The sequence below is a fragment of the Muscardinus avellanarius genome (assembly GCF_963383645.1).
Source record: "Muscardinus avellanarius genome assembly, chromosome: X".
Classification (NCBI taxonomy): Eukaryota; Metazoa; Chordata; class Mammalia; order Rodentia; family Gliridae; genus Muscardinus; species Muscardinus avellanarius.
Window position 1 is genome coordinate 40,142,848 of NC_137792.1, and position 144,179 is coordinate 40,287,026.

Here is a 144,179-nt window from a genome sequence, read left to right on the forward strand (position 1 = left end):
GCTCTCTGATGATGGCACTGAATTGCCATCAAAGCAGCCAGCGTGGGCTCTAAACTTGCATTTTCCACTCTATTATTCTATAGTCCTGTGGGAGTCTAGAGTCTGTGAGTACTGAGAGCATTGGGAAGGGTTTTATACTATGAGTATCATTATCAGGTCTGCATTTTAGAAAGAATATATGTCCAAGAATCAGGCAGATTTGTGAGGGAAGTTTGCTTTATCAGATTAAATTGTACAACAGAGCTACTATAGTAAAAAAAATAGTTTGGTAATGGACTAGATATGCGAATAATCTAGACTTCCCAGATTCCAGCCCAGGTTCCTTCATGAAATCTTTACTGAGTTCTACTCTAGGCTCTGTGAGCAGGAATATGTAAGCCTCAGTTCCTCCTTGGCTTTACTTCTAAGTCAGGTTCTATGAAAACAGGCATTTATACTGTCTACAGCAGGATACTCTGAACTTGTTTTTCAGTGGTTGTGATGCTATTAGCTATCAAGGTAGGAATGTGAGGTTCTGAATTTAGAACCTGGGAGAAAACAGTAAATGTACAAAAAACTTTTTACCAGTCTCTTGTGAGTTGGTGATCTTTCCAATCACTGCATATTTATAACTTACAGATAGTTATGGCACCTAGAATTTTAAGTTTTTTAGTTGATAAAATGAAGCATTCCTGTTTCCACAATCTACCACCATTGTTTTGTCTTTCTTTGTATGTCAGGGGTGATACTTCCCAAGAGAAAACTTAATTAGACTGTACAATAATCTTCTTGGGGAAATAGAGAATGCTGGTTATATAAAATACATTGGATGAAAGACCTTATAAAAGAACAAAACCTTTGAAGGAAGAAAACATCCTGTACTGAGGGAACAGAGTGGGATGATAGTTTTATTGTCCCTGTTTTGCATTTCTAACAGTAAGCTTGAAAGCACAGGATCTTCTGACCATTGAAGCTGAAATTATGTATGCAGTGTTTTTCATGAAATAACATTTACCATAAAAAGATTGCATGTATACTTGTCTTGGGTAATTCTAAAAATTTCTATGCAAAAAATTCTAAAAATATTAATGCAGAAAATGCAACCAGCTCAAGACCCACATGAGTACACAAAAGCATTATGTTGATTACATGTCTGTGTATTGGCTGATCTCTGAAATGGTGTCTCAGAAGGATTAAAATTGAGCCTCTGTTCTGAGCATGTGGTGTCGGCTGTGACCTGGGAGTGTGCCAGTTAGTTGAAGCACCTGTGCCTCCTCATAGGGTGTTGTTGTGGTTGCTTAGGCAGATGACAGGGAACTACCTAGCTACTCCAGCCACACATGCAGGCCTAGAAATGCTGCCTGTGAGGTTTCTCTTACTCTGACTGACAACAGACTCAGAAAGGACAGTCTAGCCATCTGGTTGCAATTCTGGGGAAAGAAAAGCAGAAGAAACTAGAACAAAATGAAGCAACCCCCTCCCAACTGCCACTAAGCTTATACTGAAAGTAATGATCAAAATATCTTTTTTCCCACAACCTCCTCTTGTGTTAAATAACACTCAGGAATCCTTGGTGTGGTGGCCTATTTGCAATGTGCATGGAACATGGGAAGACGGTGCTCAGATCTGACCTAGAAATTTGAGATATAGGTGGAGAGACCTAATACCCCACTGGGGACCCACAGGCCAATTACCTTGAGTCTGTTAAGTGGAATACAACTCCTAAAGGAAACTAGGTGTTTTGAACTAAGAAAAAATGTACTTAAAAGAGAAGCTTCATGTATTTCTTTGTTTCTTGCAAGTCCTCAAAAGTTCATAAAATTTGAAGTTCTCTGGAACATGTGAGGGCTTTGGAGACAGAGAAACAAAAAAGGCTGCTTTTCTTATTTTTGTTTATGAGCAAAATTCTAAATATTAGATTCAACCAAATAAAATTAATGATACTCAAATGTTTTTACATATAACAATGGCACTTTCATATAGTTCAATCTAATATAAGCTAATTTCACCACAAAATGCTTTGAAAATATTCTTAGCTTATTATTGTATTGGACTTCTTCAAGGAGAAAAGTTTTATAAATTCTTAATAGACTTTATTCTTTATAATAATTTCTGATATGCTCATATCTTATCAAAGTATTGCTTGTTTTTAACTTGGATATTCTTGGGAGAGAATTCCAAAGAAATCCAGACTTCCAAGGCCTGTTGTCTATACAAATGCAATAATACTGAGACCATTTAACATATATCCATCACAGTTCCAAATAAAGTTCCAATGCTATTTGTAGTACACAGATCAATGGTTCCCCTAATATGTCCACATCCTAATCTCCAGGGTTTGGCACATACCTATAGTCTCAGTAGTTAGGAGGCTGAGACAGGAGGATCCCAGGTTCAAGACTAGCCTCAATAACTGCAGTGACTTTGTAGATGTGAGGAAGAGTGAAGCTCATACAATGGAGAAGGGTGAGGGTCATCCTGAATTATCTAGGTGTGCCTAATCTGGTCTTTAGATCCTTTTAGTCCTTAAAATCCAGAGGCTCTTTCCTCTACTCATTGGGGAAAATGGTCAGAAAGATGCAGAATCAAATTCTTTAAAGATGGACTCAGGGTCCATGAGCCAAGAAATGTAGGCAGCTCTAGAAACTGGAAAGGACAAGAAAGTGGATTCTTCCCCAAAGCTCCTGCAAAATAATACAAGTGTTGATCACACATAGATTTTTGCAGAATGAGACCAGTGTCAGACCTTTAACCTACAAAAAATATCCTAAATATTTTGAGAAATTCCATCTTTGTAATAAACATTTGCTGCCCATGGAATCTCTTGGAAATCAGCCTGTAATTTAATGTATATGTTCTGGTATATTTGTCTTTTTAAAATATTATTTCATGGTTACACGTGTAATTCATCTTTTGCATTGGTATCTACCTTGTCTTTATTGGAATGCACTCAGTGGTAACACTGGTGCAAATAAAGAGGATAAAAGCCAGGCATGGTACGCACGCTTGTAATCCCAGCATTCGGGAGCCTGAGACTGGAGGATTGCTGTTCGTGGACATCCTCAGCTACTTAGCGAGGCACTCCATAACTTAGTGAGACCCTGTTTCAAAATAAAGAATAAAAAATAAATAGGGCAAGGGGGTGTAGCTTGGAGGTAGCTTGGAGGTCGAATGCCCCGGGTTCCATCCCCAGACCCGCAAAATGTTTTTTTAAAAAAATAAAGAGGATAAAAATTATAACTAAAAAGAATAGGAATCCTGCTTGGGAGGCGGAGACAGGAGGATCACGCAGGTTCGAAGCCAGCCTCACGGGATTAAGAGATCCTGTTTCCAAATAAAAATATAAAATAGGCCTGGAAGTGTAGCCCAGAGAAGGGTTCAAATCCCCAGTACCACCAAGAAAAAAAAAAGAATAGGAATCCTAATAGCAATGCTAAATTCTAATTAAAGAGCTTAAAACTCTTCAAGTGAGGTCTTCAGGATGCTGTGATATGTTAGGTTGACATTCTAGTTAACTAATGTTGCAGGTTCCACTTTTCTCTGGTATGGGGAGGTAGCTTAGGGATGCCTTGGTATCAGGATGAGAGACCTGCAGATAAAGTAACATTTGCTACTTGTGTGGCTATTATCACAGGCTTCTTTTGATCAAGTGCTGGACCCTCTATGATCTGAGCATTAGCTAGAATGCCTTCCCCAGTGGAGCCTTCTTTGGGTATTAAGTCAGCATCTAAATTGATTCAGTGTAGTAGGATTGAGGTATGTGATGAAACTTCTACTGTTAATCATTAAAAACTGCCTTCCAAATTCTTTTAGCTAGCTGTTTCTGTATAACTAGCCACTTCAAAAGTTAGTCGCCTTAGAATAGTAATTATTTATTTTATTCTGTGGGTTAGTCATTTGAACTGAATTCAGCTGAGCAGTTAATGCTGTTCTCAGCTGGCCTCTCTTAGGCCTATGGTCAACTATAGGTCAGCAGGGAACTGCTTCTAAGGTTGGCTGGCTATAAAATGGGCAGTGGTAACAGGAGTTTCTGGGTTACTTGTCTCATCTTGAACAGGCTAGCCCAGGCTTGTTCTCATGGTAGCTGGGGGGTTTCTAAGAATGAGTGGAAGCAACAAGGCTTCTTGAGTCTTAGAACCAGTATGCCATCACTTCTGTACTCTGTTTTCTTAAGCAAGTAAGAAGGCAAGAATGGATTTGCTCAGTGGTAGAATGCTTGCTATAGCATGTACATAGTCCCTGGGTTTGATCCCAAGTACTGAAAAAAAAAGAAAAGACATGTAAAAAAGGGTGAATAATTGGGGTCATTTTTGCTATCTGTCACACAGATATATATCACTCTTCTTTTTATTTATTTATTTTTGTGTTACTGGGGGTTGAACCCAGGGACATCCCACTTCTGATGGTTTTGAAACAGGTTCTTGTTAAGTTGCAGAGGCTGTCTTTGAACCTACAAGTACTGAGATTACAATTGGGCACCAACACCCTGGCTCATATTCTTCTTAAAGGCCAGAGTTACTCCCATAACATTTATTTGTTTACTTTTTGCAGTGCTGGAGCTTGAACCCAGGGGCCTTGCACATGCAAAGTCCTGGCTCAACCACTGAGCTATATCCCTAGCCCTTTCTGTAACTGTTTGTTTCTTGGTTTTTGGTGGTGGGGATTGAACTCAGCAGCATTCTACCTCCAAGCTACACCCACAGCCCTATTTTATTTTATTTTTACTTGGAAACAGGGTCTCACTAAGTTGCAGAGGGCCTCACTAAGTTGCTGAGCCTGGCTGTGAACCCTCAATCCTCCAGTCTCAGCCTCCCAAGTACTGGGATTCCAAGACTGTACCACCACACATGGCTTTCCTATAACATTTTAAAATGCATATGGTCATCTGGGCGTGGTGGCGCATGCTTGTAATCCCAGCATTTGGGAGGCTGAGACTGGAGGATCATGGTTCGCGGACAGCCTTAGCTACTTAGTGAGGCCCTTTGCAACCCAGTGAGACCCTGTTCCAAAATAAAGAATAAAAATTGGGTACGGGGGTGTAGCTCGGAGGTCAAATGCCTCTGGTTTCTATTCCCAGACCCGCAAAAAAAAAAAAAAAATTGCATATGGTCTTTGTGTTCAGAGTTAAAGACTGATCAGAAACAAATGAGAAGTAATAAAATTATTCATATGTTAAGACCCCAATTGCAGTCCTTTTGTAAAGCTGAACTTTGTGGAAATTTGTATGCCCTGATACCTGTATGCGCCTCACATTTTAAATCAGTCATCATTCTGGATCCTTACTACAAAATGATGTGGACTCCGTGAACGGGTGTTTAAAACATGACTGCAAGCCAGGCGTGGTGGCACACACTTGTAACCCAGTACTTGGGAGGCTGAGATAGGAGAATGGCAGGTTCACAGCCAGCCTCAGCTACTTAGGCCCTCTGCAATTTAGACCCTGTTTCAAAACAAAGAAGAAAAAATAGGTATGGGAGTATAGCTCAGAGACAGAATGCCCCTGGATTCAATCCCCATTATCAAATAAATAAATAAAACATGGCTGCAGATTCTTTGGTACTCCTCTCATGAGGAGATGGAGCCTATATCTCCTTCAATTTAAATATGAGTAAGCTTGTAACTACTTTAATCCAATAAGAGTATGTAGTGGGCGCAGTGGCAGAGTTCTATAATCTCAGTACCAGCAAGTCTGAGACAGGAGAATCGCAGGTTTGAAGGAAGCATCAACAACTTAGACCCTCAACAATTTAGCAAGACCCTGTTTCAAAATAAAAAGTTCTGCTGGGCATGGTGGCGCACACCTGTAATCCCCGCGCTTGGGAGGCGGAGACAGGAGGATCGCGCAGGTTTGAAGCCAGCCGCACGTACTGTCTTAGGAGACCCTGTTTCCAAATAAAATATATATAATAGGTCTGGGAGTGTAGGCCGGAGGTAGAAGGGCTTTCAGGAACCGCAATACCACCAAAAAATTAAAAGTAAAAAGTTCTGTGGGTATAGATCAGAGGTATAATAGCCCCAGGTTCAATCCCCAGTATCAAGAAAAAAAATACACTATACACACACATACACATATGTGATTTTTTTCTTTTATCTTTTTTTTTTTTTGGTGGTACTTGGGGTGGAACCCAGGGGCTTTTCTACTTCTGGGCTATACTCACAGACCTATTTTATATTTTATTTGGAAACAGGGTCTCACTCAGTTGCTGAGAGCCTCACTAAGTAGCTGAGGCTGGCTTCGAACCTGTGCAAGCCTCCTGTTTCAGCCTCCCAAGCACTAGGATTATAAGCGTGCGCCACCACACCTAGATAGAGTATGTGATTTCTAAGGCTAAGTCATAAAAGGCAATGCAGCTTCTGCTTTCTTCATTGGAACATTCATACTGGGACCCTTGAGCTGCCATTTAAGAAGTCTGACTACCTGAAGCCACCAATGCTGGAGAGGCCTCATGTAGGCTCTAAGTACAGCTGTCCCAGGTAAAGGTGACAGATGAGTGAGGAAAGCCTCTAGAGGAGTTCATTTGTTTGAGTCTTTTCAACTGAAGTCCTCTACATTATGGAGTAGAAAAAAGCATCCTTTCTAGCTGGGTGTGGTGGCACATGCTTGTAATTTCAGTGCTTGGGAGGCTGAGACAGGAGGATCACACACAGGTTTAAAGCCAGCCTCAACTATCTAGTGAGGCTCTCAGGAACTTAGTGAGATCCTGTTTCCAAAAAAAGTATAAAATAGGTCTGGTAGTATAGCCCAGAGGTAGAAAAGGCCCTGGGTTACCCCCAGTACCAAAAAGAAAAAACGTCCTTTCTGTGCTTTGTGACCCACATAATTCATGAGGTAATAAAGCAGTGGTTATTTTATGCCACTTTTTTGGTGTAATGGCTTGTTAAACAGTTATCAGTAACTGGAGAAGCATAAATGAAAGGCCATGACTGTACTCCAGTAAAACTTTAAGGACACTGAAATATGAATTCAACAAACGTTTATGTATCATAAAATATTCTTATTTTGATTTTTCCAACCATTTAAAAATATAAAAGTCATTCTTTTTTTTAATGTGTATGGTACTGAAGACTGACCTCCAGGTCATTCTACATCCAAGCTACACCCCCAGCCTGATATTCTTTTTATTTTGAAATAGAGTCTCACTATGTTGCAGAGGGCCTCATGAGGTTGCTGAGGCTGGCCGCAAAACTGCGATCCTCCTGTTTCAGCCTTCCAAGTACTGGGATTGCAAGTGTGTGCCACCACGCCTGGCTTGTAAAAGCCCTTCTTAACTTACAGACCATACTAAAAATAAGTGAGGTAGATTTGGTTTATGGACTGTAGTTTCTTGAGTAAATCTAAACTATTGCATAGTACTTGTACAAAATTTAAACCTAGGCTTCTGGTCAATATGGCTCTGAGTTTATACTTTAAACTTGTATCCTCTTTCTAAACAAAGTGATAATAATTAAAATTTAAAAATTAGAAAAAGAGCCAGGCATGGTGGCGCACACTTGTAATCCCAGCACTTGGGAAGCTGAGACAGGAGGATCACACAGGTTCGAAGCCAGCCTCACATACTGAGTGAGGCTCTCAGCAAATTAGTGAGACCCTGTTTCCAAATAAAGTATAAAATAGGTCTGGGAGGATAGCCCAGAGGTAGAAAAGCTCCTGGGTTCCACCCCAGTACCACAAAAAAAATTGGAAAAAAGTCATTTCTGTGATCCAGAAAAGAAAAATATCTGAACCAGAAACAGATCAGACAATAAGTAGCAATCATCAGTCATGACCTTTTAGCTACTGACATACTGGACTTTGGGGTCCAGAAAAAAGTAAAGATGGCTAGGAATTGTATTTCTGTACATAATGTAGATTAAAACATTCAGTTTATGGAGGAAATGATCTCTGATTCTGTGAAGTAAAGGATTGCCCATGAGCAGAGATAGAAAAAGATGTTACTTCTGAGCCAGGCATGGTGGTGCATGTTCGTAATCCCAGCATTCGGGAGACTCAGACCTGAGGATTGCCTCAGCTACTTAGTGAGGCCTTTCATAATGTAATGAGACCTTTTTCAAAATAAAGAATAAAAAATAGGGCAGAGGGTGTAGCTCTGAGGTCAAATGCCCCTGGGTTCCATCCCCTGACCCACAAAAAAAAAAAAAAGGAAAAAGAAAAGATTTTACTTCTGTTCAAAGTGGCAGGCTGGAGAAGCGGGGAGGACTCAGCCAGAGACAAATATATTACTGTCACTGTCTTTCTTTGAGCTTCACCCCCACCTTATTTCTTATTTGGAAATGGGGGTCTTACTAGGTTGATGAAAGTCTCACTACTTGCTGAGGCTGTCCTCAAACCTGCAATCCTCCCGTCTCAACCTTCCAAGTACTCAGATTATAAGCATGCAACACCACAACAGGCTCTACCTCATTGTCTAAATTTGTACTTTCTACCTGTTGGTAGCATGAGATTGAGAATCTTTGGAGGAAACACCTCTCAATGGGGAAACTAAATGAAAGGAGAGATAAACTTTCTTCAAGCCTGCAAACTAAAATTTGAAAATACTAAGGATAGTCATCCATATTAGCAACCTGGAAATCACTCACACAGTCATTTTAGAATAACTTTAAAGATTAACAAATTTTTTAAGATATAAAGGGAAAATAACATATATCACAGAAATCTAAAAAATCTATTCCAGACTTGATTGAAACTGATGTTCTAGTTGGAAATTTTGTAGTATGTATTAGTTGGTAAAAAAAAAATAGTTGAAGTAGTGATGTTGCTATCACAGGCCACTATGAGAGCATATTGCTGTTGGGATTCTTAACTATAAGTGAGTCAGACAATGGAAGCTTATAAAGATGTGTGTGTGTGTGTGTGTGTGTGTGTGTGTGTGTGTGTGTGTGTGTGTGTGTATGTATGGGGGGGGTACTGGAGGTGGAACCCAGTGGCTTTTCTACCTCTAGGCCATACTCCCAGACCTGTTTTGTTTTTTGTTTTTTGTGGTTTTTTTGTGGGTCTGAGGATGGAACCCAGAGGCATTTGACCTCCGAATTACACCCCGTGCCCAATTTCTTATTCTTTTTTATTTTGAAACAGGGTCTCACTGAGTTGCGAAGGGCCTCACTAAGTAGCTGAGGCTGTCCACGAACCACGATCCTCCATTCTCAGCCTCCCAAATGCTGGGATTACAAGCATGCGCCATCATGCCCGGCTTCCCAGACCCATTTTATACTTTATTTGGTAACAGGGTCTCACTAAGTAGCTGAGGCTGGCTTTGAACCTTTGTGATCCTCCTGTCTCAGCCTCCCAAGCACTGGGATTACAAGCGTGTGCCTCCACGCCCAGATTAGTTTATATGTTTTAAAAGCGAGGAGCCTTTCAGAGATGCATAATAAGTAAAATAAACACAGTGAGATATTGTAATGTTTGTTATTTACTCTAAAATACTTTAGCAGAAGAAAACTGAAGGAAGCAAATAATGGCAAAATATTTTAAAAAATTAAATTTAAATGATGGGTATATGAATGTTTATGATGCATTTTCCCTACTCTTCTATATGTTTTAAGGTTTTAAATTTTATTTTTATTTTTAGCGGGGCGTGGTGGTGCACACTTGTAATCCCCGCACTTGGGAGTCGGAGACAAGGAGGATCATGCAGGTTCGAAGCCAGCCGTGTGTGCTGGCTTAAGAGACCCTGTTTCCAAATAAAAATATAAAATAGGTCTGAGAGTGTAGCCCGGAGGTAGAAGGGCTTCGAGGAACCCCAGTACCACCAAAAAAATTTTTTTTTCAAAGTAAGAATGTGCTGAGTGTGGTGGCACATGCTTGTAATCCCAGTACTTGGGAGACTGAGACAGAATCACAAGTTCAAGGACAGCCTTAGCAATTTGGTGAGACCTTCCACAACTTAGTGAGACCTTGTTTCAAAACAAAGAATAAAAAATGGGGTTGAGGGTATAGCTTGGAGGTAGAATGTCCTTGGGTTCCATTGCAAGCACCACACACAAAAAAAGAGTTAAAGAGTTAAATGATTTCTCTATATTTTGTAATTTATAGAGGAGGGTTCCAATTGGGACCACTAGAAAGAGAAGAGGAGCCAGTGGAGAAGAGAACATAGTCACTCCATGTTGATCATCTTCTGTGTTGATGTGTTTAGTTGACAGGACTTTGTCCTTTGTTTTATTTTCTGTTCATTTTCTTCCTTATTCTCTTTCTTTTTCCTTTCTTCCCTTCAAATTTTAAGCTCTAGAAAAATCCCTGGACTGGAGGGACCCTCTTTGGGGAACCATGAACCCATACATGGGTAGGGCATTTCGGGGGTCCAGCATAATTTACAAAGATGGTTAAGGGAAGAAATATATGTTAGAAGAGTAGTGGAGGAAACCCCGAGAAAGCTTTTGTAAACCATGGGAGTTGTTTCAAGAAGGATAGAGGAAGCAATCAACATATCAAATGCAGCACGGAAATGCTTAGAGATGAACGCTGAGAAACATGCCAGGCATGGGAGCACATGCTTGTAACCTCAGTACTTAAGAATCTGAGATAGGAAGTTTGAGGCCAGCCTCAGCAACTTAGCCAGGCCCTGATTCAAAATAAAAAGGGCTGGGGTTGTAGCTCAAAGGTAGTATGCCCCTGGATTCAATCCCCAGTACCACACACACAAAGAACTCTGGTGTGGTGGAAATTCAGAGACAGAAGGAAAGACAAATATAGACTACTTTTTGAGCAATTTTCAAGAAAAGAGAAAGATTTGGATATTAGTTTGCAAAAAAAATAGAATAGGTCAAAAGATGGTTTGGGGATAAAGGTAGAAATTTTATTTGAACCTTAACTGGTATATATCTAATATAAAGACAGAATTCCGAAGTTAAAACGCAGTTTTTTCTGTTGATAGAAAATTATTCCTTCATTTAGAGTTGTTCAGACATTGGAATGGATTGACTTATTAACTACTGAGCTCATTATCACTGGAGTATTCAAGTGAAGATTTGATGTCTTCTGGTCAACTGTGTAGGGAGATATTGATGAATGCCTTCAGAAGTTTTGTTCTATGTTCAGTTCCTAGCAGTTTTCCCAAAGTTGCTGAGTTATTCTGTGGACCTTCTTTGCCTGGCAACTTTCCAGAGATTTGTCGAATCACTGGGCCAAGTTAATTTATTTGCCTTTGATCTTGAAGGATGAAATTAAACTTCAAATTCTCAGATAAGAAAATATTGAGACAGAGTTCAGGAAAGCTTCATCACAATGAACAGTCAGTCATGCTCTGGGCTAAAAGGTACTTTCAGACAAAGTAGTCATTTTATATACATAGCACAAGTAAACCTTTGTTTCAAAATTAAGTTTTCTATACATGTCTTTCCATATCATTTTAAAACACTGTTACTTAATAATTTGAATAACAGCAAAAGGATAGGAGAACTGCATAAAGTGGAAAAACTCTGCTTTCTTTTGTGTTTCGTTTTCTGATCTGGATTTTTTTTTTCTTTTTTCAGTTTGGATAGAATTTTGTTTATAGCCAAGAGGAGGTAATTATAAGTTCTATCTGTGCTCTCTAGTGTTCACCTAGGATCTTTCAGTGATCTCTTAAGTTAGCATTTAAAAACATTCATGTGTAACTTCTGCTGTTTTCTCTCTAATGACTCAGGTACTTATCTGTATCCAAATCTGGCTTCCTACGGCTACTGGAGCATGAATAGCATAAATTACTGAACTCAACTAATTCTCAGAAAGCTACATTTTAGTCATTACTTTCCAACTTTTTTATTCACCATTTTTTTGTGGAACTAACAAGTGGTATTGCTGATTAGAGTTTTATTCTTTCTGGAGTCACACAGTTTTGAGTTCTATCTGTTAACCTTTTGCAGTGCCAATAAGTAGTAAAATGGCTTAAATCTAGTCAGGGAAACTACTAGAAAAACTAGCTCCTCACTCACAAAAAAATCAGGAGTTGGGCGTGGCAGCACACGCCTGTAATGCCAGTACTTGGGAGGCTAAGACAGGAGGATCATAAGTTAGAGGCCTGCCTTAGCAATTTAGTGATGTCCCCTTAAACTCAGATTCAAAATAAAAATTGTATTTCAAAGTAAAAAAAAAAAATAGGGCTTCGGTTATATCTCAGAATTAGAATACCCCTGGGTTCAATTCCCAGTACCACAAAAAAAGAAAAAAGAAGTAAATGAATGGAAAAGATATGCCATGCAAAATATACCAATCAAAAGAAAACTGGAGGCCAGGCATGGTGGCACATGCTTGTGATCCCAGCATTTGGGAGGCTGAGACAGGAGGCTCACTGTTCAAGGACAGCCTCAGCTACTTAGTGAGGCCTTTTGCAACTCATTGAGACCCTATTTCAAAATAAAGAATAAAGAATCAGGCTGGGGGTGTTGCTGAGAGGTAGAATGCCCCCTGGGTTCCATCCCCAGTACAGGAAGAAAGGAAGGAAGAGAAGAAGGAAGGGATGGAGGGGAAGGGGAAGGAAAGGAAAAAGAGGAAAGGGAAGGAAAGGAAACTAGAAGTCGGATGTGGTGGCTCACACTTCTAATCCCAGCATTAGAGAGGCTGATACAAGAGGATCATGGTTTGCGGCCAGCCTCAGCTACTTAGTGAGGCCCTTTGCAACTCAGTGAGACCCTGTTTTAAAATAAAGAATAAAAATATAGGGCTGGGTGTGTAGCTCAGAGGTAGAATGCCCCTGGGTTCCAACCCCAGTACTGTAAACAAAAATAGGAAGGGAGGAAGGGAGGGAGGGAGGAAAACTAGAATGGCTATACTAATTAGCCATCAGATAAATTAGACATCATAACAAAGAAAATTACCAGAAATAAAAATGAACACTACATAATGATACTAAGGTTCATTTCACCACAAAAACTAAATGTGTATGCACCAAGTAACAGAGCTTCAAAGTATACAGCACAAAACCTAATAGAACTCAATTGAGAAATAAGCTCACAATTATAGTCGAGAATTTTAGTACCCCTCTTTGAGTAGTTGATGGAACCAGTAGACAGAAAATCAGCAAGGATTTAAAAGAAACAATACTACTAATCAACTGGATCTAATTGACATTTATAGGATGTTTCACCCAACAACAGCATAATGTACTTTTCAAATGCACATGCAACTTTTACCGAGATAGGCTATATCTTGAGTAATTTTAAAAATTCAACAAATATAAAAGAGCTAAAATCAAAGAGAGTATATTCTCTGACCATAAGGGAATAAAAGGAGAAATCAGAAGCAAAAAGACCACAAGAAAATCTCTAAACCAAAACACTTAGAAAATAAGAAACACATTTTTCATTAATCCATGGGTGAAGGAGAAAACCTCAAGGGGAAAATTTTAAAGCTACATCATCAACCTGAATGTGAATTAAAATATGACATATCAAAACATATGGGATGTAACTTTAATCAGCACCGAAAGGGAAGTGCATGAAACCAAGTGCTTATACGAGGAAAAGATGAAAAGTTTTGTCTCAAAATAGTAATTTAAGCTCCCACTTCAGAATCTAGAAAAGGAAGGGCAAAATAAAACCCCAAAAAACAGAAGGAAGGAAATAATAAAAGAACAAAAGACCATGTAATTGAAAATAGAAAAATAATGAATCCAGAAGGTGGTTCTCCACAAAGAGAGAATTTCAACTTAATTGATATGAGTTAGAACCTCTCTGGAAGGCCAACTATATTTTCTCAGGGTTTAACCTGCCATTGGCATCTGTCTTCCAGACTCTTTCATTGGTGGGAATTTTATTTTCTTTCATTTTTTGTGCCCTTAAAAGCCAGTACTGACTTGAATGTTAACCTCCATGTCTGACTGCTTCTTTGCCATGGGCCTTGCTCTGACTGGAGAGGAGTGTTTAGCAGCAACCCTCCTTCACTTTACACCCACACCTGTCATGATTGATTTGGGGATTAACTCTGAAACCCCCCTCTGATTGGTTTTTCACACATGATGGGTTGCCAATTTTTAGGCTGTGATCACCCAAGCCATAGTGACAATGTGTCCCGTGCACCTGTGCCTGTGGCCCTGTGGCTCTCAGCCTTTCTCGGTTTTTTCTTTGTCCCCTTTAATAGTTCGTGTGCGGTGGATTTGAACTCGCTCAGTAAGTTTGGTATTGTTTTTGTGTGTTTGACCTTATATGGAGGCCTGTTATTAAAACCTGGGATAAAAGCTATTTTCCTCATATATAATCATTTGATGATTAATTTGAATCAGGTAGATATTTAAAAGTAGGTAAATTTTTCAAAGGGGAGCAGCTCACATTAGAAGATATACTGGAAGTCATTATTTTTAAAAGCTTATTTTGAGTTTCTGTCTAAAGAATAAACTATTGTAAAAGCAGTTCTTGTTTTATTTTTAAGAGGTCTTATCTTCAAATGGTATTTTATCTTAAAAGAATTTGTGTTTTGTATACATATGTATATTTATCATATTTTAATTTTCTTTTTTTGTTGTTTTTTGCGGGTCTGAGGATGGAACCCCGAGGCATTTGACCTGAGCTACACCCCCACCCCTATTTTTTATTCTTTATTTTGAAACAGGGTCTCACTGAGTTGTGGAGGGCCTTACTAAGTAGCTGAGGCTGTCCGCAAACCGCAATCCTCCGGTCTCAGCCTCCCAAATGCTGGGATTGCAAGCGTGCGCCACCACGCCCAGCTATATTTTAATTTTCTTAAGATGCCAGACTTAACTGAGTAGTTTAAATTTTTTAATATATGTACATATTTTTTTAAAAGCATACTGCTAATTTTTAAAATGTTATCAGAACTGGGGTCTTTTATCTGAAAAGACAAAGAAAATTTTAACTTAGTAATTTAATTTTTAATTTGACCATTAAAATTTGCCAAGATAACATTACAGAATAGGGTACCCAGGCTAAACCCTTCCAATGAGATCTGTATCAGCCAAACCGTGGGCTTAAAGATTAGGGATAGAAGTGGAAGTTGGGGATGTTAGGAAAATGATAATTCAATGTTATGCTTCCAATTTTCAATATTCTTTCTTTATTTATATGATGCTGGGAATTGAACCCAGAAACATTCTACCTTCAAGCTAGACTCCCACTCCTATTTTTATTTTTATTTTGAAACAGAGTCTCACTAGATTGATGAGAGTCTCACTACTTGCTAAGGCTGTCCTTGAACCTGCAATCCTCCTGTCTCATCCTCCCAAATACTGGGATTTAAAAGAGTAGTGAGACTCTTTTCAACCTAGTAGAATGCCCTGGGGGTCAATCCCCACTATAAACAAAATTTTTAGAGCCAGGCATAGTGATGCATGCCTGTAATCCTAGTACTTGTGAGGCTAAAACAGGAGGATCACAGGGGGTTTTGTTGTTGTTTTCTGGTACTGGGGATTGAACCCAGGGGCATTCTACCTTCAAGCTAGACCCTCAGACCTATTTTATTCTTATTTTAAGCAGAGTCTCACTAGGTTGATGAGAGTCTTACTACTTGCCAAGGTTGTCCTTGAACCTGCAATCCTCCTGTCTCATCCTCCCAAATACTGGGATTATAGACATGCACCAACACACCTGGTGTGTGTGTGGTCCTTGGGGTGGAACGCAGGGGCTTTTCTACCTCTGGGCTAGACTCCCAGACCTATTTTACACTTATTTGGAAACAGGATCTCACTAAGTTGCTGAGAGCCTCACTAAGTAGCTGAGGCTTCTAATCTGTGCGATCTTCCTGTCTCAGCCTCCCAAACGCGGGATTACAGGCGTGCGCCACCACACCTGGTTTAAAAGACACCCCCCCCCCCCGCACTGGAACTGGAGCTGGAAACCAGGGGCATTCTACCTTCAAGCTATACCCCCAGACCTACTTTTTATTCTTTATTTTGAAACAGGGTTTTTCACCAAGTTGCAGAGGATCCTAGGTAGCTGAGGCTGGCTGAAAACCTGCGATGCTCCAGTCTCAGCCTCCCAAGTTAGTGGGATTACAAGTGTGTACCACCATACCCAGCCAAAAGAATAAACAAGCTTTAAAATGCTGAGCTGAAGGTAGTCTTTCTTTAGAAAGTACAGAAAAGTTCTTTTATAAAGACAAAGATGTGTTGGAGGGAGAGAAGCAATATGTAAGAAATGTTGTTTTCTTCTGATTATTTTTTGTTTACTTGTCTCTAGACAGATGTTTATGGCTTTAATTTCTTAGACTACTGAGATGTGTTAGAAATGAAGGATATACAAGTTAGACAGATTCCAAGGGAAGGGTTTTATTTTTCATGATGTGAAAGCAATGATAGAATTGTTTTATAGAGAGGGATGAATTTGAAATTAAAGCTCAAACATTGGAACAGTCTGACATTAGTACTTGTACCCCAAAGAAGAGATAATCAGCTCAAGAGAAACATTTATAGCATTCAGGACTTCTGTTTAGTAGTTTGGAAAATTCTTTGACCACATAGACAGGAATTAACCCCTACAGATATAAGAAATATGCTGATCTGGTCTGACCTAACTCAAATGTCTCTCTCTCTGATATTGGCTCTCAAGGATATTTTCCTAAAAGCCTAAGGGAGATGGACTTTCAGATGCTTCTTTGCTTAAGGATTACTTTCAAATACCATCATGGATTTATTCTCCCTGATTTCATCTCGGCCCTTCTTGGATCTGTTTACATTTTCATTCTGTTCTACTTCTTGAACTGATAAGTTCTCTTAGTTCCAGAAGCGTTGCTGAAAGTCATGCTGAAAGTCACGGTTTCCTTTTGATAATGTTGCCTTTAGGTTTCAGGCAGTTCCTTTTTGTTCTTGATTCTGTGATTAGGTGAATAAGTACAAGTCAGTCATCTCTACACTCCTCTTGATGCTTATCTGTTTCTGTTTCATCCCTTTTTAGAACAAGATTTCTCAACCTTGCCACTATTGACATTTAGGAGCCAGATAAATCTGTGTGTTTTAAGGACTATCCTGTGCCTTGTAGGATATTTTAGTAATATCCTGCCTGTCCCCCACTCCATAGATGCTGGCAACAACAATTATTGTGACAACCAATGAGTATTTCCAGAAATTGCCAAATGTCCCCTGGGGGTGCAAAATTGCCTTCATTTGAGAACCGTTGCTTAGATTTTTGGTTTTTTTCAAATAAAAAATTAGTGCTTTGGGAGCTGTCTTTGTAATATGGAGACTTCTCTGTCCAACTGACTGCATTGTGATTTTCTGGATTTTTTTAGCTCTGTCCATCATGAATGACAATGACAGATATTTTATAGTTTCAGTGTTAAGATTTTTTTCCACTTATAAAGGCTCTGTATTAGCGTTGTAGAAATGTAGAGAATGGAAAAATGGAAAGAATGGTTTTAATCACTATAAATCTATCACTTCATACAACTGATATTAGTAAATTGTTTTATAGCCTTAATCTATTTTCCATAAAAATTTATTTATTTTATAGATATACATATATGTATAGATATCCCTATATACAATGTTTAAATGACTAAATGACTATCATACATATTCATGTATTTTTTTTGTGTATGATAGCTACTTTTTATTTATTATTTTGTTGTGAAATGTTTGTTTATTTGAAGTACTGGGGATTGAACCAGTACTCCAGTACTTCAATGAGGGGCATTCTACCCCCAGGCCACACCTCCAGCCCTATTTTTTATTCTTTATTTTGAAATGGGGTCTCACCAGGTACCAAAGTGCCTCACTTAGTAGCTGCAGCTGGCCACAAACCTGTGATCCTCCAGTCTCGGCTTCCCAAGTCCTAGGATTACAAGCTTGCACCACCACGCCTGACTCTTTTGTGAAGGGTGTGTGGGTGTGTGTGTGTGTGTGTGTGTGTGTGTGTGTGTTGCTAGGAATTGAACCCAAGGGAATTCTACCTCTGAGCTATACCTCCAGCCCTGTTTTTTAATCTTTATTTTGAAACAGGGTCTCACTGAGTTTGCAAAGGGCCTCACTAAGTAGCTGAGGCTGTCTGGGAACCATGATCCTCCTGTCTCAGCCTCCAAAATGCTGGGATTACAAGCGTGCGCCACCACGCCTGGCTTATTCTTTATTTTGAAACAGGATCTCACTAAGTTGAGGAGGGACTCACTAAGTAGCTGAGGCTGGCCAAGAACCCAGATCCTCCTGTCTCAGCCCCCCGAGAACTGGGATTACAAGTGTGCACCACCATGCCCGGCTCTTTTGTGAATTTTTAATGGGCATTTTTTTCAGGTATCTGTACATAATTAATATATACAATTCCACGAGTTTGGAGATACGCACATATTTGTGAAACCATTATCAGTCTATGCCATAAATCTACCCATCACCTTTAAAAGTTCCCTTCTGTTATTATTTTGTAGTAAGGACATAACATAAAGACCCATACTCTTAGCAAAATTTTTGTTAGCTATAAGCATTGTGTTGTACAGTAGATTTCTGGTACTAGATCTTATATGGTACTTTTTAAAATGTACCACATAAAGTCAGGTGTCATGGCAAGCTCTTGTAATTCCAGTACTTGGGAGGCTGAAACAGGAGTGATCACAGGTTCAAAGCCAGCCTCAGCAATTTAGCAAGTACCTCCCCCAAAATGTATTACGTACTATAGATAAACATGTCTTAAATAGGGATGCCTAGAAGCAGAACCCGAGATAATATTCAAATGTGCTTGATTTATTGAGAAGTATTCTGAAGAAAAGCCTGTAATGGCAGTAAAATAGGGAAGAGAAAGGATCCCAGTTAAAATGTATGTGGCCATATTAAAATCTCACTTTGGCCTGCTTTGAGGATAATTACTGACTGCGGACTGCTCTTGAAAAGGTGTTCTAAAGCCGGGCGTGGTGGCACATGCTTGTAATCCCAGCATTTGGGAGGCTGAGACCTGGAGGATCGCGGTTCGCGGACAGCCTCAGCTACTTAGTGGGGCCCTCTGCAACTCAGTGAGACCCGGTTTCAAAATAAAGAATAAAAAAGTAGGGCAGGAGGTGTAGCTCAGAGGTTAAATGCCCCAGGTTCTATCCCCAGCCCCACACAAAATAAAAGGAGTTCTAGAGAGTGTAATCACCATTTATTGGGAAGGGGGCCAGCTGCAAGCCATTAGTAGCCAATAGGCAGTGATTAGGAGCTGGATATACTAGTATATAGTAAAGGAGATCTGAGTGTTTGTTTTTATTTTGCATATTTACATTATTTACATTGAGACACTTTCAAAAAAAGAATAAAAAATAGGGCAGGGAGTGTAACTCAGCGGTCAAATGCCCCTGGGTTCCACCCCAGTACCACCAAAGGGGGGGGAGGGGCTAGGGATTTATCTTGGAGGTAGAATGTTCCTCAGTTCAATCCCTGCTACCACAAAAAATTAAAATCATTAAAATAGGGCTAGAGATACAGCTCAAAGATAGAATGCCCCTGGGTTCAATCCCCAGTAGCCCCCAACACATACCCATACACAGATTGGACATATTCATTTGGGAGTGTATTCACTTTTTTTGTGCTACTGGGGATGGAATCCAGGGGCATTCTACCTCTGAGCTACACCCCCAGACCTATTTTTTCTTTATTTTGAAACAGGGTCTAACTGAGTTGTAAACAGCCTCACTAAGTAGCTGAGACCAGCTTTGAACTTGCGTAATCCTCCTGTCTCAGCCTCCCAAATGCTGTGGTTATGAGCGTGCGCCACCATGCCCGGCTTCGGTAATAGATTTTTTTATGTGCTTGTAATACTAGTAATTGAACACCGGGCATTCATACATGCTAGGCAAGCACTCTACCACTAATCTACATCCCCACCCCCTTTTTTTTATTTTGAGATAGGGTCTAAGTTGCCCGGGCTGGCCTGGAACAACTGGCTGGATTCTCCAGCTAGCGATTACTGGCATGTGCCACCATGCATGGCTTTCTTTGCTTTTTTTCAGTACTGGGGATGGAACCTCAGGGGTAGTCTACCTCTGAACTACACACCCAGCCACATTTTTTATTTTATTTTATTTTTTAGTGGTACTAGGGATGAAACCCAAGAGCATTGTATCTCCGAGCTACACACTAAGCCCAATTTTTTTTTTTAGTCTTTTTGATTTTTGAAACGGTCTCACTGAGTTTGCAAAGGGCTCGCTAAGTAGCTGAGACTGTCCACAAACTGCAGTCCTCCAGTCTCAGCCTCCCGAATGCTGGGGTTACAATTGTGCGACACCACACTCAGCTCAGCCTCAGCAACTTAATGAAGCCCTCCACAACTTAGTGAGACCCTGTTTCCAAGCAAAACATAAAATAGTACTAGAGATATAGCTCAGAGGTAGGATGCCCCTTGGTTCCATCTCCAGTAACTAACACACACACACACACACACACACACACACACACACACACACACAGAGAGAGAGAGAGTTATTGGCTATTGGCAATACTCAGAGAAGGATACTTAAGCCATTTGAAGTTTTAGTCCACTTGGGCATGGTGGTGCTTGTTATCCCAGCGTTTGGTGTGTGGGGGTCTGGGGATGGAACCCATAGGCATTTGAGCTCAAGCTACACCCTCTGCCCTATTTTTAAAACAGCATCTCCCTACGTTGCGGAGGGCTTCACTAAGTAGCTGAGGCTGTCTACAAACTGCGGTCCTCCCATCTCATCCTCCCGAATGCTGGGATTACAAGCATATGCCACCATGCCCGGCTTCAACCTCAGCTTTTGATATCTCTGCCTTCATGATTTCTTTTTCCTTTCTACTCTTTTCTTGTCAGCTTCTCTGGATGGAGAGAGAGGACCCCCCAGATGCCCCTCTTTGTTTTGGTGGACAAAATACATCTGAGGCTCTAGCCAGTGTTCAGCCAGTGATCACTCATCTTTCTTGGGCTTCTTTTTAAGGCTAACTTGTGACCTTGCCCATTATTTGATATAGTTAATTGTATAATTTGGTAGTATTCTTTTTCATTATTCTAGGTCATTTGAAAATATTACTGACAGAAATAATTCTCTTGTTGTGATTTTCCTGTATGCTGCTACTTGTGGGGTTTGTGGGATAGTGTTGACTCCCTTCTGGGATGAGTACGTATCAACTCTCGTTCAGCATTGTTCTCTTTCCCAGGATGCTCCAAGATGAAACGCCATAAGACACTCAGCAGCAGCGACAGTTCAGATGAATGTGAGTACAACCAGTGGGCAGCTGGCAACCTCTGTATTGACACCCCATGAAAATTTCTTCTTTGATTTAAGGATAAGCCATTTCATGCTTCCTCCAGTGGTTAAAAAATAAAGTTTCTGGAAAGCTCAGGTTTATTTTTCTTACTCTCATTTAAGTTTCATTAGTATTAGATAAATTAAGTAAAAGAATTGGTTTTGTATGGCATATGACATTTTGTTTTTCACTTCTTATTTACCTAAAAAACAAAAGCCATTTGTGTGGTGTGTGTGTGTGTGTGTGTGTGTGTGTGTGTGTGTGTGTGTGTTTGGTGCTGGATATTGAACACAAAAGTATTCTATCACTGTCCTATACCCCCAGCTCTGAGCTCGTTTTATTTTGAACCAGGGTGTTTTTCTAAGTTATACTGTACACAGGTATCGAACCTACAGTACTCCTGTCTCAACTTCCCAAGGACTGGGATTGCTGGCATGCACCACCATGCCCAATTCAAAACCCAAATTTAACAATGCTTTAACAGAGCTTCTCTAGAAAAGGAAGCAAAATATGAGAGCCTAAATTGTAGGTCCTGATTTTTTTTTTTTTTTTTTGGTGGTACTGGGTTTCCTGGAAGCCCTTCTACCTCTGGGCTACACTCCCAGACCTATTTTTACATTTTTTATTTGGAAACAGGGTCTCATAAGCCAGCGCGCGGCTGGCTTCAAACCTGCGCGATCCTCCTATCTCAGCCTCCCAAGTGCGGGGATTACAAGCGTGCGCCACCACGCCCGGCGTAGGTCCTGATTTTAATTGTAGCAAATGTACTGAATGTTTGATTGGGAGTAAATCATCATTTGCAAAGGCCTTAATAACAGCCTTTAGGGAAGTGCTGAGAGATACTCAGTTTACTTGCTTCACATTTTTTTGTTTTTTTCAGTTGTTTTTGCAGATAATTTTTCTCTAGGTAGAATATGTTGTATTATTTCAAAGTGTGATGAGATGTAATTACACTAAATTGAATCTTCCTGGCCTTGGCATTATTGAAGCCTTTGCACTCTAGGAGGTCACCTATAAATGCCATTAAACTCCATTGTGAAGCTCTCTTAGGTACAGTCTAGCTAGTTTCTTCAGTAGTATGAAATCTGTGGTCTTCTCCATCATATCTTTCACAATTCTCTTAGATAGCATTTAGTTTCATAGCATTAAATTATATTAGTAGGTAATACATCTCAGCATTTTTTTCTAATTATCTTTTGCAGGTCCTTCCACTTCCTTTACTTCTGGCCCAATGTACAGGATCAAGTCAAAAATTCCAAAAGAACGCAAGAAACCTGCTGAGGTGAGATCAGATACTCAGTTATTAGACTTAAGATAACTATCTCTTGCCTACATACCTAAAATATCCATAATCTGAAGATGTGCCAAACCACATATATGCCAGTGGATAGGCTTGTTTTCTGATTAATTTATCTTACAAAAAAGATTGAATTTTCTTTTCCCCTTGAAAAGAACAATAATCTTTACACTTACTTCATTTTGGTGATAAGTGCCTGGCTTTCCTAGCCAGGAAATCAAAAGTAGTGAGACTTGAACTGAGAAGGACCCAGAGGCCTCCTGGCTAGTCATTGGAAAAAGCTACATTAGCAAGTGGGAGATGGTGTAGAAAGTGATAAGGAGTTGTGCATGGAGAAGGGAAGGACTAAGTTAGAGATCTGGGCCAGGAGCTGTGATGATAGGTCTTTACAGCCTTTTGGAGCTTTGCTGGCCTAGAAAAAAATGGATCATTCCTTGTAAGGTTGGTCATCTTCTTCTCCAAGGGCATCAGAGCCAGGATTGCACTTGGACTTGGTAATGGTTTAGCGGATTGTACAGACTTTCCTCCATGATGATCAAGTGACAAGAAACTGACCCTGTGTATCCTCACTTCTAAGTAGACCTTCATAGATGTAGATGAAAAGGAAAATAAACCATGTTATCTGTTGTTACATTATACATGATTACAAAATTGGTGGCTCAAAGCAGCACACATTTATTATCTCAGTTTCTCTGGGTCAGGAATCTGTGTACAGTATGACTATATTCCATGTTCAGGTGCTTCAAGGCTGCAGGTAATTGCTGATTGGTATGTATTCTCATCTGGAGGCTCCATCGGGGAAAAATTCATCTCCTTAAAACTAGAAGAAAAATGTCCTTATTTTTTCTTTTGGCTCTTAAAGGAGAACCACTCGGTGATTAAAGACTGCTTACAGCTTCTTGTCACATGGCCTTCTCCGTAGGAATGCTAACAACAGGGCAACTAACTTTTTCAGAGCCAGCAAGAGTCTTTCCCTCCAAGCTGTCAAGATGGAGTCTCATCAACCTAGCAAGACCCTATTTCAAAATAAAAATAAAATAGGTGTAGCTCAGAAGTAGAATGCTTCTAGGATCAGTCCTTAGTACCATACACAAAAATAAATACTGATTCCAGGCCAACCCCACCCTGTGGCATTAGTGGATTATTATTTCCAAAGAAAGTGCCTGGGATATAGATCTTTAAAAGAGAGTCAGGAGAGTTTTATGATGAGGCACATTGAAGAAATAATATACTCTTGTTTCATTCCCTCAATAGCACTAGAAAATAAACACTATTCTTTATGCAGGTGATCAGTCTGAAGCTCAGAGAAGTTATTTGTCCAGAGTTATACAAATAAAAGCAGAGCTGAAATTCAAGTTTCAATCATGAAATCCTGATCTATTAGCCAGTGTGCATTGGACACATTATGTAGGGAATTATAATATTTTATTAAACATTTGTTGAAACTTTGAAGTTAACAAATTTGGGATAGCACCAATATTTTCCATTGTATAGTTATATTCACTATTTTCATAATGAGGAAGGAGCAAACCTAGCGAATGGAGAGAACAGTTGCCTAAATTTAACTATGGTTGGGATCTCAGGCAGGAAGGAGAATGTGGAGGGAATCCTTAGTGGAAGAAGAAAAGCATAAGTAACTGGGAAGTAGCAGAGGTCACAAAAGTGCACACTACTTACAGGTGAGGCTGAGGGCAGCCTTGGAAGAGGCAGGTGGAGCTGCTATGAATTGTTTTATAGTATTTGGGTCTTGAAATGGAAACAATATCACCTTTTTCTGTTTTTATGGGACTCCGGATTGAACCCAGGGGCTGGCACAAGCTGGGCAGGTATTCTACCACTGAGTTATATCCCCAGTCCTTATTTATTCTGAGACAGAGTCTAAGTTACCCATTGCTGGTCTCAAATTTGTGATTCCCCTTGTCTCAGCCTCCTGTATAATTGGGATTACTGGCATGCACCACCATGACCAGTTATGTCACATTTCTAATACCACAGTAACAATTCTGTCAATTACTGGCTTTCCAGGTTTTACTTGCTACTTCTATATGTTTCTAACAGTTGTTTTAAGAATCACTTAAGAAATGGAAATAACTTCCTCTCGTGCGCAAACAGAGCCAAAACAAAATTAGACTGCATTTGTTTGTTTGATTACCTTAGAGCTGGATAAATTCTTCAAGGACTGCTTCAGTCTAGCCTTCTAACTACAACCCATAGAAGCTCTAATAAAAGTAAACTGATATCATTTTTTACTTTTTTGTGATACTGAGGATGAAACCTAGGGGCATTCTACCTCCGAGCTACACCCCCACCTCTATTTTTTATTCTTTATTTTGAAACAAGGTCTCTTTCACTGAGTTGCAAAAGGCCTCACTAAGTAGTAGCTGAGGCTGTCTGCGAACTGCGATCCTCCTGTCTCAGCCTCCCAAATGCTGGAATTACAAGCGTGTGCCACCACGCCCAGCTTAAACTGATATAATTTTATAAAGTAACTTTAGGAGCCAGATGTAGTGGCGCACAGTTGTAATCCCAGCATTTAGGAGGCTAAGACAGGAGGGTTGCGGTTCGCAGACAGCCTTAGCTACTTAGGCCCTTTGCAATTCAGCGAGACCGTTTCAAAATAAAGAATAAAAAATAGGTCTGGGGCTGGGCGTGGTGGCGCACGTTTGTAATCCCCGCGCTTGGGAGGCTGAGACAGGAGGATCGCACAGGTTCGAAGCCAGCCTCAGCTACTTAGTGAGGCTCTCGGCAACTTAGTGAGACCCTGTTTCCAAATAAAGTATAAATAGGTCTAAGAGTATAGCCCGGAGGTAGAAAGCCTCTGGGTTCCACCCCAGTACCACCACCAAAAAAAAAAAAAATAGGGCCGGGGATGTAGCTCGGAGGTAGAACCCCCCTGGGTTCTATCTCCAGTACCACACAAAAAAATAGGAAGTGTAGGAGCCAGGTGTGGTGATCCACACCTAAAATTCCAGCATTTGGGAAACTGAGAAAGGAGGATTGCAGGTCAGATTGGAGCATGGTAACTCAGCAAAACCCTGTTTTAATGTTAAAAAAAAAATAGGGCTGAGGGTATAGCTCAAAAGTAGAACCCCTCTGGGTTCAATCCCCAGTACTACACACACACACACACACACACACACACACACACACACACACACACCTCTAGGCATTTGTTTAACCAAACATAATAAGAATATCTAGTATTTCATACTGTTCGTCTTTTATATCAGTTTCCATTTTTTTAGAATACTTAGAGGAGTTGAGGATTACATATCTTCAGACTCAGCATTTCTGAAAGCCATTGCTTTATCATCTAAAACACTAGTGGTCACTTAGATGTAGCCTTATAGTCTTTTCTAGTGAACTTCTTATTGGGGAATAATTTTAAATTTACTGAAAATTTGCAAAGATAGAACTGAGAGTTCCTGTATATTCCACACTCAATTTCATTTTCCCTGAGTGTTAGCATCTTACATTACATGGTACTTTTGTCAAAACTAAAAAGCCAATATTGGTACACTCGACTTTATTGGGATTTCAGCATTTTTTCCCATTAATGTCCCCTTTCTGTTCCCAGGTGGAATCCAGGGTCTTCCTAATCATCTTCAGCATGTGACAGTTTCTCAGTTTTTCCTTGTTTTATATTGTTTGGCAGTTTTTTTGTTGTTGTTGATGGTGGTGGTGGTTTTTTTGCGGGTCTGGGGATGGAACCCAGGGGCATTTGACCTCCAAGCTAAACCCCCTACCCTAGTTTTTATTCTTTATTTTGAAACTGGGTCTCACTGAGTTGCAGAGGGCCTCACTGAGTAGCTGAGGCTGTCCGCGAACCGCGATCCTCCAGGTCTCAGCCCCCCGAATGCTGGGATTACAAGCGTGCGCCACCACGCCCGGCTTGTTTGGCAGTTTTGAACAGTGTTATTGAGTATCCTGTAGAATTATCACCGGTTTGAGTTTATCTGAAGTTTGTATTATGATGTTTGTATTTGTGTTTTGTAATTAAAGTTTTGGGGAAGAATATGACAGAGACCAAGCGCTCTTCTCATCACAGATCAATGTCTTATCATTTAATTAAGCTTTATGAGCTTTCTCCATTGTAAAGTTACTGTTTTTCTCTTTTTTATTTTATTGGTGCACTATAGTCTCACATCATAATGTGGATCATGTTGACACTGGCATATATTCACAGGACTTGGTGCCCTCCCCCAACCCTCTTCCCCTTTTCCCTCCCTCCCAGTACTGAGTGTCCAGGTTTTCTCTTTCTTTATTCTGTTCTTTGAAAGCAAGTTTCTAGACCGTGGCCTAGTAAAACCCAGGGATGCTGTTAGGCAAAGATTGAGCTTTATTTCCTGAAAGCAAGCTAGTTGCCATATTTAATAATATTCTGTGAATACTTAGGTCTTCTCTCTGATTTTAAAGAGCTATTTAATTTATTTATATCAATATAAACTCATATTTACTTAATACTTTGGACTATAATCCATTCTTACTCTTTTCTTCTTCCTCCTCTGTGTTTGTTTGTTTGTTTGTTTGTGGTACTGTGGATTGAAGCCAGGGGCATTCTACCTCTGAGCTACACTCCTAGCCCTTTTTATTTTTTTGTTTTGAACAGGGTCCTGTTAGGTTGCTGAGAGTCACACTACATTGCTGAGGCTGTCTTCGAACCTGCGATTCTCCTGTTTCAGCCTTCCAAGTGTTTGGGTTACAAGTGTGTACCACCACACCTGGCTCCTTTTTTCTAATATGAGAATTTTAGTCCTACAAATTTCTCCTTAAGCCAGGTGTGTTGGTGCACGCTTGTAATCCCAGTACTTGGGAGGCTGAGACAGGATTGCACAGGCTCGAAGCCAGCCTCAGCTACTTAGTGAGGCTCTCAGCAACTTAGTGAGACCCTGTTTCAAAATGAAATATAAAATAGGTTGAAGGTATAGTCTGGAGGTAGAAGCCCCTGGGTTCCATCTCCAGGACCACAAAAAAGAATTGTCCTTAAATACCATTTTGGCCTACATTCCATTAATTTTGAAGCTCTGTTTTTAGATGCATACGTATTTAAGATTGCCGTGTCTGCTTGGTGAATTGGCCCTTTCATAATGCAGTATCCTTCTTGGTCTGTGGTAATTTCATTTGCTCTAAAGTCTACATCATTTAAAGTTAATATAGATTCAGAATTTTTTATTCACATTTGCATGGTATAATGTATTTTTTCCATCCTTCTAACTTTTGTGTGTAGTGGATATTGAACCTAAGGGTATTCTACCTCCAATCTACATTCCCAGCCCTTTTTTATTTTTTAGTCTTTATTTTTTGAAACAGGACTTTGCTAGATTGCTAAGAATCTTGTTAAATTGCTGGGGCTGGCCTCAAACCTACGATTCTCCTGTCTCAAGTACTGGGATTACAGACATGCCCCCATCACACCCAGCTTCATTTTTCCACTTTGATGTGTATATGTAATTATATATGTATATTTTTATGGGTCTGGGGATGGAACCCAGGGGCATTCAACCTCCAAACTACACCCCCTGACATATTTTTTATTCTTTATTTTGAAACAGGGTCTCACTAAATTGTGGAGGGCCTCACTAAGTAGCTGAGGCTGTCTGCAAACCGCAATCTTCCTGTCTCAGCCTCCCGAATGCTGGGATTACATGTGTGCGTCACTACACTCGGCTGCATATATAATTATATTTGAAGTTAATTTCTCATATAGAGTTGGGTACTTTTTTAAATTCACTCTATAGCCGGGCGTGGTAGTGCACGCTTGTAATTCTAGCGCTTAGGAGGCGGAGACAGGAGGATCGCACAGGTTTGAAGCCAGCCTCAGCCATTTAGTGAGGCTTCCAGCAGCTTAAGACCCTGTTTCCAAATAAAATATAAAATAGGTCTGGGAGTATAGCCTTGAAGTAGAAAAGCCCCTGGGTTTTACCCCTAGCACCACAAAGAAAAGTAAATTCACTCTATAGATCTCTCTCTCTCTCTCTTGCTCTCTCTTTTTTTTTTTTTTTTTTTTTGGTGGTACATGGTTCCTGGAAACCCTTCTACCTCCAGGCTATATTCCCAGACCTATTTTATGTTGTTTTTTATTTGGAAACAGGGTCTCTTAAGCCAGTGAGGCTGGCTTCAAACCTGCGAACCTCCTGTCTCCGCCTCCCAAGCCTGGGGATTACAAGCGTGCGCCACCACGCCCAGCTTAGATCTCTCTTTTAATTGCTGTATTTAAACCATTTACATTTATTATAATTTGTGGTATGCCTTTACTATTTGTTTTGTATATGTTCCTTCTCTTGGTCATTGTTGTCCTCTGTTTTATTTTTTCTCTTCCTGTGGGTAATTTGAACACTTTTTTAATTCCATGTTGACATCTATACCAGTTTTGAGTATATATCTTTATATAGGTAGGTTTTTAGTAATTGTTCTTGATATTACCTTTTAAAATAACTTATCAGTCTATTGCTGTCTACATTATACCACTTCACATGAAGTATAGAAACCTCACCACCATTTAAGTCTATTTATTCTAACCCCTCCTACCTTTATAATTGTCTTAAGTATTTTCTGTTACATACATTGAGAACCACATTAGATAATAGTATAATAGACTTTTGTGTGTATGTGGTCCTGGGGATTGAGCCCAGGGGCCTCATTCTATCTCTGAGCTCCACCCCTAGCCTGATTTTTTTATTCTTTATTTTAAAACAGGACCTCACTAAGTTGCAGAGGGCCTCACAAATTGCTGAGGCTGGCCACAAACCTGCAGTCCTCCTATCTCAGCTTCCCAAGTACTGGGATTACAAGCATGGGCCACCATGCCCTGCTAATGACATTCTTTTCAAACCCTCAAAGTTTAGAAAATTAAAGATAATAGTCTTTTATAGTTGCCCATGTTTTTCTTTTCTTCTTTCTTTAGTCACCTTTCTGTTCAAAAAAACTTCCTTAGGCCATTCTTTTAGGGTAGGTCTGCTGGTGATAAATTCTCATAGTTTTCCTTCATCTCAGAATGTCTTGATTTCACCTTCTTTCGTGAAGGGTATTTATGCTTGATATAGAATTATAGTCTGACAGTACTTTTTTTTCAGCACTTGAAAAACATTCTACTACTTCCTTCTGGCTTCCATGGTTTCTAATGAGAAATCTCATCTCATCCAAACAGTTCTTCTACCCTACATAATTAGTCATTTATTTTTTCTAGTTGCTTTCAAGATTTTGCTTTGTCTTTTGTTTAAAAAAATCAGATTATGATGCCCCTGGGCATGTATTTCTTTGTATTTATCCTGTTTGGGTTTTGAGCAGCATCGTGTGTGTGTGTGTGTGTGTGTGTGTGTGTGTGTGTGTGTGTGTGTGAGATTTACTTGGGATTGCATCGTGTGTTTGTGTGTTTTACTGGGGATTACATCGAGTGTGTATGTGTTTTATTGGGGTTTGCATCGAGTGGGTTTGGGTGTGGGTGTGTGTTTTACTGGGGATCGAACCCAGGTGGGGAGTTCTGCCCCTGAGATATACTTCAAGCCCTATTTTTATTTTTATTTTTATTTTGAAACAGGGTCTCGCTAAGTTGCTAAGGGCCAAACTAAGTTGCTGAGGCTGACCTCAAACTGTGATCTTCCTATCTCAGCCTCCCTAGTACTAGGATTACAAACATGTACCACATGCCCAGCTTTGACAACATCCTGATTCTATAGATTTTTGCCTTTTTCCAAGTTGGGGGATTTTTACCCATTATTTCTTCAAATATTTTTTCAGCTCCATCTTATATCTTCTTTTTTTTTTTTTTAAGGTGGTACTGGGGGTAGAACCCAGAGGCTTTCTACCTCCAGGCTATACTCCCAGACCTATTTTATACTTTATTTGGAAACAGAGCCTCACTAAGTAGCTGAGGCTGGATTCGAACTTGTGCGATCCTCCTGTCTCAGCCTCCCAAGCATGGGGATTACAAGCGTGCGCCACCATGCCTGGCATCTTATATCTTCTTTTATTTTGGGACTTTCATGAATGTCAGATCTTTTGTTATTTTCCCACAGGTCCTTTTTTTCTTTTTTTTTTTCCCAACTGTATATTCTTTCTGTTAATCAGATTGAGTAATTTCTCTTGTTCACTGTTTTTTTTTTAATTTCAGTCTTTGAGTATCTCCAAAATTTGTTATTATAGTTACTATATTATTCCACTGTAAATTTCCATTTGCTTATTTATTATAACCTCTTTCTTTGCTGAAACTTTCTAATTTTTTGTTTCAAAAAAGATTGTAATTTCTCACTAAAGTATTTTTTTTAATGGATGCCTTCAAATTCTTGTCAGAAAATTCTAACATTTATGTCATCTCAGCATTGGTACCTGTTGATTGTCTTTTCTTGTTCCCTGTTCTTTTTACAATGAGTGCTTTTTCTTTTATACGTTGGACTTGTTTTATTTAAATCTTCTGTTTTAGCAAGCTCATACTATAACCAGGCCACTGGGGAAAAGGGGGTGCTGGCTTTCTACCAGTTAAAGAATTCCTGGGCTCCCCACCTTAGCTCTGTTATCTCTCTAGGAAATAGTGGGAGGTCTCATTACTACTAGAAGGAATAGAAATCCTCGCCTTTGCCATTGCCGTCACTTGTTATCCTTACCCTATGGATAAAGCTTGTGTTCAGTAAAAGAGCCAGGGCACTAAGCACCAGGGACCTAGACAGCACACCTCAGGTAGCTTTCTCTAGGTATCTTCCCTTTCTCTGCTCCATCTTCCCTGTGTGAAACTGCTTGAGTTATTAGAGAAAAGGCTTGTAAGAGAATGGAGCCCCTCAATGACTATAGTGACCAGGAACTTTATACCCTTGTTAGTAGTCCCAACCATTTTTCCTCCAGTGGTTCACCAAAATTTCTAGTTGAATGTTCCTACTTTGTCTTGTGCCCCTGGTAAGCAAATGCTATTCTGTCTCCCTGCTGATGTCTGTCTCTCTTTGAGTTGGCTATTTTTTGTGACATATTTCTCTGATGGGTTCATGAAAAGTTGTTAATTTGCTGTCTGTCTTAACTTTTACTTCCTGTAAAGATGGAACTTGTTTTTTCTGACTCTCTACAGGTCTGAAATGAAACCAGAAGTCTCACATTTTACATTTTTACTGGAAGCTAGTCATTGAAGTACAATATAAATTATCCTTTTGGTTGGGGCTTAATTGGCTGCATTAGTAGGTACATATTTTCTTTGATATTTAGTGCATCAGTGAGATTCCTCTGCATGCCTCCCCCTGATTTATCATCTAGAGAAGAGTTAGCTGGGGGGATGTGGATCCCACATATATGATTCATCAGCTTTTTATACCTTCTGAAAATTATATAAAGTTTTAAGGGCATGTTCTTGTGTGAATTTTTTTCTGAGCTAGTAACCTTTATCTGACTCTAGAAAAAGTCCATACTCTTTTTTTTATTGGGGATTGAACCCAGAACATTCTGCCTCTGAGCTATACTCCCAATTCTTATTTTATTTTTTGTTTTAAAGAAGGTCTTCCTACAGTACTTGGGAGGCTGAGAGACAAGAGGATCACAGGTTCGCAGCCAGGCTCATCTACTCAGTGAGACCCTCTGCAACTTAGTGAGACCCTGTTTCAAAATAAAGAATAAAAAAAGAATCGGTCTGGTGGTATAGCTCAGAGATAAAATGCCCCTGGGTTCCATCCCCAGTACCATAAAAAAAGGTATTCCTAGGTTGTTGAAGGTGTCACTAAGTTACTGTGGCTGGTCTAGAACCTGTGATTATTCTAACTCAACCTCCCAAGTCCTGGGATTACAGGCATGTGCCACCACACCTGGCAAAATCTTTTTTTAATTTTTATTTATTTCTTTTGTGTATATACATATGGTACTAGGCATTGAACCCAGGAGCATTCTACCTCCAAGCTACACACTCTGCCGTATTTTATTTTTTATTTGAAAACGGGGGCTCACTAAATTGCTAAGAGCCTCACTAATTTGCTGAGGCTGTCCTCAAAGCTGAGATCCTCCTGTCTTAGGTTCCCAAGTACTGCAATTACAAGTGTACGCCACCACACTTGACCTGACAACATATTTTTAAAAACCAATACCCTAGAAAAGGCACATAGGAACTAAACCAATTTGAATATACTGTGTTCCATTCTTTCTAAAAAGCCAAGATATTTTCAACAATGTTACTTGGGGCTTAAAAGGATTGACGGTTCATCATCTGTAGACATGTAATCTCATTGATTTTTATCTAAGACTTTCATAATCAAATAAAACCTCTTATATTTTAATTCAGCAGAAAACACTACATACCCTCAAGTAAACCTATTTACATAATTTGGCCTGTATTTCCTATAGGATTGATTATTTGGTTTTCAGACCTACAACAGACAAAAATCACTAAGCTGCATAGGCACACATATGGCACAAAAAGGGATATTGAGAGAAGGGAGAATAACTTACAGAGCAAACCTCAACTGTTACCTCTTATGTGAAAATTACCTAGATCTCCAAGTCAGACTTGATTGTTCCCCTCCTATTACCCCTCCTTTACTAACCTCTGCATGCTTGAGGTAAGGGAAGTACTGTAGCTTACCTAAGTAACCCAAAAGTGCATTGCTTTATCATCATTGATGTTGTAGTTAGTATCTGCCTGTACCATTTAAAAAATCACCCGTTTTTTGTTTTGTTTTGGTGCTACTGGGGATTCAACCCAGGGGCTTGTATATTCTAAGAAAGTAAGCCACTACTAAAGATTGTACTTAGCCATTTTGGTTTTGGTTGTGTTGTTGTAATTTTCTTTGTTCATTTCTTTCTTTCTTTGTTTTGGTAGTAGGGATTGACTCAGAGCATTCTATCCCTGAGCTTCACCTCCAGTCCTGTTTTTTATTTTTATTTTGAAACCATGTCTCACTAGGTTAATCAGAGTCTCATTACTTGCTGAGGCTATCCTGGAACCTGCAATTATCATGCCTCAGCCTTCTAAGTACTGGGATTACAAGTATGCACCACCAAACCCAGCTACCCAGCCTTTTAATTTTTTTTTTTTTTTTTGAGCCCGGCATGGTGGCACATGTTTATAATCTCAGCATTTGGGAGGCTAAGACTGGAGGATCGTGGTTTGCAGCCAGCCTCAGCTACTTAGTGAGGCCCTCCACAACTTAGTAAGACCCTGTCTCAAAATAAAGAATAAAAAATAGGGCAGGGGGTGTAGCTCAGAAGTCGAATGCCCCTGGGTTCCATCCCCAGACCCGCAAAAAATAAAGTAAAATAAAATAAATTTTTATTTTGAGACAGGATCTCACTAAATTTTCCAGACTGGCTTCAGACTTTTTTGTGGTGGTGAGGAGAAATACTAAAGATTGAACTCAGGGACATTTTGCCTCTGAGCTACATCCCCAGTTTTATTTATCTTTTGTGTGTGGCGGGGTCTAGGGATGAGACCCAGGGACATTCAACCTCTGAGCTACACCCCCTGCCCTATTTTTTATTCTTTATTTTGAAATGGGATCTCACTGAGTTGCAAAGGGCCTCACTAAGTAGCTGAAACTGTCCGCGAACCTCTATCCTCCTGCCTTAGCCTCACGAATGCTGGGATTACAAGCATGTGCCACCACACCCGGCTCCCAGCCCTATTTTATTTATTTTGAAACAAGGTCTTTTTTATTTATTTATTTTTATTTTTATGTGGATCATATTGAAATTGGCATACATTCAGACTGTGCTTGGTGCCCTCTCCTTCCCCCACTTCCCCTTCCTCCCTCCAAACAGTGAGTATCCAGGTTAACCATGCTACGTTCATACTTTTACACATATTCAGATGTAGCTCCTTCAATAATCAACCTCAGCCTTCTTTGTCTCCTACTCTTCCATTTCAGGTTTGCTAAGGTTTCCCCTCCATTATCTGGAGTCCCTCTGGTATTCCTAATAGTCCTTAATTTGGGCATATTAGAGAAAGCAAATGTCCCTTCTCTTTCTGTGCTTGGCTGATCTCACTTAATGTTCTCCAGGTCTTTCCATCTTGCGAATGACATGATTTTGTTCTTTATAACTGAGTAGAATTCCATTGTGTGTATTTCCCATAGGAGTTGAAATCAGAGAACAACAGTAATATATGCATGCCCGTGTTCATAGCAGCACAATTTGTAATAGCCAAAATATGGAACCAACCTAGGTCTCCATCCACAGGTGAATGGATTACAAAATTATGGGAAACAAGGTCTTATTAAGTTGCTAAGGGTGACCTTGAACCTATAATCCTCTGGTCTCAGCCTTCCAAGTACTAGGATTGCAAGCCTGTACCACCATGCCCAGCTGGCCTCAAATTTTTAGTCCTCCTGCCTCAGCCTCTTGAGTAGCTAGGATTACAGGTTTATAACAACACCTGACCTGTTTATTCTTTATAAGAAACCTGAGAGTTATTTTACCAATTGAAAAATATTTACATGGATTTTAACAGAATGGAAGATCTTTGCCAGCTACTCCTAATAGAGGACTAATACCTAGACTATAGAAAATACTAACACTAAAAAGACAAATAACTCAATCAAAAATGGGCAACTGAACTAAATCCTTTACAAAAAAAGAAATACAAATGGCCAATAAATATATGAAAAATGTTCAACATCATTAGCAAATAAGGAGATGCAAATCAAAACTACCCTGAGATTCCATCTAACTCCAATTAGAATGACAATCATCAAGATGTCAAACAACAGTAAATGTTGGTGAGGATCTTTCTGTTGATGGAATTGCAAATTAATGCAGCCACCATGTAGATCAGTGTGGAGATTCTTCAGAAAACTGGGAATGGATCCACAATATGATCCAGCTATACCACTGCTGGGCATCTTTCCAAAGGAACTGAAATCAGAATATTATAGTAATACATGAACATCCATGTTTATAGCAGCACAGTTCACAATAGCCAAACTATGGAACCAACCTAGGTGTCCATCAACAGATGAATGGGTTACAAAATTAGGGACTATAACATACAATGGAATTCTACTCAGCAACAAAAAAAGAACAAAATTTTGTCGCTTTCAGGGAAATGGATGGACCTGGAGAACATTCTCTTAACTGAGATTAGCTAGTCACAGAAAGTGAAGGGTCCTATATTCTCTCAGATGTGGAAGCTAGGGAGTAATCAGGATATAAGAGGGACTTTGGATAATGGAGGAGGAACCTCAGTGGAGCCGGGGAGATCTAGAGGGAGGGATGGGGAGGAGGAAAAGGGAGAATTAGTGAAGGAAACACTGTGTGCATGCATGTCATTATTACTATCAACTACATTATGATGTGAGACTACAATGCACCAATAAAAGTATTTTAAAAGTAAATGTTAAAATGCTTAAAAATTAGAAATTGAGAGCTGGGCATGGTGGCACACACTTGTAATCCCAGCATTTGAGAGGCTGAGACAAAAGAATCACAGTTCACGGACAGCCTGAGCGACTTAGTGTGGCCCTCTGCAACTCAGTGAGACCCAGTTTCAAAATAAAGAATACAAAATAGGGCTGGGGGTATCTCTTGGAAGTAGAATGACCCTGGGTTCCATCCTCAGTACCGCAAAAAAAAAAAAGTTGAATATGCTTTGGTTCATTAAAAAAAAATTGATGTGGCTATGTCTTTACAGTACTGGGTATCTTTGTTATCATATAAGAAAAGGCTTTAAGAATTTTAGACATGGTATTTTTTGCTATTTTTTTTCTGCCTAAAATGGTTGACTAGCTTTGAGATAGGCTGAAAATCTTTTCTTACCTTAGGATTATATAATTACAGTTGATGCCCTTTGATTAAATATAGGTGTGTTGTTTTTTTATTTGTAGCAATTTTGTACATAGGGGAAAACACATCAGTTTGTGGTCAGTTATGTATAGTTTGAGATTTAGGTGAGTATGAATCAGCATTGATCAGTCTGTCTTCATTAACATGGACCAGACAGTGTTTCCCTTTGTGTCATATAGGAAGTAAATATTTTGGCTATCCTCTGAAAAAATGTCACACAAATGTCCAAACTAGCTATGCTTTAAGAAACTGCCCACTGAGAGATGTTAATAAGAGCAATAAAAGCAGAATTGTCTATGAAGGGCATTTTCATTTTGTGGTTCTGGCAGGTTAAGCATCAATGTTCTAATTGATTTCACAGTGAGGCTTCCTTTGTCTCTGCAAGCATCTGAGAGGCCAGATGCATACGCAGTGTTGGACTTGGCATAGCTTCTGCACTGTATGTTAGCCTGTGAATCCTCTCTTTGACCATAAATGAGTAGCTATCTGTTAAGTACAAAGCCTTTTTGTTTCAGAAACTTTGAGGGAAACTACCAGTGCATATAAAACAGGCACACAATTAAGAACTTCTCAACTTCATTACCTAGAAAGGTCAGTGTCAACATTCAGATTCCTCATTCATTATCTTTAACAACAAATGGCCATGTTTTATTTTGGCTATGTTTCTGCATAACATTGTAGCCTTTAGCATGTTGGTTAATGTTCTTGATAAAGCATTTACTTGGGAACCCTTTAAGTTTTGGAGCCAAACCTTGTACATTTTAGTTAAGCTGAACTCACATCTCTCTCATTCTACCAACAGTTGCTTTATGAACTAGATAGAACTTAGCTATATTGCTTCTTTCTGGTTTTAGAAGGAAAGCTGAGACCATGATGATGATAGGATGATAATATGATATTAACTTCCTCTAGGATTCCTGTGCTAAACCCTTTTACACAGGTTCACCCATTTAATCCTTACAACAACCCATACAAGGTAGGTGTTATTATCATCCCCATTTCACAGATAAGTAAACTGATAATTTAGATAACTTGCCCAAAGCTGCAATGTAGGGAAACCAGTAGACCAATTCAGGTAGCCTATCACAAAACCTATAGTCAAGAATAATTTTAACTATAGATTATATTTGCCTGGTTCAGGAATCAAAGTATTGCACAAAATTTATATGAAAAACAGTCCAGCTTTTGTCTCTTTCCCTTTATGGTTTGAATATATGCCAAAAGTTTATCTGTTAGAAACTCAATCTCTATTGCAACAGTGTTGGAAGGTGAGGTTTAGTAAGAAGTGATTAGGCCATGAAGGCTCTGCCCTTGTGAGTGGATTACGGAGGGAGGGAAGTTATCATGAAAGCTGACTTGTTATAGAAAGGAGTTCAGCTCTCTTTTGCTCGTACCTTCTCTTGCCCTTCCACAATGGAATGATGTAGTACAAAGGCCCTCAACAGATGCCTGCACCATGTTCTTAGAGTTCCCAGCTTCTAGAATTACAAACCAAATCAATTTCTGTTCCTTATAAATCACCTAGTTGCAGATATTGTTATATTGCCACAGAAAAGAGACTAAAGGTACTCTCCCCCTTATTTTCGTGTGTGTGTGTGTGTGTGTGTGTGTGTGTGTGTGTGTGTGATGTGCACGCATGTGTGCATGTTTTACTAGGGATTGGATCCAGGGGCTTTCTGTCTCTAAGCTATATGGCCAAACCAATTTTATTTTTTGTTTTGAAACAAGGTCTTGCTAGGTTGCTGAGGCTGTCCATGAACCTGTGAGCCTCCTGTCTCAGTCTCCCAAGTGCTGGGATTACAGGCATGTGCTACCAAACCACAGAGTGTTTAAGCTTTTTATTTATTCCTTTATGGTTTCTTTATGAAAATATACTCAAATATGTGTGTATGTATGTGCCACTGTATATGTATAAAATTGACATCAGCTGGGCATAGTGGCTCATGCTTGAAATCCCAGTATTCGGGAGGCTGAGACAGGAGGATCACAGTACGCGAACAGCCTCAGCTACTTAGGCGCTTTGCAACTCAGTGAGGCCCTGTTTCAAAATAAAGAATAAAAATAGGGCTCGGGCTGGGCGTGGTGGCGCACGCTTGTAATCCCCGCACTTGGGAGGCAGAGACAGGAGGATCGCGCAGGTTCGAAGCCAGCCGCGTGCGCTGGCTTAGGAGACCCTGTTTCCAAATGAAAATGTAAAAATAGGTCTGGGAGTGTAGCCCAGAGGTAGAAGGGCTTCCAGGAACCCCAGTACCACCAAAAAAAAAAAAAAAACAATAGAGCTCGGGGTGTAGCTCGGAAGTAGAATGCCCCTGGGTTCCATCCCCAGTACCGCAAAAAAAAAAAAAAAAAAAAAAAATGACATCACAGTCAAGCATGGTGGTGCATACTTGTAATCTCAGTAATTATGAGGCTGAGACAGTAGGATCATAGGTTCAAGATCAGCCTCAATCCAGGCATGGTGACGCATGCTTGTAATCCCAGCATTTGGGAGGCTGAAACAAGAGAATCGCAGTTTGCAGACAGCCTCAGTTACTTAGTGAGGCTCTTTGCAATTCAATGAGACCCTGTTTCATAGTAAATAATAAAAATATAAGGCTGGGGGTTTAGCTTGGAGATAGAATGCCCCTGGGTTCCATCCCCAGTACCAAAAAATTTTTAAAAAGACCAGCCTCAACAATTTAGTGAGGCCCTCAGCAACTTAGTGGAACTCTTGTTTCAAAATAAAAAAATAAAAATGACTGGAAGTATAGCTCAGAGATAAGATACCCTTGGGTTTAATCCCTAGTACCCCCACACACGGGGTGGGGGGAAGGGGGAGAATTACATCACTAACCAGGATAATGCTGTAGCTGTTTTGTTTGTATTTCATTTAAAAACTGCCTTTTCTTCTCAGAATCAGGTTCATGAGACCAGTCTGCTAAATATATTTCATATCACTTTGCAGATATCTGCTTGAGTGTTGAACTTACATTCCCACTCCCTCCTCAAGTTTTATATTCTGCCTCATGCTTGAGATGTTTTTACTTATACAGCCAGATAAGGCAGACTCTCACATTCTGCCTTGAGTTGAAAATGATTCTCTAGAAAACTTGGATCTGGCAGTATTTAATCTGGCTAGCTTATAAAATTGAAATCGAGTTTATCACATAACTAACACATAAGTCTGCATCCTTCCCCTCTCTCTCTCTCTCTCTCTCTCTCTCTCTCTCTCTCTCTCAAGGAAAAGTTGTAATAGTCATTGGATTTAACTTTCCCTTGCTTCAGAAAAACAGATAAGTCAGTGCTGCAGTTTGAGGTTTCCCAGACTTCACACAGTGTCTGTTCTCTGAAGGTTTTGTATTTCTAAAGCCATGGGCAAGGGTCAGATGTCATTGGCCTTTGCTTTTATATCTGTTTATAGTCTTACAGGTACTCTTCTGTTTGATAAATATGTGTATTAAATTTCTAGGGCTTCTGTAACAAATTGCCACAGACTTGTGGCTTAAAATAAGTAATTTATTCTCTCACAGTTCTGCAGGCCAGGAGTCCAAAAGCAACCAGTCTGTGCTCTCTCCAGATTTTTTAGGGTAGATTCCATTCTTTGCCTCTTCTAGATTCGGGTGACTAACAGCATTCATTGATTTGTTGATCAGTGCCTTACTCAATCACTACTTCCTCCTCTTCTGTCTCAAATCTCCCTCTGCCCTTATCTTGTAAGGACACTTATCATTGACTTAGAATTCACACAATATAGGCCAGGCGTGGTGGCGCCCGCTTGTAATCCCCACGCTTGGGAGGCAGAGACAGGAGGATCGCGCAGGTTTGAAGCCAGCCGCGCGCTGGCTTAGGAGACCCTGTTTCCAAATAAAAATGTAAAAATAGGTCTGGGAGTGTAGCCCGGAGGTAGAAGGGCTTCCAGGAACCCCAGTACCACTAAAAAAAAAAAAAAAAAAAAGAATTCACACAATATTTCAGAATGGTCTCTTCATCTCAAGATCCTTAATAACATCTGCAAAAATCCTTTTCCAAATAAGGTAATATCCACAGGTCCTGGGAATTGGGATGGGGACATACCTTCTTCTGGGCCTCCATTCATCCCACTATTGTATATATTGTTTCTAGGATACTTAGGAAAGAGAATTTTATGGAACAGATTTTCTTAAGCAGACATGTCAAGTATGAAAACATGGCTTATGGTATATGATTAGATAGAATGGCATTATTAATCCTGAAGCATTATTTTATAAACAGTTTTTTTGTGGTACTGGGGGTGGAATCCAGGGGCTTTTTACCTCTGGGCTATACTCCCAGACCTATTTTATATTTTATTTGGAAACAGGATCTCACTAAGTTGCTGAGTTCCTCACTAAGTAGCTGAGGCTGGCTTCGAACCTGTGCGATCCTCCTGTCTCAGCCTCCCAAGCGCAGGGATTACAGGCATGCGCCACCACGCCCGGCTAAACAGTTTATTTTTTTAAGAGTATTACTTGGCCGTGCGTGGTGGCGCACGCTTGTAATCCCCGCACTTGGGAGGCTGAGACAGGAGGATCGCACAGGTTCGAAGTCAGCCTCAGCTACTGAGTGAGGCTCTCAGCAACTTAGTGAGACCCTGTTTCCAAATAAAATAGAAAATAGGTCTGGGAGGATAGCCTGGAGGTAGAAAGCCCCTGGGTTCCATCCCTAGCACCACCAAAAAAAAAAAAAAGTATTACTTGAAAACTGGGCGTCACCAGGCGTGGTGGTGCACACTTGTAATACCAGTGTTGGGAGGCTGAGACAGGAGGATTGCACAGGTTCGAAGCCAGCCTCAGCTACTTAGTAAGGCTCTCAGCAACTTAGCGAGACCCTGTTCCCAAATAAAATATAAAATAGGTCTGGGAGTATAGTCCAGAGGTAGAAAGCCTCTGGGTTCCACCCCAAGTACCACTAAAAAAGAAAGAGAGAGAGAGAGAAGAGAAGAGAAGAGGGAGGGAGGGAGAAGAAGAGGGGGAGAGGGAGGGAGGGAGGGGGAGAGAGAGAGAGAGAGAGAGAGAGAGAGAGAGAGAGCGCGCGCAAGCGCGTGAGGGAGCGCCGGGCATGGTGGTGCATGCTCCTAATCCCAGCATTTGGGAGGCTGAGACTGGAGGATTGCAGTTCAAAGACAGCCTCAGCTACTTAGTGAGGCCCTCTGTAACTTATGAGACCCTGTTTCGAAATACAGAATAAAAAATAGGGCAGGGGTGTAGCTTGGAGGTCAAATGTCCCTGGGTTCCATCTCCCGACCAGCAAAAAAAAAAAAAAAAAAAAAAAAAGAGTATCACTTGAAAAATGATGAAATGTTTTGAGATGTTTACAAATGCATGGCTCAAATACTCTTTCCAGGTCTAAGGTAGAATTTGCCACAGCACTGTTTTTTCCCAAAAGAATTAACCATTTGCTCATTAAAGCACTCTAGTAATTTATGGAAATGGATTGAAGTGTTCAGCAAAATTATGATTCATTGTCTCCTGCTAGTCACTCACAACACTGAGTTTTATGCAGAACATGTTAAATGGATATGTCTGTGATCCCCTTGCCCACTTATACAAAGGATTATGTAATTAAACTACCAGTTTTTTTTTTTCTATAGACTTTTTTTCTGTGTAGCACCCAATTAACTTTAATTGGCTAGGATTCATGATAAGGTCATTTTATTGCCACCTGACCACCTGCCACCTTCTCTACTGTGCTCCGGTCTTACTAATTCAAAATCTTCCCTAAGTGACACCTACAAGCATTTACAGAGTAAGCCCTTATTCATTTAAATGCCATCTTTTGATTATATGATATCTCAGTCCTATACACTGTGAAATGATTTCAACGTAAACAGAACTATACCTCCTGAGAATTGCTTTATTAGATCATACGCTCTGTCTCTACTTTCTTTTTTTTAATTTTTTATTGGTGCACTGTATTCATACATCATAGTGGGATAAAAACTTTTGTAGACATACTTGCACACATCACCCAGTCAGCCCCTACCCGATCCCCATCCAATTCCCTCCCCATCCCTCTGTCCCATGCTTGGCTTAGTGGTTGACATCTAGTATTATAGCAATTTATACAAAATTAAAAATGATAATCTCACATAACAGTTTCATTTGTCTGATACCAAGCTTTTGGTAACTTAAAGATAACATTTCAATATTTCTTTTTGCTTTCTTTCTTACCAGAGAATATTTTTTTCTTTTTTTTAGGTGAAACTATCATATATTTATATATTTATTTTTCAGAAAAAAATCTATCCTAATATGGAATATGGACTCTAGATACCCAAAACAATCTCGAAAAATAACAAAGCTAGAAGATATATATTTTCTGATTTCAAACCATATAAAGCTACAATAATTGAAACAGTGTAGTACTGTTATTAAAGGCAGATATATAAACCATTGGAGTTAAATAAAAGCCTAGAGCTAAATTCTTCCATATATTGTCAAGTTATTTTTGACAAGGTTTCCACAAGCATTTGGTGGGGGAAATAATAATAATTAACTAAATATTGTTGAAAAATAATAATTACATGGAAAAGAATAAAATTGGACCCTTACCTAACACCATATACAAATATTAACTCAAAATAGATAAAAGACCTAAATATAAATCTTAAGACTATAAACTTTTAGAAGAAAATCTGGGTCATAAAACCTCACAACATTGAAATTGGCAGTGATTTCTTGGATATGATTTCAATGGCACAGGCAACAGAAGAGTATACAAACTCCCTAAAAGATAAAAAAATATTGTATATCCAAAGACAATGTAAACAGAGTTACAAGTTACTGACAGAATGGGATAAAATATTTCTAAATGCTCTATCTGAAGGTATATTAATATTCCAACTAGAAATCCTAAAAATTAGCAACAATAAGAGCAAACAATATAGTTTAGAGATAGGTAAAAACTAATATAATGAATCTCCACAGATAACTAATCTTAGTTGTCTGTTGGATGGAAAATCTTATTTCTCTGGTTCTGGTGTGTTACCTATTTCTTCTTTGTAGTTAATCTCTTTGAGTATTTTCTCTAGCGCTGGTTTTGAAGACATAAATTCCTTCAGTTCTGTTTGTCATGGAAGCTTCTTATTTCTCCATTTGATTTTATAGAAAGTTTTGCTGGGTAGGAAATTTTTGGCTGGAAGTTGTTTCTTTCAGAGTTTGGAATATGTTACTCCAAGCCCTTCTGGCTCTCATGACTTGGTTTCGGAAGTCTGGAGTGATTCTAATTGGTTTGCCTCTGAATGTCACTTGGCCCTTTGTTTTTGTTGCCTTTAAGATTCTCTGCTTGGCTTCCACATTGGTCATTTTGACAATTATGTGGCGTGGGGATCCTCTTCTCCAATCCTGTCTAAAGGGAGTTCTACAAGTTTCCTGGACCTGTGTATCGACCTCTTGCTCTATGTTTGGAAAATTTTCTGCTATTACTTCCTTGAAGAGATTGTTGATCCCTTTGGTTTCACCTTCTTTTCCCTCCTCTATTCCAATTATTCTTAGGTTAGCTCTCTTAAAATGGACCCATATTTCTTCAATGTCAGATTCCTGCTGTCGGATTTTTTTTCTAAATTAGAAACTATGCGTTCATTTCTGGATTGATCATCTTCTAAGAGCAAGATTCTATTCTCCATGTGGTCTAATCGGTTGTTTGTACTTTGAATTGAGGCCTTTACTTCATTAATTGCATCCTTTATCTCTTTTTGGCTCTCTCTGAATTCTTTTCGAAACACCTCTATTATTTCTACAGTTATTTTCCTGATTTGAACTTCTAGAAATCTCTGAATTTCTATTTTATCAGGTTCTGATGTTGTGGGGTTGTGAGCATTCATTGCTCCATTGTTATTCCTCTTTCCCATGATTTCGGAAGTTTGTGCCTTCTCTGGGTTCTTCCCCTGGGTCACTACGACTTAACTTAAGGTGCTCTGGATCTCGAGTCTGTAGTATCTCAGACCCCACTACTCCTTTACTGGGTTGTATCACAGAGTCTCAGACCCAAGAAGTCGATAGAGGCTGCTTTAGACTATGGGGGGTGCCAGGTTGGGCGTTCTCCTATGGTGTGATATCTCTGCCACCGCCACTCCCCCACTGGGTCAAGTCCCTGGGAGTGCAGTACTGGGATTTCTCCTCTGTGGCCCGCAATTTGACTCACTGTTGTTGAGTACGCAGATGGAGCTGTAGTGGACTTGGTGAATTCGCTGCTGCTGCCACCAGTGGCAATATGGTGCCACTGCCACGCCCTCGGCCGTGAGGCTGGCGTATTTCTTCTCTGGTTTTGAGCTCTGCTCTGAGTCCCTGCAGCGTGTGCTGAGCTCAGCCACTGGGAGTTTTAGATGCTCCCTGTGCCGATAAATCCCACCTGGCTGTTCCACAGCGGCTCACCTCGCCTCAACTGTAGCCATCCGGTGAACTCGCCGCTGCTGCCGCGTCCTCAGGCATGAGGCCGGTATATCTCCTCTGTGGCTCTGAGCTTCGTTCTGAGTCCCCTTCCTCTCTGGAGCCTGGTGATTTTTTTGTTTCTCTGGTGATGGTGTTTTCTGGCTATGAAAGGCGCTGATTTTGTGGTAATGGAGATTGGTTGTTAGCGGGGCTCTTAAGCCCCGCTTTTCTCGGTCGCCATCTTCCCGGAAGTCCCTCTGTCTCTACTTTCATGTTACATAGCATTACGGGCTAAAATGTTAGCTTGGTAGCATCTCTTTCTTTGATCTTCTAGAAATTCAGATTCTAGCAACCAGCAAATAGTATGATTCAAGGACAGCCTCAGCAACTTAGTGAGGCCCTCCTCAACTTAGTGAGACCCAGTTTCAAAATAAAATATAAAATAGGGTTGAGAGTATAGCTCAAGCAGAATATCCCTGGGTTCCCTTGTACCATACCAAAAAAGAACCAGCAAGGGTAGTGAACCTAATATCAAGTACAGTTCACACCCCCAAAGGGGAAGGAGGAGACATTTTAATGCTAAAACCTATAATTTATCATGAAAATATGCTTATGAATATTTGTGTACTAAATAATTCAACTATCTTTTTTTAATTTTTTATTGGTGTATTGTATTCATACATCATATGATATATAACTTGTGTAGACATATATGCACACATCACCCAGTTAGCCCCGACCCAAACCCTCCCCATCCCTTCTTCCCATGCTTAGTTTAGTGGTTGACTTCGATATGTTTTAGTATATAGTATGCTTTAGAGAGTTTCCTTCTTCCCCCCTCCCATCCCCTCAGTTATTTTCTTATTTGCTCCTCTATAGGATTTTTTTTTCATCTAAAGTTCCTCCTATGACCCATTTCTTCTTTGCTTTCACATATTAGGGAAAGTATCCAATTTCTTATTTTTTGTGACTTACTAATCTCACTTAGCATAATGTCCTCCAGTTCCATCCATTTCCCTATAAATGATGTAATTGTGTTTTTTTGTTTTTTTTTCTTGTGTGTGTGTGTGTGTGTGTGTGTGTGTGTGTGTGTGTGTGGTACTGGGGATGGAACCCAGAGGATTTCTACCTCCGGGCTACACTCCCAGACTTATTTTTTAAATTTTATTTGGAAACAGGGTTTTACTAAATTGCTGAGAGCCTCACTAGTGAGCTAGGGCTGGCTTCCAACCTGTGTGATCCTCCTGTGTCAGCCTCCCAAGTACTGGGATTACAAGCATGCGCCACCACACCTGGCTTTAATTGTGTGGTTTTTTTTAATGGCTGAGTAAAATTCCATTGTGTTACATATCCCACAGATTTGTAATCCATTCATCTGTTGATGGACATCTTGGCTGGTTTCATAGTTTTGCTATGGTGAATTGTGCAGCTATGAACATAGATACACATGCATTAGTTTGGTAGTTTGGTTTCCATTCTTTTTGGGTAGATAACACCAGAAGTGGTATTGCTGGATCAAATGGTAGATTAGTTCCCATTCTTCTGAGGATTCTCCATACTGTTTTCCAAAGTGGTTGCACTAATTTGCATTCCCACCAACAATGTTTTAGAGTTCCCCCACCAGCATTTGTTGTTGTTTGTGTTTTGAATGATTGCCATTCTAGTTGGGGTTAGGTGAAATCTCAGGGTAGTTTTGATTTGCATCTCCAATGTTGTTGAGCATTTTTTCATGCATTTATTGGCCATTTGAATTTCTTCTTTTGTGAAGTATCTATTTAGTTCACTTGCCCATTTTTTATTGGTTTATTTGTTTTTTTTTTTTTTAGTGTTGAGTTTCTTGAGTTCTCTATATATTCTAGATATTAGTCCTCTATCAGAGGAGTAGGTGGCAGAAATCTCCCATTCTGTTGACTCTCAATTGAGGCTCTTGCAGTTTCCTTTGTTGCACAGAAGTTCTTCAGTTTCATGCAATCCCAAGTATTGATTTGCCTTTTAGTTTGTTGTGCCTTTGGGGTCTTATTGAGAAAGTTTTTATCTGTGTCTCTGTGTTGCAATGTTGGGCCTATGCCCTCTTCAGGTAACCTCAAGGTCTATGGTCTAATTTCCAAGTCTTTGATCCATCTTGAATTGCCTTTTGTGCAGGGTGAGAAAGTGGGATTAATTTCCAGTTTTCTGCATATGGTTAACCAGTTTTGCCAACACCATTTGTTGAACAGGCTATTTTTTCCGGTGTATGTTTTTGGCCCCTTTGTCAAAAATCAATTGGCTGTAAGTGTGTGGATTTGTTTCTGGGTCTTCTATTCTGCTCCATTGGTCTATGTATCTGTTTGTGTGCCAGTACCATGCTGTTTTTATTACAATGGCTTTGTAGTGTAGTTTAAAGTCAGGTATTGTGATTCCTCCTGCATGGTTTTTGTTGCTAAGAACTACCTTGGCTATTCTAGGTTTTTTATTGTTGCAAATGAATTTAAGGACTGATTTTTCTATGTCTGTGAGGAATGATCTTGGTAATTTAATGGGCATTGCATTGAATCTGTAGATCACTTTTGGAAGGATGGCCATTTTAATGATATTTATTCTGCCTATCCATGAACATGGAAGATCTTTCCATCTTCTAAGTTCTTTTTCGATTTCTTTTTTCAATGTTTTATAATTTTCTTTGTAGAGGTCTTTTACCTTCTTGGTTAAGTTTATTCTTAAGCGTTTTATTTTTTCATGCGAAATCCTAAGTGGAAGTGTTTTATGAAGTTATTTTTCAGTGGATTTATGGTTGATGTACAGAAAAGCTTCTGATTTTTAAAGATTGATTTTATATCTATACACTTTGCTGAATTTGTTGATCAGTTCTATAAGCCTTTTGGTTGAGTTTGTTGGGTCTTCTAAGTATAGTATCATGTCATGTGCAAATAGTGAAAATTTCAGTTCTTCTTTCCCTGTTTGTACTCCTTTGATTTCCTTTTCCTGCCTTATTGCTCTGGCTAGCATCTCAAGTACTTTATTGAAGAGAAATGGTGATGATGGATAATACAACTATCTTAATTAAGCAGAATCTATAGGAGATACAAAAAGACATAGGAAACACACTAATCAAAGGAGATTTTAAAAACACCTCCCAAAGTCAGACAGATTAAGTGAACAGAAATATAAATGAGAAATTAGAAGTTCTAAACAACATAAGCTATAAGGTAAATATGATGAGGATCTATCAGACTGTACACCTTGGTATTAGAAACAATATATAGCCGGGCATCAGTAATTTCTACTAAATAGAAATATTATTAACAACATTCTGATCATAATAAAGTCAAGAATTATTAACAGAAATAAAAAGGTGCTTCCAAATAAATTTAAAAGCTATGAAACAGCTCTTAGATGAAAGAAGTAAAACTGTCAGTTTTTTTGTGGGGTGTCTGGGTATGGAACCTAGGGGCATTCGACCTCTGAGCTACATCCCCTGTTCTATTTTTTTATTCTTTATTTTGAAACCGGGTCTCACTGAGTTGCAAAGGGCCTCACTAAGTAGCTGAGACTGTCCGCAAACCACAATCCTCCAGCCTCAGCCTCCCAACTGCTGGGATTACAAGCATGCGCCACCAAACCCAGGTCAAAATTGTCAATTTTTTAAAAGTAGTGACAATATAACATACCTTCAATTCCTGTTTTATATCATAAGTTGTATGGTAAGAAGGAGCCAAGCATTGTTCAACACATTCTTTTTGGTTTGTTTTGTAGGATGTTTGTTTGTTTGTTTGTTTGTTTGGTACAGTATTGGGAATGGAAACCAGAGCCTCACAGACATGCTAAACAGGCCTTCAACCACTGAGCTACATCCCTAACCCTTTTTTTATTTTTTTTTTTTATTTTTGAGAATGAGTAGTTTCACTGAACTTCCCAGACTATCCTCAATAGGTGGGATTTACATATGTGTGCGACCATTCCTGGCTCCTCAATCTATTCTTAATAAGTTTTTCTATAGAGAAATAAAGCACTTGAATTCTCAATTGGGTATTAAATCCAGGAATATTCTACCTCTAAGCTACATTCCTGGGCCTATTTTATTTTTTATTTTGAAACAAATCTCACTAGCTGAGGGACTCACTAAATTGCTTAGGCTGGCCTCAAACCTTGATCCTTCTGTTTCAGCCTCCCAAGTTCTGGGTATAGGTATGTGCTATCATACCCAGTTTAATTCTTAATATTTCTAATATACTAATTATAATAAATAAATATTAGTTCTGCTATTTTTTCATTTCTGTATATGTTACAAGAGAGTTTCTATGTTTTGACAAAATGTTTAAAAGTCAGAATCACTATCTTTGCCATTAATTAGTAAGATTGGAGGCTGGGGTTGCAAATCAATGGTAGAGTTTGTTCTTTGCATTCACAAGGCACTGGGTTCAGTCTTCAGCACCAAAAAATTAAGATTGCTTTTCAGAGTTTCAGCATCTTTTTTTTTTTTTTTTTTTTTTTTTTTTTTGGTGGTACTAGGGACGGAACCCTTCTACCTCCAGGCTGCACTCCCAGACATATATATATATATATATATATATATCTGGATATATATAATTTTTTTGGAAACAGGGTCTCTTAAACCAGAAAGGCTAGCTTCGAACCTATGAGATCCTCCTGTCTCCGCCTCCCAAGCACAAGATTATAGGGGATTACAAGCATGCACCACCACGCCTGGCTCAGCATCCATTGTCATTTTTCTGGTCTTGTATTGCTATGCAAAGCGATACTGCCTATATATAGATAAGATAGATAACTTCCTTTAAAAATACAGACTACTGAAATTGATCCATTAGAGGTAATAAGCTTTAAAAAGGGCAGATTACACAGAAGTAGGGAAGATTATTAAGGAACCATCCCACAAAAATATCACTATGTCCAAATAGCTTAACAGGTACCAAATTGTCCAAATAATTCTCAGATTATTCTAGACCCTTGTAAATGAAATAAATTGTCCTGATTACTTTTATGAAGCATGCATAATACTGATACCCAAACCTGATTTCTAAAAAGTGCAGAAAAAGAAAACTGCAGATCAGTCTCACTCATGAATATGAAATGAAAATATTAAATATTAGAAAACAGAATATAATACCATACAAAGAAAAAGTACATCATGACCAAGCATATTCATCTCAGCATTCCAAGTTTGTTTCAGTATTAGGGAATCTAATAATATCACACAGTGTATTAATATATCTAAGGAAATTTATTTCCATATACCCTGGAGAACTCTTCAAAGTCATGATGAAAATAGCAACCAACAAGACACTACCTGAACCAACCAATCAAATATAACATCCCCAGTAATATCACATCAACCTGAGATATACCCTGATGTATTAGAATGAGGGTACACCTTCATTTCTGTGGTGGTGGTGCAGAAAAGGCATAACCTCAATGTAATTAGTCATGATAAAATATCAGACACACCTCAACTGGAAGGACATATGCTATAAAATATGTGACAAGTAATCTTGAAGTGTCAGAGTGATGACAGACAGGGAAAGATTGAGAAACTGTCACAGGAGAATACCAAGGAAATAAGACTATTGCAATGTGGAATCCTAGGTTGTGTTCTAGAACAGAAGGATGTTAAGGGGAAAACTAGTAAAATTTGAATAAAGTCTGTTTATTAGTTCATAGTACTATAGCAGTGCTAATTTCCTAGATTAAGTTATTATGCTCTGGTTATGTAGAATTATTTCTAAGAAAATAATTTTAAAATGAGATGGTGACCAGATAAACAATTATAAGTTATCAGTCAATATTTGATGTGTAACTTAAGAGGCTTTAGAATTGTTGGTTTTATACACAGTTTTACAGTAGCCTATATTGTTTTATTAAATTAAATGAGCCCAATAAGATAATTAAGGAAGGACTCCTTTACCTTTTATTCCAGAATAAGCTGGGCATGATAGCACACAACTGTAATCCCAGTAGTTGGGAGGCTGAGGCAGAAGGATCGCAGGTTTGAGGACAGCATCAGCAACTTAATGAGACCCTGTTTCAAAATAAACGATAAAACCTGGGTATGGTGGCACACATTTATAATCCCAGTACTTGGAAGGCTGAGACAGGAAGATACAGGTTCATGGACAGCCTCAGCTACTTAGTGCAGCCCTCTGCAGCTTAGACCCTGCTTCAAAATAAAGAATAAGCCGGGCGTGTGGTGCACACTAGTAATCCCAGCATTTGGGAGGCTGAGACAGGAGGATCACAGTTTACGGACAGCCTCAGCTACTACTTAGGCCTTTTGCAACTCAGACCCTATTTCAAAATAAAGAGTATAAAATAGGGCTGGGGGTGTAGCTTGGAGGTAGAATGCCCCTGGGTTCCATCCTCAGTACTGCAAAAAATTAAAAAAAAAAACAAATAATAAAATATAGGGCTAGGGTATAGCTCAGAGATAGAATACCCCTGGGTTCTATCCTCAGTACCACAAAAAATAAATAAATAAAAACAAACAATAAAATAGACCTGGGGATATAACTTGGCAGTAAACACCCCTGAGTTCATACACACACACACACACACACACACACACTCTCTCTCTCTCTCTCTCTCTCTCTCTCTCTCTCTCTCTCTCTCTCTCCAAAATAAGTTGCCTTCGCTGTCTGTACTTTAAGCCTTTTCAAACAGAAGTTAATCTGGCCATTTGGGAAGTAAGAAGAAGATATTTGTCTTGTTAAAAATGGACAGTGGGAAGCCGAGCATGGTGGCGCACGCTTGTAATCCTTGCGCTTGGGAGGCTGAGACAGGAGGATTGCACAGGTTCAAAGCCAGCCTCAGCTAGCTTAAGAGACCCTGTTTCCAAATAAAATATAAAATAGGTCTGGGAGTGTAGCCCGGAGGTAGAAGGCCCCTGTGTTCCATCCCCAGTACCACACAAAAAAATGGACAGTGGGAGGGGAAGGTCTCCTTAAAAAAAGAGAATATTAAATGGCATTCGTTCCTTAGTGATGATTTGCTCAAAGCATATACAATATCTTCCCAGGTATTCCGGAAGGACCTCATCAGTGCCATGAAAATTCCAGACTCTCACCACATTAATCCTGACAGCTATTACCTCTTTTCGGACACATGGAAAGAAGAATGGGAAAAGGGAGTCCAAGTACCAGCCAGTCCAGACAATGTGCCACAGCCTTCCGTCAGGTATTTGTACAATTGCACCTTTTACTTAGGGAATTAATGTTCTCATGGCTGGCTATCTGTATGCTTCTTGGGGAGAAACTTAGAATGACTAATTATACATTTGTAATACAAAGCTATATACCATGTTCACCATTCACTGAGATGTTTTGCCAAGTTATGATATATCAGTAGCCCATTAATAGGATTAAACTCTTTTTTGTGTGGTACTGAGGGTGGAACCCAGGGGCTTTTCTACCTCCAGTCTATACTCCCAGACCTATTTTATACTTTATTTGGAAACAGGGTCTCACTAAGTTGCTGTGAGCCTCACTAAGTAGCTGGGCTTCAAACCTGTGAGATCCTCCTGTCTCAGCCTCCCAAGGACTGGGATTACAAGCATGCACCACCACACCCGGCAGGATTAAACTCTTTAAAGCCCAATCTGAAATGGCAATAAAGTGGTTGTTTTGTTTGTTTGTTTGTTGGTTGGTTGGTCTTTTTGTTTGTTTTGTGGTACTAGGGATTGAGCCCAGAGGCATCCTACCCCTGAGATATACCCCAGTCCTTTTTTTTGGGGGGGGTACTAGGGACTGAACCCAAGAGTATCTACCTTCAAGCTATACCCCTAGCCCTATTTTTTATTCTTTATTTTGAAACAGGGTCTCACTAAGTTGCTGGGGCTGGCTGTGAACCCGCAATCCTCCTGTCTCAGCCTCCCAAGTACTGGGATTACAAGCATGTGCCACCACATCCCACTGATAGTAAGGTTTTGGAGACCAAGATTTCAATCCCTAGTAACACACACACACACACACACACACACACACACACACACACACACACGGTATCTGTCTGGTAAGTGGGGTAAAAAGAATAGAGAAATAGTTTAGGAATAATAAACTAACAGAGTTTTCTTTCTCTCATGTGAAAATAAGTACACTCCCTAAAAATCTCTCCTGTTTCCTATAGTACTAGACCTATTATATGAAACCCTTAAATTTAGTTGGACAACAAAACAGACTAAATGAAATCTGGAACTGGTTGCTGTTGCTAGGTAGAATATATTGTTTTCAGCCAGGTAAGGTAGTATATGCCTGTAATCCCAGTATTTGGGAGGCTGAGACAGAAAGATTGTAGGTTTGAAGACAGGCTTAGCAGCGTAGCAAGACTCTCAGCAACCTAGTGAGCCACTGTTTCAAAACAGAAAGTAAAAGGGCCTGGGGGTATAGCTCAGAGGTAAAATTCACCTGGGCTTAATCCTTAGTACACACACATATATGCATATAAAACTATATAGCCAGGTGCTGTAACACACACGTGTAATCTGAACTATTTGTAAGATGGAGGCCAGGGGAACACAGATTCAAGGCCAGCCTCATCAATTTAGCAAGACCCTATTAAAAAAAAAAAGCCAGGTATGTGGTGGTAGAGGCCTGTAATACCAGTACTTGAGAAGCTGAGGTAAGAAAATCACAGGTTAACTGCCAGCCTGCACAATTTAGTGGGGCATTCTACAACTTAGTGAGGCAGTTTCAAAATTTTAAAAAATAAGCCTGGGGTGTAGCTTAGAGATAGAATACTCTTGAATGCAATCGAGTACCACAAAAAAATTTAATAAAAAAGGGCAAAGGATAGTAGAGCCACCCCCGAGTTCAACTCAATACCACACACATGAAGAATATTTTTTTTATTTCTTATAAGACCTCAATAAGAATCTTACTGTAGTATATAGTATAATATAGCTCAACTGAATATGTTTTTCTTATTTCCAAAATTTAATGGAAATACTTTGTCAGCTTCCTTTGGCTTTAAATATGTCATACTGGGTATGATAGCACATACCTGTAATCCTCCCAGCACTGGGGAGGCAAGACAGGAGGATTGCAGATTTAAGACCAGCCTCAACAACTTATTGAGATTCTCAGTAACCTAGCAAGACCCTGTTTCAAAATAAAAACTAAAATAGAACTGGGCATGGTGGCATATGCCTGTAATCGCAGTAATTGGGAACCTGAGGCAAGGAAGATCACAGGTTTGAGGACACCCTCAGCAAGTAGTAAGACTCTCATCAACCTAGTGAGACTCTGTTTCAAAATAGGGCTGGGTAGGGACAAGCTTGGTAGTGCACACTTGTAATCCCAGTACCTGGGAGGCTGGGACAGGAGGATCACAGGTTCCAGGACAGTCTCAGCAAGCAGTTAGACTCTCATCAGCCTAGTGTGACCCTGTTTCCAAAAGAAAATAAAAAATAGGTCTGAGGTTATAGCTCAGAGGTAGAATGCCTCTGGATTCAATCCCCAGTGCCATACACACACACACACACACACACACACACACACACACACACACACACACACAACATAGGACTGAGGGTATAGCTCAGATTTAGAATGCCCTTGGGTCCAATCTCCAGTACCACAAAAAATAAAATAGGGTTGGAGTGTAGCTCAGAGGAAGAATGCCTATAAATTAAATCCCTAGTACCACATTAATTAAATAAACAAATAAATGTCAACTATATTGGCTTAACCGATTTAGAATTAATGCTTAGGTTGGAGGATAGCCTTAGCAATTTAGCAAGGCCCTCAACAACTTAATGAAACCCTGCTTCAAAAAAATATAAGCCTGGGGGGGAATAGTTCAGAGGTAGAATGTTCCCAAGTCCAATACCACAAAAAAAGAAAGAAAGAAAAAGCTTTATGTTTGGAGTACTTAACCTCAACTAAACTGTTTATTGCAGCTACTACCCTTAGCCATTTTCATTTGCTGAGGTCACACTGTCTTGTTATTTTTACTCTCAGGATTTTGTAGGCCACTTCAAAAATTAAATCTTTATGATATTGGAATATTAGTGAAGAGTTTTCATGTCTTTTACCTAATTTTCAAAAGAAAATAAATTCAATTAAAATGCAAATCAATAAATATCATACACCATATAAATTGTCAAGGAAAAAACAAGTCTCGTGTGTGTGTGTGTGTGTGTGTGTGTGTGTGGTACTGGGGATGGAACCCAGAGGCATTCTACTCCTGAGCTACACCTCCAAACCCTATTTTTTATTCTTTATTTTGAAACAAGGTCCTAACGACTCCACTAGAAGACTTTTAGATCTTACAAACAAATTTAGCAAAGTATCAGGATACAAAATCAACATATAAAAATCAGTAGCTTTAGCTGGGCGTAGCAGCACATGCCTGTAATCCCAGTACTTGGAAGGCCGAGACAGGAAGATCATAGGTTTGAGGACAGCCACAACGACTGGTGAGATTCTCATCAACCTATCAAGACTCTGTTTCCAAAAAATAAAAAATAAAAATAAACAGCTGAGATGTACCCCAGAGGTAGAATGCCTCTGGGTTCCATCTCTCCAGTACTACCAAAAAAATCAATCTTTTCTATACACCAATAAAAAACCCACTGAAAAAGAAATCACAAAAACAGTTCCCTTCACAATAGCTTCAAAAACCAAAAATAAATAGGAATAAAGCTAACCATAGAGGTGACAGACCTCTACATGAACATGAGAGAACACTGAAAAAATAAGTTGAAGACATTAGTCATAGATTCCCAAAGTTACTGACTTCTCTTCCACCCCCAGCCTTTCAGAAAAAAATACTCAGCACCTTCATGGGCATTTGCATCTCCTCCTCACTTTTATCCACTGCCCCCCAATTGTACCCAAAACTACTATCCCTTCCCCATCATCCCAGCATCCCCGCCACGGTCTGTGTCACAAACATTAAGAATCTATATACTAGAAGATGGAAAGACACCCCCCCATGTTCATGGATAGACAGAATTGATATTATTAAAATGGCAATATTACAAAAAATGATATAATCCCTATCAAAATACCAATGACATTCTTCTCAAAACTAGAAAAACTCACAAAATACATATGGAAGCAAAAAAGACCTCAAATAGCCAAAACAATCCTGAGCAAAAAGAGCAATGCTGAAGACATCACAATACCTGGTTGCAAAATATACTACTGTAATCCCAGAGACAGGGATTCCTGAGACAGGAAGATTGCAGGTTTGAGGCCAGCCTCTGCAGTTTAGCGAGACCTTCAGCAACCTAGCCATACTCTGTTTCAAAACAAAAAATAAAAAGGGTTGGGAGTATAGCTGAGTGTTATACTACCCCTGGGTTCAATTCCCAGTATGAATGAATGAATATAAGTAATTGCTCAAAATCACCATACAAGTGAGTGTCAGAATAAACAGGCTTGAGCTGGGCGTGGTGGCGCACCCTTGTAATCCCAGTACTTGGGAGGCTAAGACAGCAGGATCACACAGGTTTGAAGCCAGCCTCAGGTACTTAGTGAAACTCTCAGCAATTTCGTGAGACCCTGTTTCTAATAAAATATTAAAAAATAGGTCTGGAAGTGTAGCCCAGCCGTAGAAAGCCCCTGGGTCCTATCCCCAGTACCACACACAAAAAAAAGAATAAACAGGCTTGTGTGAGTATAAATCCTATATTGTATACCACCATACAGTATTGTCTTTAGAGCAGAAAATCAAGAATTTGGTTAAAACATGTTTGGTATTTGGATGTGCCTTTGTGCAAATATTGCCCTCTCCCACGTTTCTCCCTTTAAATATACTTAGTGACAACTGTACCAAGAACACTCAATAATGCATTTTATTAGAATGGATAAAAGGTCCCAGGATTTGTGAGGGTGAATGAAGCATATCAGTAGCAGTCACTGAGTTCACGACAGATGACAAAACTGAAATTGCAGAACCAAATGCTTTCTAAAAATGAATCGGCTGTACTTCTCAGAGGACAAAGCAGGGCATGTGCCCAAAGTGGAAGGAGAGAACATCCAGCTCCACTCTCAAGGCCTGAGTGCTGTTGGATCCATCATTACTGCCTAAAACCTGTCATTTGTTGATTGTTCTTACCAATTTTTTTCCTTTCTTTTTGTTTCTTTTTTGGCTTTTCTAGGGTTATATCTGAGAAAGCAAATGAGACTTTCTTTGTCCGTCCCCGTAAATACATTCGTTGCTCCAGTCCAGAGACCGTAGAGTCTGGCTATACCAATATCATGGAGCTGGCATCAGCTACATGCCGCTATGACCTGGATGACATGGACATCTTCTGGCTTCAGGAACTCAATGAAGACCTAGTAGAAATGGGTAAGTTGTCTTCTCATAATAAATTGTGCTTTGATTCAACTCGGGAATTTTAAGTTATTAGGACTCTTCAACTTGTTTTCATCTTGTTGCCATCCTTTCTTTTCTGGCCTGCTTTTTCCTTTCAATCTTAATGAGGTATTTCTTCAGTGCACAAATATGTTGAAATATATGAATAACATTTAAGTTGACCTTTTCTTTCCTCATTCAGGGTAAAGAGCACAGATCAGGATGACATGTAGTTTTTTTGAGGTTGTTTCTCAATGCTTAGTATGAGTGTGGTCATGGCTGACTGGCCTCAGGTTAAGAAGAAATCCAAGATCAGTTCCTGGCTTGGCCCTGAAAAGCACACAGTCAGTGAGCTGGGCCAGCGGGTAGAAGTAAGTCTCCAGGGGTTTGAAGAGAAACTTTACCTTCAGCCTTAGGCAGCACCACTGCAACTGGCAGGTTGCTATGATCATTATTCCTTAATGTAGGACTTAAAATTTTGCTACCCAGAAGAAAAATGGCAAGCCCAGGGAGAAACATCTCCAACGCAGTTTTCAGCTACCTCCATTGAGTTCTAGAGTTATCACATGATTTTTAAAAATCATGTAAAATCAAGCAAACAAAAAAATTGGAAGTAGACATAATAATAATTTTATTTGTGTGTGTGTGTGGTACTGAGGGTGGAACCCAGGGGCTTTTCTACCTCCGGGCTATACTCTCAGACCTATTTTATACTTTATTTAAAAACAAGGTCTCACTAAGTTGCTGAGAGCCTCACTAGGTAGCTGAGGCTGGCTTCAAACCTGTGGAATCCTCCTGTCTCAGCCTCCCAAGTGCTGGGATTACAAGGTGTTCCAGCATGCCCAGCTAGCATAATAATTTTAAAGTAAACATTACCAGACAGTAACATACCAGCAATTCTGGGAAATGTTACACTGACTTTATACTTACTTACATCTCTTGGTAATCTGTTTTCAATCTAAGTAGTGTTTAAGTCAAGTTTTCCTGTGGAACTATGGGTCTTTTTTATTTTTTTGGGGGGGTGGTACTGGGGTTCCTGGAAGCCCTTCTACCTCCGGGCTACACTCCCAGACCTATTTTTACATTTTTATTTGGAAACAGGGTCTCCTAAGCCAGCGCGTGCAGCTGGCTTCGAACCTGCGCGATCCTCCTGTCTCTGCCTCCCAAGCGCGGGGATTACAAGCGTGCGCCACCACGCCCAGCTTATGGGTCATTTTTAAGTCCTCATATGTGATATGGTAAAGGATACATTTGATTTTTGTTTTGTTTTGTTTTGTTTTTTGCTTTTTGGTGGCACTGGGGGTGGAACCCAGAGGCTTTCTACCTCCGGGTATACTCCCAGACCTATTTTCTATTTTATTTGGAAACAGGGTCTCACTAAGTTGCTGAGAGCCTCACTCAGTAGCTGAGGCTGGCTTCGAACCTGTGCGATCCTCCTGTCTCAGCCTCCCAAGCGCGGGGATTACAAGCATGCGCCACCACGCCCAGCTCTTTTTTTTTTTTTAATCGCATTTTTCACTGTCAGTACAAGAGTAGGTAGGCTTCTGTTATTCCCCTCTCTTTTTTTTTTCTTTTGATGCTGATATCTGAATGCATGTGGGGGGAAATTCTTTTAAATAATTTGGCATGGTGATAGTAGTTATTCTACCAGTTTACCAGTTCTTATTCCTTGCTTTATAAAACCTCATGTCTTCTCTTGCTCCACCCCCTCTGGAGAGTGGGTAGTCAATTTAGGGGGTAGAAACCACAGAAGGGATTAAAAAACTGACAGAAAGCCGGGTGTGGTGGTGGCCCATACTTGTAATCCCAGTGCTTGGAAGGCTGGGACCAGAGGAGTGCAGGTTCATGGCCAGCCTCCGCTACTTATTGAGGCCCTCTGCAACTTAGTGAGACCCTGTTTCAGAAAAAAAGAATAAAGCCAGGCGCAGTTGCGTAGAATTGTAATCCCAATACTTGGGGAGCTGAAACAGGAGGATTGCAGGTTCACAGACAGACTCAGCTACTTAGTGAGGCCCTCCGCAACTTAGTGAGATCCTATTTCAAAATAAAGAATAAGATAGGGCTAGGGATATAGCTCAGAGGTAGAATGCTCCTGGGTTCCATTCCCAGTACTGCAACAACAACAACAAAAAAAAAAAAGAATAAAATAGGGCTGGGGGTGTAGCTTGTATGTAAAATGCCCCTGGGTCAGTCCCCAGTACCGAAGGAGGGGGAAAAAAAGACTAACAGAAGTAGAAAATCAGTACAAGGGCACAATAAGTAGAATAATGGCTCAATGTGTGTACATGAAGCATATAACATGTGTAGATACTACAGTCATCACAATGCTGCCTTTGGCATGAAGCCACCTTATAGCAAGTTCCCTTTAGTATTTTATTATTCTCTAGATGAAGATTTTAAAATAAACTGTTTTGTGGTACTAGGGATTGAACCCAGGGGCATTCTACCTCTGAGCTACACCCCCAGCCCTATTTTTTATTCTTCATTTTGAAACAGGGTCTCACTAAGTTGCAGAGGGCCAAAGTAGCTGAGGCTCGCCTCAAACCTGCGATCCTCCTGTCTCAGCTTCTCGAGTACTGTGATTACAAGCATGTGCCACCATGCCCAACTTAAAGTTTTTATTTTGGAATAATTTGATTACTGAAAAGTTGAACATTCCGTTCTGAGAGTTCCCATGTACACCTCATACAGTTTCAGTTCCCTTAATACTAACACCAGCCAGGCATAGTGGCACATGCTTGTAATCCCAGTACTTGGGAAGCTGAGACAGGAGGATCAAAAGTTCATGGCCAGCCTCAGCTACTTAGTGAAATCCTGTTTCAAAATTAAGAATGAAAAAATAGGGTTGAGGGTATACCTCGGAGGTAGAATGCCCGGGTTCAATCCCTAGTACCGGGAAAAAAAAAAAAAACCTAAGAAACCAACACAGCTATGTTATGATTAACTAAACTTTAAGCTAAATTGAAATTTCATAGTTTTTCCACTACTGACCTTTTTCTGTTCTAGGATCCTGTCGAGGACACCACATGTTATTTAGGCTTAGAAAAGTTTTTTAAAGAGAATTGCCGGCTGGGCATGGTGGTGCGCACACTTGTAATCCCGGCACTTGGGAGGCTGAGACAGGAGGATTGCATAGGTTCAAAGCCAGCCTCAGCTATTTAGTGAGGCTCTCATCAACTTAGTGAGACCCTGTTTCCAAATAAAGTATAAAATAGGTCTAGGAGTATAGCCCGGAGGTAGAAAAGCCCCTGAGTTCTACCCCTAGTACCACCACACACAAAAAAGAAGATGGAGAGAATTGCCTTATCTCAGGTTTCCCTTTAGATTAAATGATATTGTATTGACACTTTGAAACATTAAAATAAACTTTTTAAAAACAATAATAAAGCCAGGCATGGTGGTACAGGCCTGTGCTCCCAGTACTTGGAAAGCTAAGACAAAAGGATCCCAGATTTGAGATCAGCCTCAGCTCTGTTTCAAACTAAAAATAAAATAGGACTGTGGGCATAGTTCAGAGGTAAAACTCCTGTAGATTTAATCCATTGTCTGTCTGTCTCTCTCTCTCTCTTTCTCTCTCTCTCTCTCTCTCTCTCTCTCTCTCTCTCTCTCTCACACACACACACCACCCCACACCACACCACCCCCAATATTAAACTAAGCATTTTTTGGTTTAGATTAAGGAATTTTTTTAATTTATTTTTGGTGGTACTGGGGTTCCTGGAAGCCCTTCTACCTCTGGGCTACACTCCCAGACCTATTTTATATTTTTTTTATTTTTGGAAACAGGGTCTCTTAAGCCATCAAGGCTGGCTTCGAACCTGCGCGATCCTCCTGTCTCTGCCTCCCAAGCGTGGGGATTACAAGCGTGCGCCACCACGCCCAGCTAGATTAAGGAAGTTTTTAATTTAGTGTTTATTACATACTAAGCAATGTATGAACATTATCACATCAGAGCAGTGAGTTTGCTATCATCATCCTTATTTTATAAACAAAAACAAGCATAAAGAGGATAAATAACTTGTCAAAGTTGGAATTTGAATCCAAGTTCTCTTATCCAGGCAATGTAATGAGAGGGGGGGAGGAGAGGGAGGGAGAGACAGACAGACAGACAGACAGACTGACAGACTTGCTAAGTTGCTAAGGTTGGCTTCAAACCTGTAATCCTCGTGTTTCAACCTCCCAAGTACTGGGATTAGGTATGCACCATCATGCCCAGCTTCTGTATAATTTTTCTTGGCTTGCAAAATGAAACATAAGGCCTGAGTAGTTTTTGGTTCCATATGTAGCTATATTAAAAGGTAGTTTATGCAGTATTCCAGTTTCTTAGGATGTCTCACATTATAAATGAAGTGGAAGACTTGGCCATATTTGTTTTGGATCATTTTAAGAATTAGTCCTGAGTTTATAAGCTGTTAGAATAAATATATATGTGCTCTCACAGAATCATTAGTCCTCTTTCTTTCTTTCTTTCTTTCTTTCTTTCTTTCTTTCTTTCTTTCTTTCTTTCTTTCTTGTTGTTGTACTAGGGGTGGAACCCAGAGGATTTCTGCCTCTGGGCTATATTCCCAGTCCTATTTTATATTTTTATTTTGAAACAGGGTCTCACCAAGTAGCTGAGGCTGGCTTCGAACCTGTGCGATCCTCCTGTCTCAGCCTCCCAAGCATGGGGATTACAAGTGTGCACCACCATGCCCAGCTTAGTCCTGTTTCTAAACTAAGAAAAGTGTTTAGTTGTTATCAACATCTGCCATATAAGTCTTTTAGTTAAGTGTGGAAGGCTAAAAGAAAATAACAGTATAAACAGAAAGGAATTAAGAAACCAAAAAGGTAATTTCAGCATTGTGGCTAGACCTTTGTGAACGCTAATGGTTTTATATTATAGTTTACCATTTAAAAACAGTGTTGAATTTTTTAGAACTCAAGTTTGAGAAACAAAATATTTCATATGTATAATATACACATAATAACCTGGAACTTTCTTTATTGCTTAATGCATTTTTGCATGTATATTCTCTTGTATAATGATTAGATGTGCTTATTGAAGCTTATTTACTAAGAATAAATTATTTATATCTAAATAGTAATATGATTTATTATCCCACAAGTTAAAGTGTTAAAAATTATAAAGTTTGGAGAAAGGCAACTTACAATGGGAATAAGAAAATGGAGAGAGATTTAAAAGGAGTCTGGGTAGAATTTAGACCAAAAGTTGAAAGGGCCAGTAACAAATCTTCCAAGGAATATGGTGAAATGTATTTCTCCTTTCATGTGTCAAATGCTAGGTAAATTTTAGAGTAGCTCTAGTTAAAAAAAAATTCTCTTTGAAATCTAGGGGGATTTTTTTAGAGCAGAGAAAAGATTGTATTCTCCTTTAGAATTTCACCCACCCCTGCACTGGGCTCAAGGTAGGTGATTTGGAAATGACAGCTGACTGACAGGCTGATTGATTTTTTGTATTTTTGTGCAGGTTGTGGGCCAGTTGATGAGACTCTTATGGAAAAGACAGTAGAAGTCCTGGAACGCCATTGCCATGAAAATATGAACCATGCTATTGAGACAGAGGAAGGGCTAGGCATAGAGTATGATGAAGATGTGATCTGTGATGTGTGCCGGTCTCCAGACAGTGAAGAAGGGAATGATATGGTATTCTGTGATAAGTGTAACATCTGTGTGCATCAGGTTAGTGATAGTGGAAACCGCCACTTCCCCACTGTCAGCCTTTCTGAAGTTCAGTGGTGGTCTACAGCACCCATATATGGTATCAGCTTACATTTAAGAGTAAAGTAAAACTTTGGCTTGGCCATTCTTTTATATTTCCTCTAGAAGCAATACTTCCTATGATTCCCAAGATGTCTTTTTTGTGTGTGGTCCTGGGAATGGAACCCAGGGGCCTCTACTGAGTTGCTGAGAGCCTGGCTTCGAACCTGTGCGATCCTCCCAAGTACTGGGATTACAAGCATGTGCCACCACGCCTGGCTCCCAAGATGTCTTATATACTAAATTTACCCCAGGAGACTAAACCTAGGCCTTTATTATGTTACTTAATGCCCAGACCATTGGAATGGTTGTATTCAATTCCCCCAAGGGGGTCCATGATAGCTAACTGGGAATTTCTCCTCTGCTTTGGAGTACCTATGATGTCATCAGGTCACACCCATGGCTAGTAGCATGGGTAAGCTTTCACTTCCTACATATGGGAGAACTGACTTTTATCTTGATATCACAGACTCTCTCTTTCTCCCAAATGTACTATTCCCAGAAAGCTAGGTCCACCTTACTTTTATAGATCACAACATTTTAAGATTCTAAAGGAATATCTAACTCTTTAATTTCATACACAATACCAAAAGACTTAAGAGACTTTACTCAAGATAGTTGTCACTCTTCGTATTATACTGCCCTATCGCTTCTCTGCCTTTTGACTAAGATCAAGTATATTATACTGTCCTTTAATAATACTGTTAATATCAAGATTTTTTTCAACTCTTCTCCCTGCCACAAACTCTGTGCTCCAAAAAATAAGTTTACTCAAGTAAAGTAATAAATATTGCTGACACTGTCCTGTCTCCATGTTTCAGCCATGTCTCAATTTAAAAATGTCTTCCCCTACCTCCAGCTGTCAAAAATCATTTTGTCTTCCAAACTTTAATTCAGGTCCTTTCTTGGTCTCCTCTACCCTCGTTCTAAGTGATTTTTCACTCTTCTGAGCATGTTGTGTGTTTCATTCATATCATTAATTTTTTTTTTTTTTTGGTGGTACTGGGGGTGGAATCCAGAGGCTTTCTACCTCTGGGCTATACTCCCAGACCTTTTTTATATTTTATTTGGAAACAGGGTCTCACTGAGTTGCTGAAAACCTCACTAAGTAGCTGAGGCTGGCTTCGAACCCGTGTGATCCTCCTGTCTCAGCCTCCCAAATGCGGGGATTACAAGCGTGCGCCACCACGCCCGGCTTTTTTCATATCATTAATTTATTTAGCAAACACGTAGGTATTGAGAACCATCCATGGACCAGGACTATGCTGCATGTAGAGGACACAATTAGTGATGAAGAGGCAGATATGCTTTCTGCCCCTAGGAAATTCATAGTCTAGTGTAAGGACTACAAGGAAACTGCCAACTTAGCATAGTATGCTAAGTGTTTTTGTAGATATAAATCCATGCTTCTGTGTAAATAGAAGGGAGGGGTGGGGGCCAAGGATGATATCTAGGAAATAACATCTATGCTTAACCTAAATGGCCAAATAAAGATGTCAGGTAAACCAACAAGGTGTGTTCAGGCACAGAGAAGAACATATTCATAACAGGAAGTGAGAGTAGGCAAAAAGTTTTGGAGGCATTCTTTGTACTTCAGAACTGTAAGAGTGGAGGAATAGAGTAGGGAAAGCCTGTAGACTGATGGTAGAGAAGGGAACAAGAGATACGTATGAAGGAAGGTCTTTCAAACAAATTAAAGAAATTCTGTTTTAGCCAGGCATGGTGGCATACGCTTGTAATCCCAGCACTTGGGAGGCTGAGACAGGAGAATCACACAGGTTTGAAGTCAGTCTCAGCTACTTAGTGAGGCTCTCAGCAACTTAGTGAGACCCTGTTTCCAAATAAAGTTTAAAAATAGGTCTGGGAGTATAGGCTGGAGGTAGAAAAGCCCCTGGGTTTCACCCCCAGTACCACACACATACACCAAATTTCATTTTTGTCCTCTTTACCCTGAAGGATATGATTTGCATTTAGATAGATCATTCTGGAACCGGGCGTGGTGGCACACGCTTGTAATCCCAGTATTTAGGAGGCTGAGACAGGAGAATCGCAGTTCGCAGACAGCCTCAGCCACCACTTAATGAGTCCCTTTGCAACTCAGTAAGGCCCTGTTTCAAAATTTTTTTTAAAAAGGCTAGGTATGTAACTCAGAGGTAGAATGTCCCTGGTTCCATCCCCAATACCACCAAAAAAAAGAAAGATCATTCTGGCTAAAATGACTAAAAGTAATTAGACTAAACAATAGGAAAACAAACAGGGCTGAAGACAGTATTTTAATTTCCTGGGCCACCTAACCTAACATTCTATATATAGAAAAAAATCTTTACCATTGAACTCTGATGATACAGATCCTCAGTCCCTTCGCTGTAATTCCAAAATTATAAAGCTCTGAAAATTGCCCTTATTGTTGATGTTATGTACCAGAACTGATCAAGGTTCAATACCAGAAGTTACCCAATATGAAGCCATTAAGTCTTTATCCATTTTGTGCAAATACTTACATATTTTGTTAGAGGTGTACCAGTGTATTCAATTATCTGGAACTGTCCCTGGTCCTACTGCAAATTAAGAAGTATGCCAATTATATACTGTATTACTTTTCTTTTTATATAATTAACATAACCATATTTATTTACAGACAGGATGGCTGATGGACTCTGTCCTCTCTCCAAATCCTTCATTCTATCCCAGAATTTCTTCTTTCCTTTTTAATTTTTTTTAAATTTCTTATTGGTATACTGTACTCATACATCATAATGGGATAAAAAACTTATGTAGACATAAATACACACATCACCCAGTTAGCCCCTACCCAATCCCCACACCATTCCCTCCCCATCCCTTCTTCCCATGGTTGGCTTAGTGGTTGACATCTAATATTATAGCAATTTATCCAAAATTAACAATTATAATCTCACATAACAGATTCTTCTGATATCAAACTTTTGATCACTTAGAGATAACATTTCAATATTTCTTTTTGCTTTCTTTCTTACCAGAGGATATTTTTTCTTTTTTTTAGGTGAAACTATCATACATTTATTTTTTTCAGAAAAAAATCTATCCTAACATGAAATATGAACTCTAAATACCCAAAACAATCTCGAAAAAGAACAAAGCTAGAAGATGTGCATTTTCTGATTTCAAACCTTATAAAGCTACAATAATTGAAACAGTGTATTACTGTTATAAAGGCATATATATAAACCAGTGGAGTAACATAAAAAGCCTAGAAACAAAATTCTTCCATATATGGTCAAGTTATTTTTGACAAAGTTTCCAAGAACATTTGTTGAAGGGAATAATAATCTTTTCACTAAATATTGTTGAAAAGTAATAATTACATGAAAAAGAATAAAATCGGACCCTTACCTAACACCATATACAAATATTAACTCAAAATACATAAATGTAAATCTCAAAAGACCTAGATTTAAATCATAAGACTATAAACTTTTAGAAGAAAACCTGGGTCATAAAACTTCACAACATTGAAATAGGCAGTGATTTCTTGGATATGATTTCAAAGGCACAGACAACAAAAGAGTAAACAAACAAACTTCCTAAAAAATAAAAAATATTGTACATCCAAAGACAATGTAAACAGAATTAAAAGGTACAGGTAGAATGGGATAAAATATTTCTAAATGCTATATCTGAAGGTATATTAATATTCCAAATAGAAATCCTAAATTTAGCAATAGTAAAAGCAAACAATACAATTTAGAAATAGGTAAAAGACTAAATAATGGATCTCTAAAGATTTTTATATAACCAATAAACACATGAATATCACTCATCATTATCATAATATAACTAATCATTAAGGAAATACGAACTATAGTGAAATACTATTCCACAGTTAGGATAGCTGGTTAACATGAATTACCTTGCTCCAGCCCTTTACCTTGAGTTTGTTACTCTCTTTACTTGTAAAGTGTGTTTCTTGTAAGCAGCAGATGGATGGATTCTGGTTTTTAATCCATTTTGCCACTTTGTCTTTTTATTGGGGAATTGAAGGCATTTATATTCAGCATTATTATTGAGAGATAATTTTTAATTCCTAACAAGTTAAGATTTGAAATACTGTTTATTCTTCTTTGCTTAGTTGTCTGCTGGATGGAAAGTCTTGTTTCTCTGGTTCTAGTGTGTGTTGCCTATTTCTTCTTTGTAATTAATTTCTTTGAGTATTTTCTCTAGCACTGGTTTTGAAGACATAAATTCCTTCAGTTTCTGTTTGTCATGGAAGCTTCTTATTTCCCCATCTAATTTGATAGAAAGTTTTGCTGGGTAGGAAATTTTTGGCTGGAAGTTGTTTTCTTTCAGAGTTTGGAATATGTTACTCCAAGCCCTTCTGGCTCTCATGACTTGGTTTGGGAAGTCTGGAGTGATTCTAATTGGTTTGCCTCTGAATGTCACTTGGCCTTTTGTTTTTGTTGCCTTTAAGATTCTCTGCTTGGCTTCCACATTGGTCATTTTGACAATTATGTGGCGTGGGGAACCTCTTCTCTGATCCTGTCTAAAGGGAGTTCTATAAGTTTCCTGGACCTGTGTATCAATCTCTTGCTCTGTTTGGACAGTTTTCTGCTATTATTTCTTTGAAGAGATTATTGATCCCTTTGGTTTCACCTTCTTTTCCCTCCTCTGTTCCATTTATTTTTAGGTTAGCTCTCTTAAAATGGACCCATATTTCTTCAATGTCAGATTCCTGCTGTCTGATTTTTTATCTAAGTTATAAATATGCGTTCATTTCTGGAATGATCATCTTCTAGGAGCGAGATTCTATTCTCTATGTGGTCTAATCGATTGTTTATGGTTTGAATTGATGCCTTTACCTCAATGATTGCATCCTTTATTTCTTTTAGACTATCTCTAAATTCTTTTTGAAGGTCCTGTATTATTTCTACAGTTATATTCCTGATTTGATCTTCTGGAGATCTCTGAATTTGTTATCAGGTTCTGATAATATGGGGTTGTTGGCATTCATTGTTCTATTGTTGTTCCTCTTTCCCATGATTTCAGAATTTTGTGCCTTCCCTGGGTCACTATGACTTAACATAGGGTGCTCTGAATCTCGAGTTTGTGGTAATCTCAGCCACCACTACTCCTTTACTGGGTTTTATCGCAAAGACTCAGACCCAGGGAGTTGATTGAGGCTGCGTGAGACTGTGGGGGTGCTGGGCTGGGCGTTTTCTCACGGGGACCTGCAACTAGGGTGTGGTATCTCTGCCACCACTACTTCTTCACAGGTTTGGACTGCAAAATATCCGACCCAAGGAGATTATCAAAGCTGCGCAAGTCCCTGGGAGTGCAGTACACAGATTTCTCCTTTAGGTGCCACAATTTCACTCACGCTTATTGTGCATGCTGATCAGGAGCTGTTGCGGGGCGTAGTAAACTCACCATCACTGCTGGCAGTATGGTGCTGGTGTCACACCCTCGGCCATGAGGCTGGCGTATTTCTTTTCTGGTTTTGAACTCTGTTCTGAGTCCCTGAAAGGCGTGATGAGCTTGGCCACTGGGAGTTTTAGACGTTCTTTTCGCTGAAGGAACTTCTTTTTTTTTTTTTTTTTTTTTTTGTGGTACTGAGGTTCCTGGAAGCCCTTCTACCTCCTACCTCCGGGCTACACTCCCAGACCTAATTTTACATTTTTATTTGGAAACAGGGTCTCCTAAGCCAGCGCGCGTGGCTGGTTTCGAACCTGCGCGATCCTCCTGTCTCTGCCTCCCAAGCGCGGGAATTACAAGCGTGCGCCACCACACCCGGCTTGCAATGAAGGAACTTCTGAATTACACCCAAATGATCTTCAGCTGCTCACTTCAGCTCCTTTTTTACCTTTCCTCTCTGGAGCCTGGTGCTGTGAGGGAAGATGGTGCCGGCGTGGCTCTGCCGCCGCATTGAGGGCTTGATTTCTTTTCTGGTCTCTGGTTGTTTTTCTAGTCTTTTTTTTTCCTCTGTCCTTTGTGTTTACATTTTTTTTATTTCTCTGCTGACAGTGTTTTCTGGATATGAAAAGCACTGATTTTGTGGCAATAGAGATCGAGTTTTAGCAGAACTCATAAACGCTGCTTTTCTCGGTCGCCATCTTCCCAGAAGTCCCCTTACTTTTCTGATAACATGAAAAATTCTGAATTTCCTAGTGTTTTTCACCATAAGGATTTTCAGATAAATGACTGTGTATCTTCACTAGGTTTGAAGGGAATAGAACAAAAGTCTTCTATATATTTTTTCTCTTTTGTACTTTACAGTTGGAAAAAATATTAAAGAATTATTTTCAGGCTCTTTGACTAACAAAATTAAGTGTAGCATAATAATTCTCCCAGAGTATTTTACTTTTTAAAACATATTCAGTAGCCGGGCATGGTGGTGTACGCTTTTAATCCCCGTACTTGGAGGCTGAGACAGGAGGATCACACAGGTTCAAAGCCAGCCTCAGCTGGCTTAAGAGACCTTGTTTCCAAATAAAATATAAAATAGGTCTGGGAGTGTAGCCTGGAGGTAGAAGGCCCCTGGCTTCCATCCCCAGTACCACCAAAAATAAAAAATAAATAAATAAATAAATAAAAAATAAAACATCCAGTAATGAGGATAAGTGGTGCTCCCTTCTCACATGCAAAAAGATGGCAATAACAGTTGACCAGGCCCTGAAAAATGCAAACTGATATGTATTAAAGCTGGGACTTTGTTACCATATGAAAAAAAAATTTTTTGGTAGTATTGGGGGTGGAACCCAGGGGCTTTCTAACTCCAGGCCATACTCCCAGACCTATTTTATATTTTATTTAGAAACAGAATTCCCACTAAGTTGCTGAGAGCCTCACTAAGTAGCTGAGGCTGGCTTCGAACCTGTGCGATCCTCCTATCTCAGCCTCCCAAGCACAGGGATTACAAGCGTGCACCACCGTGCCCGGCTCATATGAAATTTTATATAAAAGAAATTCTTCCAAAGTGAATATATTCTACTTGTATCCTAAGGAGCTACTTAGGTTAGAGCTCCCTCTGTTGACTGAGAAGTGACATAAAACAGTTTGGAAGATTTTTGTTTACTCACTAACAGAATGGGAACATATTAACATCTGGATTATAATTTTTCTTCAGTCCATCATATTGTGTTCAATAGTTGTTCCTCGGTGACAAAAATACATTCATAGTAAGTCCTTTAAAAGAGAAATGGACAATAGAAGACTTCAGATTTTAACATTTAACTTCATTTTTTCCTTTAAAATATAAAAGTTAAGACCATTCTAAGTTCTTTTGTGTGTATGTGTGTGGTACTAAGGATGGAACCCAGGGGTCTCCCTGCATTGCAAAGGGTGTCACTAAGTAGCTGAGGCTGTCCGCAAACTGCCATCCTCCTATCCCCAGCTCCCAAATGCTGAGATTACGAGCGTGCGCCACCATGCCCAGCTTTCCAAGTTTCTTATATGTTCCCATTTTCTACTTCTTCGCCCAAGTATCAAACACTCAGATTAATAACAAGAGTTAATTTGTTAAGCCGGGCGTGGTGGCGCACACTTGTAACCCCCGTGCTTGGGAGGCTGAGACAGGAGGATCGCACAGGTTCGAAGCCAGCCTCAGCTACTTGGTGAGGCTCTCAGCAATTTAGTGAGACACTGTTTCCAAATAAAATAAAAAATAGGTCTGGGAGTATAGCCCAGAGGTAGAAAGTCTCTGGGTTCCACCCCCAGTACCACCCCAAAAAAGAGTTAATTTGTTAATTTTAATAAGTAGTTTTGGATATAGTACTTGATGCTGAGTTTATTAAGCTCCCAAGATTATATATAAAACATGTTAGTGTATGTGTGCTATTTTCTCAAGATCCACAAGCTTCTTTATTTTATGGTTCATAAAATGTTAAGAACTACTGATATGAAGTGCAAAATTTTATAGTCTTATGACCATGAATGAGTCTACAAAGGGCTCATTCTGCCCAGTGCATGGCCATTAGATAAAAGGCATTCCTAGAAGCAGCCACTGAGCTTTTTTCTGCCGGTCTCAAAGAGGCTGTATTTTTTTTTTTTTTTGGTGGTGGTGGTGGTACTGGGGTTCCTGGAAGCCCTTCTTCCTCTGGGCTACACTCCCAGACCTATTTTATATTTTTGAAACAGGGTCTCTTACGCCAGCACGGCTGGCTTCGAACCTGCGCGATCCTCCTGTGTCCGCCTCCCAAGCGCGGGGATTACAAGCGTGCGCCACCACGCCCGGCAAAGAGGCTGTATTTTAAAGAAGAAGCTTACTTAAATTTCTTAGCAGATATTCTGGGCCTGAGAGCAAGGAGAACCTCAAAGGAACATTCTAAAATGATGCCCTACTGTCATAACATCAACCCTGTTGGGGTTTACCTTGATTTTTTAGCTAAATTAATTTATTCTAACAAGCCACCTACTTGAGCTGAGCTAGGATGCAGGGCAGGTAAATTAACTATGAAAGTTCTGCCCCTAGTAACCAGTCTCACTGAAGAGGTGGAATAGGCACCAAAAAATGAAGAGCAAGGATACATGGTGCTGACTACATACTTATTGAGGGAAATTGCATAGAGTGGAGGACAGGAGTCAGTGGAACAAGGGGCTACTATGACCTGAGTAGGGCTCTTAAAAGGGATAGGAATCTGAGCCAGGTGTGGAATGGTAAGAAAGATCTGACTGTGCAAAGAGGAGCTGACCACATAAAGCAGGGAAACTGCCTTTCCAAGTTAGGGATCCTGTGTTTTAGGCATGGTGGTCATGGGAACAAATACTGAGGAGCCACAGGCATCAGGTCAGGGACCAGCAAGCTTTTCTTTTAAAGGGTCAAATAATAAATATTTCAGACATTGCCAGCCACATGCAATCTCTGTTATGTAAGAATCTCTGTTCTTTTTCTTCTTCCTATCACCCTTTCAAAATATGGAAACCATTCTTAGCTTGTCTTAGCTTGTTAGCCTCTTGTTAGGCCTCAGGCAGAAGCAAACACCTAGTTTAGGTGAGGGGGGCGAGTAAGAGCAGAAGAAATCCTGGAAGGGTTTGCCCCTGTGCAATTGTTTGAATTCTTTGTTTTAGTGAGAGTATGGTAGCCAAAGAGAGAAAGGGTTGAAGATATAAATAAAAAGAAAGAGAATTTAGAAATAAATCAATCCAAACATGGATATGATGGGAACTTGGATGGAATCATAGTGGTAGGAGTGAGGATGGAAAGAAAGGTCAGAGATGCTTGGCTACTCTGTAGGAAAGAATAGCAAGCACCAGGGCCAGCAGATGAAGGTAAGTGGATAAAGTGATTCCAAGAATTTGATCTGGAAGATTGGAAGCACAACAGGAAATGGAAAGAAGGAGTTTGGAAAAGTAACGAGGGGAAGGGGAATAGATATGAAAGTAACTGTCATAACTTGAAGGTGAATTTCCTGTGGCCCACAGAAAGTTTGAAGCTGCTATGTTGAATCAGTCCCTGATAGAGGGTGTACTGGGCCACATGAGGAGATAGGTATCTTCTAGGTTTAGTCTCAAGTGGCAAGAGTAGAGCAGTAAGAATAAAAACAATGGATGAGATTAGAGATAGAGAAAAAGGAATCTAGAATATTTTCCAGCAAGTCTACAAAGTCGCTGCTTTACTTTCAACTCCCAAAATTCAATGTATAATTTGCTCAGTGCAGACATCAATATTCTTAGTACAATTTGTATATTTTACTATTTTGAGATTTCCTCTGTCAGTTTAATCAGCCCATCAGTCATCTTTAAATTCGACCTCACCCAAAGTTTCAGGACATGAGCAAAATGCCAATAAGTTCTTTGGCAAAGTATAACATACATAGCCTCTACTCCATTTTCCTAGGGAGTCCTCTTTGCCCTCCAAAAATCTACTGAGCACAGTCATCTACTGTCCACCATTCTGGCCTTCTCATTTTCTCTCACAAAACTCTTCCAGAGACTCAAACTCCACATGGTCAGACTTAGATATAGCCATGACCCCGCTCCTCTGGTATGTTTTCTGTATCCATCAACATTTTTTTACAGCTGTAATCTAAAGACTTAAATACATAACTTTTAGGAAGGAAGATTTATTAACTCACGGTTCCAGGGTTTAGTCCATGTAAGGCCAGGGAACATGGATCTCAGGGCATGGTGGCGGGATGAGCTGTGTTCCTCACATCACAGAGGCTGGAAGCAGGAGACATCAGGGAAGTAAGAACCATCTATCATCCCCAAGGCTGCACCCCCAGAGACCCACTTCTCAGGCCATACCCTACTGGCCTAGGCTACCAACCAGATAAATTCATTGCTGTATATTTATATAATGCTGGGATTATAACCCTTATGACTCAAGTATATCAACTCCAAACACCAAATTGTGAACTCTTCAAGGGGCTGTTTTATATATCTAAGTATAATGTCATTCTTCCCTCTCCTCCCCATTCCTCCAGGCCTGCTATGGCATTCTCAAGGTCCCAGAGGGCAGCTGGCTGTGTCGCCCCTGTGTCCTGGGGATTCATCCACAGTGTGTGTTATGTCCAAAGAAAGGTGGAGCCATGAAGACTACCAGAACAGGAACTAAATGGGCTCATGTCAGCTGTGCCCTATGGATTCCAGAGGTAAGAAATCATCTGACCCTGAGACAGTTTGCTCCAAGGTGCCCTTGTCCCCACAACATTTAGACTGACTTGGAACTAGCATAGAGATGCTTCATGCTTGCCAGTGTTTCTGAGGTAATGATGATTCTGCTTGAGCTACCTCAGATTCTTCTTGGATGAGAGTGTGCGGACCCGTGCTGCTTAATTTATGGGTGGTGCTCCCGTGGTATTTGATAAATTTGAAAAGGAGGCACAAAAGACTGGGCAATAAGAAGCAGATTTTTTTTTTTTTTTTTGCGGTACTGGGGGTAGAACCCAGAGCCTTTCTACCTCCGGGCTATACTCCCAGACCTTTTTTATATTTTATTTGGAAACAGGGTCTCACTAAGTTGCTGAAAGCCTCACTAAGTAGCTGAGGCTGGCTTCGAACCTGTTTGATCCTCCTGTCTCAGCCTCCCAAGCGCTGGGATTACAAGCGTGCGCCACCACGCCTGGCGAAGCAGATCTTTTAAAGGCAAAAATTACTTGAAAATACCTGTAGCCACAACTCAGACCAAAATATGGAATACCCGAGAAATAAACATAGACCACTGAAGGATCTCATACCCACTTTTCTATTACTCTATTCTCTGAGAGTAAGCACCATTTTGATTTCTAGCATTAGGATAAGTTTTTCTATTTTTAAACTTCATATAAATGGTACTCATACAGTAAGTACTTGTTTCTATTTGGATAATGTTCTATGTTGGGTTGTGTGTGTATGAGTGGTTTCTTACTTTTTTTTCCTTTTGTGATACTAATGATTGAGCCAGAGACATTTTAACTCCAAGCTATTCCCCTAGTCCTATTTTATATTTTCATTTTGAAACAAGGTCTCACCGGTTACTGAGAGCCCAAGCTAAGCTACTGAAGCTGGCCTCGAACCTGCAATTCCTCCTGTCTCAGCCTCCCAAGTACTGGGATTACAGGCATGTGCCACCAAGTCTAACTAGTAATTCATTCCTTTCAATTGCCTAGTAGCAGTCCATTGTATGAATGCACTATAATTTATTTATTCATTCTCCTTTCATAAACATTTAGATTGTTTCAAGTTTTAGGCTATTATAAATAAAGTAAGCAGTAGTTCTTTTCACCCTCTATGATGGTTTCTCTTTACTTTTGAAGCTCTTTTAGAGCTTAGTCTCAGCATTTGCCTAAGACCTTTTTAATTCAAAATAATTTTAGTCCTCATTATTTAACATAGTCCTGTTGCTGGCATTTCCCAAGGGACTATGCACAGTAACTTAATTAAACAGGGCTTCTAGATTTCTTCTTTTTTTGTTTGTTTGTTTTTGTTTTGTGGTACTGAGGGTTGAACCCAGGGGGAGTCTACATCCCCAGCCCTTTTGTTTTGAAACAGTCTTGATAGGTTGCCAAGAGTTTCACCAAGTTTTTGAAGTTTGTCTTGAACCTGGGATCCTCCTGTTTCAGCCTCCCAAGTACAGGGATTACAGGCATACACCACCACACCCTAACTTCTCCTTACTTCTTTTTTTGTTTTGTATTTTTGGTACTGGAGATTAAACCCGAGACATTCTATCTCCAAGCTATACCCCAGCCCTTTATTTTTTTGTTTTGAAACAGAGTTTTGCTAGGTTGCTTAGAGTCTCATTAAATTGCTGAAGCTGGTCTCAATCCTGTGATACTCCTCAGTCTTCCCAAGCACTGGGATCACAGACATGCACTGCCATGCCCAGCTTCTCTTTACTTCTTATGATTGCCCTTGGTTTTGTTTTGTTGTTTCATACTAGAGATTGAACCCAGGGACATTCTGTCTGGAAACTATATCCTTATCCTTTGTTTTTTTGTTTGTTTATTGGTGGTACTGGGATTCCTGAAAACCCTTCTACCTCCGGGCTACACTCCCAGACCTATTTTTATATTTTTATTTGCAAACAGGGTCTCTTAGGCCAGTGAGGCTGGCTTCAAACCTGCACGATCCTCCTGTCTCCACCTCCCAAGCGCGGGGATTACAAGCGTGTACCACCACGCCCGGCTTTTTTTTTTAGCTTATTTTAAAATAGAGTCTAGTCAAATTGCTGAGGCTGGCCTCAAACTTGCAATCCTCCTGTCTCAGCCTCCCAAGTACTAGGATTACAGGCATGTACCACAGCACCCAGCTCTTTTTGGTGGTACTGGGAATGGAACCCAGGGGCCTTCTACCTCTGGGCTACACTCTCAGATCTATTTTATATTTTTATTTGGAAACAGGGTCTCATAAGCCAGCAAGGCTGGCTTTGAACCTGCGCGATCTCCTGTCTTCATCTCCCAAGCTCCCCAAGCTCCATGATTACAAGTGTGCGCCACCACGCCTGGCTGAACCCAGCTTTTGAATGCCTTTTTAGAAGCTATTTGGACATTCCACACACACCCTTTCTCTTCATCCCCTATCCAAACTAGCGAATTTGTTAGATTAACTGCATCAGAAGACAGACTACAAAATTCAGTTAATAAAGATCTGATAATACAGTATATAGTATTCTATTCACCTTTAAAATTTCCCTGGATCTGTGTTTATATTGATTCCCAGAGGAGGTACTATTTAATATTCAAGCTCACAGTGTTAAATCTAAAGTCCTAGATACATAGTTCTGTAGTCTTATGAGTATATACCTCGATATTTTTACTTAATTTGAGGGAATCCAGGCGTGGTAGTGCACACTTGTAATCCCAGCATTCAGGAGGCTGAGACCAGAGGATCGTGGTTCGCAGACAGCCTCAGCTACTTAGTGAGGCCCTCCGCAACTTAGTAAGACCCTGTTTCAAAATAAAGAATAAAAAATAGGGCAGGGAATGTAGCTCAGAGGTCAAATGCCCCTGGGTTCAATTCCAAGAGCTCCCAAAAAAAATTTTTTTGAGGGGATCAGGTCTTGTTTCTCACTAAGAATATTCAGCCAGGAGTGGTGGTGTTGCCTGCAATCTCAGTACTTGAAAGGTAAGGCAGGAGGACTGCATGTTCAAAGCCAACCTCTAAAACTTAGCAATATCCTATTTCAAAATTAAAAAATAAAGTCAAGCAGGTCTGGTGGAACATGCTTGTAATCCCAGTACTTGAGAGGCTGAGATAGGAGAATTGCAGGTTGGAAGCCAGCCTTAGCAATTTAGTGAGACCTTGTTTCCAAATAAGAAATAAAATCAGACTGATGGTATAACTTGGAGTTAGAATGTCTATGGGTTCAATCCTCAGTACCACAAAAAAATATAAAATAAAATAAAGTATGGTGGTACATGCCTAAATTCCAGTACTTGGGAGGCTGAGACTAAAGGATTCAGATTTGCCTTAACAAGACTCAGCAACCTAATGAAGATCCTGTTTGAAAACAGAAACATTAAAAAAATAAAAAACAATCTCCAACTCTACAAAAAAATTAAAAATAAAATGGGGAATGCTCTTCCAAATACGTGAAAGCTAGGGAGAAAATGGGTCATAGAGGAACTCTTAACGAAGAAGGAGACCTAAATGAGGAGTATGGGAGGGGGAAGAGGGAAATTCCTTAATGTACATGATGTACATTCACAAACATATCAAAGTCAATCAGTAAGTCAAATAGGAGAAGGAGGGAGAAGGGAGGGAATGGGGTGGGAATTGGGGAAGCTAAATGAATGATGTGTGCATGTATCCCATTAAGATATATGACTACAATGCACCAATAAAAATTTTTTTAATTAATAAAATGGGGCTGAGGGTATAGCCCAGTAAAATGCCCTGAGTTTAATCCCAAGTACCAAAAAATAAATAAAAATAAAGAACATCCAGCTTATAGACATGTAAAATGAACTCAAATTTCTGGCTTGAGAGTGACTTGTTTCCAGTAGAAGATTCCCCGGCTAATAGAGCAGGCTCTCTCAGCTTATAAAAGTCAAACACAACTCAGGAAGGGAGTTTTTGTTGTTGTTGTTTGGTTTTGGTTTTGGTGGGGGGGGGGGTTGTTTTGTTGGTTGGTACTAAAGATTGAACCCAGGAGCATTGTACGTCTGAGCTATACCCTCAGCCATTTTTATTTTGAAATGGGGTCTCGCTAGGTTGCTGAGGCTGTCCTTAAACCTATAATCCACTGGTCTCAGTCTTTCAAGTGGGATTATAAGCATGTGCCACTATGCCCAGCGGGAATCATTTTCTTTTTTTTTTTTTCAGTACTGAGGATTATATCCAGGGGCATTTTTATCTCCAAGCTATACCCCCAGCCCTATTTTGGTTTTTTTTTATATTTATTTATTCATTCATTCATTTGCAGTACTGAGGATGGAACCCAGGGACATTCTGCCTCTGAGCTATACCACCAGTTCTATTATTTATGCTTTTTTTAAATTTTTTTTTTGCAGTACCAGGAATGGAACCCAGGAGCATTCTACCTCCGAGCTACATCTCCAGCCCTATTTGTTTTATTCTTTATTTTGAAACAGGGTCTCACTGAGTTGCAAAGGGCCTCACTAAGTAGCTGAGGCTATCTGCGAACCATGATCCTCCTGTCTCACCCTCCCCCCAACACAGATGCTGGGATTACAAGCATGTGCCCCCACTCCTGGCTTTTATTCTTTATTTTGAAACAGGGTCTCGCTAAGTTGTGAGAGACCTCACTAAGTAGCTAAGGTTGTCTGTGAACCTGTGATCTTCCTGTCTCAACCTCCCAAATACTGGGATTACAAATGTGCGCCAACAAGCCTAACTAGGAACAATTCTTAAAAGTATAGTAAACTAGCCAGGCATGGTGGCAGATGCTTGTAATCCCAGCATTTGGGAGGGTGGGACAGAGTATCGCAGTTTGTGGACAGCCTCAATTACTTAGCAAGGCCCTCTGCAACTCAGACCCTTTTTCAAAAGAAAGAGTAAAAAATAAGGTTAGGGGTATAGCTCAGAAATAGAATGCCTCTGGGTTCCATCCCCAGTACCGCAAAAAGAAAAAAGTACAATAACCTTTCTCAGCTATTGACATATCCTATAGCTTCTAGTTTTTGGTTTTCGTTGTCTTTGGAATATTCATGACATATTTCCTGATGTGAAAAGAACTTGTACTAATTTATCCATCTTTATTTGACAGTTCTTCACTTCTTAAAGTTGTTTCTGTCTTCAAAAGTCATGCATGTATTTGTAAAAAATGAAACTATTTTTTGTCAGCAGTTGCATACTTCTTATTTTCATATGAAAAATATTTTTCCTTTTTTTGCACTACTGGGGATGGAAACCAGGGGCATTCTGCCTCTAAGCTATACCTCCAGCCCTATTTTTTAGTCTTTTTTATTTTTGAAACAAGGTCTCCCTGAGTCACGAAGGGCCTTGCTAAGTACCTGAGGCAAACCGCAATCCTCCAGTCTCAGCCTCCTGAATGCTGGGATTACAAGAATGCGCTACCACACCCAGCCCCTTGGAAAATATTTTCCGCTGTTTTTTAAAGCATCCTTTTCCTTTTAGCACTCTCCCAAAGAGTAATTTCTCTTTGAAGCCTCTTTGGCTGAGGGATTACAGTGCGCTGACAGTAGTTATGTGTTTCTCTTTGTTTTGTTTTGTTTTGTTTTTGTGGTACTTGAATTGAAATCAGATGCATTCTGCCCCCAAGTTACACCCCCAGCCCTTTTTATTTTTTGTTTTATTTATTTATTTATTTATTTATTTATTTATTTATTTATTTTGGTACTGGGGTTCCTGGAAGCCCTTCTACCTCCGGGCTACACTCCCACGGGCTACACTCCCAGACCTATTTTTTAACTTTATGTGGAAACAGGGTCTCTTAAACCAGCGAGGCTGGCTCCGAACCAGCGCGATCCTCTTGTCTCTGCCTCCCAAGCGCGGGGATTACAAGCGTGCGCCACCACGCCCGGCTATTTTTTGTTTTAAAACAGGGTCTCACTGGCCAGGATTGGAGCCTGCCGTGAGGTAAGGCCGGTACTGGGGACTCCGAGGCCGGGATCGGAACCTGCCGAGAGGTTAGGCCGGTGCCAGGGCCAGCGGCTGGCATCGGAGTCTGCCGTGAGGCAAGGCCGCTACTGGGGCCTCCGAGGCTGGGATCGGAGCCTGCCGAGAGGTTAGGCCTGTGCCGGGGCCAGTGGCTGGCATCGGAGCCTGCTGTGAGGCAAGGCCGGTGCTGGGGCCTCCGAAGCCGGAATTGGAGCCTGCCAAAGGGTTAGGCCGGTGCTGGGGTCAGCAAGGTCGGAATCGGAGCCTGCTGAGAGGCAAGGCCAGTGCTGGGGTCTCCGAGGCCGGGATTGGAGCCTGCCGAGAGGTAGGCCGGTGACAGGGCCAGCAGCCTGCATCGGAGCCTGCCAAGGGGTTAGGCCAGTACCGGGGCCAGCGAGACAGGGATCGGAACCTGCCGAGGCAAGGCTGGTGCCAGGGTCAGTGAGGCTGGGACGGAGCCTGCCTTGTGGCTAGGCCAGTGCTGGGGCCACCAAGGCTGGGATCAGAGCTAGCCGAGGGGTTAGGTCGGTGTGGGGGCTAGTGAGGCCAGAATCGGGGCCTCCCATGAGGCAAGGCCGCTGCTTGAGCCAGCCACCATTCTTCATTTATATTTTAATTTACAACAGGATCTTGCTAGGTTAGAGTCTTAAGTTGCTGAGGCTGTCCTCAAACCTGGATCCTCCTGTCTCAGGCTCCCAAATACTGAGATTACATGCATGCACCACCATGCCTGGCAGTTATGTGAGTTATATACATAAGCCGGGCATGGTCGCACATGCTTGTAATCCCAGCATTCGGGAGGTGGAGACCAGAGGGTTGCAATTCATGGACAGCCTCAGCTACTTAGTGAGGCCCTTTGCGACTCAGTGAGACCCTGTTTCAAAAAATGAAAAGACTAAGCCAGGTGTGGTGATGCACGCTTGTAATCCCCGTGCTTGGGAGGCTGAGACAAGAGGATTGCAGAAGTACAAAGCCAGCCTCAGCTATTTAGTGAGGCTCTCAGCAACTTAGTGAGACCCTGTTTTCCAAATAAAATATTAAAAAATATATCTTCTAGCTTTGTTCTTTTTCAAGATCGTTTTGGGTACCTAGACTCCATATTCCATATTAGGATAGATTTTTTTCTGAAAAATAAATACATAAATATATGATAGTTTCACCTAAAAAATAGAAAAAAATATTCTCTGGTAAGAAAGAAAGCAAAAAGAAATATTGAAATATTATCTTTAAGTCATCAAAAGCTTGGTATCAGACAAATGAAACTGTTATGTGAGATTATCATTTTTAATATTAGATAAATTGCCATAATACTAGATGTCAACTACTAAGCCAAGCATGGGAGGGAGGGATAGGGAGAGAATGGGGTGGGGATTGGGTGGGGGCTGACTGGGAAAAGTGTGCATGTATGTCTACAAAAGTATGTATCCTACTATGATGTATGAATACAGTGTACCAATAAAAAAAAAAGAAAAAAAAATAGGTCTGGGAGTATAGCCCAGAGGTAGAAAGCCCCTGGGTTCTACCCCCAGTACCACCAAAAAATGTGTGTGTGTGTGTGTGTGTGTGTGTGTGTGTGTGTGTGTGTGTGTATAGAGAGAGAGAGAGAGAGTGAGCGCTGGGGGTGTACCTCGGAGGTAGAATGCCCCCTTGGTTCAATCCCCAGTACTGAAAAAAAAAAAACATTAAAACAAAGCACAAGACAGAAATTTAGCTGAACTGCCAGCACTGTTCACCCCATTTCCCTACCCCCATGCCCCACTCTCCTGACACCCTTCTCCTCCTGCCCCCTCCATAGGACCTCACTCTCCCAAGTCCTCAATATCATGCCACCTTAGGTGGCTAAAGGAGATTCTAAATGGGTGGGCCGGGTTGGGGAGAGAGAGGGCCAGCCACCACAAAATGGGCTGAGGAGTACAGACACCAGGGAAACAAGGGGCCAACCCCCAGGGAAGCACCTGGCACCTGTCCCCTCACTGGAATAGTGAGGCAGACTGAGTGTTGCCAGTCCTCCGAGAACCTCCTTTGGTCCCACAAGTAAGTAGCCTCTCTTCATAAAGTCCCCAAGTCTCTGGTCTCTAAGCATCCCCTCTTCCTTTTAGGCTTCCCACCTACCTTTTCCATGGTGTCTTGTCTACAAGAAAAGGGACTCAGACAACCTAGTGTGCCTTTCCCAGGGCCCTTCCTGAGAGCTCCAATAAAATGTGCCCTCCCCTGTGTACCACAGCCCACCTGTGACACCTCTGTGGCCTGCCCAGCCCCCAACCACCCACTGTGCTGCACTTTACTTCCTGTCCCCCCTGACTCTCTGCCCTTGGGTTTCAGCCCCAAGTTACATAGTGTTAAAGGCTGTGGTTTGTGTATGTCTCTCATTCTTTCTACATACATGCATCAGTCTCTATTACATAAACTTACTGCTACTTTCCAGCAATATTGTACTTCTTTTTTGTTTGTTTGTTTGTTTGTTTGTTTTGGTGGTACTGGAGATGGCACCCAGGGGCTTTCTACCTCTGAGCTACACTCCCAGACCTATTGTATATTTTATTTGGAAACAGGGTCTCACTAAGTTGCTGAAAGCCTCACTAAGTAGCTGAGGCTGGTTTCGAAACTGTATTATCCTCCTGTTTCAGCCTCCCAAGTGCTGGGATTACAAGCATGCACCACCATGTCCAGCTATCACTGTCTGTTTTTATCCTTAGTTAATTAAACGAAATTACTAGGCATGTGTCACCATCTCTAACATACTATAGATTTTATAAATTTTAATTCCTCTTCTTAGTAATTTTCTATGGTTCCCAAATAATGGTAGATATCCTTGAGTCATTAAGGCAACAATGCCTGGTCTACACTCCTGTCCTCTCACACCATATGTGAAACGTTTACATTACTGGAAATGATTGAAAAACTGAGCAGTGAATAGAGACTGGTCTTGTTATTCTTAGTTCCATATTAACCTTGAAAGACATGGCTTATCTCTTGTTTCCATGCTCTGAGCTTCATTTAACATCATTTATGATTTGTGAAAGGTATTTCTGAGATGCCTGGGTGCCTCTGCCTTATGGTGGTGTTTTATTTCTAGGTCAGTATTGCTTGTCCTGAGAGAATGGAACCAATCACAAAGATCTCCCACATCCCACCCAGCCGATGGGCCTTAGTTTGCAACCTGTGCAAGTTGAAGACCGGGGCTTGTATTCAGGTAAGTGCACATAGAATGGTGAAGTGAGCTAAAACCAAATTGGCTGAGCACACCCTCCCAGTGAGACTGTCCTGTTTACTGAAAAATCATTCATGAGGCTGTCAATCACTCCTGGAGCTCTGTCATTGAACAGACCATTTCAGGAAATCCCCTTTTTGGATGGATATTGCCTTTACACTGTTCAGCTTATCCTTTTCATAGTGATTTCTTGGTACAGTCACACATACCTGTAGTCCCAGCTACTCAGGAGGCTGAGGCAGGAGGATTGCTTAAGTCTAGGAATTCAAAGCCAGCCTGGACAACATAGTGAGACCCTGCCTCAAAAAGAATTCCTAGCCGGGTGTGGTGGCGCACGCTTGTAATCCCTGCGCTTGGGAGGCAGAGACAGGAGGATCGCGCAGGTTTGAAGCCAGCCGCGCGCGCTGGCTTAGGAGACCCTGTTTCCAAATAAAAATGTAAAAATAGGTCTGGGAGTGTGGCCCGTAGGTAGAAGGGCTTCCAGGAACCCCAGTACCACCAAAAAAATTTCCTAATGATAATCTCCATTCTTTACTGTCAGACCTAACGAAATAATTAAGTTCCCCAGGCACGATGACACATGCTTGTAATCCCAGTACTTGGGAGGCTGAAACAGGAGGATCGCACAGGTTCGAAACCAGCCTCAGGTACTTAGTGAGGCTCTCAGCAACATAGTGAGATTCTGTTTCCAAATAAAATAGAAAATAGGTCTGGGAGTGTAGCCCAAAGGTAGAAGGGTTCCATCCCCAGTACCAAAAAAAAAAAAAGTAAGAACTAAGTTCTAAAGCTAGTTGATACCACCCTGGAGGGAAACAGAGCCCCCCAGATATAGTTGTACACAACTGTAATACCAGTCCTTGAGAGGCTGAGGATCACAGATTCAAGGCTAGTGTGCAGAATAACTGAAATAGAAGGTTGAACATTTTCTATTTCAGTTATTCTCACTTAGTGAGAGCCTCCTTCAAAATAAAAAGGGCTGAAGGTTTCAATACTCAGTGCCACAAAAAAGTAACCAGTGTTCTTATGTGGCTCACCCACTAACTGTAAATGGACTGAGATCCAGGATGATTTGAGGGATGGATGCCCTATTGCAATCTAAGTAATCATTTTGGTTGGGAAAGATGCATTTGTATATATAAATTTTGTTGGTTAGTTTTTAAGTCATTCACAAGCTAGGCATGATGGCACACACCTATAATCTCTTAGGCTAAGACAGCAGGATAATGAATTCAAAGTCAGCCTAAGCAACTTAGTAAGACTCTCTGCTACTTAACGAAACCCTGTTTCAAAATAAAAAATAAAAAGGGCTGAGCTTAGAGGTAGAATGCCCCTAGGTTTAACCCCAGTACCAAAAAAAGGGATTAATTTTAGGGGCTAGTGATATAGCTCAGAAGTAGAGCACTTGCCTAACTTTCACAAGTCTCCAGGTTCTATTCACAGAACTGTAGAAAATTAAGATAATTTTATAATCCTTAGTAATTGACAACATGACTGGCAAGATTAAATATTACCTTGACCTTAGCAGACTTGGGTTTCCATTATAGCCCTGCATTACTATAGTCTGCCTTCTATTTCAGTTTTTCATCTGTGAGCTTTATCTTTCCAAAAGTAGTCTGTTCACTCAGACTATTTCATCTTTAGATTCCCACCATACCCTGACATAGCAGACAAACAGTAAATATTAGATTGAGGGATGACAGTAAATATTACATTGAAGAACAGATGGAAAAATGGAACATTCTGAAGGGAGTTTCTCTGCATGGTAATGGGGTTTTTGTTGTTGTTATTGTCATTGTTCTTGTTTTTGATTTTGCAGTACTGGGGATTGAACCAAGGGAGCACTCTACTTAGAAACTATACTCCCAGATGTTTTGTTTTATTTATTTATTTATTTATTGATTGCAGGTCTGGGGATGGAACCCAGGGGCATTCGACCTCCGAGCTACACCCCCTGAACTATTTTTTATTCTTTACTTTGAAACCGGTCTCACTGAGTTGCAGAGGGCCTCACTAAGTAGCCGAGGCTGTCCGCGAACCACGATCCTCCAGGTCTCAGCCTCCCAAATGCTGGGATTACAAGCGTGCGCCACCACCCCCGACTCAGATGTTTTGTTTTAAAACAGGGTCTCACTCTGTTGCTGAGTCTCACTGAGTTTCTGAAGCTGGACTCAAACCTGTGATCCTCCTGTCTCAGCCTCCCAAGTACTAGGATTACAGGCTTTGGTTCTTATTTTCATTACATAGAGTTCAGATTCTTTGTTTTATATAAAGATCTTACCAAATTGAGACTCTTACACTTTTTTGCAGTACTGAGGGTCAAACCTAGAGCTTAGTAGACATGTGCTCTACCAGTGAGCTCAAACTTTTGATTATAAGTACTTATATTTGTTCAACATATATTTATGCTTAATTGTGTACTGGGCTTTTGGTTTGTCATTGAGCCAACAAAGATTCCACTGTGGAACCTACATTTTTTTCCTTTTCTTTTGTGGTACTGGGGGTTCAATCCAGGAGCCTTTTACCTCTGAGCTACACTCTCAGCTCTATTTTTTTTTATTTTGAAACAAGAATCTCACCAAGTTGCAGAGGGTCTCAGGAGGTTGTTCTGGCTGACCATGACGAACCTGTGATCCTCCTGTCGCACAGCCTCCCGAGTACTGGTATTACAAGTATGCACCACCACACCCAGCATGAAGCCTATATTTTAGTTGGGAAAAGTAGATAATAAGAAATAGATATTAAGAAGCCAGTGTAGATGATGATTTGAGCCAGGTCTTGATGGAAAAAAGAGAGAGAGAGCTGTGTAAATGTTTAGGGTTAAAGTATTCCAGGCAGAGGGGACATACATTGCAACGGCTCTTTTGTAGGAGTTTATCTGGTGTGTTTGAGCAACTGGAAGGAGATCAGAATGGAGTTTGTGGGAGGGGAAGGTCAAAGAGATTACTCTGGGGCCTGATTGGTTAGAACAGGGGCTGGCAAATGTTTTCTACAGCTTCATAGACCATGTAGTCTGTCACAACTACTCAACACTGCCTTTGTAGCATGAAAGTAACCTGTAGAGGTTTACACCTATCTGAGGTTTACATTTTATATAATTTTTATGTGTTAGGACATATCCTTTTATTTATTTTTTTTTTTTGGTGGTACTAGGGATGGAACCCAGGGGCCTTATACCTCTGGGCTACACTCCCAGACCTATTTTATATTTTTTATTTGGAAACAGGGTCTCTCAAGCCAGCGGAGGTAGGCTTCGAACCTGTGCGATCCTCCTGTCTCAGCCTCCCAAGTGCGGGGATTACAAGTGTGCGCCACCACGCCTGGCGTTTTCACCATTTTAAAATGTGACAGAATGCCGGGCGTGGTGGCACACGCTTGTAATCCCCACGCTTGGGAGGCAGAGACAGGAGGATCGCGCAGGTTCGAAGCCAGCGCGCGCGCTGTCTTAAGAGACCCTGTTTCCAAATAAAAATGTAAAAATAGGTCTGGGAGTGTAGCCCGGAGGTAGAAGGGCTTCCAGGAACCCCAGTATCACCAAAAAAAAAAAAATGTGACAGAGCCAGGCGTGGTGGCGCACGCTTGTAATCCCAACATTCAGGAGGCTGAGATAGGAGGATCGAGGTTCGCGGACAGCCTCAGCTACTTAGTGAGGCCCTCTGCAACTCAGTGAGACCCAGTTTCAAAATAAAGAATAAAAATAGGGCAGGGAGTGTAGCTTGGAGGTAGAATGCCCCTGGGTTCCATCCCCAGACCCGCAAAAAAAAATGTGACAGTACTTGGGAGGCTAAGATAGGAGGATTGCAGGTTTGCAGCTATCCTCAACAACTTAGTGAGACCCTCTGTAATTTAGACTCTGTTTCAAAATAAAAAATAAGATAGAATTGTGCTATACCTTAAAGTTAGAATGCCCCTAGGGTCAATCCTTAGTACTACAAAAAATAAAAAATGTAAAAACCATTCTTATCTCATGGGACACATAAAAACAAGTAGCCACTACATTTGGTTTGTGGGCCACAGTTTTCCAGCTTCTGGTTAGGGATTCCAGAACTCTTATAAGATGTTTGATTTTAACATTGAGTTTAAGAGGAAATCATAGCCAGGCATTGGTGCATGCCTACAGTCCCAGTACTTGGCATGCTGAGGTAAGAGGATCACACGTTCAAGGCTAGACTTACTTAGCAAGACCCTGTTTCAGAATGAAAAATAAAATAGGATCTGGGCATGGTGGTGCACCTTTAATCCTGGTACTTGGGAGGCTGAGGTAGGAGAATCACAGATCCAAGGCCAACCTAGGCAACTTAGCAAGACCTGTTTCAAAGTAGAAATAAAATAGGGCTTGGGGTATAAGTGCAGAGATAGAATGCTGCAGTGTTCAACCTCCAATGCTAAAAAATAAAATAAGTCTGGGTGGATCTAGCTCAGAGCCCACACCCTTGGGTTAGATCCCTAGTACCACAAAAAAGAGAAAAGAGGAAGTAATTGGCAGGTTTTGAACAGATGGGTGACATAATTTGTTTTTTAAGAAATCATTTAAGCCGGGCTTGATGGCACAAGCTTGTAATCCCAGCATCTGGGAGGCTGAGACCGGAGGATCGTGGTTCATGGTCAGCCTCAGCTACTTAGTGAGGTCCTCCACAACTTAGTGAGACCCTGTTTCAAAATAAAGAATAAAAGGATTGCGGTTCGCGGACAGCCTCAGCTACTTAGTGAGGCCCTCTGCAACTCAGTGAGACCCAGTTTCAAAATAAAGAATAAAAAATAGGGCAGGGGGTGTAGCTCAGAGGTCCAATGCCCCTGGGTTCCATCCCCAGATTCGCCAAAGAAAAAATTATTTAAGCCGGGTGTGGTGATGCATGCTTGTAACCCAAGCATTTGGGAGGCTGAGACAGGAGAATTGCAGTTGGTGGACAGACTCAGCTACTTAGTGAGGCCCTTTGCAACTCAGTTAAACCCTGTTTCAAAACAGAAAATAAAAATATAGGGCTGAGCATATAGCTTGGAAGTAGAATGCTTCTGGGTTCCATCCCTATTACCACAAAAAAAAAAAGAAATCATTTTGTGGAATGAAAATAATAATAAAGGGTAGGGCACTGGGAGAAGAGGAGTCTGTGAGGATGAAAGAATACCCATGTACCAGAAATCAGTGAATTGAATGATGGGTATTTATGTTTTTATAGTATTCTATTATATAGGCTTTTAAATGTCCATAGTAAAAGGCTAAAACCAAACCCAAAAAAGCATTCTGGCTACTATATTCAGAATAGACTATGAACCAGACATAGCAGCACGGGACTCTAAAGGCAGGAGAATTACTTGAGTCTCAGAGTTTGGGACCCACCTGGGCAACACAGTGAGGACCTGTATGTATGTGGGGGAAGAGGGACTGGGGATTGAACTCAGGGGCATTCTACTTCTGAGCTACAGTACCAGCCCCATTTTATTTCTTATTTTGAAACAGATTCTCACTAGGTTGAGAGTCTCACTACTTGCTGAGGCTGTCCTCGAACCTGCGAGTCTCCTTTCTCAGCCTCCTAAGTACTGGGATTACAGTTGTATTCCACCACACCTGATTTGAGGCCCTGTCTTCAAACAAACAAGAACAAAAAAACAGAATAGACTGTAAAGAAGACAGAATGTTAGAAACAGGAAAATCAGTTGGGAAGAAAAACAAAGTAATCATGAAGCCAGGTGTGGTGGTGCAAGCCTGTAATCCCCACGCTTGGGAGGCTGAGATAGGAGGATCGCACAGGTTCGAAGCCAGCCTCAGCAACTTAGTGAAACCCTGTTTCCAAATAAAATATAAAATAGGTCTGGGAATATAGCCCAGAGGTAGAAAGCCTCTGGCTTCCATCCCCGGTACCACAAAAAAATATATATTAAATAAATAAATAAATAAATAATCATGAGAGAGATGGTGGTTCTATCCAACATGGTAGCCCTGAAAATGGTGAGAAATGGATGTGTTCTGGATGAATATCAAAGGTGGAGACAACAGAATTTACTGTGGATCAGATATGGGGTGTCAGAGAAAGACAGTAAAGGATGACACTTAGATTTTTTTTTCCCTGGGGTACTGGAGATGGAACCCAGGGGCATTGCACTTCTGAGCTACACCCGCAGTCCTATAGTTTAGTCTTTCTTTTTTGAAACAGGGAGGTCTCACTGAGTTCTGAAGGGTCTCACTAAGTAGCTGAGGCTGTCCGCGAACCATGATTCCCGCCCCCTTCCACCTCCCAAATGCTGGGATTACAAGCGTGCGGTCACCATGCCCAGCCCTGACACTTGGATTTTGACCCATGCAACTCTTCACTAGAAGGACTCAGAGAATGCAGAAAAGCCATTAAGCCCAATTATGGTTTATTACAGTGAAAATACATAGACTTAAAAAGAGCCAAGGAAAAACACAAAGGGCATGGTGCAGAAGAGACCAGGAATATAGCCTCCATTCATCCCCTCCCAGAGGAGCCATGCAGACACCGCTTATTTCTCCCAGCAACAATGTGTGATGGTATTCCAGAGTATTATCGACCAGGAAAGCTCACTCAGGCCATGATGTCCAGAGATGTTATTGAGGGTTAGTCATGTACATACAACTGACCATCCACGTGGCTGACCTAAGTCTCAGGTCACTCCAGAAGTCAGGCTGATAACACCTGGCCTAAAACCTCCACTCTGAAACACATTGTTAGCATAGATCTGACTTGGCCCAAGGCTTCCAGGTAAACAAAGCCAACTCTTATCAGATAGGAATCCCAAGGACTTAGAGGTTACCTCTTCAAAGTTGGAGGCAATGAGCCAAACCTTTCTTTGGACAAGGTTAATCCTTTACTACACAATACTCAAGAAAAATGAAAACATGTATTCAGAAAAACAAACACATACATGAGTTTTCATAGCAGCATTATTTCATAATAGCCCCCAATTGAAAAACACGCAGATGTCCACCAGTGAACAAATAGATAAACAAATGGAATTCAACAGGATTGTGCTGCAATACATGAACCTTAAAAACATGCTAAGTGATGGGGCTGGGATGTAGGTCAGTGGCAAAGTGCCTGCTTTGCAGGTGTGGCACTCTGGGTTCAATCCCTGGTTCAAAAAAAAAATCTTTAAAACATGCCAAGTGAAAGAAGGCAGACACAAATAGCCATATCTCATATGTTCCTCTTATATGAAATTATGAAATGTCCAGATTGGGCAAATTTATAGAGATAGAAAGTTTGTTTTGTTTTGTTTTGTTTTGGTGGTACTGGGGGTGGAACCCAGAGGCTTTCTACTTCCCGGCTATACTCCCAGACCTTTTTTATATTTTATTTGGAAACAGGGTCTCACTAAGTTGATGAGAGCCTCACTAAGTAGCTGAGGCTGGCTTGGAAGCCGTGTGATACTCCTATGGATTACAAGCGTTGGCCACCACACCTGGCTTAGAGATAGGAAGTTGATTAGCCTTTGATTGGAACAGACTACAAATGGGCACAAATTTTTTTGTGTGTGAGTGATGAAAATGTTTTAGAACTAGATAGTTATGATGGCTGTGCAACCCTCTAAATATACTGAAAACCATTGAAATGTACATTTAAAACTGATAAGTTTTGTGATATACAAGTTATGACTCAGGAAAACTGGAGATGTATCTCAGTGGTAGAGCACTTGCATAGCATGTGAGAAGCCTGCTTCCCCCCCCCCCTTCGGTACTGGGGATGGAATCCAGGGGCATTCTACATTCAAGCTATACCCCCAGCCCTATTTTTTATTTATTTTTTATTTTATTTTATTCTTTTGGTGGTACTGGGGTTCCTGGAAGCCCTTCTACCTCCGGGCTACACTCCCAGACCTATTTTTACATTTTTATTTGGAAACAGGGTCTCCTAAGCCAGCGCGCGCGGCTGGCTTCGAACCTGCGCGATCCTCCTGTCTCTGCCTCCCAAGCGCGGGGATTACAAGCGTGCGCCACCACGCCCGGCCCTATTTTTTATTCTTTATTTTTGAAACAGGGGATCATTAAGTTGCAAAGGGCCTCACTAAGTACCTGAGGCTGTCCAGGAACCACAATCCTCCTGTCTCAGCCTCCCAAATGTTGGGATTACAAGCATGTACCACCACGCCCGGCTGAGGTCCTACTTTAGATTCCCTAGTATCACAAATGAGGAGGGGCTGCAGACTTGAATGACTGAGCTAAAACTTTAAAGGGGAGACAATTTTATTCCTCTGTTTTTGCTTTTTGTGTGTGGAAGCAGGTTTCCTGGGTGACTTGTAAAGCATCTGCTGTGTTCAGATTAGGATCAGCCTTCTCCTTGTCTTTCCTTTGCGTCCTATGGTCCTGAATTCAGGCCCAGAGTCTTAGTGCTCACCCTGCCCCCCTAAACTTGATGCCTTAATACATCTTTTCTTCCCACAGTGCTCCGTGAAAAGCTGCATAACTGCCTTCCATGTCACCTGTGCCTTTGAGCACTGCCTAGAAATGAAAACTATTCTCGATGAAGGGGATGAAGTAAAGTTCAAGTCTTACTGCCTCAAGCATAGTCAAAACCGGCAGAAACTGGGGGAGGCCGAGTATCCCCACCACAGAGCTATCGAGCAGAGCCAGGCCAAAAGTGAGAAAACCAGCCTGCGGGCACAGAAGCTTCGAGAGCTGGAGGAGGAGTTCTATACATTGGTCCGTGTGGAAGATGTGGCTACAGAGTTGGGGATGCCCGTGCTAGCTGTGGACTATATCTATAACTACTGGAAACTGAAACGCAAGAGCAACTTCAATAAGCCATTATTTCCTCCAAAGGAGGAAGAAGAAAATGGCCTAATTCAGCCAAAAGAAGAAAGCATTCACACTCGCATGAGAATGTTTATGCACCTGCGGCAGGACCTAGAGAGGGTAAGGTGACAGCTCTGATAGTGTGGAGTGCATAGAGATGGATGTCCCATTTCCAGTTAAAAACTGACCAGCTCGCTGGGCATGGTAGCACACACCTGCAATCCTAGTACTTGGGAGGCTGAGATAGGATCACAGGTTCAAGACTAGCCTCAGCAACTTAGTGAGAATTAGTAAAGATTAAAAAGGGTTGGGGGTATATCTCAGAGTTAGAGTGTACCTGGGTTCAAGCTCCAGTACCAAAACTGGCCAGCTCATGGTAGTGTGGTCTTCTGTGTATCCTTTTCTTCTGATTTTACTGTTTCCCCTAGACATTGGTCTTTTGTTTAAATTTTTTCAAGCAACTGGGTCCAGTGGTACATGCCTGTAATCCCAGTACTTGGGAGGCTGAAACAGGAGGATCATAGGTTCAAAGTCAGCTTCAGCAACTTAGTGAGACCCTGTTTCAAAATTTAAAAATAAACATAGGACTGGGGGTATAGCTCTGAGGTAGAATGCCCTGGGTTAAATCCCTAGTACCAAAAAAGTTTGACAGGCACATTCAGGGAATTGGAAAAGCCACAAATATATGCTAAACTTCAAATCTGAAAATAATCCTCAATTTGGTTTATTTTGTATTCACTGCTGAGCCTAGATTAGCTCAGCTATACTTTACTGATGCATATATGAGACCTCAGGCTGAAGAAAGACTGACCTATTCAGGAAAACATTAGTTCTATTTGTTTGTTTGTTTGTTTGTTTGTTTGTTTGTTTGTTTGTACTGGGGAATTAACCCAGGGGCATTCTACCTCTGAGCAATACTCCCAGCCCTATATTTTATTCTTTATTTTGAACAGGGTCTCACTGAGTTACAGAGGGCCTCACTGAGTAGCTGAGGCTCTTTGTGAACTATGATCCTCCTGTCTCAGCCTCCCAAATGCTGGGATTACAAGCATGTGCCACTACACCCGGCTTAGTTCAGTGTTTTTCAAATTCAGCGGCTGACTTTTTTTTATTTTATTTATTTATTTTTTTTTTTTGGTGGTACTGGGGTTCCTGGAAGCCCTTCTACCTCCGGGCTACACTCCCAGACCTATTTTTACATTTTTATTTGGAAACAGGGTCTCCTAAGCCAGCACGCGCCGCTGGCTTCGAACCTGCGTGATCCTCCTGTCTCTGCCTCCCAAGCGCGGGGATTATAAGCGTGCGCCACCACGCCCGGCTGCAGCTGACATTTGAGGCTGGATAGTTGCTTGCTGGAAGGCAGCTGCCCTTTTTTGTAGAAGCATTGTAAGATGTTCAACAGCATCACTGACCTCTAACCAGTAGATACTAGTAGCACTGCCCAACACATGCCCAGTTGTGACCATCAGAAATGTCTCCAAATTACTGCATAGCCTCTGGAGGTCAAAATCAGCCCTGGTAGCTGGGCATGGTAGCACATGCTTGTAATCCCAGCATTCATGAGGCTGAGACTGGAGGGTCGCAGTTCTTGGACAGCCTCAGCTACTTAGTGAGGCACTCCGTAATTTAGTGAGACCCTATTTCAAAATTTAAAAAATAAAATAAATAGGGCAGGAAGTGTAGCTCGGAGGTTGAATGCCCCTGAGTTCCATCCCCAGACCCTCAAAAAAAACAAAATTAGCCCTGGTTGAAAGGTATCTTCTCAATTAGTTGCTATAGGGCTTCAAAAATAGGCTACTCACTGTGTTTACCCTAGAACATTTTATAACTAAATGTGATTATAAAAAATGGCTACATTTTTATCTTCCATTAAAATTTGAAAGAGAAATAATATTCGTCTCACTTTTAAGACACATGTATATAATACCTACTATTATTACCAACACTGTTTGTTATCAGCATTCTTTTGTGTGTGGTACTGGGGGTAGAACCCAGGGACATTCTACCTCTGAGCTATACCCACAGACCTATTTTATTCTTTTATTTGGAAACAGGGTCTCACTAAGTTGCAAATGACCTAAGTTGCTGAGGCTGGCCACGAATCTTCACTCCTCCTGTCTCAGCCTCCCAAGTAGTGGGATTACAAGCATGTGCCACCACGCCCAGCTCTGTTGTAAGCGTGTGTGTGTGTGTGTGTGTGTGTGTGTGTGTGTGTGTGTTACTGAGGATTGAACGGAGGGGCATTCTCCCTCCAAACTACACTCCCAGCCCTGTTTTTTATTCTTTATTTTGAAATAGGGTCTCACTAAATTGCAGAGAGCCTCAATAAGTAGCTTGGGTTGGCTGTAAACCTGCAATTCTCCCAAGTACTAGGATTACAAGTGTGCACCACCGCGCCTGGCTATGTTGTAAGCATTTTATAAATATTAATTCACTTAATCCTCACTGTGTGTGGTATCACACACCTGTAATCCCAGTACTTGGGAGGCTGAGACATGAGAATCCTCTCTACAACTTAGTGAGACCCTGTTTCAAAATAAAAAATAAAAAATAGGGCCAAGGGTATAGCTCAGAGATAGAATGCCCCTGGTTCAATCTTCGGTACAGAAAAAAAAAAAGTAAATAAAAAATAAAAAGGGCCAGGCGTGGTGGTACACGCTTGTAATCCCCATGCTTGGGAGGTAGAGCAGACCCTGTTTCCAAATAAAATATAAAATAGGTCTGGAGGTAAAAGGATTCCATCCCCAGTACCACCAAAAAGTAAAATAAAAATAAAAAGGGCTGGGGGTGTAGCTCAGAGATTCCTGGGTTCAATCCCCAGCACCAAAAATAATAACAATAATAAATATTAATTCATTTAATCCTAACATGCCTAGGGGAAAATACTATTATTATCATCCCTATTTGCCTGCCAGTAAACTGGAGCGCAGAAGAGTTGGGTATCTTGTTCAGATGAGGTGTATAAGGATTTCACCCCTGTGGCTGTGGAAACTTGGCCAAGCTGAAAGTATGAGCAAAAAAGCCACTTCCAGTCTTCCCAGAAAACCTTTCTCTTGCTGGTTCAGCATGCATTAGGAAATTATAGTGGAAACTGGGTATAAAGGCACACACCTATAATCCTAGTACTTGGGAGACTGAAACACAAGGATTGCAAGTTCAAGGCTAGCCTCAGCAACTTAGACGCTGTTTCAAAATAAAATAAGGATGAATAAGAGAATTCTTTTTTTTTTTCCTTGTTTTGTGGTACTGGGGTTCCTGGAAACCCTTCTACCTCCGGGCTACACTCCCAGACCTATTTTTTTTTTTGAAAGAGGGTCTCTTGCGCCAGTGCGGCTGGCTTCGAACCTGCGCAATCCTCCTGTCTCTGCCTCCCAAGCGTGGGGATTACAAGCGTGCACCACCACGCCTGGTTAAATAAGAGAATTCTAGTGGGGCCAGCATTGCCAGCATTTTTACTCAGGGACCTAAAAGAAATGCTGAATTGTTAAACCATCTTCCCAGTCTGCCTGTGTATGTAAATATTGAGCCTAAGATGCTGCCAGAAGCATAGATTTAAGAAGGCAGCTTTGGAGCACTTTTTTATGCTGCTGATTGATATGGGAATCATACGCTCACAGTTGATCATAATGAGTGGATTCCTCTGGAATGGCTCTTAATCTGTGGCTCTTGAGTCCTATCTTCTCACCCCCACTTCCACCTGACGTTAGTAGTCTTCGCTTTTAGCTAAATAATTTGAATTGCCAAGTTTGTTTTACATAACAAACATCTTTATTTGCTGGGGATTGGGCTTTCAGGTCCGAAATCTGTGCTACATGATAAGCAGGCGAGAGAAACTGAAACTGTCGTACAACAAAATACAGGAACAGATCTTCGGTTTGCAAGTCCAGCTTATTAACCAAGAAATTTCTTCAGGTAACCTGTGTGTTAATTGTCCTATAACTTAAACTTTATGCCAACTGTTCCACTTAAAAATCTTTTAAAATTCTTGTCAAATATCTTATTTGCTTCAGTCCAATCTTGATACTAACCTGTCTCATTTCACTGACAACTCATGTAGCAACCAATCCCAGACAGACATTTGAGGCCATTAGTTGGAGCCATGACATTATTCTGTAATTATCAAATTCACTTATAAATTGATAGGATAGGATTGAATCCTGGTATCCAGAAAACATTTAATTCCAGGATTACTCACTTTGACAATAGTCTGTTAAAACAAATCCTTAGCTCAGAATTAAGTCTGATTTTTATCTTCTCACTTATTCACTAATACATACTGAGCACCTACGGGGACTAAGGACTAGGCTAGAAGAGCAGCCAGCAAGACAGAATAGAATCTCTGCCTGAAGGGTCCACTACCTACTTGGTGAGAGACAAGTAAGCATAGTTACAGTGCCTGAAACATGGAAGCTTTGCTGGAATGATGGCAGTTGTATTCATTGGCACCTGTAACCTCCCTGTGCCTCAATTAACACAGAGGCAGGTGGCCATCTGGGCAACTATGGGTCACTGGCACAGGGCAAGATGTAGAGAATCAGCTCACATGAAGCGCCAGCCATAGAGCAAGAGAAACTCATAAATGAGTGTCAGGGAGGCAGCAGAGGCTGTGGAGCACTGGTGAATGTCACAGGTCACAGAGTGGTGTAGCTGGAGCCAGCATGGCTATTCAGCCACAAGAACCAAGAGTTGTACAACAGGAAAGATCCTTTGGGCATCAAGGAGCTTGGCCCCAGCCACATGGCTTTTGTAGGAGCCAGCCTCATTATAGCTTGTAACATCAGCAGGTATCAGGCCCTGGCAGAAATGGGTGCTCTGGGTATTTAACATACACCCATGAAGAATGAATGTTGCCCATTGGGGCACCCAACTGCTATATTCTATCTCACGTAAAGCTACAGTAAAATGACAATGGGCAAAGGTTAAGTGCATAAGAAGCAAGAAAAATTGTTTGGTAGTGGTGGGTTTTTTTGTTTTAATTTTTTTTACATCAGATGACTCAAAATATAGAGGGGGAAAACCCAGTTCTAACTTCAGTCATAGGGTGACTTAACCAGGTAGCTGCCCAACAATACTGCCCAGGGCAAGCCCATAACTGGCCAGTGACAGAAATGTTGTAATTCTTTTCTGTTGACCTTACTACTACAGAACTGTTCCATCCCTCTCCACTGTTCCATCCCTCTACATTTGAAGGCAGGGAATTATTGTAGATTAAGTACAAAGTTTATAGGAATCACCTCTTCCCCATCACTTAGAATGCTACCTCAAAACACATACATACTCATCCCCCTCCAGAACCTGTGCTGCATGTTGAGGGTGTGCATTTGACTTGCTTTAGGAAGGCCAGGAGAGATGGGAGGATAGAGTCTAAACTGTCTATGTTTGAGGCACATCCTCAATGCTATGCATGCACATGCATAGACACACAGGTTGGGAGAGCCTGATCCACGCCACTGCTCGTGACATTCTTTGCCGAAATGAAAGGGACAGCTGGGGATGTAGGAGACAGCAAACTGGTCTTTGTGGTCATTTTACAGACTGGGAATGCAGGGGTAAAGAGGTTGGGAGCCATGGAAAAACAGTGGCATAGCTGAGTTTTTCATCTGTAGCACTTTTGGCCCCATCCTCTAGTTCAGATTACTCAATTATATCATGCATATATCAAAGACAGGTGCTCATTGGATACTGGGAAGAGTGGATATGTAAACTCACTCTGCTATAAGCGCATACACTGTTCTTTAAATCACTTGTTAAGCTGAGCGTGGTGGCGCACGCTTGTAATCCCCACGCTTGGGAGGCAGAGACAGGAGGATCGCACAGGTTCAAAGCTACCCTCGCTGACTTAGAGACCCTGTTTCCAAATAAAAAATATAGAATAGGTCTGGGAGTGTAGCCCAGAGGTAGAAGGCCCCTGGGTTCCATCTCCAGTACCATAAATAAATAAATAAATAAATAAATAAATAAATAAATAAATAAATAAATAAATCACTTTTTAAAATGAATCTTTCTTTTTGTTCTCAGAAGTTCCTTCAACAAGTGCACTAGAAAACTCAATGTTTTACCCACCACCAAGAATTACCTTGAAGTTAAAAATGCCCAAATCAACCACGGAAGAATGCAGAAACAGCTCTGCAGAGGCTGAGCCCCAACCCTGCTCTCCTGACAGCAGCTCCCCTGTTTGCAGTAGAAGGAGCGTGCAGGTGCATCAGGAGCCTCTAGAAATGAATGTGAAATCCCACCCAAGACATCCACTAGAGAGCAAGAGTAACTGTTTGCTGGCCAGTCTCAGCCATTCTCGGAGTGAAGCCAAGGATTCCAATCCTACTTGGAGAGCTCCATCTTCAGAGTTGCATCATGGGCAGTCGCTGGGGAAGCCTCTGGCCTTTCAGGCTGCCCTTCATGGGCAGTCATCTATTGGGAATGGGAAAAGTCAGCCCAACCCCAAGTTTGCCAGATCCAATGGTCTGGAGGGCAGCTTGTCTGGGAATGTCACCCCAAAAGATAGCTCAAGTGAAACATTATCTGACCAGGAGTCCATGCTCGGCTCCCACTTGGCCAGTCAGGGTAGCTTTAGAAAATCTACCATAGAACACTTCGGCAGGTCCTTTAAAGAGACCACCAATAGGTGGATGAGGACCACTGAGGATCTTCAGCGTTGTATGAAGCCAGTCAAGAGTATGGTCCCCAAGGAGCAGTTATGGGGTAGGCAGCTTCTCAGGCGGTCCGCAGGGAAAGCTCCATATCAGGAAAACGATGGGTATTGCCCAGATTTGGAGCCAAGTGATTCAGAAGCTGAAAGTGATGGGAATAAAGAAAAAGTCAGAGTCAGGAGAGATAGCTCAGACAGGGAAAATCCTCCGCATGATTCTAGACGGGATAGCCATGGTAAAAACAAGACATATCCTCTGTCCCATAGTTCGATGCAAAGGTGATTAGAAACCCTCAAGGATAACTCATCCTTTGCCTTTGCCCCAGGTACTGGGGAAATCCATACACCAAAAGGATTCTAGCACGTATTAAGAGGAATTGCAGGGAAACAGATGGAATTTTTCCACAGTAAATTGGTTTGCAGTTTTTTAAAAGGTTTCAAGTCTAGTTCTTTACAAGCACATTACAAGAATCACAGGGCGTCCGGAGGTTTATTTGTCAGAAGCTGTTGGGAACAGCTGGGCCCAGAGTAGTATTTGCTCAGTAAATACTTCAGGGCAGCTTTCCAGCTATAGTAACACTTCGATGAGTCTACATATTAAGAGTCTTTGCATTGTTAAGGAGTTTGCAAGAGACCATGATTATCAGACACTAAAACTACTTATCTTTTGAAACTACAGCATGTGGCTCCCAGAGAGCCTGCCTGTAGAAACTTTGTACTCCACTGGTGTCTTGAAATCCCCTTCAGGGGAGTGACCAGAAGACCAACCTTCTCAGACACTGTCAAACTCGCTACCCTCTTCCTTCGCTCTGTGCAAGGTCGAGTTCCTTTCAGAGTACCATAACTTACCGACTTGATTCTCTTAACACTTACGAGTGTCCAGTGCCTGTTCCTAGACCTGCTTGTTGGGGACGCACTCCTAACTCTTTCACCCAGCTAACAAGCATAAAAAGCTAACTTGTGGATAGTGTTTACAAAAGTACAAAAGTACTACTTTCAAGAAAAAATGCTCTGATTCTCTCTGTCTAGGCTTTTGTAAAGGATCCCAGAGCCTTTCCCAAAGTGAGACCATTTCTGGGATATTTGTACCAGGTCAGGGTTTTGTGTTGTTGTTTTCAAGTAAGTTTGACTAAAATCAGTTTGGCTGACAGTTTTTGTATACCTGCTTTAATGTTTATAAAATTTTTATTGAGGTATAGTTAAAATATAATAAGATACACAGAGGTTAAGTATTCTTACATGCTTTAATTTTGAAACAGATTTTTATTGTCAAACAGAATTTGAAAGCATGTGTTTAACACATGGATATAATTTAGCTTTGTATCCATTTTGAATCTGAGGCAATTTCCCAAGCAAAAAGGCTGGAGCTGATTTTTCAGAAGTTGCTTATACCCTGTTCCCAAACTATCAGCCTTGACTAATTTCTGGAAGAAGAGAATAATTATGTTTCCGGGGGAGGGGATCAAACATGTCTGCTTCCCATTTAAGAAGGGAGAAAAGTTGCCATTTTAAAAATGTGAAGCAGACTATAATTCTCAGCTCTCTTTTCTTCTTAGCCTTAAATTAATATTCTCTTTCTTCTAGTTTGGGAAAGCATAATGGGAATTTTTTCGACAAAAGAGGCCATTTTTTCAACTTTCCAAGTTTCTTCCCGGAGAAGCATTTCAGCGGCAGTAGTGGCAGTCAGTGCAGGCGGGGCCCTTCTCCATCATACAGAAGGTTCAGCAGTTTTTCTCTTGACACGTTTGTTCTTCTAGCCTTGTTAAAGGGTTCCTATGCTTTCCACATCCTCCTCTTCTGAAAACTTCTGTATTTTGCCTCTCTTTTGGCCCCATCTTCAAAATGTTTCTCTTGTGCCTCTGTACATGTGTGAACACGCCATAACATGTGTGGTAGGTGTCCTGTATTTTGTTTGAATGGAAAAATGAGGAAGAGATTTCCCGTGTTTGTACACTGGGCTTCTGTGCTTTGTGTTTGAGTTCTTCTGGGGTACATATGAATCTGACATCTTCATGTTACTGACATGAGAATGGAGCTGTGCTGTAAACTCCTGTGTTAGAAGCCAGTGTGGTAGCCCCTGTCATTTCATGCCTTTCCATTCTGAGTGAATGGGGGGAAGCAAACATTGAAACAGTGCTTGAGCCAAATTCTATATAATGCCATTGGGAAAGTATGGACTAAAATATCATTCCAGTCAGGGAAATATAGTGGTAATATTTTTACAGGATTTTCCTAGGTAAATGAAGGAGCCTTCAGTTGTATACATTTCAATTGCCCCAAAATAAATTTGCTACATTTTGTTGTTGTTTGAAGTATTAACTCTTAACCTTCTTTGTTAATTTTTTTTTCATTTTGTCTTATATAGTCCAGTTTTCCAAGATAAACCCAGTCTTTTCAAATGTCACCTTTTTACCAACAATTTTTCATTAAATTATGAAAACTGTTGACTGGTGTCGATGTAAATTTTTATTCTGATATTAGTTTTAGAAAAACTTACATGTGGTCCTTTTACATTTAAAAATCATATCCACAAAACAAAATAAATGGGTGATAGAGGAGAGGGAGGTGGAGGAAGAGGAGGGGTTAAAGTTTAGAACATAGATTCATGGTTCATGTTAATACCAGGGGCCAAAGAGAACTCTGGGTACTTGGACTTTACCCAGAAACAATTTCATCAGGCTGATAAGAAAAAGACCTTGGGACCATCATTAAAAGTCACCTAGGAAACAGACCCTATGTAAAGTAACAAGGTTCAGAAGACTTAGTAAATTGAGCATCATGTAAATATGCTTTTTACAATATTCATTCTATTGGGGTCCTGAATATATTAATGTGATAGGAGTTATGTGGTGTCGCGCGCAGTGACGACTCTTACACGATCTTCCTCAAGCAGTTTTATTACCCCAGGTTCTTGTACAGTTCCCGCAAATCTTCTTCCCGTAAATCTTCTCTTCTCTCTCCCTTTTCCCCCCAGAAATCTTCCCCTTATATAGAGCCCAACAGCCAATCAGCAGACTGTTCACGTGCACAACTCATGGCAACAGCCAGTCCATTGGCTGTTGCCCTATGGCATGCGGTGTTCCCGTGTATCTCATGCTCTTGTCGTCACTTCCTGAAAGCTGTTTACCACCTAAGTGCTCTGGGGAAGATTTCCGCTCAGCGCCATCTTAGCTCTCGGACTTACTGGCTGATGGGCGGGGCCCGTCACAGTTCCCCCTTTTTTGTTTTTTCAGACAGGAGAGGACAGAGGACTCAACCCCTGTATGTTTGGAAGGGGCTTCTAGGCCCACCACCTTTTGCCAGGGACGGGACAAGAATCAGTGGCAACCCGTATGCAGTTGAGCATGCCCTCCTCGGGATGCACCCTCCCGGGGTCCCGAGTGCAGTCCTAGCTGGCATCCTGTCATTAAGACTTTCCCATCGCCGCAAGCCATATTTGAGGGGATTGTCCCAACTCCATGGCTGCAAATGCCTGAGCTATGAGCACTTGATCTGTAGCGCGCTGACGGATTAGTTTTCTAAGACAGTAGAGACATAAGATACACAGTAAGACCAGACAAAGACCAAGAGCACCCAGTCCAGCCCACTCTTTTAAATGACGAGCTGCTTGTTGGATCCAGGACATCAAGGTGCGGGCCATCACCGGGTCAACTTGAGTAGTATTGGTTTTGATGATCTCCAACCGCAACCGTCTTGTCAAATTGTCAAATTTCGATGACCGGTTATCTGTAGGATATGCAGAAAGCTCGCAAGAAAGATTAGCGGCAATAAACGCATTATCATTAATCATGACAAGGGGAGCTAAATCCGTGCAACTGCCATTTATCCCACAAAGAAGCCACAGATCAAATAGGTTAGAATGAAAGGCCATGGTCAGGCTCTAATAAGTAAAATTATAACCTGCAAAAGTAGAATTTGCTCCTGTGCCAATTTTAAGGGGAAAAGGTAAAAGGATTAAGCGGGGAAGAACTTGAGCAGAATGACTCAAAGGCAATAGAAAAGAAAAAGCAGTCAAAAGCCCCCATTGTGGATCACTTCCTATCCTTGGAATTCCACAGTATCATGGTCCCCAAAAGAATCAGTCGATGGCTCATCATCCTTTTGTTTCACCAGACGAGTCAGCCGCTCTGGAACCCAGACAGGATCGGCGCCGTTCTGTGGAAACACACAAACAGAGCCTCTGGCCCATGTGAGCACTGGGTCAGGTCCCCTCCATTGCCCTGTGAGGGCATCCTTCCAACGCACGAAACCCTGGCTCGTACCCGAGGGGGCAAAATGACGATCGGCAGCAGTCTTGCCATTGACATCTAATTGCAAAAAATTCAAAGTAAAAAGGGCTAAGGATAGGCGCTGCTTCGGTTTCATATTGGTTCCAATTCCCTCTTTTTGTTTTATCAAGCATTCTTTAAGAGTACGATGGGCGCGTTCCACAATACCCTGTCCCTGAGGGTTGTACGGAAGGCCATGCTTTAGAGTTATTCCCATCTGTGAACAAAAAGATGTGAATTTTTGGGAAGTATAAGCCGGGCCATTATCAGTTTTTATTTCTTTAGGCATATTCCATGCTGCCCAGGCCTCAAGGCAATGATTGACGACGTCATGTGCCTTTTCCCCGGCATGAGCAGATGCATGAATAATTCCAGAGACAGTATCTATGGAAACATGGATATATTTCAATTTTCCAAATTCAGATATGTGAGTTACATCCATTTGCCAGAGATGTAGAGGGAGCAAGCCTCGTGGGCAAATGCCCACATGTGAGGGGTGTAAAAAAGGGGCACAGGCATTACAGGTTTTTACAATTTCCCGAGCCTGATGTCGAGGGATTTTAAATCGCTGTTGTAATGTTTTAGAATTTACATGATATTGACGGTGAAATGCCTGTGCCTGTTGCATTTGAGTAAGAGAAAAAATCATATGTATCTTGGTGAGTTTATCTACTAGATCATTTCCATATGTAATAGGGCCAGGTAATCCAGTATGTGCCCTAACGTGCTGGATAAAGAATGGTGTCTTTCTTAAATGTATATAAATCTGGATTTGGCTAGCCATAGAATGAATAGGAGTATGTAAAGAGAGTTGACCCGCGCATTCAAGCGATCTAACCAGATTAACCACATATTGTGAATCTGATAATAAATTGAAAGGAGAAGAAACTCTCTTAAAAATTTCTAAAACAATATTTAATTCAACCAGTTGTGGAGAGGTATGTGAATATTGGATGATAACAGGATCGCTTCCCTCTATTAGGTAGGCCCCCACACCAGTTTTGGATTCATCAGTAAAAATGTTAATTGCATTAGCTACAGGTTTGTTTTTAGTGACCAATGGGAAAATGAGAGGATGTTCCAGAACAAAATGTAACAATGGATCTTTGGGAAGATGATTGTCTATTTCACCACTGAAAGAGCACATAAGTATAGCCCAATCATCAATAGTGGCTACCAGCGTTTGTACTTGCAGAGCAGTGTACGGTACCACCAGCTTATCGGGCGTTCTGCCAAAGTGTTGGATGCACTGCTGAATGGCTTTAAGGGCAAGGCTTGCTACACTGGTGGGATAATATTCAACTACCTTTTGAGGGGAGACTTTGGGGTGAATCCAAAGAAGGGGTCCTTGTTGCCAAAGAACACTAGTAGGCTGTTTTTCAGTGGCCAGGATACAAGCCCATAATGGCTGTCCAGGGGTCACTCGACGGAGAGACGCTTTCGTAAGTGCTTGTTCTACTAATTGTAACGCATGGCGGGCCTCATCGGTAAGGACGCGAGGAGAATCTAATTGAGGATTGCCTACGAGCAGATTATATAAAGGTTTCAAGGCATGGTTAGGAATTTGTAAAAAGGGTCGAACCCAATTAATGTCTCCCAACAGTTTTTGGAAATCATTGAGGGTTTTTAATTGATCAGTGCGGATGATTAATTTTTGAGGCAGGACTGCATGGGGGAGAACAATGTTGCCAAGAAAGTGTATATTTTCTCCTCTTTGTACCTTTTCTGAGGCGATGAATAATTGATGAGTTTCCAAAATCTTTACAAGGTGACAATAAGCCTCCTCAAGTATGGAGGGATTTTTTGTGGTTAACAAAATGTCATCCATGTAATGAATACACCGAATTTCTGGAAATTTGGTTTTTACGGGCTCAAGAGCACTATTTACAAATAATTGACAGAGGGTAGGGCTATTGGCCATTCCTTGTGGGAGGACCACCCATTCATATCTACTGTCAATTTCCTCTTGATTAATAGAGGGAACAGTAAAAGCAAAACGAGGAGTATCCGCAGGATTTAAAGGGATGGAGAAAAAACAATCTTTTATATCTATGCTGATAAGTGGCCACTCCTTCGGAATAGCAGAGAGGAGTGGAAGCCCTCGTTGGACTGGCCCCATAATCTGCATTTGGCTATTTATGGCTCGGAGGTCGTGTAATAACCTCCATTTTCCAGATTTTTTCTTTATCACAAAAATCGGGGTATTCCAAGGAGAGGTGGATGGCCGGATATGGCCTAACTGTAATTGCTCTTGTACTAATTTCCTTGTTACTTCAAGCTTTTCACGGGAGAGAGGCCACTGAGGAACCCATACTGGATCTCCCGTCTTCCAGGTAATGGGAATTGCCTCCTCAGTGGCTACTGCACAAAACCCAGTTCCTCGCGACCACTCTTTTCTTTAGTAGGAATTGGGCTTTTACGTCCCTGGAGGTGTTTTCCCAGCCCGTAGGAAGGGTGGTAGCCCTGGCGAAGGAGAATATTATGGGCTTGGGGGAAATAAGATGTATTTTGTAAGGAATATCCCATGTCCACTAATAAATCTCTTCCCCAGAGGGAAACTGGCAGCTCCAGCACATAGGGTTCAAACTGCCCCTTATGTCCCTCCTGATCTTTCCAATGTAAAGCCCTAGCACTGAGGTCAGGGGTTTTAGCATAACCCAAACCTCTAAGTTCTCCGGTAGCCTTTTGAGTGGGCCATGAAGATGACCAATCTTTACAGGCGATGACACTTTTATCTGCCCCAGTATCTAAAAGTCCTAGGATTTGCTTGCCTTCCACGTCCAAGGTTATCAAGGGACGAGTTCCCATATCAAAGGCAAGAGATATTAACTCATTTCCTGAAGAACCGAACCCACCAATACCGCGTCGTCCCTCTGCTGAAGGAAACATACCATGTAGACTGGGAAGCAAAAGTAACTGTGCCACTCTATCCCCAGGGGAAATGGCAACGATACCCCGGGGCGCTGAAACCATCACTTTGATAATACCGGTATAATCCACATCTATAACCCCCGGATGGACTACAAGTCCTTTCATGGTAGAGGAAGACCTTCCAAAAAGTAAGCCAACAGAATTAGGTGGCAGAGGACCTTGAAAATCTGTTTCAATAATTTGAACCCCCATTTGTGGCGTTAATACCAGCCTGGAGGTGGCACAGAGGTCCAATCCTGCCGAACCTGGAGTGGCTCGCCGGACTGTTCCGGAGGCTGTAAATTGGGCCACTGAGGTGGCTGTGTCTCCATGGCCCCATACACCTGAGGGTTCCCATATTTTTGTGGGCCCTGGGAACGAGGGCCCGCCCTCCCGTTTTTTGTCTGAGTATTTGATGATTGCTTTCCAGTATAGGGCAAGGGGTTGCCATCGATATCTTTAACCGAACGGCACTCAAAAGTAGGATGCCTTCCTTTTCTACATCGACGACAATACTCAGGAGGAGAAGGATAAGATTGGGACGCCCTACACTTAGGACAATCTCGTTTTAAGTGTCCTGTCGCTCCACAGGAAAAACAATTGCCATTTTTGGTACTATTCTTACTTTGTTGTCCGGAGGCCTGTATAATGGCTGCAGCAAGTCCTGAATTGGTTAAGGGTCCTCCGAGTTCCCTGCACACCTTCATCCACACCTCTAGGCCTTTATGTTTGTAAGGAGTGATGGCCTGTCTGCATTCTTTAGTGCATTGCTCATAGACCAATTGTTTAATGAGCGGCATGGCCGCGTCAGAATCCCCAAAAATTCTTCCCGCAGCCTCTACTAGACGGGCAACGAAGTCTGAAAAGGGTTCAGTCAATCCTTGAGTAATCTTTGTAAGGTTACCAGATACCTCTCCTTTGTTAGGGAGGGCCTTCCAGGCCTGGGTAGCGAGTCTGTTGATTTGTTCATACACCTGTTGTGGATACCCAAGCTGTTGATTAGCAAATCGTCCTTGGCCCATCAGCATGTCTATATCCCAGGCTGAATTTCCTGCTGCTCGATTACGTGCAGCTTGTTCAGTGGCATATTCTATATAATAAGCTTTCCAATCCAAATATTGGCCAGGATTTAAGGTGGCCCTAACCAAATTTTGCCAGTCTCCTGGGGTCATGGCATAGCGATGTAAACTCTCTATTATTGCTATAGTGAAAGCAGCTGACGACCCATATGTGCGAACTGACTCTGCGAGATGCTTAACTATTTTAAAGTCCAAAGGCTCATGATAACGATTTCCCCCCTCCTGCAGCTGGAAAACTGGGAAAGCTTGATTTGCTAAAAAAATTCCCGCATCTCTCCACATCTGACTACTAAAAGAGACACCTTCTCCTGCTCTGGGCGCAGAAGGGTTATACGGAGGAGGCGAAATTTCCTCTTTAATCAGTTCAAAAGCTTTCACTTGTTTACAAATGGCCTCTAATTCCTCCTCAGATTCATCCTCCCCCTCTGACTCTGAATCCTCCTCACTGGCCACTTTAGAGGAAGTTGAACGTTCCTCTTTTACACCGTCTAAAGCTGCCTGGCCCTCCTGCACAAATCTTCTAAAGCGCCTTTCTTCCAAACAGGCACGAATCAGCCGACAAAGCGGCCGAGTCCCTCCTGTGACAATACCTTGTTCTTCGGCGCGTTCTACGTCTCTTCCCAATTTATCCCAGCTTGCCAAAGAAAGATTCCCTGATACTGTAAACCATGGCGCTACCCTATCTATTTGTTCGAGAAAATCTTGTATTGTCTTGTCCCTAAGCTTTAGGCCTCTACTTTTCAACAAAGCTTTCAATGCTTTATGCAATGGGTGAGATGGACTATTTCCCATCTTGTCGAATCAGGACCAGCCCGATTCTCTAACTTACTTACACTAAAAAATATCCTCCTTAATGGAGCCCCCTTTGATCGGGGAAAATACAGCGCTGTTCCTCGCTTTTCCGCGAGCCTCGCTTATCCGCGAGCCTTATTTACTAAATATCCTCCTTAATGGAGCCCCCTTTGATCGGGGAAAATAACCCTCCGTAAACGGAGCCTCCTCCTCCCTTTTCGGAGTCAAGGAGTACTTACCAGCCGGCTGCCCTGGACTGCCGAGGTTCTGATCAAAGCGAAGGTCCCCGTACGGGCCAACCACTTGTCGCGCGCAGTGACGACTCTTACACGATCTTCCTCAAGCAGTTTTATTACCCCAGGTTCTTGTACAGTTCCCGCAAATCTTCTTCCCGTAAATCTTCTCTTCTCTCTCCCTTTTCCCCCCAGAAATCTTCCCCTTATATAGAGCCCAACAGCCAATCAGCAGACTGTTCACGTGCACAACTCATGGCAACAGCCAGTCCATTGGCTGTTGCCCTATGGCATGCGGTGTTCCCGTGTATCTCATGCTCTTGTCGTCACTTCCTGAAAGCTGTTTACCACCTAAGTGCTCTGGGGAAGATTTCCGCTCAGCGCCATCTTAGCTCTCGGACTTACTGGCTGATGGGCGGGGCCCGTCACAATGTGGTATCATGAAGGGACTCTCAGGATCATAAATATTTTCATGATATTTGAGAAATGTGCTTGCCGAAGGTCACTGGGCAAATCAGTAGTAAAGATAGGTAAAAGGTAAGGTTTTCTCTCTTCCTCCTCCCCATCTCCCCCTTCCTCACTTGCTCTTTATTTTTTTATTTTTTATTTATTTATTTATTTTTGGTGGTACTGAGGATGGAACCCTTCTACCTCCAGGCTACACTCCCAGACACCTAGTTTATATTTTAACTTGGAAAGAGGGTCTCTTAAGCCAGCACGGCTGGCTTTGAACCTGCCCAATGATCCTCCTGTCTCCACCTCCCAAGCGCTGGGATTACAAGCGTGCGCCACCACGCCCGGGTCACCTGCTCTTTAAAGGATGCATTGGTATACACACCTGTAGTCCCAGTACTTGGGAGGCTGAGATAGAAGGATCACAGCTTCAAGACCAGCCTCAGCAACATACCAAACCCCTCAGCAACTTAGAAACACTCTTTTAAAATAAAAAAGACTAAGGGTAGCCTGCCATGGTGGCACACACTTCTAATCTCAGTACTTGAGAGGCTGAAACAGAAGAATTGCAGGTTCAAAACCAGCTTTGGCACTTTAGCGAGGTTCTTAGCACTTGTTAGGTTCTGTTTTCAAATTTAAAAATAGGGCTTGGGGTGTAGCTCAAAGGTAGAATATCCCTGGGTTCAGTCCCCAGTACCAAAAAAGGTTTGTTTGTTTTGTTGGTTTATTTTTTTTAATAAAAAAGGAAGCTGGAAGCTGGACGTGGTGACGCACGCTTGTAATCCTGGCATTTGGGAGGCTGAGACGGGAGGATCCGGGTTCACAGACAGCCTCGGCTACTTAGTGAGGCCCTCTGCAACTCAGTGAGACCCTGTTTCAAAATAAAGAATAAAAAATTGGGCATAGGGTGTAGCCCGGAGGTCAAATTCCCCTGGGTTCCATCTCCAGACCCCCCCCCAAAAAAAGGAAGCTGGAGCTGTGGGTGGTGGTGCACGCTTATAATCCCAGTACTTGGGAGACTGAGAAAGGTTTGCATGGGTTCAAAGCTAGTCTCAGCTACTTAGTAAGGCTCTCAGCAACCTAATGAGACTCTTTGCCAATTTAAAAAAAAAAATAAATATATCCCAGAAGTAGAAGGCCCCTGGGGTCCCCAGTACCACCAAAAAAAATTTTTTTAATGAAAAGAAAGCTGCACAATTGTAATCTCAGTACTTGGGAGGCTGAGACAGGAGGATCACAGTTTTAAAACCAGCCTTAGTAGCCAGGTGTGGTGGCACACACTTGTAATCCCCGCGCTTGGGAGGCTGAAACAGGAGGATTGCACAGGTTCGAAGCCAGCCTCAGCTACTTAATAAGGCTCTCAGTGCTTAGTGAGACCCTGTTTCCAAATAAAATATAAAATAGGTCTGGGAGTATAGCCCAGAGGTAGAAAGCCTCTTGGTTCAACCCCCAATACCACCAAAAAAAAGAACCAGCCTCAGCTGGGCATGGTGGTGTGTGTTTGTAATCCCAGCATTTGGGAGACTGAGACAGGAGCATTGTGCAGATTCAAAGCCAGCCTCAGAAACTTAAGCCCTTTGCAACTCAGTGAGACCCTGTTTCAAAATAAAGAATAAAAAAATAGGACTGGGGGTGTTGGGACTGGGGGTATTGCTTGGAGGTAGAGTGCCCCTGGGTTCCATCCCCAGTACCACAAAAAATAAATAAAAAATAAAACCAGCCTCAGCAACTTAGAACCTCCACAACTTAGTGAGACCCTGTTTCAAAATTAAAAAAAAAAAAATAAGCCGGGCGTGGTGGCGCACGCTTGTAATCCCAGCATTCGGGAGGCTGAGACCTGGAGGATCACGGTTCGCGGACAGCCTCGGTTACTTAGTGAGGCCCTCTGCAACTCAGTGAGACCCGGTTTCAAAATAAAGAATAAAAAATTGGGCAGGGGGTGTAGCTCGGAGGTCAAATGTCCCTGGGTTCCATCCCCAGACCCGCAAAAAATAATAAATGAAAAATAAAAAAATAAGCCGGGCGCCAGGCGTGGTGGCACACACTTGTAATCCCAGCATTCTAGAGGCTGAGACCAGAGGATTGCAGTTCATGGACAGCCTTAGCTACTTAGTGAAGCCCTCCTCAACTTAGTGAGACCCTATTTCAAAAATATAAATAGGGCAGAGGGTATAGCTCGTAGGATGAATGACCTGGGTTCCATCCCCAGACCAACATAAAACATGAAATAAAAAATAAGCCGGGCGTGGTGGCACACTTGTAATCCCAGCATTTGGGAGGCTGAGACCAGAGGATCACGGTTCTCGGACAGCTTCAGCTACTTAGGCCCTTCGCAACTTAGTGAGACCCTGTTTCAAATATTTAAAAAAAATAAGCCAGGCGCGGCGCACATTTGTAATCCCAGCATTCGGGAGGCTGAGACCAGAGGATCATGGTTTATGGACAGCCTCAGCTACTTAGTGAGGCCCTCCGCCACTTACACCCTGTTTCAAAATAAAGAATAAAAAATAGGGCAGAGAGCATAGCTCGGAAGTCAAATGCCTCTGGGTTCCATTCCAAAAAAAAAATAGGACTGGGGGTGTGGCTTGGAGGTAGAATGCCCCTGAGGTTCCATCCCCAGTACCACAAGGAAAGAATAAAAAAAATAGGACTGGTGATATAGCTTGGAGTTAGAATGTCCCTGGGTTCAACCCCCAGTATCACAAAAACAAAACAAGACTAAAATTTGGGAAATTAGAATCACATTGAAATGGCCCCCAAACAAACAAAAAATAGGACAGTTACTATTTTAGAAGTTTCAAACTTCTGAGAGCCTTACTAAATTACTGAGAGCGCTTTTTATTTATGGTTCACAGCCTAAAGTAAGATAACCCACAAATCTGGGGGTGGCAGCCCAAGGACCTGGAGGACTTGCCTTCTCCATAGCTAGTGTAACGTGGAACTGGCTACAGTAGGTTGTATGATGGCTCTGCAAAAAGGTCTACATCCCCCTGGGTCTGGTGGTGCTCACTTGTAATCCCAGTACTTGGGAAGCTGATACAGGAGGATTGTATGTTTGCAGCCAGCCTCAGCTACTTGTGAGGCCCTCTGCAACTTAGACCCTGTTTCAAAATAAAGAATAAAAAAATCAGGTGAGGGTGTTGCAAAGGTCTATATCCTAATCTCTGAAGCCTGTGAATATATCACTTTACATGGTTAAAGAAGCTTTACAACTGGGCATGGTGGTGCAGGCCCAGCTAAAACTAATTTGTATAGGGGAAGAACTTTTATGGTATTGATGATTGAGCCCCAGAGCATTCTACTTACGAGCTACACCTCCAGCACTACTTGCTGAGGCTGTCCTCAAACCTGTGATCTTCCTGTCTCAGCCCCTCAAGTACTGGGATTATAGACATATACCACCAAGCCCAGCTAGGGGAAGTTTTTATGATTGGAAAAAACACTTGTGAACTGGATGTGGTGGCCATGTTTGTAATGCTAGTACATAGGAGGCTGAGACAGGAGGATCTCAGGTTCTCAGACATCCTCAGCTACTTAAATGAAGCCTTCTGCAACTTTCTGAGACCTTGTTTCAAAATTTAAAAAATAGGACTAGGAGTATAGCTAGAAAGTAGAATGCCCCTGGGTTCCACCCCCAGTACCAAAAAAAAAAAAAAAAAACTCATGCTGGGCTGAATTGGGAAATGTCTCACTAAGGAGTAGCTGAGGCTGTCTGCAAACCATGATCCTCCTTTCTCAGCTTCCCAAATGCTGAGATTATAAGCGTGCTCCACCATGCCTGGCTCCTGTTTTTTTTTCAATATTGAAACAGGGTTTTGGTAGGTTGATGAAAGTCTCACTACTTGCTCACGCTGTTCTCGAACCTGTGATTCTCCTGTCTCGGCCTCCCAAGTACTGAGATTACATGCATGCTCCACCACACCCGGCTCTAAAACTAATTTCTATAGGGAAGACTTTTATTAATTGAAAAAACACTTGTGCTAGTCATGGTGGCACACACCTGTTACCCCAGTACTTGGGAAGCTGAGACAGGAGGATTGCAGGTTCGAAGCCAACCTCAACAACATAGCGAGACCCTGTCTCAAAACAAAACAACAAAAAAAATAGGGCTAGGGGTATGGCTCAGAGGGAGATAGCTCCTGGATTCAGTCACCAGTATCAAAAAAGAAAAAAATTAGTTTTCTTTTTCCTGATGCCCATACTTTTTCCAAGGTAGACTTTGATACTTCTTGGTAGCCCTAGGGTACTCCTCCATGGGCCTGCCTGGTGCACTGTGGCAGAATCTGATACAGCCTGTGGAGTTGCCATGAATATATACATCCCTGTGGTCTGTAAAACTGCCTTGGGAAAATGGAAGTAATATCTTGAGTGTTAATCTGGGGTTAGGGGGAGCAAATAAATAGCAGGTATGGCTCATTGTGAGGAATGATGTTCTAGTTATTAGAGCCTCCTACAAGAAAATGAGTGGCATAGAGAGTTGGGGAATCCTTGGAGACCCCAGATACCTGAATGAAGCTTGGGGATTAACAATTAGCTCAGTGTGATGGCGCACACCTGTAATCCCCGTACTTGGAAGGCTGAGATGGGATTGCAGATTCGAAGACAGTCTCATTCTCAACACCTTAGTGATACCTTGTCTCCAAATAAAAAAATATATATATATGATAGGGCTGAGGGTAGCCAGGTGCGGTAGTACAAGCCTGTAACCCCAGTATTTGGTGGGGAGGATGAGACAGGAAGGTGACAGATTGGTGGCCAGCCTTAGCAATTTAGCGAGACACTCAGCAATTTAGCCAGACCCTGTTTCAAAATAAAAAATAAAATAGGAACCAGGCGTGGTGGCGCACGCTTGTAATCCCAGCATTCGGGAGGCTGAGACTGGAGGATTGTGGTTTGCAGACAGCTTCAGCTACTACTTAGTGAGGCCCTCTGCAACTTAGACCCTGTTTCAAAATAAAGAATAAAAAATAGGGCAGCGGGTGTAGTTCAGAGGCCGAATGCCCCTGGGTTTCATCCCCAGACCCACAAAAACAAAATAAATAAATAAATCGGGCTGGGTGTGTAGGCTGGAGGCAGAATGACCCTGGGTTTAATCCTCAATATTAATAAAATAAAAATAAATTGTAACCAGGCGTGGTGGCACATGCTTGTAATCCCAGAATTTGAGAGGCTGAGACAGGAGGATCACAGTTCACAGACAGCCTCAGCTCTCAGCTCTCAGCTACTTAGTGAGGCCCTCTGCAACTCATTGAAACCCTGTTTCAAAATAAAGAATAAACGAGGTATGGTGGCACATGCTTGTGATCCTAGCATTTGGGAGGCGAAGACTGGATCACGGTTTGCGGACAGCCTCTGCTACTTAGCGAGGCCCTTCCCAACTCAATGAGACCCTGTTTCAAAAAATCAAAGACTAAGCCGGGCGTGGTAGCACACGCTTGTAATCCCAGCATTTGGGAGGCTGAGACCTGGAGGATCGAAGTTCAGCCTCAGCTACTTAGTGAGACTCTCCACAACTCAGTGAGACCCTGTTTCAAATTAAAAAGAATAAAAAATAGGGCAGGGGCTGTAGCTCGGAGGTCGAATGCCCCTGGGTTCCATCCCGAGACCTGTAAAAAATAAAATAAAATAAAAGACTAAAAAATAGGGCTGGGGGTGTAGCCCAGAGGTAGAATGCCCCTGGGTTCCATCCTCAGTATCACAAAAATTCTATTTCTTTTTGTGGACCCTCAAAAATGTCTATGTAATAAATAGTCTTTGTTAATATAGCTATAAAAAAGAAAATAATGCCAAGATAAAGAATAACTTTTGGTATGACTGAGTCTTTTAAAATTAGTTTGAAAGCCCGGCGTGGTGGTGCACGCTTGTAATCCCAGCATTCGGGAGGCTGAGACAGGAGGATCGCGGTTCTCAAACAGCCTCAGCTACTTAGTGAGGCCCTCTGCAATTCAGTGAGACCCAGTTTCAAAATAAAGAATAAAAAATAGGGCAGGGGGTGTAGCTCAGAGGTCAAATGCCCCTGGGCTCCATCCCCAGACCCACAAAAAATAAAATTAGTTTCATGCCGGGCATGGTGGCACAAGCTTGTAATCCCAGCATTCAGGGAGGCTGAGACAAGAGGATCATGGTTCAAGGCCAGCCTCAGCTACTTAGTAATGAGACCCTTTGCAACTCAGTGAGACCCTGTTTCAAAATAAAGAATTTAAAAAATAAGTCTGGGGATGTAGCTTGGAGGTAGAATGCCCCTGGATTCCATCCCCAGTGCCACAAAAAATAAAATAAATAAATAAATAAATAAATAAATAAAATAAAATTAGTTTGACATTTAAAAAAATGTCGAGCCAGGCGTGGTGGTGCATGCTTGTAATCCCAGCATTTGGGAGGCTGAGACAGGAGGACTGGTTCGAGGACAGCCTCAGCTACTACTTAGTGAGGCCCTTTGCAACTCAGTGAGACCCTTTTTCAAAATAAAAATAAAATATAGGGCTGGCGGTATAGCTCAGAGGTAGAATATCCCTGGGTTCCATCTCCAGTACTGCAAAATAAATAAATAAATAAATAAATAAATAAATAAATAAATAAATAAATAAAATAAATTTCCCACACTAGTTTTCTGAGCTAAATGAGTTACCATTGTTTCTATAACTTTACATGAGAAGAACTAAATGGAATGATAATAACAGATGGCTTTTCAAAGGGTTTATTTTTATGAAATTCTTAAATTGCTCTAAATTATAAGGAGATCATGTGTTAGCTCAACTGAAATTGCCAGATCTGAACTAACTTTAAGAGCTTAGATAAAAAGATTAATTTGAGCCAGGCATGGTGGCGCTTGCCTATAATTCCACTACTTAGGAAGCTGAGATAGAGGATCACAGGTTCGAGGACAACCTCATCAACCTGAGAAGACCCTGTTTCAAGATTTAAAAATAAATAAATAAAAATAAAACAGGGCTGGAGTGTAGCTTGGAGGTAGAATACCCTCGTGTTCAATCACCAGTAACACACACACACACACACACACACACACACACACACACACACCACATTTTCAGTTGAGCCCAGTGTGGCCATGCACTTCTGTAATCCCAGTACTCAGTTGGCTGAGATAGGAGGATCAAAGTTTCAAGACCAGTCTCCGCAACTTAGTGAGACTGTCAGCAACACAGCAAGACTGTATCAAAACAAAAGTAAAAAAAAAAAAAAAAAGGCCGAGGATTACCTCGGGGCACCCCTGGGTTTAATCCCCGATGCCAAAAAAATTTTTTTTAATTTGCTGATCTTGGTGGCAAACGCCTGTTATCCCAGTACTTGAGAGGCTGAGGCAGGAGAATCGAAGGTTCAAAGACAGCCTCAGCAGTGCAGGGAACTCTCAGCAACCTAGTAAGATTCTGTTTCAAAACAAAAATTAAAAAGGGCTAGGGTAGTAGGGCGTGGTGGCACACACTTATAATCCCAGTACTTGGAAGGCTGAGACAGGAGGATGGCAGGTTCGAGGACAGCCTCAGCTACTTAAGTGGGGCCCTCCAACAACTTAGTGGGACCTTGTTTCAAAATAAGGATAGCTGGGTATGGTGGCGCGCGCTTGCAGTCCTAGCATTCAGGAGGCTGAGACAGGAGGATCACAGTTCACGGACAGCCCCAGCTACTTAGTGAGGCCCTTTGCAACTCATTGAGATCCTGTTTCAAAATAAAGAATAAAAAATAGGGCTAGGGGTGGCGCTCAGAGGTAGAATGCCCCTGGGTTCCATCCTTGGTACCACAAGAAAGGGGGGGTGGTGGCTGAGATATAGTTTGGAGGTAGAATGCCCCTGAGTTTGATCCCCAGTTCTAAAAAATCAAACTGGGAGTGCATCTTAGACTTAGGTAGAATACGTCCAGCTTCATTACCTAGTACCATACACACACACACCAAAAAAAAATTAGCCGGGCGTGGTGGCGCACGCTTGTAATCCCCACGCTTGGGAGGCTGAGACAGGAGGATCGCACAGGTTCGAAGCCAGCCGCGTGCGCTGGCTTAAGAGACCCTGTTTCCAAATAAAAATGTAAAAATAGGTCTGGGAGTGTAGCCCGGAGGTAGAAGGGCTTCCAGGAACCCCAGTACCACCAAAAAAAAAAAAAATTAGATTGATTAACAAAATTTAAATTAGAAACTGACAGATTCTTTTTTCTTTCTTTCTTTCTTTTTTGTGGTACTGGGGATGAAACCAAGGGGCTTTTTACCTCCAGGCTACACTCCAGGACCTGTTTTATAATTTATTTGGAAACAGGGTCTCACTAAGTTGCTGAGAGCCTCACTCAGTAGCCGAGGCTGCCTTCAAACCTGCGTGATCCTCCTGTCTCAGCCTCCCAAGCGCGGGGATTACAAGTGTGCGCCACCACGCCCATCAGGATCACAGGTTTGAGGACAATCTCACTAAGCAGTGAGACTCTCCGCAACATAGTAAGACCTTTTTTATATATAAATAAATAAATAGAGCTGCAAGTGTAGCTCAGAAGTAGAATGCCCATGGATTCAAGCCCCAGTACCCCCCCCCCAAAAAAAAGATATTGAATAATCACATATTGCGAGCGGGAGCGGGGAGTGGTGGCGCACACTTGTAATCCCAGCATTCAGGAGACTGAGACAGGAGGATCACAGTTTGCAGACAGCCTCAGCTATTTAGTGCGGCCCTTTGCAACTCAGTGAGACCCTATTTCAAAATAAAGAATAAAAAATAGGGGTGGGTAGCCAGGCATGGTGGCGCACACTTGTAATCCCAGTACTTGAGAGGCTGAAACAGGAGGATTGCACAGGTTCAAAGCCAACTTCAGCTAGTTAGGCTCTCAGCAACTTAGTGAGATCCTGTTACCAAATAAAATATAAAATAGGTCTGGGGGTATAGTCCTGAGGTAGAAAGCCCCTGGGTTCCATCCCCAGCACCGAATAATAATAATAATAATAATAATAATAATAATTAATAATAATAAGCTGGGCGTGGTGGCGCACGCTTGTAATCCCAGCATTCAGGAGGATGAGACTGGAGGATCGCGGTTCACAGACAGCCTCAGCTACTTAGTGAGGCCCTCTGCAGCTCAGTGAGACCCTGTTTCAAAATAAAGAATAAAAAATTGGGCAGGGGCTGTAGCTTGGAGGTCAAATGCCTCTGGGTTCCATCCCCAGACCCCCCCCAAAAAAATAATAATCACATATTGTTATCAAAGTTAACAAACCAACATCATTTGCCTCCAGATGCTAAGGATAAAGCAGAGCTTTGTAGTGTTGCCAAAAAGACATAACCTGAACTGTCCATGAGGGGAAAAAATCCAGTAACAACACATTAAGTCACATTCTGCCTTTGAACTCCAGAAATGTCAGTGTCATGGAAACAGAGGCTGAGGAGCTGCTTCTGATGAAGGAGATTACACACAGTAAACTCCATGCTTTCCCCTGGACTGGAGTCAGGAAATACTTTGTCCTCTTTCATTATAAGGGGCATTAATGAGACAACTAGTGAAACTCAATTAGATAATACTCTATCGATATTAACTACCTGATTTTGGCAGTTGTGTACGTGTGTGTCTGTGTGTGATACCGAGGATTGAATCCAGGGGTATTCTACCTCCATGCTAAACCCCTGGACTTTTTTTTTTTTTTTGAAACAGGGTCTTTCTAGGTTGCTGGGAGTTGGCTAAGATGGTAAGATCACAAGTTGGAGATGAGCCTTGACAACTTAGTGACACCTTGTCTCAAAATAAAAAATAAAAGCCGGGCATGGTGGCGCACGCTTGTAATCCCAGCATTTGGGAGGCTGAGACGGGAGGATCCCAGTTCGCGAACAGCCTCAGCTACTTAGTGAGGCCCGTTGCAACTCAGTGAGACCGTTTCAAAATAAATAAAAATTAGGGCTAGGGGGGGTAGTTCACAGGTAGAATGCTCCTGGGTTCCATCCCCAGTACTGAAAAATAAATGATAAGGGCTGAAGCCAGGCATGGCAGTCGTTCCCTGTACCCCAGTACTTGGGAAGAATTGCAGGTTAGAAACCAGCCTCTGCAATTAGTGAGACCCTCAGCAACCTAGAGACACTTTGTTTTATGTATTTATTTATTTATTTATTGGTGGTACTGGGGGTGGAACCCAGGAGCATTCTACCTCTGGGCTACACTCCCAGACCTTTTTTTTATATTTTATTTGCAAACAGGGTCTCACTCGGTTGCTGAGAGCCTCACTCAGTGGCTGAGGCTGGCTTTGAACCCGTGCGATCCTCCTGTCTCAGCCTCCCAAGCGCGGGGATTACAAGCGTGCGCCACCACGCCCAGCTGAGACACTCTGTTTTAAAACAAAAAATAAGCCAGGCATGGCGGCGCACGCTTGTAATCCCAGTACTTAAGAGGCAGAGACAGGAGGATCACACAGATTCGAAGCCAGCCTCAGCTACTGAGTGAGGCTCTCAGCAACTTAGTGAGACCCTGTTTCCAAATAAAATAGAAAATAGGTCTGGGAGGATAGCCCAGTGGTAGAAAGCCCCTAGGTTCCACCCCCAGTACCACCAAATAAATAAATCAATAAAAAGGGCTGAGGGTGTAACTTGGAGGTAGAATGTCACTGGTTTCAATGGCCAATACCCCCAAATAAAGATAATAATAATAAGAGCTGAGGTTGTAGCCCAATGATAGTGTGCTGGTGGCCTCAATCCTGAGTCAACCTGCTCCAAAGAGGAGGGGTTAGAGGTGCCACTCAGTGGTAGAGAACCTGCCAGCATGTGTGAGGCCCTGGGTTCCATCCCCAGCTCTGCAAAAAGAAAGAAACTTTGAAGATCTTTTAAATGTGTGGGCTATTAAGAGAAAGTATGGATGACCAGATGGCAAGACCAGGAATATATGTAGGCTCTGGCGTGGGGGAGGGGAGGGAAGCTGCTTAGGCTCGTTTACTCCATGGGATTTTTAAATTTTTGATTAATTGACCAATTGGTGTGTGTGTTTGTGTGTGGTACTGATTATTGAACCCAGGGGCGTTCTACACCTGAGTTACAACCCCAGCCCTATTTTATTTTCTATTTTAAAACATAGTTGCCGGGCGTGGTGGTGCACGCTTGTAATCCCCGCGCTTGGGAGGCTGAGGCAGGAGGATCGCGCAGGTTCGAAGCCAGCCTCAGCTACTTAGTGAGGCTCTCAGCAACTTAGTGAGACCCTGTTTCCAAATAAAGTATAAAATAGGTCTGGGAAGATAGGACGGAGGTAGAAAGTCCCTAGGTTCCACCCCCAGTACGACCAAAAAATAAATAAATGAATAAATAAAAAATAAATAAAACACGGTCTCAGCCCAGCGTGGTGGCACATGCTTGTAATCTGAGCATTCGTGAGGCTGAGATGGGAGAATAATGGTTCCTGAATGGCCTCAGCCAGTTAGTAAGGCCCTCTACAACTTAGTGAGACCCTGTTTCAAAATAAAGAATAAATATGCCCCTGGGTTCCATCCCCAGACCCGCAAAAAAAAATAAAAAATAAAAAATAAATAACACGGTTTCACTAGGTTGCTTAGGGTCTGTCCAAATTCCTGAGGCTGACCTGGAACCTGTGATCCTCCTGTCTCAGCCTCCCAATTACTGGGATTCCAGGCTCGTGCCACTACGCCCAGTTTATCCATGTGATTGAAATCAAATCAAATAGAGCCGGTTCTGTTCCCACCAGAAATGCTTGGCAAGAATCTGCCTTCAGCCTCCAGGTCTTCTCCACCCAGGAGCGCGAGGATTTGTTTAACCACTTCGTTCTTTCCTTTTTAACCTGTTTGTGTTTAACCAGAACCCCATCCCAATCTGTTAGGCATTGGAACAACTTTTTTTGGTTGTTGTTTTAAGAGGTACACTTACAAATATCCGTCCAAACTCCAAAGTGTGGGCTCACTGTGCCCTACTAAAGCCTAACCCCCCTTGCCGCGCCCTGCCTGGCTCGGGGTGACCTTGCAGGAGTCTCCTAGCGGCGGCGAGGAGGGGCACAGGTTGCCCCGGGGAGGGAGGCGAGGAAGCCCGCAGCCCCGCAGCCATCCACCTGCCCCGTCGCTGTCCGCGGCCCGGGGCCCCCGCGGTCCTCGGCCGGGCCCCGCAGCCGCCTAGAAGTCACCTGCCTGCGGGGTGCCAGGGTCTGGCCTGCTTCACCTCCCCCTCCCTGAAGAGAAAAGGCCCGGGCGACAGACGCCGCGCAGCCGAGCCCGCTCCGCTCCGCCCAGCCTCCCAACCCCGGCCAGGGAAGGAGCCGGCGCCCCGCGCCCGCCGCCGCGCCCGCCCGCGACCAGACTGCCGCGACCCCGCGCGACAGGTACCCTCTGCGCCAGGCGAGCGGCCGCTTACAAAGCCCGCCCCGCCTCCCCAGGCCCGGCTTACAGGACACAGGCAGGATTTGGGGCTAAAAGTCACTCTTGCAAAAGTGTGCGTCTGATCGTGAGTTTGATCCTTTGGGTTTTATTTCAGGCCGATAGCAATGGAGCCTTTGGAATCTGAGCCAAATTGCATCTGCCAACGAGCATTCCAAATGCTGTCCGGCTGGTTGGCAGTATTGGGGATTGGAGTCAGGTTCCAGCTATGTAGGTTTTTTTTTTTTTTTTTTAATGTTTTCTGAAAGAAACGCTAAATCAAATCAAAGAAACACTAAACCAGAGATTCTCATTTTCTCTCTCTCTCTCTCTCTCTCTCTCTCTCTCTCTCCCCTCCTCTCTCTCTCACTGGGGATTGAACTAAGGGGCATTTGACCTCTGAGATCCACCCTCAAACCTATTTTACTTTTTATTTTGAAAGAGGGTCCCAGTTGCTGAGAGTGTCTCTAAATTGCTGGGGGCTGGCCTCAACCCTGTGATCCTCCTGTCTCAGACTCTGAAGAACTGGGATTGCAGGTGTGCACCACCAGGCCTAGCTTATCTCCCCCCCCCCCAAGCACACCCACTTCTAGTCATCTGCCCACCTCTGTGGGACACCATGGAGCTCAGCATATATTTGCTGGGAGAAGCAGGAACACACGCACAGCTTTTACCAGCCCTGGAAACTTGCCTGCTCAGGGCAGGGTTGGGGAGAGAGAGAGAAGGAAGCTCTTAAAGGTTGCCTGTCACATGGGATTCTTAACTGATCTGGGCCTTTTTTCTTTTCTGATAAGCTTTCTTTTTCTTCTCTCAGTTCACTGGTCACAGTCTCTGGCCTAAAGTTCTAGCAGAGAATGTTCCTTGTCTGTTCAACAATCCTTGCCAAACTGGCACCATGCCTTCCTAGGCAGCAAGACAGCTCAGGGCTGTCTCAGGGCCTGGCTATGCCCCGCTGGCCTGCACGCCCAGCCAAAGTCCTTTCCACTGTAGGATTTTAAAAACAGATGTTACAGTTTTCTGGGGGAGAAGGGGTGCTAGGAATGGAGCCCAGGGCTCCATCACTGAGTTCCACCTCAGCCCCGGGTGTTAGTTCTAATTCGTGTATTATCACAAGCAAACATATTTCTCTGTGTGTGTGGGGGGGGATACTGGGGATTGAACCCAGGGGCATTCTATCTCCAAGGCAAACCCCCAGCCTTACTTTAGTGTTTATTTTCCAACAGGATCTCACTAAGTTGCTAAAGGTCTAAGTTGCTGAGGCTGGCCTCGACCTTGTGATCCTCTTATCTCAGCCTCCCAAGTACTAAGATGACAGGTGGGAGCCACCCAGCTATAAAGGACCATATTTCTAAACATTCAGGATGGCCTTGACCTCCAAGAGGGATCAATAGCACCGACAGATGTGGGAGGGAGGACAGCAAGAGAAGGTGACCTGCAAACACCCAGAGAGGCCACCAATGAGGGCGCTGCCCGCCCCCTGGCCCACCTTGGGGACCAGGGTGCTGCCATAAAGGGCAGCCTTGCACTGTCTACACAGCAGCTCTGAGGACCACTAGTATCAAGACGAGGGTGCCATTCTTTGGAGCGTCACTTTTTTCTTCCTTTTTAAAGATAGCTTGAAAAAATACCTCACTGGTAAGTTGATTGAAGATATGTTATCTCCTATAAGCTCTTTTTTCCTCCCTCCTACGTGTCTCCTCCTGTCATGTCACAGATCTTGTTTGGATCAAACACCAGCAGTCCACCGCGGCAGGGCATGCCTGTTATCCCAGCTACTCGGGAGGCTGAGGCAGGAGGGATAGAAAGTCTGAGGCCAAGCTGGGCATGGTGGTGCACACTTGTAATTCCAGCATTCAGGAGGCTGAGGCAGGAGGATCACACAGGTTCGAAGCCAGCCTCAGCTACTTAATGAGGCTCTCAGCAACTTAGTGAGACCCTGTTTCCAAGTAAAATATAAAAATAGGTCTGGGATTATAGCCCAGAGGTAGAAAGCCCCTGGGTTCCATTCCCAGTACCATCAGGAAAGAAAGAAAGAAGGAAAGGAAGAAAGAAGGAAAGAAAGAAAGAAAGAAAGAAAGAAAGAAAGAAAGGAAGGAAGGAAGGAAGGAAGGAAGGAAGGAAGGAGTTGGTTTGAGGCCAATTTGGGCAACTTAGCAAGACCCTATCTCAAAATAATTTTTTTTGCGGGTCTGGGGATGGAACCCAGGGGCGTTCAACCTCCGAGCTATACCCCCTGCCCTATTTTTTATTCTATATTTTGGAACAGGGTCTCACTAAATTGCGGAGGGCCTCACTAAGTAGATGAGGCTGGTTGCGAACCTGTGATCCTCCTGTCTCAGCCTCCCGAATGCTGGGATTACAAGCATGCGCCACCACGCCCGGCTGTATGGGGATTTTTACCAGGGTCTTCAGACAAGCTTTGTACCCAATTCTCCATGCCATTACATTTCCGTGATCTCTGGTACCTCCGACAGGTCCCTCCCGTGACAATGTCGTCCATTAAGATTGAGTGTGTTCTGCCCGAGAACTGCCGCTGTGGGGAGTCGCCAGTGTGGGAAGCAGCGTCCAACTCTCTTCTCTTTGTAGACATTCCCGCAAAAAAGCTTTGCCGGTGGGATTCGCTCACCAAACAGGTGCAGCGCGTGACCGTGGGTAAGGATGGACTCTGCGCTCACATCTATGCGGACAGCGATCTCTTCCCTGGGGACTGATGGCCACCCCACTGGCCATTCCCCGGGACCTTCTTTCTTTAGGTACTGGGGATTGACCCCGGGGGCATTCTGATTCCGAGCTACACCCCCAGCCCTATTTTTATGTGTTGTTTTTTAAAAACAGGGTCTCATTAAGTTGCTGAGGCTGGCCTCCAATCTGCGATCTCCTGTCTCAACTTCCCAAACACTAGGATTACAGGCATGCATCACCACATCTGGTACCTGAGATGAAGACGGCTCCCCTCCCTCCCTCCTCCTCCTCCCCCTCCTCCTCCTCCTCCCCCTCCTCCTCCCCCTCCTCCTGTACTGAAAGTTGCACCCAGAGGCATTCTACCACTAGAATCTAGGCATTCTACACCTCCAGCTCAATTTTTTATTGTTGTTTTTGTTATGGTGGTGGTGGTGGTACTGGGGATTGAACTCAGGAGTGTTCTACCTGTGAGCTACACCCCCTATTTTATATTTTATTTGGAAACAGGGTCTCACTAAGTTGTGGACGATTTCACTATATTGCTGAGGTTGGCTGTGAACCTGTGATTCTCCTGTCTCAGCCCCCCCCCCCAGTACTAGGATTACAGGTGTGTGCCAGCACACCCAGATTGAATCTGCTTTGAAACCTTTTATTTATTTTTTGTGGTACTAGGGGAATGGAACCCAGGGGCTTTCTACCTCCAGGCTATACCCTCAGCCCTATTTTATTTCTATTTATTTATTTTTTTGCGGGTCTGGGAATGGAACCCAGGGGCATTTGACCTACGAGCTACACCCCCTGCCCTATTTTTATTTCTTATTTTTTTGAAACAAGTTCTCACTAAGTTGTGAGGGCCTCACTAAGTAGCTGAGGCTGTCCATGAACCGGGATCCTCCAGTCTCAGCCTCCCGAATGCTGGGATTACAAGCGTGCACCACCACGCCCGGCTTCCTATTTTATATTTTATTTGGAAAGATCTCACTAAGTAGCTGAGGCTGGCTTCGAACCTGTGCGATCCTCCTGTCTCAGCCTCCCAAGCGCAGGGATCACAAGCGTGCGCCACCACGCCCGGCTGAAACCTTTTAGATTCTCTTGCTCTCTGCGACCCAGCTCCAGGTCCTCCCACTTTGACCCAGGAGTAAATTATGAGTCATCAATGCATTCTTTATCCTTTTCCTCTGAGGGCAACATTCCCACTTTTGTTTCTTTTTCTTTTTCTTTTCTTTTTTTTTTTTTTTTGCACAATGCTAGGGATTGAACCCAGAGCCTTGTGCATGCTAGGCAAGTGCTCTACCACTGAGCTACACCCCAAGCCCCCAGTTCTGTTTTGATGTTTTGTAGTTTCTATCTTTCTTCAACACCTTCAGATAACAGAAATGAAAGATGAAGACCTAGTTAGAGAAACCAGGCTTGGTGGTATATCCCTATAATTCCAGTACTTGGGAAGCTGAGACGGAGACCACAGATTCGAGACCAGCCTCAGCCATTTAGCAAGACCCTGTTTCAAAATAAAATATAAAAAGATTTAGGGCTGTAGCTCAGAAGTCAAAATAAAATACAAAAAGGGCTAGGGGTGTAGCTCAGAGGTAGAATGCCCTTGAGTTCAATCACCAGTTCAAAAAAAGAAAACCAGCTGGGCACGGTGATGCACGCTTGTAATCCTAGTATTTGGGAGGCTGAGACAGGAGGATCGTGGTTCTGGCCAGCCTCAGCAACATCATGAAGCCCTCCACAACTTAGTGAGACCCTGTTTCAAAATAAAACATAAAAGTAGGGCTGAGAGTGTAGCTCAGAGGTAGAATGCCCCTGAGTTCAATCCTCAGTACTACAAAGGAAAGAAAGAAAAGAATAAAGGAAGGAAGGAAGGGAGAGAGGGAGGGAGAGACAGCAAAGGCCATCTACTTGGGTCAAGTCATGACCTTAATTTCCAAGAAGGAGAAGGAGAAGGAGCCACCAGGCTAGACATGGTGGCGCACACTTGTAATCCCAGTTCTTGGGAGACTGAGACAGGAGGATCTGGGTTTGGGACCAGCCTCAGCTACTTAGTGAGACCCTGTTTCAAAATAAAAACTAAAAAATAGGGTTGGAGGTAATAGCTCAGAGTAGAATGCCCCTGGGTTCAATCCCAGCAACACACACACACACACACACACACACACACACACACACACACACACACGTGCTTTGAGGCTTCAAAATTATCAAGCAAGACTAACTTTGCTCACTGTACCAATGTAGCAATGCAGGCTCCCTGATGGAATTCCATGTGATTCCATTTAGGGCCCTGTGGTTTCCAAACAAGGAGTTTATTGCTTCCTAAGGCACACAGTTAGGGGCTGGTGTGATTATTGAAGGATAAAGAAGTTCCTTGTTTTCCTTAACTTGTCCTTAGGAAGAGATTCCAGGAATTCCTGTAACCTTGGGAACTTCAGATATCTTTTCCCATGGATCCAACAGGGAGCCTCAAACCTTTTTTTTTTTTTTTTTTCTTCTTCTCTCTGGTGCCGCAGATAGAACCCTGGGCCCTACTAAGGCTGAGCATGCGCTCTGCGGCCGGGCCGCATTCCGCTGGGGAGCAGCTTCTCCAATCACCTGGGGAATCTGACTGCGGCCGGAAGCCAAGTGACCGGCCTGAGGAGAGGGAGGGGTGGGGACCCTGGCCTTCCCCACCTCTCTCTCCCAGCATGCACTCCGGCCCACCTCCAAAGGCAAGCCCACCCCCTCCCCCAGGGATAGGAAGGGCTTGGCGCTCAGCCTAGGCACGGGCTGTGATCCTTGGCTGGAAGTGTGGCCCTCCCGACAGGGTCCTGCTGTTCCGGTTCTCTTCCATCCCGAACCCTCCGCGCCTTAACCCCTGAGCAGGACTTCTAGCTAAGAGCGCCTCACACTTGGCACCGAGTGGGTGCCTAGAAAACATTTCCAATGTAAAGACAAACGTTTGCTTGGTACTGGGGACTGAACTCAGGAGCGGTCTACCTCCTAGCTATGCCCCCCCCAGCCCTATTTTATTTTGAAACAGAGTCTGGCTAGGTTGCTGAGGGCTTCGCTAAATTGCTGATATTGGCTTTGAGTCTCCAACATCCGCCTCGCAGGTACTGGAATTACAGACACATGCCTCTGCGCCCGGCTCAAAGTAAATTAATATTGTTTGTGGTACCAAGAATTGAATTGGGAGGGGTCTACCTCTGAGTATATACTCCCAGCCTATTTATTTATTTATTTATTTATTTATTTATTTATTTTGGTGGTACTGGGATTCCTGGAAACCCTTCTACTTCCGGGCTACACTTCCAGACCTATTTTTAGACTTTTTAAAATTTGGAAACAGGGTCTCTTAAGCCAGCGCGGCTGGCTTCGAACCTGTGTGATCCTCCTGTCTCCGCCTCCCAAGTGCGGGGATTACAAGTGTGCGCCGCCACACCCGGCACTCCCAGCCTTTTTATTTTTTATTTTGAAACAAGGCCTCACTAAGTTGCTAAGGGACTTACTAAGTTGTTGAGGCTGGCCTCAAACCTGCGATCCTTCTGCCTCAGCCTCCCAAATACTGGGAGTACAGGTGTGTGCCACTGCACCTGGCTTCAAAGAAAATTGTAATAAATGTGTTTCCTAGGGGCTGTATTTCAGAGGTAGAATGCCCCTGGGTTCAAACTCCAGTACCACAAAAAATAATAAATTTCCTAGGAATTATCACCGTTTCTTCTCAATCTTTGCACTTTATTATGTCTTTGTGTACTAGAGCTAGAACCCTGGAACCCAGGTACATTTTACCCCTGACCTACACTCTAAGTTCAATTTTATTTTATTTATTTATTTTTGCAGTACTAGGGATTCAACCCAGGGGCATGGCATTCTACCTCCAAGCTACACCCCCAGCCTTTTTTTTTTTTTTTGGTGGTACTGGGGATGGAACCCAGAGGCATTCTCTCTCTTAGCGACACCTCCAACCCTATAACCCTAGTTTTTTTTTTTTTTTTTTTTGAAACAGGGTCTCACTGAATTTTTTTTTTTTTTTTGGTGCTACTGGGGGTGGAACCCAGAGGCTTTCTACCTCCGGGCTATACTCCCAGACCTTTTTTCTATTTTATTTGGAAACAGGGTCTCATTAAGTTGCTGAGAGCCTCACTAAGTAGTTGAGGCTGGCTTCAAACCCGTGCGATCCTCCTGTCTCAGCCTCCCAAGTGCTGGGATGACAAGGGTGCGCCACCACGCCCGGCAAGTCTCACTGAATTGTAAAGGGTCTTAGTAGCTGAGGCTGGCTTCAAACCTGCACAATCCTCCAGTCTCAGCTTCCCAAATGCTGGGATTACAAGTGTGTGCCACCACACCTGGCTCCTAGCCCTATTTTTATTCTTTATTTTGAAACAGGGTCTCACTAAGTTGCAGAGGACTTCATTAAAGTAGTTGAGGCTACAAACCTGCGATCCTCCTGTCTCAGCCTCCCAAGTACTGGAAAAGTAACTGAGGCTGGCTGAGAACCTGCGATGATTTTTATTTTGAAACAGGCTCTCACTAAATTGCTGAGGGCCTCGCTGAGTTTGTGAGGCTAGCCTCAAACCTGCCGTCCTCCTGTCTTAGCCTCCCAAATACCGAGATTACAGGAATGCATCATCACACCCAGCTCCTGATTGCTGCCTTTTAACTATTGCTTTTGCCTCTACAGATGCCCCGGTCAGCTCAGTGGCCCTTCGCCAGGCAGGAGGCTACGTCGTCACCATTGGAACAAAGTTCTGTGCTTTGAACTGGGAAGATCAATCAGTAGTTACCCTGGCTGCAGTAGATAAGGACAAGACAAACAACCGATTCAATGATGGGAAGGTGGATCCTGCCGGGAGATACTTTGCTGGTATGCTTGCTTGCTTTTTTTCTTTTTGTGGTGGTCCTAGGGATTGAGCCTAGTAGTATTGTGCCTCCAAAATACACCCCATCCCTATTTTATTTTTTGTTTAAAAACAGGGTCTTGCTGAGTGTGGTGGTGGCACATGCGTGTAATCCTACTATTGAGAGGCTGAGACAGGAGGATCTGGGTTCGCAGCCAGCCTCAGCTACTTTGTAACTTAGTGAGACCTTGTTTAAAAATAAGGAACAAGCCGGGCGTAATCCCAGCATTCGGGAGGCTGAGACTGGAGGATCGCGATTCGCGGACAGCCTCAGCTACTTAGTGAGGCCCTCTGCAACTCAGTGAGACCCTGTTTCAAAATAAAGGAGACCGGGCGTGGTGGCGCACGCTTGTAATCCCAGCATTCGGGAGGCTGAGACCGGAGGATCACGGTTCGCGGACAGCCTCAGCTACTTAGTGAGGCCCTCTGCAACTCAGTGAAACCCTGTTTCAAAATAAAGAATAAAAAATAGGGCAGGGGATGTTGTTCAGAGTTAGAATACCCCTGGGTTCCATCCCCAGACCCACAAAAAAAAATAAAGAATAAAAAAATAGAACTGGGGGTTTCGCTTGAAGGTAGAATGCCCCTAGGTGCCATCCCAGCCCCGCAAAAATACATACATACATACATACATACACATACATACATACATACATACATATATACAGCTGGGGGTGAAACTCAAAGATAGAATGAATGTCCCTGGTTTCACTCCCCAGTACCACATAAACAAAAAAAGAAGTTTAACATTGATTTTATAATTTTACCTAGTGTATCATCTATATTCCAGTATGTCAACTGACCAAATAATATCCTTTCTCGAGTTGGAGGCGTGCTGTGGGTATAGCTCAGTGGCAGAGAGCTCGCCTCAGCACCCTCAAAGGCCTGGCTTCCATCCCAGGACCAAAAACTTTCAATAAAAATTCGCTCTAGGGACGGAACCAGTCTAGGATCATGTATTGTAGTACTTATTTTCTTTATTTTTTTTTTCTTTTCCTTTTTTGTGGTGCTGGGGATGGAAGCAGGGGCATTCTATCTCCAAGCTCCACCTCAGCCCTATTTTTTTTTTAATTTTGAAACAGGGTCTTACTAAGTTGCAGAGGCCTCACTAAGTATCTGAGCCTGGTGACCAACCTGCGATCCTCTTGTCTCAGCCTCCCAAGTACTGGGATTACAAGCATAGGGCACCACGCCCAGCTCTATTTTATTTTTTATTTGGAAACAGGGTCTCCCTAAGTTGCTGAGGCTGGCCTTCAACTTGAGATCCTCCTGTTTCAGCTTCACAAGTACCAGGATTACAGGTGTGTATCACCACACCCAGTTCTCCACTTTGTGTGTGTGTGTGGTTCTGGGGATTAAACCCAGGGGCATTCTACCACTGAGCCACACCCCCAACCCTATTTTATTATTTTATTTTGAAACAGGGTCTCACTAACTTGTTGAGGCTAGCCGCAAACCTGCAGCCAGCATCTCTCCACTTTTTTTTGTTGTTGTTGTTACTGGGGGTGGAACCCACAGGCTTTTCTACTTCCAGGCTATACTCCCAGACCCATTTTATACTTTATTTGGAAACAGAGTCTCACTAAGTTGCTGAGAGCCTCACTAAGTAGCTGAGGCTGGCTTCGAACCTGTGTGATCCTCCTGTCTCAGCCTCCCGAGCGCGGGGATTACAAGCGTGCGCCACCGCGCCCGGCATCTCTCCACTTTTTAAAAAGGAACATTTTGTCCTTACAAGCCAATTACAAGTGTGGTGGCGCACGCTTGTAATCCCCGCGCTTGGGAGGCGGAGACAGGAGGATCGCGCAGGTTCGAAGCCAGACTCGCGGGCTTAAGAGACCCTGTTTCCAAATTTAAAAAATATATAAAATAGGTCTGGGAGTGTAGCCAGAGGTAGAAGGGCTTCCAGGAACCCCAGTACCACCAAGAAAGGAAGGAAGGAAGGAAGGAAGGAAGGAAGGAAGGAAGGAAGGAAGGAAATTTTGTGTTGGAATGCAGCTCGGTGGCAAAGTGCTTACCTGGTAAGTGTACTGCCCTGGGTTTGAGCCCCATTCCAAAAGACAAAAGAAAGACCCCCTTTAAAAAGAACATTTTAGCTAGTTGTGGTGGTACACGCTTGTAATCCCAGTACTTGGGAAACTGAGACAGGAGGATTGCAGGTTCGCAGCCAGTCTCAGTTACTTAGTGAGGCCCCTTACAATTTAGTGAGACTTTGTTTAAAAATAAAGAATAAAAAATAGGCTGGGGTGTAGCTCAGAGGTAGAATACCCCTGGATTCCATTCCCAGTACCAAAAAAAAAAATCTGACAGATGTGGTGGCACACACCTGTAATCCAAGAATTTGGGAGGCCGAGTCAAGAGAATCACAGGTTCCAGGACAGCCTCAGCAAGCAGTGAGACTCTCATCAACCTAGTGAGAATCTGTTTCAAAATAAAAAAAATAAGGTTGAGGGTGTAGCTTGGAGCCTCTGGGTTCAATCTCCAGTCCCACGAAAGAATTTGAAATTAAGCCGGGCGTGGTGGCGCACGCTTGTAATCCCCACGCTTGGGAGGCAGAGACAGGAGGATCCCGCGGGTTCGAAGCCAGCCGCGCGCGCTGGCTTGGAGACCCTGTTTCCAAGTAAAAATGTAAAAATAGGTCTGGGAGTGTAGCCCGGAGGTAGAAGGGCTTCCAGGAACCCCAGTACCACCAAAAAAAAAAAAAAAAGAATTTGAAATTAAAATTAAAAAATAAAATAAGAAGCTGAGACAGGAGGATCACAGGCTTGAAGCCAATCTCAAAAAGTTACTGAATTGCAAGCCGGGCGTGGTGGCGCACGCTTATAATCCCAGAATTTGGGAGGCTGAGACCGGAGGATCGCAGTTCGTGGACAGCCTCAGCTACTTAGTGAGGCCCTCTGCAACTCAGTGAGACCCGGTTTCAAAAGAAAGAATAAAAAATAGGGCAGGGGGTGTAGCTCGGAGGTCGGATGCCTCTAGGTTCCTTCCCCAGACATGCAAAAAAAAAAAAAAAAAAAACTTACTGAATTGCAAAGGGCCTCACTAAGTAGCTGAGGCTGTCTGCAAACCGTGACCCACCTGTCTCAGCCTCTCAAATGCTGGGACTACAAGTGTGCACCACCACACCCGGCCTGGAGTTGCATTCGCTGTCTCTCAGTGATTTTCATCCCCCCAAGCCAGAAACCACCCATTTCTACAACTGGCCTGCCTCTGGCGCTGAGCAGCTTGAGGACAGAGAAAGATAGAATACCATAGCAACTGGCAGCTGGCGTGGCACTGCTCAGAGGTAGAATGCCCCTGAGTTCAGTCTCCAGTACCACAAAAGAATAAAAATAGCTGGGCGTGGTGGCGCAGGCTGAGACAGGAGGATAGCACAGGTTCAAAGCCAGCCTCATCTGGCTTAAGAGACCCTGTTTCCAAATAAAATATAAAATAGGTCTGGGAGTGTAGTCCAGAGGTAGAAGGCCACTGGGTTCCATCCCCAGGACCACCAAAAAAATAAATAAATAAAATAAAACATAAGTTAAATGAAAGTAACTGGGTTTTTAAAAATAAATAGCTAGGCACAGTAGCGCACACCTGTAATTTCAGTGCTTGGGAGGTTGAGACAGGAAGATTGCAGGTTTGAGGTCAGCTTCAACAATTAAGGAGGCCGTCAGCAACTAAGCGAGGCCCTGTATCAAAATAGAAAATAAAGCCAGGCGTAGTAGTGCATACTTGTAATCCCAGCAGTTGGTTGGCTGAGACAGGAGGATCTGGGTTCAAGGACAGCCTTAGGTACTTAACAAGGCCCTTGCAACTCAGTGAGACACTGTTTCAACATAAAGAATAAAAAAGTAGGGCTGGAAGCCAGGCGTGGTGGCGCACACTTGTAATCCCCGCGCTTGGGAGGCTGAGACAGGAGGATCGCACAGGTTCGAAGCCAGCCTCCGCTACTTAGTAAGGCTCAGCAACTTAGTGAAAGCCTGTTTCCAAATAAAGTATAAAATAGGTCTGGTGAGTATAGTCTGGAGGTAGAAAGCCTTTGGGTTCCACCCCCAGTACCACCAAAAAAAAAAGGGTAGGGCTGTGGGTGTAGCTCGGAGGTAGAATGCCCCTGAGTTCCATTCCCAGTACCGCAGAAAGAAAGAAAAAAAGAAAGAAAGAAAGAAAGAAAGAAAGAAAGAAAGAAAGAAAGAAAGAGTCCAAGCATGGTGGCGCACGCTTGTTATCCCAGTACCTGGGAGGCTGAGACAGGAGGATCGCAGGTTCGTGGCCAGCCTCAGCTACTTAGTCCGTCAGCAACTTAGACCCTATTTCCAAATAAAAAGTAAAATAGGAAACCGAGCGTGGTGGTGCACACTTGTAATCCCAACATTCAGGAGGCTGAGACTGGAGGATCGCGGTTCACGGACAGCCTCAGCTACTTAGTGAGGCCTTTGCAACTCAGTGAGACCTAAGTAAAGAATAAAAAATAGGGCAGAGGGTGTAGCTCAGATGTTGAATGCCCCTGGATTCCATCCCCAGAGCCGCAAAAAAAAAAAAAAAGTAAAATAGGGCTAGGGGTGTACCTCACTTGGAGGTAGAATGCCCCTGGGTTCAATTCCCAGTACCACAAAATAAATAAGAGAATAAAAGCACCAGCTGGGCATGTAATCCCAGTACTTGGGAGGGCAAAGCAGGGAGCGTGCAGGTTGGGGCCAGCCTCGGCAATGTAGCAAGACCTTCAGCGGCTGAGACCCTATTTCAGAATGGGAAAGCCTGAGTGTGTAGCTCAGAGGTTGAAGGCCCCTGCGTTCAATCCCCAGTACAAAACAAAAAGGCACCGTGGCTGCCTCTACCCTTGAGGAACTGCACGCAGCTTTAGCAAATGGCTGCCCCGCCCTTAGGGTGGCGCTGGCTGTTTCTGTGGTTTCCGGTAGCTGGCTAGTCTCTCTGCCCTTGCCACCCAGGCCGAGACCTGCCTAGGGACCGGTGCCCAGGAAAAATGGGGGAAAGAGAGTGGAAAGCCATCCAGGTGCTTCCTCTACTATCTCAGCTGCAAGACTTTCTTTGGCTTTTTTTTTCGTTCCTGTTAGGGGGTGGTGTGCTGGGGATGGAAGCCCGGGCCTTGCTGGAATGAAACAAGCGCTCTGCCATTCAGCCAGGGGCCCAGCCTAGGAGATTTCCTCCTGTGCCAGACCAGACCTGGAAGGTTTCTCCTGGATCTCTGTGTGTCTGCGCCACAGCACCCACTTCCACATTACAGGTTGTACTGAGGTCAGATCAGGAGATTGGAGGACCAACGAAGAGCTGGCTCTCCATGGGGCAGGTGGCGCCTCGGCCCGCTGATCTCTGCGCCGCTGATGCTCTTTATTCTGCTAAAGCTCTCCCATAGCCAATGCCATGCTACGTACATACGTATATATCTTTTCTTATTTGCAAGCAGTACTTCTCAGGGTAGGTTTTCTTATTTTTTTTTAATACTGGAGATTGAAACCAGGACGGATTTTTACCTCTGAGCTGTGCTGTACCTCTTTTTATATTTTTTACTTTGAAACATAGTCTCCCTATATTGTCGAATGTTGTGCTAAGTTGCTGAGACTGGCCTGGAACCTGTAATCCTATCTCAGCCTCCCAAGTACTGGGATTACCTGTGTGTACTAGGGTACTTTTAATTTGCATTATAAACAAGGTAGTTGCCGGCAGGTTTGTAATCCCCTCGCTTGGGAGGCTGAGACAGGAGGATCACACGGGTTCGAAGCCAGCCTCAGCTACTTAGTGAGGCTCTCAGCAACTTAGTGGGACTCTGTTTCTAAATAAAATATAAAAAAGGTCTGGGAGTATAGCCCGGAGGTAGAAAGCCTCTGGGTTCCACCCCCAGTACCACCAAAAAATAAATAAATAAATAAATAAATAAATAAATAAATAAATAAACAAGGTAGTTTCAGCATTCGAGAGGCTGAGACAGGAGGATTGCGGTTTATGGACAGCCTCAGCTACTTAGTGAGGCCCTCTGCAACTCAGTGAGACCCTGTTCAAAATTTAAAAATAAAAACTAGGGCTGGAGGTATCGCTTGGAGGTAGAATTCCTCTGGGTTCCATCTCCAGTAACGCTAAATAAATATATAAATATTAAAAAATAAGCCGGGCATAGTGGTGCACGTTTGTAATCCCAGTACCTGGGAGGCTGAGACAGGTGGATCGGGTTCGTGGCCAGCCTCAACTACTTGGTGAGACCCTCCTCAACTTAGACCCTGTTTCAAAATAAAAAAATAATAAGATGGGCATAGTGATGCATGCCTGTAATCCCCGCGCTTGGGAGGATAAAACAGGAGGATCGTACAGGTTCGAAGCCAGCCTCAGCTACTTAGTGAGGCTCTCAGCAACTTAGTGAGACCCTGTGTCCAAATAAAGTATAAAAAGTAGGTCTGGGAGTATAGCCCGGAGGTAGAAAGCCCCTGGGTTCCACCCCCAGTACCACAAAAAATAAATAAATTGCCAGGCGTGGTGGCGCACGCTTGTAATCCCCACACTTGGGAGGCAGAGACAGGAGGATCGCGCAGGTTGGAAGCCAGCCACGCTGGCTTAAGAGACCCTGTTTCCAAATAAAAATATAAAAATAGGTCTGGGAGTGTAGCCCGGAGGTAGAGGGCTTCCAGGAATCCCAGTGCCACCTAAATAAATAAATAAATAAATAAATAAATGAATATCCAGAGCTGGGTGTGGTGGCGTAGCCTTGTAATCCCAGCATTCCGGAGGCTGAGACTAGAGGATATTGCAGTTTGCTGCCAGCCTCAGCTACTTAGTGAGGGCCTCTATAACTTAGTGAGACCCTGTTTTAAAATAAGGTATAAAAAATAGGGTAAGGGGTGTAGTTCAGAGGTTGAATGCCCCTGGGTTCCATCCCCAGACCCGCAAAATAAAATAAAATAAAATAAAATAAAAAATAAGCTGGGTGTGGTAGCACATACCTGTTATCCCAGCATTTGGAAGGCTGAGATAGAATGATCATGGTTCAAAGACAGCCCTTTGAAACTCAGTGAGACCCTGTTTCAAAATAAAGAATACAAAATAGGGCCAGGGGTGTAGCTCAGAGGTAGAATGCCCCTGGGTTCTATCCCTGGTACCGCACATAAATAAATAAATAAAAATAAAAAATTGGGCTGGGGCTGTAACTTGGAGGTAGGAAGCCCCTGGATTTGGCCGGGCGTGGTGGCGCACGCTTGTGATCCCCGCGCTTGGGAGGCGGAGACAGGAGGATCGCGCAGGTTCGAAGGCAGCAGCTCTGGCTTAAGAGACCCTGTTTCCAAATAAATATAAAATAGGTCTGAGAGTGTATCCCGGAGGTAGAGGGCTTCCAGGAACCCCAGTACCACCAAAAAAAAAAAAAAAAAAAAAAGAATGCCCCTGGATTTAATCCCCAGCACCACAAAATAAATAAATCAATAAAATAGGGTTGAGGTGGTGGGCTGCACTGGAGATAGAATGTCCTTGAGTTCAATCCCCAGTACCACCAAAAGAGAGAGAGAGATGGAGGGAGGGAGGGAGAAGATGGTGTTGTGCATGAGATAGATGCTCTGGGGCTGAGTTCAGCTTGGTTTTTGCAGGCACCATGGCCGAGGAAACAGCCCCTGCGGTTCTTGAGCGGCACCAAGGGTCCCTGTACTCCCTGTTTCCTGACCACCACGTGAAGAAGTACTTTGACCAGGTGGACATCTCCAATGGCTTGGATTGGTCCCTAGACCACAAAATCTTCTATTACATCGACAGCCTGTCCTACTCCGTGGATGCCTTTGACTACGACCTGCAGACGGGACAGATCTGTTAAGTGGCTTAACGTTATTTTTCTCAATACTGCTAGGAGTATTTTCATGTTTGAGACTCTTCCTTCAATCCCTGTGAAGAGGTCCTTACTTGTCAAATAAAGAGCTTTCAGCCAGGCATGATGGTGCATGCCCATAATCCTAGTACTTGGGGGAGGGGAGGCTAAGACAGGAGGATGGCAGGTTTGAGGCCAGCTTCCGTAGAACAGTGAGACTCTCAGCAACCTAGCAAGACCCTGTTTCAAGATTTTAAAAAGGGACAGGGAGCAGGGTGTGGTGGCACACTCTTAATCCCAGTATTTGGGAGGCTGAGACAAGAGGATTGCAGGTTCGCGGCCAGCCTCAGCTACTTAGTGAGACCCTTTGCAACTTAGTGAGACCCTGTTTCAAAATAAAAAATATAGAAAGTAGGGTTGTGGGTGTAGCTTGGAGGTAGAATGGCCCTGGGTTGAATCTCTAATACCATAAAAATAAGAGACTTTTCTAATGTTATTATTCCAATATAATAATGATCACAGAGCCTTGACTAAGCTACCAGTCAAAACATAATGAAATATGACCATAGTTAGCCTTATATGGAGAGAGATACTTAATCGTCTTTTGTTCCAACACCAGAGAGGAGCTCACTGGAAAATGGATCCTGATCTAAAAGAAGGTACTTAGCTGGGCATGGCGGCGCACGCTTGTAATCCCAGCGCTTGGGAGGCGGAGACAGGATCCCGCAGGTTCGAAGCCAGCCACGCTGGCTTAAGAGACCCTGTTTCCAAATTAAAAAAGTATAAAAAATAGGTCTGGGAGTGTAACCCGAGGCAGAAGGGTTTCCAGGAACCCCAGTACCACCAAAAAATAAAAATAAAAATAAAAAATAAAAGAAGGTACCTACCCGGGCGTGGTGGTGCACGCTTGTAATCCCAGCATTCGGGAGGCTGAGACCGGAGGATCGCGGTTCGCGGACAGCCTCAGCTACTTAGCGAGGCCCTCTGCAACTCAGTGAGACCCTGTTTCAAAATAAAGAATAAAAATAGGGCAGGGGGTGTAGCTCAGAGGTCAAATGCCCCTGGGTTCCATCCCTAATACTGAAAAAAGAAAAGGAACAAAAGAAATACAGTTTGATTCCATTCCATTAATATGCTGTGAGTTGTAGTTGGAAACTAGAAACTGGGAGGGAAGGAATTATTTAGAAGAATTTAGAAGGGGGGCCTTGAAACTGCTTGATGAAAGGTCCCGGGCAAAGGAGCAGGACCAGTCATGAGAATGACCTGGGGAAAGTTACGAGGCTCTTCGTGCACATTTAATCAGGGGCAAACTATTCCCGCACAGACATTATTTCTTTTTGAAATATGTAATGTTCTTTTTATGACTGTTTTTAATCTGTTTTTCTTACACGTGGTTCCTGGATCTTTCCATTATATATCTTGTTTATCTGATTACTGTAGTGACCTGAATTTTTTGTTGTTGTTTTTTTTTTCTTCACTACTGGGGATGGAGCCCAGGGCCTTATGCAGGCTAAGTACACACCCTATCGCTAAGACACCCCCAGACTCCTTCTAGGGTGTGTGTGTGTGCGTGTGTGTGTGTGTGTGTGTGTGTGTGTGTTGCTGAGGATTGAACCCAGGGACATTTGACCTCTGAGCTACACCCCCTGCACTATTTTTTATTCTTTTTTTTAATGGTACTGGGTGTGGAAGCCAGAGGCTTTCTACCTCCAGGCTATACTCCCAGACCTTTTTTCTATTTTATTTGGAAACAGGGTCTCACTAAGTTGCTGAGAGCCTCACTAAGTACCTGAGGCTGGCTTTGAACCTGCGCGATCCTCCTGTCTCAGCCTCCCAAGCGCGGGGATTACAAGCATGCGCCACCACGCCCGGCTATTCTTTATTTTTTTTCAAACAAGTTTTCACTACGTTGCAGGAGGCCTCACTATGTAGCTGAGGCTGTCCGCGAACCGTACTCCTCTGGTCTCAGCTTCCTGAATGCTTGGATTATAAGCATGTGCCACCACGCCCGGCCCTATTTTTTATTCTTCATTTTGATAACAGGGTCTCACTGAGTTACAAAACGCCTCACTAAGTAGCTGAGACTGGTCCCGAACCTCGGACCCTGATCCTCCCCTCTCTGCCTCCTGAATGCTGGGATTACAAGCGTGCGCCACCACTCTTGGCTTGTATTATTTTTAAACAGGATCTCATTAAGTACCTCAGGGCCTCGATAAGTTGCTGAGGCTGGCCTTGAGCCTGTGATCCTCCTGTCTCAGCCTCCTACAGGTGTGCACCACCACACCTGGCTGGAGTGTGTGTGTGTGTGTGTGTGTGTGTGTGTGTGTGTGTGTGAACATACATGCGCAAGTATATGCACACACATCACACATGGCACTGGGGATTGAACCCAGGGACATTCTACCTTCGAGCTACACCCCCAGCCCTATTTTTATTCTTTATAATTTTGAAACAGGGTCTCGATGAGTTGCAAAAAGCCTCACTAAGTAGCTGAGGCTGGCTGCGAATTCATATCTTCTTGTCTTACCTCCCAATGCAATTCCCATTTTAACCAACCAGGAGTGTTCGGATCGCTCCTCTTATCAGAAGCAAGCTCTTGTCTCTTTTTTGCTGGAGGACACTGGTCGAACCCAAGAGCACTCTGCCACCAAGCTACATCCCCAGTCGTTTTTGATTTGGAAACAGGGCCTCACAAAGTTGCTGAGAGTCGCACTAGGTTGCTGATGCTGGCCTGGAAACTGGCTCCTCCTGTCTCAGCCTCCGAAGTACTCGGATTACAGGCATCTGCCACCACACCCAGCAGAAGCAAGCTCTTCTAATATTTAGTCTTGATTTTGGAGCTCTTGGACATACAGAAAACAATGTCATATATCTTCCTACTTTGGGATCATGAACTATTCATGGTACCCCATTAAATTGCCCTGTAGATAGTGGACTTAGTCAAAGTGGTCAATTTTATAACTTAAATAGCAAAGGTCTAACCAGACTGAAGAGTATCTGAGAAAGGCCTGTGGGGCTTCTGTTTAGGGGGCAAAGAAAATTACCTATTGGGATTTAAGAATTTTTCTTAGTGACTGTATAGTGGCGCACGCCTGTAATCCCAGTAATTTGGAGGCTCAGACAGGAGGATCTTAGGTTTGAGGCCAGCCTTAGCAACTTAGCAAGACTCTGTTTCAAACTTTCAAAAAATAAATAAAAAGGGCTGGAGATGTAAGTCAAGTGCGGTGGCACGCATCTATAATCCCAGTACTTGGGAGGCTGAGACAGGAGGATGGCAGGCTAACGGCCAGCCTCAGCTACTTAGTGAGGCCCTCCACAACTTAGTGAGACCTTGTTTCAAAATAAAGAATAAAGAAGCCGGGCGTGGTGGCGCACGCTTGTAATCCCCGCGCTTGGGAGGCTGAGACAGGAGGATCGCGCAGGTTCAAAGCCAGCCTCAGGTACTTACTGAGGTTCTTAGCAACTTAGTGAGACCCTGTTTCCAAATAAAATATAAAATAGGTCTGGGAATGTAGCCTGGAGGTAGAAAAGCCCCTGGGTTCCACCCCCAGAACCACCAAAAAAAAAAAAGAATAAAAAATAGGTTTGGAGCCGGGCATGGTGGCACACGCTTGTAATGGCAGCATTTGGGAGGCTGAGACCTGAGGATCGCGGTTCGTGGACAGCCTCAGCTACTTAGTGAGGCCCTCTGCAACTCAGTGAGACCCAGTTTCAAAATAAAGAATAAAAAACAAATAGGACTGAAGGTGTAGTTCAGAGGTAGAATGCCCCTGGGTTCCATCCCCAGTACCACAATAAATATATAGGCTGGGGTGTAGCTAGAGATATAGCTCAGGGGTAGAATGCCCTGGGGTTCAATCCCCAGTCACTCACACACACGCACACACACGTGCACACACGCGCACACACACATCATCATCATCATAAACAGCCAGGTGTACTGACATATGCTTGTAATCCCAGGATTTGGGAGGCCGAGACAAGAGGGTTGCAGGTTTAAGGCCAGCCCCAGTAACTAGTGAGGCCGTTAGCAACTTAGCAAGACCATGTTTCAAAATAAAAAGGGCTGGACATGTAGCTTGGAGGTAGAATGCCCCTGAGTTCAATCTCTACTACTACTACTACTACTACTACAAATAATAATAATAATAATAATACATAAGTATTCTGCTGGGAGGTAGAATGCACCTGCTTTTAATCCCCAATTGATCCCCAGTTCCAAAAAGATAAAAAAAAAAAGAACCTCCTTCATCCCCAATACAAAAAAAGAAGATTTTTTTTTTATATTTTATTTGGGAACAGGGTCTCACTAAGTTGCCGAGAGCCTCACTAAGTAGCTGAGGCTGGCTTCGAACCCGTGCGATCCTCCTGTCTCAGCCTCCCAAGCGCGGAGATTACAAGCGGGCGCCACCACGCCTGCCTTAAAAAGAAGCATTTTTGATTGGGCTGGGCCTGTAGCTCGGTGATACTGCCCTTGCTTAGCTTGTGCATGTGTGAGGCCCTGGGTTTCATCCCCAGCATTGCAGGAAAGAAAAAAAAAAAGCTTTTTTTCCTCTCTTCCTTTGAAAGCTTAGACAGCTGTGTCTGTACCAGAACCAAGCCAGCGAATCTATCCAAATCCTGCGGTAAAAATCCTTTGTTCCCGTGCCAGACGCTGCTGGACAACAGAAGCGATCAGTATTTATCATGGGCTTGAGTGCGCACTCTCTGGTTGTCAGTATCAAATGGCCTGTTGTTTTACTGTGTTTTTGTGTTTTGTTTTTTAGCCAACCGCCGAAGTGTTTACAAGCTGGAGAAAGATGAGCAGATCCCAGATGGAATGTGTATTGATGCCGAGGGGAAGCTGTGGGTGGCCTGTTACAACGGAGGGAGAGTGATTCGCTTAGATCCTGAGACAGGTAGGCCCGCAGCAAAGTGAAGACTCCTGCCAAGAGCAGAAAACACCATGCCGGGCAGGCATGGAGGTACATGCCTGGAATCTCAGTACTTGGGAGGCTGAAACAGGAGGATCACAGGTTGGAGGCCAGCCTCAACCACTTAGTGAGGCCCTCTGCAACTTAGTGAGACCCTGTTTTCACATAAGAAATAGAATAGGGCAGGAGTGTAGCTCAGAGGTAGAATGTCCCTGAGTTCAATCCTTAGCATCAAAAACAAAACAAAGCCGGGCGTGGTGGCTCACTCTTGTCATCCTAGCATTCGGGAGGCTGAGACAGAAGGATCGCGGTTCGCAGACAGCCTCAGGTACTTAGTGAGGCCCTCTGCAACTCTATTTCAAAATAAAGAATAAACAAAAATAGGGCCGAAGGTGTTGGCTCAGAGGTCGAATGCCCCTGGGTTCCATCCCCAGATCCGCAAAACAAAACAGCATAAAAACCATGGATGACTTCTGGACCCCCACAGTCTTCTTAGGACCCCACAAAGGGTCCCAGCTGACTCCAAAAAGGGTCCAGAAACATTTCACAGGTTGCAAATTGCTTGAACTAAACTTTACATTTAATATTTGGTGATCTAGGCAAAAGGCTCCAAACGGTGAAGTTGCCCGTTGACAAAACCACTTCGTGCTGCTTCGGAGGGAAGGATTACTCGGAAATGTACGTCACTTGTGCCCGGGATGGGCTGGACCCCGCCAGCCTCTCCAGACAACCTGAAGCCGGTGGGGTTTTCAAGGTGACATGGCTCTTTTCTTTTATTTGGAGGGTGAAGTGGAGGATCCTCTGAGTGCTTGGTCTTTTTGCATACTTCCAAAACATAACTCTATTTAGTATATGAAGCTTATGATGCTAAGAAGTATTTGATTTAGTTTGTAGGCCTAAAAGTATTGTCTGGACTGTAGGTTATCCGGAATCCAGGGTGATGTGTTTAACCTACTTTATACAGTAGTGTGTGTGCGCGCGTGCACTACTGGGGATGGAACCCAGGGGCATTCTACCTTGGTGCTACTCCCCCAGACTTTTTTATTTTTTGGTCTCACTAGGTCGCTGAGAGCCTCATTAAGTTGCTGAGGCTGACCTTAACCCTGTGATCCTCCTGTCTCAGCCTCCCAAGTACTGGGATTACAGGTGTGCACCACCATGCCCAGTGACGAGTTTTGTTTTGCAACTGAACACTGATATAAACACAGACCTTTTAGCTGAGACAGGAGAATCACAGGTTCAAGGCCAGTGCATGATAACTTAGCAACACCCTGTTCAAAAGTAAAAATAAACAAGGGCTGAGAGAAGCTGGGCGTGGTGGCGCACGCTTGTAATCCCAGTATTTGGGAGGCTGAGACAGGAGGATCGCGGTTCGCGGACAGCCTCAGCTACTTAGTGAGGCCCTTTGCAACTCAGTGAGACCCGGTTTCAAAATAAAGAATAAAAAGTAGGGCTGGATGTGTAGCTCAGAGGTAGAATGCCCCTGGGTTCCATACCCAGTACCGGAAAAAAAAAAAAATAGGGCTGAGAGTATGGCTCAGAGGTAAAGTGCCCTTGGGTTCAATCCCCGGTGCCCAGTACCATCGTAAAAAAAAAAAAAAGAAGAAGAAGAAGGAGAAGGAGAAGGAGAAGGAGAAGGAGAAGGAAAAGAAGGAGAAGGAGAAGGAGAAGGAGAAGGAGAAGAAGAAGAAGAAGAAGAAGAAGAAGAAGAAGAAGAAGAAGAAACGAGCTGGATGCCGAGCCACGTGTCTATAATCCCAGTACTTGGGAAGCTAAGACAGGAAAATTGCAGGTTCAAGACCAGCCTTAGCGACCCGAGACCTTCAGCAACCCAATGAGCCCAGTTTCAAAATAAAAGAATACGCCAGGCGTGGTGGCGCACGCCTGTAATCCCAGCATCTGTAATCCCAGCATCTGTAATCCCAGCATCTGTAATCCCAGCATCTGTAATCCCAGCATTGGGAGGCTGAAACAGGAGGATCGCAGTTCGGGGATAGACTTGGTTTAGTGAGGCCCTCTGCAACTCAGTGAGACCCTGTTTCAAAATAAAGAATAAAAATAGGGCTGGGAGTGTAGCCGGGAAATAGAATTCCCCTGAGTTCTACCCCCAATACCTCAAAAAAAAGATAAAATAGGTCTGCAGTATAGCTCAGAGGTAGAATGGTAGAACGCCCGTGGGTTCAGTCTCCAGTAACACACACACATGCATACACACAAATGTAGAAACAAACATAGATGCCCCTTTCTTAAGAAGTGGGACAATTCTAAGAAATAAATTTAATTTTTAAATCCAAGTTGGTCGTGATTGTTAGATTATAATCTGTGTGGATAGTGAGTCAGACCATACCCAATCAAGTAATTCTTTTCTATGATAAAAAAAAAAAAACAAGCCGGGCGTGGTGGCGCACGCTTGTAATCCCAGCATTCGGGAGGCAGAGACCGGAGGATCGTGGTTCGCGGACAGCCTCAGCTACTTAGGCCCTCTGCGACTCAGTGAGACCCGGTTTCAAAATAAAGAATAAAAGCCGGGCATGGTGGCACACGCTTGTAATCCCCGCTCTTGGGAGGCGGAGACAGGAGGATCACGCTGGTTCGAAGCCAGACTCACTGGCTTAAGAGACCCTGTTTCCAAATAAATATATAAAATAGGTCTGGGAGTGTAGCCCGGAGGTAGAAGGGCTTCCAGGAACCTCAGTACCAAAATAAATAAATAAATAAAAAGAATAAAAAATAGGGTGGGGGATGTAGCTCTGAGGTCGAATGCCCCTGGGTTCCATCCCCACCCAGACCAACAAAAAACAAAAAACAAAGACAGCGGGTGGCTAAATGTATTGTTACGAATCCTAACGATGCTTTTGAAGAATACTTGTGAATTACCTTTTGTCAGTTTCTCACTTTCCCTTTTTCAACAGATAACTGGCCTGGGGGTCAAAGGCATCGCCCCCTATCCCTATGCTGGGTGAGCGACAGGTCCACATTCCCGCCGTAGGGGACTTTGATGACAACCAGCAAATTCTGAAGATGAAATTTCAATTTAGTTAGAAGAGATGAAGCAATGGTAATAAAAATGATTAAATTTTTATTTACAATTTTTCCAGTGCTGAGGATAGAACCTGTGGCCTCACGCATGCTAAAACCATGCTCTTCACTAAGCCCTGCCCTCAATCCCATTCATTTATTATTTTGCAAAGCTAGAGCATTTTGTGGTACTGGGGATGAAAGCCAGGGTATTCTACATCTGAGCTATACCTCCAGACCTATTTTATTTTCTGTTTTGAAACAGGGCCTCACTAAATCAACGAGGCTGGCCTTGAACACGCAATCCTCCTGTCCCAGCCTCCCAGGTCCTGGGATCACAGGCGTGTCCCACCGCACCCAGGGGCCAAGCGTTCTTAACGGGGGATGGCTGGTGGTTTTGATATCACATATAAGGCTTTCTGTAAAAGGTTCTATCGAAATGAAAAGAATTGCATAGCTATCAACCAGATTCTTAATCCTTACAAATTTCTCAGGGGACTTGGAATGGGACCATATTTGTTCTTTATTCTGCATGTCATAATTACTATACCTAAAGATTCAAAACACTAATAAACAGAAATTTGGTAATAATTTATTGGAATTTTATTTTTTGTTTGATCACAGTCTGATAAAGTATACCATGATGCTAATATACCTTATTATTACTTTTTTTAAAAACTTGCTATTACTATGCCTATATGTTATTTTACAAACTAATGTATTTTTGTATTTGTCTCAAACACTGGCAAAATCCATGGTTCTAGCTGCCACCTACTGGATAGACAAGGAATATATTCTGGATAGACGAGGAATCTGTCACTTTGGAATTTGTGTGTGGGGAGGGAAGTGTTGAGAATCAAACACAGGGGTGATCTGCCTCTGAGCTTCACCCCCAGACCTATTTTACCATTTGTTTGTTTGTTTATTTATTTAGTGGTACCAGGGATGGAACCCAGGGGCTTTCTACCTCTGAGCTACACTCCAAGCTACACTCCTTTATTCTTTTTTTTTTTTTTTTTTTTTTTTTTTTGCGGGCCTGGGGATGGAACCCAGGGGCATTTGACCTCCGAGCTACACCCCCTGCCCTATTTTTTTTTATTCTTTATTTTGAAACCGGGTCTCACTGAGTTGCAGAGGGCCTCACTAAGTAGCTGAGGCTGTCTGCGAACCGCGATCCTCCAGTCTCAGCCTCCCGAATGCTGGGATTACAAGCGTGCGCCACCACGCCCGGCTCTTTATTCTTTATTTTGAAACAAG

The 144,179-nt window shown here is 42.4% G+C and overlaps 2 protein-coding genes across 4 annotated transcripts; both read left to right on the plus strand.

Annotated features, from left to right (window-relative positions):
- Window positions 1-20,983: 20,983 nt before the first annotated feature.
- On the plus strand, window positions 20,984-97,878 carry JADE3 (jade family PHD finger 3; the record flags this gene model as incomplete). Of its 2 annotated transcripts, none has more annotated exons than XM_080718759.1 (10): window positions 20,984-21,035; window positions 22,271-22,350; window positions 51,478-51,635; window positions 56,563-56,753; window positions 62,227-62,438; window positions 72,914-73,081; window positions 82,069-82,185; window positions 90,599-91,069; window positions 94,744-94,861; window positions 96,968-97,878. In XM_080718759.1, 10 exons carry the CDS (start codon window positions 20,990-20,992, stop codon window positions 97,876-97,878), a joined length of 2,472 nt encoding a protein of 823 aa, XP_080574885.1. The 2 variants fall into 2 exon arrangements, with proteins under 2 accessions (XP_080574885.1, XP_080574884.1); XM_080718758.1 differs by having other exon boundaries at window positions 20,990-21,035; window positions 22,262-22,350.
- A 24,266-nt stretch (window positions 97,879-122,144) lies between these two features.
- Window positions 122,145-142,867, plus strand: RGN (regucalcin; the record flags this gene model as incomplete). 2 transcript variants are annotated; one of them, XM_080719183.1, is made up of 6 exons in its annotated part: window positions 122,145-122,307; window positions 126,998-127,180; window positions 134,780-134,995; window positions 139,758-139,889; window positions 140,504-140,658; window positions 142,817-142,867. In XM_080719183.1, 6 exons carry the CDS (start codon window positions 122,145-122,147, stop codon window positions 142,865-142,867), a joined length of 900 nt encoding a protein of 299 aa, XP_080575309.1. The 2 variants fall into 2 exon arrangements, with proteins under 2 accessions (XP_080575309.1, XP_080575310.1); XM_080719184.1 differs by lacking the exon at window positions 134,780-134,995.
- Window positions 142,868-144,179: the final 1,312 nt, after the last annotated feature.